The 144,179-nt window shown below is 39.3% G+C and overlaps 2 protein-coding genes across 2 annotated transcripts; one reads left to right on the top strand and one right to left on the bottom strand.

Moving 5' to 3' along the window:
- Positions 1–24,673: 24,673 nt before the first annotated feature.
- Positions 24,674–121,082, bottom strand: KLHL14 (kelch like family member 14). The gene is made up of 9 exons (XM_046671011.1): positions 120,431–121,082; positions 117,429–118,421; positions 90,616–90,737; positions 47,191–47,280; positions 39,644–39,722; positions 32,273–32,463; positions 32,033–32,191; positions 29,110–29,267; positions 24,674–26,790 (listed from the first exon to the last, which is right to left on the bottom strand). Exons 2-9 carry the CDS (start codon positions 118,376–118,378, stop codon positions 26,650–26,652), a joined length of 1,890 nt encoding a protein of 629 aa, XP_046526967.1. The 5' UTR covers positions 118,379–118,421; positions 120,431–121,082; the 3' UTR covers positions 24,674–26,649.
- On the top strand, positions 118,470–122,120 carry LOC124244450 (mediator of RNA polymerase II transcription subunit 14-like). Its single transcript, XM_046671012.1, has 3 exons — positions 118,470–118,942; positions 119,825–120,036; positions 121,102–122,120. Exons 1-3 carry the CDS (start codon positions 118,804–118,806, stop codon positions 121,177–121,179), a joined length of 429 nt encoding a protein of 142 aa, XP_046526968.1. The 5' UTR covers positions 118,470–118,803; the 3' UTR covers positions 121,180–122,120.
- The last annotated feature ends 22,059 nt before the right edge of the window (positions 122,121–144,179 follow it).

Raw genomic sequence — 144,179 nt, 5'->3', positions numbered from 1 at the left:
TATATACTGTGTGATTCCAACTACTGAATCCCTCAGAATTACCTCTTCTCAACACCTCAGTGCTCTTTGCATCTGGAGCCTCAATGACGTTCTGGATAAGGTGAAACTATGGAGACAGCAAAAAGATGGGTGGCTACCAGGAATTGGGGTGGAGGAGAGGGATGAAGAGGTGGAGCATAAAGGATGTTTAGTGCAGTTAAAAGACTCTGTATCATACCATGATGGATACTTGTCATTTGTCCAAACCCATAGAATATACAACACCAATAGTGAACTGTAATGTGAACTATGGACTTTGGGTGATGACAATGTGTCAGTATAGGTTCATCAGTTGTAATAAATGTACCACTCTGGTGGGGGATGTTGATAATGGAGAAAGCTATGTGTGTAGTGGGGGAGCAGGGTACATATGGGAAATTTATGTACTTTCTCCTGAATTTTGCTATGAACCTGAAACTCTTCTGAAAAATAAAGTCAGTAAAAAAACCAAGAACCATAGCCAGTATTTTACAGTGTGCTTACAATGAGTCAGGCACGACACTAAGTGCCTTACTTGAATTCATACCTAACACACGCAACACCCTATTAGATCCCTTTTCGTGATCCTTACGTTGTAGCTGGAGATTTGGGGCTTAGAGACACGGAGTACTTTGTACAAGGTCACACAGTTGGTAAATGGCTAAGCTGGAATTCTAACCCAGGGCTGCCCGTCTCCAGACTCTGATCCCCTAGTACCATGTGGCTCTTGGATGATAGTGCTTGGAGTTGTTGTGATAGCCCAGTGAACGAATGCAGTGTTGATAAATGATTGAGCCCTGTGTAAATGCTAGTTAACATAATTTGGAGCAGGGACAAACGGCTGGGTCCCTCAGCACATGACCATCTTGTTCATGTGGTCCCAAACAGGGAGTGCCTCAGTGGGCCACATCACATCTGTAGCGTCCACTGACCTCAGCCTCTCCTCTGGGAAGTGCAGCTTGACGTTCACCCTCTCCCTGGGCTAGGGAGATGATCTAGGTGCAAAGCAAAGGGAGAATTGTTGTCTTTTGGGTGCTGCGCACAAGCCCGAGACTTGGACCCGTACAGGATTCTGGCTACCTTGTCCATCTGTCCCCTAAAAGTGGGAGGAGAGGAATGAGTGTCAGCAAGCACAGAGTGCTCAGGCCCCTACAACCAAGATCTCAAAATACTCACTCTGTGTCTTGTTCTGTGCACTTCCATCATCCTTGCAAGCAGCACCGAACAGAAAATTCATCCCTTTTCACACCTGGAGAGACAGAAGTAGAAAGAGGTGAAATCATTTGCCTAAGGTCATGGACTTCATCATTGCTAAGAGCAAGGACCAGGAACTTAAACATTTCTTTACTCCAAATTCAGGGTTTTATCTAGTAGATGCTCTTGCCTAAAAAGCTGGTGTTTGAGTTCTTTTATGTTAAGCTCCATTTCAGCATTTCTCCTGATGTATGGCCCAAATTCTGCTTCAGTGGGTCTTGCTCAAAACTCATTTCTTTGGTGAACCATCCTCTAATCTCATATGACCACAGGCTCTCCTTACACCGAAGCTCCCGGACATGGTCTTTGAAAAATTACATCATAATCCTAAAAAGAAATGAAGGAAATTGAAACCAATCTTTGCGACACACTATTTTTATTTGGTTGCTTGTGCTATTTAGATGAAGAGGGCACTGAATGGGGACTATATCTTTTCCATGTTTTATACCATGCTTAATAAATTCTCAGAATATAATAAATGTTTCACAGGCCAATGAAGAATTCCAAAGCACATAACCTACCGGGGAGGTTGTAAAATTATTCATGACTGACACTGATGAGAGGATCAGAGTTTTTACCCTACAGGGAGAAGACATTGTGACACCCAGAGAAGCCAGGCGTTATTCTTGGGAAAACTAGATGTATAGAATATTTCAATAAAACCTATTTCCAGAAGGAGTATTAATAAGGCATATACAAGTGTACACAAGAACAATGTGCTAATTTATGCCACTCTATGACAAAACAAATAGTTCTGGTTATTTATCATATGATGAACTAGTTTTAATATAGATCTTAAAAGAGGACCTTTAAAGTGATATATTGCTGATTGCATGAGATAATACATGTATAAGAGAGCATATGTATATTAAATATTATATATATGCAAATTGTTATTCTTAAATATGGAATCATTTCAGATGTCTGAACAAGTGAATGGGCTTTGTGGAATTATTGGAAATTAAAAGAGCAAAGACAAATAAAATTTGAAATCAAACCATCCACATTGTATGACTGTTATGTGGGGTGTGGGAGAAAAAATTACCTAGAAACATAAGGAGGAGAAAAAATTATCTAGAATAAGAAGGAAGAGAAAGTACTTTAGTAATGTACGTGGAAGTTGACAGTGCCATTTTTGAACATTTTCTTCCTTAACTTGTCTGTTGTGATGTCCTGATATCAATTTTCATTATAATGAAACCATTTACTAATGTGTGTATTGTTACTGAAAGGCTTGTTACTTATGTATGCTGTACCAGTCCAAACACAACTATAGAAGAAAGTGAATATAAAGAAATTTTGGGGTCAGTGAAAAGTGTGCGCACATAGAACCATTGGGAAGCTTAAGTCCAGGTCAATGGTCAAGACTGGTATGAGCTGGCTGGGAGCGACTGACTTGGAGTAGGATGTGTCCTCAAATAAGAACTTGAGGTTGGGGGATGGGATCTCACAGTCTTGTGAGAGAGGCTGTTAAGTTAATAAATGCAAGGTCCTAGGTGCTATGATGAGGAGGATGATGACGATGATGACTTTTTTTGAGCAATTACTAGGTGTCAAGTATATATTTTACATGCATTTACATGTATCAAAACATCTTATCTTTGTATGAACACTCTGATAGATAGGAGAAACTACAGGATGCTGTGAAATCACATAACAGGGGTATCTACCCAGTCTAGGAGGATTATTTTAGGTTTCTAGGAGAAGAAATGTCTTAAATGAGAGTGGAGGTGAGATGGAAGTATGAGAGGGGAGTAGGGTGGAGAGAGGAGAGCATTCAGGTGGTATATCAGAATGGTGAATAGATGCAGCTGAAGCCCTCTCCTCTAGACTCTAGTCCTACTCGTCATGGTTATGTATGAAGACATCCCTGGCAAAAGTCATCCTATATTTAATTTAAAAAAAACGAGTTCCCCCTCCACAACCTACTTTTGCTATTTGCGGTAGAGATTGTCTTGTTCATCAATATATCTAGTCCCATCTCCATTCACAGAGAAGATAAAATCTCCCTTTTCCCCAAAGATACAGCCATGGAATTTACCTTAGCCTATGACATGCGAGCAGAAGCGAATTGTGTGGAGGCACAAAAATGCTGGTGTGATATTCTCCACACTCCTCTTGGTTCTATTCAACCAGGAGATTGTGTGTTCCGCACGGTATGGCTGTCGGAGGGTGGAGTCTCTTTCAGCCTGGATCAGTGACTTGCTTTAGGGAGTGTCCTCATGCAGTGTCTGAGAGAGACTCCTGAGGGTCACCTTGACCCACAGCAAATTTTGAATGAGAAATAAATTTCCGTTCTGTTAAGTCACTGAAATTTTGGGGAGTGGTGTTTATAACCGCAACATAACATTGTCCTATTTGCCTTTATTTTAGTTGAAAAACTTTCTGATTTTAGATTTGCACCTTGTTATTCTAAACTTTGACTCACTTTTACTGTAAAATATTGTCTATGGGCTCTTAGTGGCATTTACATTTCTGCTGGAATAAAATGACTTTTGCATATAACATACTGTTATTTATAAATCTTGTGAGCTTCAGATGAGAGTTTGAGTTAGAAATATAAGAAATGCTTCTTTAAAATCTTATATGAGTCATGTTCTGCAAGACGTTCTCAATATTATATTGCCTTCAATGTTGTGATGTTTGTTTTTCCTTTTTACTGGCCTTATACATTCTACAGTTTTTCCATAGTCACTGATAAAAGAGAACTTAATTTTCAGGTAATGTGACATTCCTGTATTTATTAGGAATAAACTCCTTAGAAATTATAAGTGTGGGTTAAATCCATATATCCTTCTGGAACTTTTTTTTTTAAATGGAGTGTTTCCACTACACCGCTAGACCTCACAGTTTGCATTAATTATAATATGCGTTAACACACTTCACTGAAGCTGGAATTTCAATGTTAGACACTTTTGGATGGTATGAGAAGGTGGGTCCAAACCTGCAAATTTGGACCAGTTTGTTGCTTAGAATCTGCTGTCAGTTTTGTTTCCCTAGGTAATTCACAGGCAAACTAAATACAAATTGATAAAAATTCGGGTGCAACTACGTCATCAGTAGACTAGGTGAGTAAGTTGAGAGGCTGACCTGAAACAAGGGCAAAATTTCCAATAAGATTCTGTTTATTGTGTAGTTCACAAAGGACAAGGGGAGTAGAGTCTATTCTGGGGTGTTTTTATTTGGAGACCCAGAGAAAGAGGGTAGGAGATTATAAGATTTTTTGCTGTAGGAGATCTCCCCTCCCACCAAACACAGAAAAGATCATTCAACAGGTCTTTCTTTCTTTCTTTTTCTTGCTTGCTTGCTTGCTTGCTTTCCCTCTTTCCTTCTCTCTTTCTTTCTGAGCATCCGTCCCATGATTAAGCACAATGCCATGGTCTGCAGGAAATAGTGAAATTAAATGTTGTTGAGATTACCAAAGCAGTGAAAGCATTGGTTATATCTCACAGTTGCGATGACTGAAAGGATGGTCTTTGTCCTGACTCTGTCTACACTTTCTTCCAGGTTCTATCACTTTTCTGCACTTGGTTCTCCTTCTTGTTCCTCCCTCATCTTTTTCTTACCCCTTTCCCTGCTTTTTTTCTCCCTGCTGATGCAGCTCTGCCTGATGTCCACTCTCATGCTCTTTCTACCTCCTAGCTTCTTGGAGAAAATAGGATGAGATGTTTAAAGCTTCCCTTGACAGAAAGAAGCATACTTTCTGATCATCCTTTCCCAACCCTTGATTTAGCAGCTTGTTGGGAGATTGTTTTAATATTTTCATAACCATTGTCATACAAGTTATGTCATCCCATTGCTTCACCCAGCCAGGCTCTGAACAAAGAAATATAAAAAAATGGGAATGATAAGACCTACCCTGGCAAGACTATTTAGCACCAGCCTGTTTTATGTGGTGCATATCTTACTGCTATATACAAAGTTCTAAATTACGTGGTAAGAGAATGATAGATTAAAAATTGTGCCTTAGAGATAATACGTGCAAAAGAAAGTGGAGTAAAGAGTGATTCACTTGAGAACAGAATTACACCATTACCAGAAAAATTAAATTGTAAACCTCGAGATTCAGCTTTCCCTTGTGGGGTTCATCCTGAGTGCACTAGTTGCTGTCTCAGTCAGTTTCTCTTTCCTGTTCCGTGTCCTCTGAGCAATCACTGTCTTCAGGTAGTTTGCTAGCAGAGCCATTGGCGCTTAAACAGGAAGTCAAAGTCAAGCATAGAAATTGGATTGTCAAAGACAGAGCTTGGGGGAGGTCTCCCAGATTCTCCTGCAGTGTTCTTTCCAGTGCATCATGTGGTCTACAATATCTGCTTGGTTTGGAATACAATCAAAAGCTTTAGGCTTCTCCACAGGTGCAGGTGTGCATGCACACATATGAACAGCAATCTTTTATATATAAATGCACATATTGCACTACTTCAGGGTATGCACGTTTACCTTTTTGATTCTTTCATATATATATTCTCTGTGTGTGTGTGTGTGTGTACAGGGGCATGACTGAATTAGACAGGGCAGGCAGAAGGTCCCAGATGATCATGAACATTACTTTCAAAACATGAGCAACCCAGTTACCTTTTTTCTTTTTCAGGAAGATTAGCCCTGAGCTAACATCTGCTGCCAATCCTCCTCTTTTTGCTGAGGAAAACTGGCCCTGAGCTAACATCCGTGCCCATCTTCCTCTACTTTATATGTGGGATGCCTACCACAGCATGGCTTGCCAAGCAGTGCCATGTCTGCACCTGGAATCCAAACTGGTGAACCCCAGGCCACCAAAGCAGAGCGTACGAACTTAACCGCTGTGCCACCTGGCCGGCCCCCCAGTTACCATTAAACAGTGTCAACAGCAATTACTCTACTAGGTTAACTCTCCAGATGAGATACTTATATGTTTTCGTTTTTTCACTTTTTCAGGTTATTTGTTTCAGCTGAATATGCACCAGGTCAACAGAGCTAAGAATTGTCCCAAACAACTTACATTTGGGTTTAGAATGTACTAGAAACATGTACTTATTTTGTAAAACTTTTATAGAATATTTCTCATTCTAGTTATGCTTTATTTTCACTGAGGGTGAAAATTAGTTTGTATTTCCTGAGCACAAATACTACCTGACGTAGGAGGGAGGTGCATTGAGTGGAATGGGAAAATGAGGTGGATAAACAATTTGCCTTGGTGGGGCTGGCCCAGTGGCACAGTGGTTAAGTTCAGCACTCCACTATGGCAGTCCGGGTTCACTGGTTCAGATCTTGATTGTGGACCTGTGCACTGCTCATCAAGATGTTACATGGCACAGATGTTAGCTCAGTGACAATCTTCGTTATGCAAAATAGGAAGATTGGCAACAGATATTAGCTCAGGGCCAATCTTCCTCACCAAAAAACCCATTTATCTTGGACAGAAATTTCTTCTTTTTGCGATGGTAGAAAGGCGACTAAGGAAGACTGTGGGAACACTGGTAACTTATTTTTTTATTACAAAACATGAACTTATTTACCTGACTTTTTATTATAGAAATATTAACTTTTTTTAATTACAAAAGTAACACATACTTTATAGGAAAAAAAATACAAATAAGCACATCCAAAAATTCACCTCAGTTTAAAAATACATTGGGATTAGATCAGTCCTGAAGGATCTGTACCATGTATTAAGAGTGTCCCTGGGGAGGGATTGCTAGTATAGTCATTTCATTTTTATGGTTCCTTTGGAGAAAACCAGAGAGTCGCTTTAAAAAATGCTATTGAATTGGACCTGTGTGAGAGATAATTGTAAACTACTAGAAAAAAATGACAAAAAAAACCCCTGTGAAAACCTAGAAATGGAGTACTCTTGTTATGTCCCAAGTTCTTTAGCTTTTTTCCCTTTAAAGAGCCAAATTGGAAATGGTAGACAGCACAATACAGGTTTGTGCAACCACACGCGGCTCTATCAGCATCTGATACGCAAGGAACAGCCTATGACTCTGTAGCTGCAGATTATCAAATAAATGTACGCTTGTATATTCTAAGTTACAATAAAACCTTTAAGGTACTTTTGCATCTTTCCTCTTTTTAAAATTCTTAATTAATTTTTAAAGTTTTGGTAAATTTGTTTATAACATTATACAAATTTCAGGTGTCCATCGTTATATTTTGATTTCTGTGAAGACTATGCTGTGTTCACCAGCTGAAGTCTGATTACCATTTGTCATTGTACACATGCCCTTTTACCTCCTTTTCACTCTACTCCCCTCCACCTTTCTCTCTGGTAACCACCAATCCATTCTCTGTATCTATGTGTTTGTTTGTTGTTGTTGTGGTTTTATCTTCCACATATGAGTGAAATCATATGGTATTTTATTTTCTCTTTCTGACCTATTTTGCTTAGCATAATTCCCTCAAGGTCCATCCATGTTGTGGCAAATGGGAAGATTTCATCTTTTTTACACCTGAGTAGTATTTCATTGTATATATACCACATCTTCTTTATCCATTCATCTGTTGATGGGCACTTGGGTTGTTTCCAGGTCTTGGCTATTGTGAATAATGTTGCAATGAACATAGGTGTGCACATATATTTTAGAATTAGTGTTTTTTTGTTCTCTGGATAAATACCCAGAAGTGGTGTAGCTACATCATACGGTAGTTCTATTCTTGATTTTTTTTTTTTTTTGCTGAGGAAGATTTTCTGTGACCTAACATCTATTTCCAATCTTCCTCTTTCTGCTTGAGGAAGATTGTCACTGAGCCAACATCTGTGCCAATCTTCCTCTGTCTTATGTAGGATGCTGCCACAGCATGGCTTGACAAGAGATGCTAGATCCCTGTCCTGTATCTGAACCTGAGAGCCCTGGGCTGCTGAAGTGGAGTGTGAGAACTTAACCACTATGCCACTGGGCCAGCTCCTCTAGTCTTAATTTTTTGAGGAATTTCTATACTATTTTCCATAGTGGCTGCACCAGTTTGTGTTCCTACCAGCAGTGTATGAGGGTTCCCTTTTCTCCACATCCTCTCCAATTCGATATTTCCTGTCTTTTTAATAATAACCATTCTGACCGGCATGAGGTGATGACTCATTGTAGTTTTGATTTGCATTTTGCTGATAATTAGTGATTTTGGACATCTTTTCATGTGCCTGTTGGCCATCTGTAATCTTCTTTGGAAAAATCTTCAGATCCTCTGCCCATTTCTTAATTGGGTTATTTGTTTTTTGTTGTTATTGAGTTGTATGAGTTCTTTATATATTTTGGATATTGACCCCTTATTGGATATGTGTTTTGCAAATATCTTCTCCCAGTTGTTAGGTTGCTTTTTAATTTTGTTGATGGTTTCCTTTGCTGTGCAGAAGTTTTTTAGTCTAATGTACTCCCATTTGTTTATTTTTTATTCTGCTTCCCTTGCCCGAGGAGACAAACTATTCAAAAAGACACTGCTAAGCCTGATGTTGAAGAGCATACTGTCTATGTTTTCTTCTAGGAGTTTAATAGCTTCAGGTCTCACATTCAAGTCTTTAATCCATTTTGAGTTGATTTGTGTGTGTGGTGTAAGATCATTGTCTACTTTCATTTTTTTTTGCATGTGGCTGTCCAGTTTCCCCAACACCATTTATTGAAAAGACTTTCCTTTCTTCTTATATGTTCTTGGCTCCCTTGTTGATAGTTAGCTGTCCATAGATATGAGGGTTAACAGTCTTCCAAAACTGAGTCAAGAAGAAATAGAGAATCCAAATAGTCTGATCAGTGATAAGGAGATTGAAACAGTAATCAAAAACCTCCCCCAAAACAAAAGTCTAGGACCAGACAGATTCCCCAGTGAAGTCTACCAAACATTCAAAGAAGCTTTAATAGCTATCCTTCTCAAACTCTTCCAAAAAATTGAGGAGGGCATGTTTCCTAACTCATTCTATGAGGCCAACATTACCCTTATACCAAAACCAGACAAGGACAACACACACACACACACACAAATTACAGGCCAATTCACTGGATGTTTTATTATTATTATTATTTTTAAAACACTGTCTACCTGGAGATAGCATCAGATCCCACAGGTAAAGGGCTCAGGCCCACAAGACTGCCACCCTACTTTCAGATACCTGTCGCAAGCCCAGGTTATCAGCTGTGCTTCTGATCAACTGGTTATAGATCAGAGGTTCCCATGACCCCCTACTTGGGTTCAATTAATTTGCTAGAGTGGCTCACAGAACTCAGAGAAACACTTAAGTTTACCAGTTTATTAAAGGATATGAAAAGGATACAGATGAACAGCTAGATGAAGAGACACACAGGGCGACATATGTGGGAAGTAGCGCTGAGCTTTTGTGCCGCGTCCTGGAGCGCCACTCTCCCAGCACTCCACGTGTTTAACAAGCAGGAAGCTCCCTGAACCCTATACTTTTGGGATTTTTGTGGAGGCTTCATCATGTAGGCATGATCCATGATTAACTCCATTTTCAGCCCCACCTTCCCCTCAAGAGAAGGGAGGGTGGGGCTGAAAATTCCAAGCTTCTAATCATGACTTGGTCTTTCTGTGACCAGCCCCACCCAGGAGCCCACCCAGAGTTGCCTCCTTAGAACAAAAGATGCTTCCAGTGCTCTTATAATTTAGAAATCTACAAGGGTTTTACAAATATCATGGCAAGAGATGCTCCTAGTGTTCTTATCACCTGGGATTACAAGGGTTTTAGGAGCTCTGTGCCAGGAACCAGGGACAGAGACCGAAAAATATATTTTCTGTTATCTTGCACTCAGGCTTAACTTTTCTTTTAAAAATAGTTTTAGCTATTCTAGTTCTTTTGCCTTTCAATATAAATTTCAGAATGATCTTGTCTATATCTACAAACAATTTTGCTGGGATTTTGATAGGAATTGCATTAAACTGATAGGTTAATTTGGGAGAATTGACATCTTTATTATGCTGAGTCTTTTGATCCATAAACACAATATGTCTTGCCATTTATTTAGATCTTTGATACCTTTTTATCAGTGTTTTGTAGTTTTCAGCCTGTGTATGTTTTTTAGTTTTATTTTATCTTTTTTGAGTGCCTGCAAATGTATTTTTTTGAGTGCCCATGTGCCCATTGATGGTATACAGAAAAAGAATAGATTTTTGTACAATTATCTTGTGTACTGTGACCTTGCAGAATACACTTACTAGTTCCAAAAATTTTTTTTGGTGGGTTTTTAGAATTTTATACATAGACAATCATGTACAAATCAGGACAGTTTTATTTCTTCCCTTTGGCTCTGTATGCCCCCCCCACCCCCATGCCTTACTGCACTCAGAACTTTGAGCACTGTGTTGAATGAGAGTGATGGAAGCAGATATCCTTGCATTGTTCTCTGTCTTAGGAGGAAAGCCTTCAGTTTTTCACCATTAAGTATAATGTTAACAGTGTTTTTTGTATTTTGGGTGTTTTTAGTAGCTACTCTTTCTTAAATTGAAATACTACTGTTTCTATTTTTCTGAGAGTTTTTGTTATTGAGCGTTGAGTTTTGTCAGAGCCCTTTTCAGTCCCGGTTGACATGGTACATGTGTGGGATTATCGGTTCTTCATCCTCCGCTCCTCAGAGGGAATTCCTCCTTTAGGACAACGGCGTATATGGCTACTGCTATCTGCCCCGAAGCCCATGGTTCTGTAATGACCTCTGATCATCAGTTCTATGCAGATCATTCTACACCCTTACGACACTTGCAATTCAGTTCCACCAGTGTGCTTTCAACTCCTTTTGTTTTTTTAACCTCCCTTGGGAGTAGAGGAAAATCTAGAGGCTCTCTATAGCACTGTGGGGCCAGGACTCTGAGTGTTTATTGCGGTAGCATGGTGAGGGTGGAGAAACTGAAATTATATAGAGAAGTCCCAACTTCAGGCCCACTCCTAATATAAGTGGGATATAAAGGCCTGTATATCAGAGGTCTCACTATACAAAAACTATAAAGCAATTAGCAAACTCCTGAAAATATGTCCAATCTTCTCACCTTACTCAAATAACTTTCTAATGACAAAAAGTGAAAAATATGCATGAAAACATAGTTTGTAGATGACTAAAAGTTAGCAAAATATCCAAGATGGCTGAATATAATAATTATCATGCAGCTCTGTGCATTTTATTGATGGGCCAATGATATTTAAATAAGTAATAAAATACATACATAATTCATAAATTATTATATATTTATTTCATAAAATTTTTTTTGTAAGTTCATTTCAGCAAAATCACTAGTTATGTTATTATAAAAGTTTTCCCATAATTTGTCTTCTATTGATAACAATGATAAATTATACAACCTTTCTAGATGCATTGTGCTTCTTATGTAGTTTTTTATTAATTTCAACTTGTATAAACTTTCTGCTGAGACAATAGTAAGAGGAATTATCAATAAAAGATTTAAGGCTATGTATATATTTAAATATAACTGTTTCTGTTTCTTTTTGTAGAACCCTAACTTATACACTAAAAAATAATAATTTGTAGTATGCAATATCATTGCAATGTTTAAAGGTATATATAAAATTTGTGCTCGTTTCCTAATTTGATTGTTTTGCCTATTGAAGGCATATTTATATATATAGGCATATATTATATATATTATATTATTATATATATAAGCATATACATATATGCCTTCAAGGAGCAACGCTTCAAGAGTTGGCTGTCAATGCTGTTTTCTCTAAGAAAAAAGTATATAAATATAAAATCTTGGAGGGTTGGCTTTGAGATTGGGGGGTTGCTCAGCAAGTCTGAAATCCATGTAGCAGGCTGTCAAGAAGGGCAGGTTGGTTGGAGCGGGCTGGGAGGCATAGTGGTTGGGTTTGTGTGCTCCTCTTTGGCGGCCCAGGTTTTGTGGGTTCAGATGCCAGCTGCGGACCTATGCACCGCTCATCAAGCCATGCTGTGGCGGCGTCCTGTATACAAGGTAGATGAGGATTGGCGTGGATGTTAGTTCAGGGACTATCTTCCTCAGGCAAAAAGAGGAAGATTGGCAACAGATGTTAGCTCAGGGCCAATCTTCCTTGCAAAAAAAAAAAAAAAAAAAGGGAAGGGCAGGTTGGAACTCTCAGTCACTAGCTGAAGATACAATCCACAGTCCGAATTTCTCATTTATCTTCTCCTCCTTCTTTTCTTGTGGCACTTCAACTGATTGAATCAGGCCAACTCAGATATCTAGAATAATCTTTCTCACTTAAAGTAAACTAATTATAAACTTTAATCACATCTGCAAAATACCTTCACAATAATACCTAGATTAGTGTTTGTGATCTGGGGACTTCCCAACCTCCATTACTGTCTGAGTCCATTCCTATAATAAATCTCCACTTGAATATATATTTATACATATCCTCTTGGTTCTGTTTCTCTGGAGAACTCTGACTAATGCAGCACTGTTTAGAAAGTATGTACATTACATTTCCTCGTAGAGGTTCTATGGAGATGCCAAGAGTGCGCTGTATCAAACAAACTTTGGGAGTGAATTCTCTGAGTCCCACTCATCTGTTTTCTCTGCCAGTCTCTGAGCTCCACAAGGAGATGCCGAGTCTTCTTGACCTTTGTGCTTCAAAGCCCAACACAGTCTTGCTGATCGAGGATGAATTCAAATTTTGATAAACAAAAACCGCAACAGTAGTTAACATTTATTGAATGCCTAAAATATTCTAGGTGATGTTCTCGGATCTTTATAGGTAGCTGACCCAATGTCTTGGTTTGCTGGGGGCGAAGGGGATTCTGGGATGCGATACTTCCTGTGGTAAAACTGTAAAGATCCCAGGCAAATTGGGATGGTTGGTCACCCTGTCACATGTATGAACTTCAAGTAATCTGTAGAGAAATTTACAGCCATTAAATGATAAAGCATTGAGATTTATTTATTTATTTATTTTTGAGGAAGATTAGCCCTCAGCTAACTACTGCCAGTCCTCCTCTTTTTGCTGAGGAAGCCTGGCTCTGAGCTAACATCCGTGCCCATCTTCCTCTAGTTTATACGTGGGACGCCTACCACAGCATGGCTGCCAAGCAGTGCCATGTCCGCACCCGGGATCCGAACCAGCGAACCCTGGGCCGCCGAGAAGCGGAATGTCCGAACTTAACCGCTGCGCCACCGGCCGGCCCCAAAACATTGGGATTTATTAAAATATTGTCCTCAAATAATAGAGTACTGAAAAAAAAGTTTATTAGGTGTCCTCAGTACCATCGAGTCCCTAGGTCTTCAATAAATCCTTACAGGCAGCAAGTTCTTTAAAAGTGCTTTTTAAATGACAAAATCTGTGTTTCCTCAAAATGTACAATAGAGCAGGATTGCAAAGCACTAAATTTACTTCTGTGCTTGGGAATATAGTTATCACTTGTTGAGGCTTCTCAAGCTGTTACATACATTATCTCACTTAGTTGTGACAACAACCTTTTGGGGTAGATATTGCTATTCTCTTTTATAGATGAGGAAATTGAAACTCAAAAGAGTAAAATAGCCTACTTCACGTCACAGACAAGTGGTAAGGCAATGAGAAGTGCAATTGCACTGCCTTTGTCCCTTCTGAGGCTGTATAAGTGGCCTCTCAAATAACAGAGAGAGCTGATGTGAAGAGAGTGTGTCTAATATGTATCTGCCAGTGGCTCTCCAACCAGAATCCCTCTCCAGGTTTCTCCAGGTTAAGAGAAGTCGCTGCTCTCTGGTCCCTAACTCAACAGGGCCATGTGTTAGGTTTTCCCAAGGATGCTCTTGCTTTCTGCTCCGGAAACAGGACTGGGCAAGCCCAGTGTTCTATAACAGGCATATAGTGTAGGGTAGGAGGTAGAGAGCTCAGCTCCCACTCAATCAGATGGCTCCAATTTCCATGAGTGTTTGGGAGGAGGTGAAATGCCCCAGCACTCCCTACTCTTAGAAATTCCCTTTGAAAGTCTCTCTCTAATTAATTTATAGTCTTTGCTTTCAGGAGTGCTGGAAGGTTATAGTTACTGGATCCTTTTGCCTCTTTCTTAGCAAGTCCTCTGGGGATAAGGCTCTGACATTTAGAAAATGTGGTGTGGCAGCCATGAAAATGTGCCCCTCAGACCTCCTGCTACAGGCAGCGTACTTGACTGACAGCCCCACTACTATGCTCTGAATCTGTCACTATGTTTGTGCCAAAGCCACGCTTTGCACAGACTGTTTGCAGCCAGTGACTGAGTGTATCAGGGGCACTAACACAGGCCTGTTCCTACCGGGTGAACTTTTCTGAAGAGTGATTTTGGCTCCAGAACTTCCCGCTGGCCTTCTTCAAACCTTAAAGATTTGCTGTGGGCTGACAATCTTTCTACCCAAGCCTCCTTTCTTTCCTCTCTCCTTCACTGTGGTCAGACCTGAATTGCATTCTCCAGGTCCTTCCTGTCTCCACTGGTGCCCTCCCCTTTTCCGTAACAGGTATTTTCTGCAATACATCTCTTTCCGGTCTTCACGTCTTGGTGTTTGCTTCTCAGAGAATCTAAACTAACTTATATTGGTACTTAATGCCCATTGACTTCAGTTTCAAGGACTTAACCAAAATTCTACTTTGAGGCATTAGGAAAAATTGTATTTAACATCCTGCTACATATACCATGGGTTCAAATTTTAGAATATTTCATTTAATGCCAGATAACTGAAACCAAAACATTTGTGGGAAGGGGGCATAGACTTGAGTCAACGGAACATTTGAAGAGAAGTCATTTTAGTCTAGATTCCTAGGATAATTCCCCAGGTTTCTAGCTCAGTTTACTCGTATAAATGGAAATCCAAAAAATCCATAAAAACATCCATAAAAGAAACAGGGCAGTCCCAGAAGAGGATTGATTTGGGACTGTGAGTTATGCAGTTCCTGAATGTAGCTCTTTCTCTTACTAATGATGGTCTTGAATACAGCCCTTCATCCCCTGCATTATGCTTCCTTCATTTGAAAGATGTAAAATGATTTCATCATACCCAAGAGAAAAGTATTATGACTCCCATTTTGCAGATGATGAAACTAAGGCTGAGAGAGAAGTACTTAACTTGCCCAAGTTAACCCAGCTAAGAAACAATAGAATTAAGAGTTGAAAGGTCAGTGGCTACAGTCTTTGCTCTTTTCATCCACTCAAAACTGCATCCAGTAATCTTTAAGGTGTTCCTAATGATTAATTTTATGAATTTATACACTTGAATTAAAAGATAACCCTTTGTCTAAATCCATCTTTTAACTGAGCGTGGATTTTCTGTTAGTGAAGGAACTACCTTATCGGACAATTTTAGTTTATTTTTCATTGGCTGCTTTACTGAGCCTCATCAAATGTATTTGCTTTGCAGAGCTGCCGTGGATTAATCCTGAATAAGTAATTTGGAAATGTTTTTATTCATTTCTATGGAAACCATCTATTTGGATTTTCACATATCAAGATCGTAGAGATTTGTCCCAGTCCAATTGCAATCTTAGTTACAGCAGTGTCGGCTTACGTATTAAGGGCATAGTTTTGCTCTGATGGCCCTTCAGAAATCTGTAATTGGTGTGGAACACTGACAGTAACAGAATGTGTCTTATGAGGTCCTTCGAGTTCGGCGTCTGCAGATTAGTGGGATCTTTCTTGATGGAACAAGCCCTTTGGAATTTATTCACACTATCTACCTTTCCCAGTAACTACTCACTTCTCACACAATCCATTTGGTCTGCCTTTGCCGGCATTTTACGGAGTCAAATCTGAGTCCGAGAGTCTGATATCCCAGGTAATATATACCAGACATATTCCCTGACTTTTTACCCCCAAACAGGGTTTTGTTGCTGTTGTTAATTTTGGGATGAACAATCCTTTTTTAAAATATATGTTTCCCTTCTATAGAACAAGGCTCCATCTTTTTAATCTCAGAATATGTCATCGTGATTCCAACATTACTTTACACTTCCCTCCCACTCCAGGATTTCTGGGCTTTTTGGGCCACAGTGCCTCTTTTTTCCTAAACACTACCAAGAGAGTTGTCTGTTTGAGTTTGTATGTATGTTGGGGGAAATGTACTATAGACCTGGAGACCATGAACCATGTTTAAAGAAACAATACAATGGGGATGGCCTACTGTATTGGCCTAAAGATCTAAGAATCGTGTTAGAAATTTAAGTAACAGAAATCCCGAGAGAGTTTACAATAAATAGCCAAGATTCTCTCTCTCTCCCTACCTATTTATCTATCATCTCTCTTTTTTTCTCTCTCTTTCTTTCCTTTTTTCTTTTGTGTCAAATAACTTTATATACAAAATCATTTCTTAAAACATTGAAGAGCTACAACTGATTTATAATGTGTAAAACAGCATCTAATATGCCAAATATTATCAACCCAGAGGTGCTAGTCTTTTAATGTAGAAAGAAGCCATGCCCATTTTGGTGAACTTTGTTTATTCTGCCTTCATACTATACCTACTGGTATTTTAGCTACATTAGCTTTCTTTTGGTATGTTCTTATATTTAAATTTTGTCTCTTGCAAGCATCACTTAATGAGTTTTTTAAATGAGTCTGACAATCTGATTCTTTTACTTGGAGTATTTAGTCCATTTATCTTTAATGACGCTCCTGACATATTTGGTTTTATATCTTTCATCTTACTATTTGCTTTTTATTTGGTCTGTTTTTCTCTCCCTTCTTGCTTTTTGTTAAATTAATTAGATATTTTTAGTATCCCATTTTCCTCTTATTCATTTGTTAATTTTACATTTTTTATTATTCTTTTCATGGTTAATAGAGAGATCAGAACATGCCTCCTTGACTTAATACAAATTATTATTTTTATCTCTTGCCTAATACTGCTAGAAACTCTATTTAACATTCCCCACTGTCTTTTGAATTATTCTTGTTATACAGTGTAGTTATCTATATGTTTTCAATTTCGCAAGAATTCACAATTACTTTTTGTATGGTCAATATTCATTTATAGTTGCCCATATATTTACCTTTTCCTGTGTTCTTTATTCCCTCCTGTGTTTTCCATGTTTCCGTCTGTGGTCACTTTCTCTTGCCTGAAAATCTCCCTCTGGTATGTCTTTTAGTGCAGACCTACTGTTAATGAACTTTCCTGGTTTTTGTTTGTCTGAAATTGTCTTTTTTTCATTTTCAGTTTTAAGAGAATATTTTCACCAGATGTAGAATTCTGAGTTGGCTTTTATTTTCTTTTGGCACTTAAAAAATGTTATTATAACGTCTTCTGGCTTCCATCATTTCTGTTGAGAACTAAGTTGAAAGTCTCATTGTTGCTCCTTTGAAAATAATGTGACTTTTTTATTCTTTGTCTTTGGTTTTCCTGAATTTTACTATGTTGTGCTATGTGATTTTCTTTGTCTTTATCCTGCTTGGGTTGTTGAGCTTTTTGAATCTGTGGATTGATATCCTTTAACGGTTTTGGAAAATTCTTGGCCAATATCTCTTAGAATATGGCTTTCTTATCCGATCTCTCCTTTTTTTTCCTGGAACTATAATGATGCATATGTTAGACATTTTGAGCATGTCCAAGAAATCTTTTTCACTTTAATGTATACTTTTTTCTATTGTTTTTTACTCTGTGTTTCATTTTGGGTATTTTCCATTAACCTCTCTTCCAGTTTGCCAATCCTGTGTTCTGCTGTGTCTAATTTGACGTTAACTCCATTCATTGAGTTCTTAATTTAAGATATTGCATTTTCTTAGTTTTAGAATAACCCTTTGATTCTTTTTAAAAATAGATTCTAATTTTTTGGTGAAATTCTCCATTGTTTCATTTATTTTGCCTACTTTTTCTACATTTTACCTAACATTTCAATCATAGTTATTTATTTGTTTGTTAACTCAAAAATCTGGATCAGCAGTGGGTCTATTTCTATTCCATTTTATTTTGTTAATTATAGATCATATGGTCTTGTATTTTTCTCATGTGTAGTAATTTTTGACTGAACGCACTGATTGTGTATAACAGAACTGTAGTGGCTCCATATAATTTTATCTTCCATCAGAGGTTTCCTCCTTTCTCTGTTATGCACATAGAGTGAGGAGGTTTTTACCTCAATTCAGTCAGGGATTGACCTGGGCTAGGGCTCGTCTTAGTATTTGTCAGTCTACCTTTGGTCTGTTAAAGGTTGGTTCTTCTCAGCTTGCGCTGAGAGTCTGGTCTTTGTCTCCTCAGCCCTGAAGTCTGAAGAAGGTTCAGCTCTTCCTTTCAGTGGTTTTTAGTTTAGCTCTATCCTCCTAATTCATACAGCTTTAAAATTTGCAAATGTCTTAAGGGGGTAAGCGGTCTTGTATTTGAAGCAGTTCTCTTCAGTGGCAAGTCTTTAATACCAAGCACTGTGAGATTGTGGGAACTTTTTCCTGCCTTCTAGAAGTTTTTAGCCTAGTTCACCATCTTATTCTACAACACAAGAACTCCAAATTTCAGAGAAAACTGGCTGTGTGTTTAGGGTTCCTCAATGTTTCGTTTTGTCACTCCAGTTCTGTGTAACAGCTAAAAGTTCTCTGGTTTCTCTTTCCCACAGCATAGGTCCTCTGCCTGGATGAAGGTTGATCAACTTGTGGCCAGGATTTGAAAACGTTCCCAGAGAAAAAAATTGCTGACCATCATCAGCTCACCTCAGAATGCTGTTGTCCTCTTTCCTTAGCTAATTGAATTCTAATTGCTTTTATAGCTCTCTAAACCTTAGCCTTAAAATATTAAAAAAAATAACTTATTCATCTTTTGCTAGTTGTCACAGTGGGAGTCTTGGCCTGCTGTAGATTTCTTCATTCTATCTGAACATGAAAAGTTCTTGCCCTCACACTTTTTTATTTTCTTCATCAATTATACCACCATTCAATGCACAAATCTGGAGAAAATTATACTGTTTTTTATTTAGCAGTTTTCCATATGAAACTGGCTTAATTGTTATTCACTGTGTTTTCAGGGATTACCTTACAAACATTAATTGAAGAAAAAGTTCCATTTATTTTCTACTTATTTTTCAGGACTGACTTTATATGCTTCCTCTGTTCCCTCCTTTCCTGATTCCCTTAGTGGGACATAAGCTCTTCCTTTCTGAAACTCCCACATCACCTTATCTGCATGTCTTTATTGCACATATACTTTGCATTGTGTTTACTTGTATATGTTTATATACTTTACAGGGTACATCACAGAGCTTTGTCCATAGTGGAAGGAATAAATGAGCAAAAGAGTGACAGCATAACACTGGGATACACTCTGGGGACACAAAGCAACTTATTGTGTACTCACCCTCGTCATTTGTGAAGAGATCACTTCGAAAGCAATATTTGGGAATGTTTTCTGAGCTGGAGGCCAGAATTACTCCAGTACTATCCCATTTGTGTACGGGGGCAAAGATTTTCATGATAGTCAGGTTTTTATACAACTGAACAAGGGTTTTTCATTAAAATTCTGGCTTTCACAGTCATTAAGTAGGGACAACATGGTTAATATGACAAAGGCAAGTAGCTCACACATACTTACAGACAAAGGCTGCTGTAGGGTTTGTCATATTGGCAGCAGTCAGAATTGTCTTTGACAAAACCCATGTACAACTTACATTTTCAAAATTATGAGCATAAAATTTCTGAGTCAGAAATGACTTTGCTACTCCAGGTATTCTAATGCCTCTAAAATCAACCACTGCCCATTTACTGAGGACCACTGTGGGCACATCACTGTGGGGAAACACAACATTTCAGGCATTGTTCATTCTACACCAAGGGGATTAGTTAAAACAAGGCATAAATATACCGTAGCACACCGTCAATATAATAAAACATGTGGTAGGTGCTATGTGAACAGTATAGATAGTACATATTCTAAGGATTTAGAAGAGGTGATAACCGCCCTAGGGATGGTCTAGCCAGAGATGTGGATTGTATTTTCTCATCAGACATGTGGCCTCAAGGGCCTTTGGCTTTAAATTTCTTTTCTTTTCTTTCTTTCCTTTGAATTGGTTTACCATGGTCAATTATGTTGGAAAAGAAATGAATAAATTTAATATGGTGTCCCATCCCAGCTGGTTTTAATAGTCTGAATTGCTTTTAAGACAAACTTGTAAGACAAGCAAAGACCTTCCTGCCAAACTGTATGAATGCCATCTGGCCTGAAGTGGAATCTTGGTGGTCTAAGTCCATTCACAAGGAAAGCATAATTTACCGCAACTATTCTGGAAGAGCCTGGAGGTGGGGAGAGTTGCAGCATTTCTCATCAGAAATGTTAAGTGAGGAAAAGGACCAGAGGTGAAGTGAATAATCAGCAATATCTCTGGAGAACAAGAAGCTTTCATGCATTTCAAAGTGTTTGTTATGGTGAAACAATATTGGCAGTTGGGTAGACATGAACTGTGCAGTGAAGTTGGTGGGAGGGAATCAGAAAGAACACATAAAAATGCTGTTTGAGGACTGTATGTGACACCAGTACATAAATCAAAATTTGCCAATGTTTGAATGTTCATTCAGCATACTATGAAGTTATTAGAAATTATTAGAAAGACCACCTAGTCACATGGAAACATGCTTGTGAAATGCTAAAAATTTAAGATGTCAAAATATAAATTCAGTTGGACAGAATGCAAAAAGTGCAAACGAAAAAGACTGGGAAGAGTTCAGATCACAAAAGATAAAAAGTATTCTGTTGTATGGTGGACTAAACGTAATTTTCTTTTTTTCCCCTATATTTCCCCAAATGTCCATAACTTGATTACATTATATTAATAATTCTTAAAAATATACCTTTATTCAACAAATATTGCATGGTTTTATGGTTTTTTCAAAGTCATATTGCATATTATCTCTACCCTCAAGGAACCCTAAATCTAGTAAGAGGGTAAGAGACAAAGCCTTACAAATAGCATGCGATAGAGAAAGTAGGAGAGCCATAGCAAGTCAGATGAAAAACATCACGTTAAGACTGTTGTGAGCATGAAAGCTTCATGTAGGCAGGGGAGTTAGAATGGAATCTTGGAGGACAAGATTTTAATAGATAGTGTTGAGCACGAAGTGGCATTCTCTGCAGAGAAAATGCACAAGCACAAGGGAAGAGATGGAGAAACTTGGCTGTGTTTGTGGAAAGGTAAGAATTCACATTACTCAACGAACAGAGTAGAAAATAAAAATGTGGCTTGAAAGAAACGCTGAGGCGAGATTTTAAACGTTTCTTGCATGCCAGACTAAAGGTTGGAGTTATTGGACCCTAAGAGCTGATATGTGTATTTTACTTCAGAGTTTACAAGGTGCAAAGTGTATTCACATTTTTCTTTTTTTTTAAAGATTGGCACCTAGGCTAACAACTGTTGCCAATCTCCCTTTTTTTAAGGATTGGCACCTGGTCTAACAACTGTTGCCAATCTTTTTTTTTTTTTTCTGCTTTATTTCCCAAACCCCTCTGGTACATAGTTGTATATCTTAGTTGCAGGTCCTTCTAGTTGTGGGATGTGGAATGCCGCCTCAACGTGGCCTGACAAGCAGTGCCATGTCCGCGCCCAGGATCCGAACCCTGGGCCGCCGCAGCGGAGCTCGCGAACTTAACCACTCGGCCACGGAGCCGGCCCCATGTTCCCATTCTTTATGTATGATTTCACAATAACGTTTTGAAGAAGAGATTGTCACTCCATATGCAGATACAAAACTGAAGTTGGAGAAGCTAGATGACCTCCCAAGGTCACAGAGCAAGTTCCTTCTCCTTTTGCCCACTCTTCCCAGTAGTTAATTCACACCAACAATATAGCATTTGCCATAATGCATCATCATTAACTGTCCACTTTCCCCTCCAGCACATCCTATTGATATATGGAAAAAGTAGTCAATCCACCAGGAATTCCTACATGACTACAAATGATTGATTTAAGAAATTTCTTTGTGAGCAGGAGAGTATGGTGGTTAGATGATGGCCTTAGATTAAAGCCTTGGTTTGAATCCCAGCTCCACTACCCATCAGCTGTTTAACCTTATCTAACAGTTTACTCTTTCTGAGCATAAGTGTCCTTACCTTTAATATACGAATGCAATCTACCTTATAGAGCTGTTCAGAGTAGTAAATGAGAAAATATGTATAAAATACCCAGTATAGTCCTTGACTCACAATAAGCATTAGGTTAGTGGAAGTGTTATATTGTTGTAATATTGTACAAATGATAACCTTGAATTAATAACTAAATCCTATTCCTTTTTCCTAATTTAGGTCGATCAGTTTCTAAATGTCCCAGATTTGAGAGACTTGATTGGAAGCCAGGACCCTGCTATCTCTCTAAATGTAGGATGACTTTCTCCTGCAGCCAAATGTTTACCTTCCCCCGCTGTCTACTCCCATATGTCTTTTTTTTTTTTGAGGAAGATTAGCCCTGAGCTAACATCTGTGCCCATGTTCCTCCACTTTATATGTGGAATGCCTGCTACAGCATGGCTTGACAAGTGGTGCATAGGTCTGCACCCGGGATCTGAACTGGTGAACCCTGGGCCGCTGAAGCAGAATGTGTGAACTTAACTGCTGCGCTACTGGGCTGGCTCCCTCCCCGCCATATGTCTTTTTGTTGTATGTCAGGGATTTGGAAGGTCACAGATGAGGAGTCAACTTAATATATAAAAAATGGAAGGGGAGAACATCAGCAAGGATCACCTTACCTGAAGTTATGTAATTCTTCTGAGCCTGAGTAGATGGTCTTACATGTCAGCTCACTCCAACCATCTTGTTTTTAGCACCTTTGGTGAGCTAAAAACACTGAAGTAACACTCCTCCCGCTAATGTGAAGAATTGACATTTACTGAGTCCTTAATATATGCCAGGAAATAGCCTAGAATAGAATAGAATAAGCCACTCAAGCGTCAATTTATAGAAGATGTTTTCCTTATTCTTACACCATTGTGTTGCATTTTTGAAGCACATGTTTCATCTGCATCTCTGGACCAGAACCTTTTGTTATTGCACCAAGCCTGTACGGTCAACAAGTGTAGAACACCTCCACTAAGAAACCCCACCCAATACATGGTCCATCTGCGCTACCCAGAGCAGCACTTTACAGTTACAGCCACACAAAGCAAACATACTAGGTATTTGGATATTTTCTTCTTATATTGACTTTCTTCTCATTGCCACTTTATTTTCCATCAAATTTTCAACATCCTCTAGGTCAGGCTGCTTCTAGGAAATCAGGCTTGATTGGTCGTGATTTTCCTGCTATCTCATCTATGGGAACCCAGTCTGTCAAGACACCTTCCAAGGCGTATTGGTGTGATTTACTAATCCTATTTTAGCTCATTTGTTTGTTCATTTAAAAAATATTTTGACCTAGAGAACCAAGTTTAATCAAAGTCTGGCATATATAGTGTTGCCTTTTGGCTGTATTAAATAAACGCTTGATACTTACAATGTTGATAATCACGACAACTTGTTAAGTGATGTAAGTGTCAGTCAGCTGGGAAAACATAAATTTGGCCCAAATAGGGGAGAACAAATGCAGGAACTCATCTTAAGACCACAGACACAGCTTAATTAATTAAAAGATCTGGTGCCTATGCTCACTCTTCCAGTTTTAGCTAGTTTTAGTCTACTTATGGACTTAAAGGAGGTAGTCCATTGGGATTAGGAAAAAGGCAAGTATATTCGCTTAACTGATCATGGTATCTGGTCAGCACTAAGGCTTTTGGAGATTCAGGGTATCTGGAAGAAGCCCTGCAACAAGCAGCCATCGGCTCAGGAGAAGACGATAACTGGCTCAGGAGAAGAGACTACTGTAGAGAGGGACCTTTTTCTGGTACGCTACACTTGCAAAGAGAGGTAAAGATCCGATGGAAGAAGAAAGAAATCCCGTTACTCTTGCTTTCATGGAATACTAGGGAGGATCAAATGATCCTTTAATTATGAGTTGAATCATCAATAATAGTAGGTTTGGCAGGGAAGCATTAAAATAAATTCTTTCTAGCTTGCAGGCTTTTTGCCTGGAAGGTTGCCCAATGTGACCTTTGGCTACATGCCTCAGTTTCCATTATTGTCTTCCACAGCCCCCTTCCTTGCTCTGCACAACTTCTTTTTCAGAATTTTAAAAAGAAAATAAAATTCAACACTATGTGGTTAATTGATCTAATTAAGTGTGTGATTCACTTATTCTTTAGAAAAGTGTACAAGTATTATTTAATACATATGGTGCTTCTAACAATTTCTATAAATATTTAATATTAGATCCTGGCTAAGTTATGCCTTACTGTAACACTCGTCCAGTGGAAAATCAGATTCAACTTGTGATTTTTAACTCACATTTTTCCTAAAGCATTCCATAATTTTGAGCATTGTCCATACTGTATATATTTACATATTGCCAGGAAGATAAACTTGTAAAGTATATCTTCAGGATAAAAATATTTATGCATTTACATATTATAAACTTTCAATTTAATACAGAGATTTATACATACACTTTATAAGTAGGAATGCGAGAGGCAGTTGAATTAGTACATAAAGGTTTTATTTAAAGTTTTCCCCTTCCAAGCAAGCTTCATTTACACATTCTAATACTGTACAAAATTTACATTCTCTGTGACTTATTTATTCACTTTTCACTTTCTAATAGTTTGTGTCTTTCTGAAATGCAGAAAGCTTTACCTATAGTTCTCATAAATGCTTTTATTTAATTTGGCTAGAAATAAAAAATAAATGAAGAACAAGTCTAAGGAAAGCAAATATCCTTGTATAAACTGTGACTTTCAGAAGAAATGGTGACAGTTGATGATAAAAGGTTCTGAAGCAGACCTTGCTCTCTTCGTGACGTCAGCTGGGGTTTTCTCACAAAGTACTGTACTGTAACTTCTCTTTCTTTCTATATAGTCATATGCTTTCAAGGAAAAAGAAATGAAAGTTGATTGCACTGGATATACATATTTATATATATTTTTTTACAATGGATCCTTTGGATCTGAACATACAAATAAATACAAAAACAACAAAGATTGCACTTTACTGTAGAAACGGCATTGGATTCTAGTACACCCATCCATCTTAACATGCTCCGTGGTGAAAGCTGATCACCAAGGCATTTTTAATCTGTGGCTTCCCCGTCTTGTTTTGAACGACACATTGGTTGAGGGGTTCAACAACATCTCTGGGTGATGAAAAAAATATTTTAGGCTTTTCTTTACTCCAAGCTGCTGCTGTTCTAGCTCTGAAGAGCTTGAAAACCAAATTCGTGTTCCTGCCAGTTTTGCTCTTTGATTGGCCGCAGTGCGACTACGACACGCTCTCCTGACCTTCTGCTCCTAAATTCCTGACGCTTCTAAAGATGACTAGCGATTGCTCGCTTAGGTGAGCTCAGGCATCTCTGGTGATAACAAAGGAAACAGGATGAGTTGGGGGAAGAAGGAGGGTAAGTTGTGTGCTATTCTAGAGCTAAATCCAGAGCCATTGCTAGAGCCAAAGGGAGGGAGAGGGAGAAACATTTGTCAGGAGCTGTAATGCACTCCTGTGGCTCTTTTAAGGTGTGTGTTTTAGCGACAGAGAGACAACTGGGATTGTACTTAAATTATTCTTTCTTTTTGACCCTGGATTCCTGAAAGCAATCTCCCAGGTTGCATTATGGGTTCAGTTTCGGTCAGATGTATTAGCCATCAGAATCTCTTCAATGTTGTAAGACTGGCTTTGTCAGTTGTACCTTTCGAAGCAAATAACACGTGTTTACGACTTATATACTGCAAAAAATGAGACAGCATGAGCCTGCATGAACTCGATAGCGACATAGTATATTTTGTTCTAATCTTTCATACAAAATTAAGGACACAGAAATTATGACTCCAGTTAGCCTAGAACCTACAGGGCAGAGAGCAATTGCTATGAGAGCCAACATCTTCCTCTTTTCCGATCCCAAGAGGTGCTGTAAGGGGCAGAAGATATACGAAATGAAGTTATATAAAAACAAAAATGTTCCTCTTTAACCCTATGTGATTTTCTATAACCGTTTTGCCTATGGAGTCAGTGATGCAGCCACAGGTTAGGAATATAGAATCAAGTGGCGACTTCTGTAATGCAGTGTAAGTATTTTGGTGGGTCAAATTTTGAATCATTCATGAACACAATATCCCCAAAACTTCAACACAGATCACATGCAGGTAGACTACAATGCACAATACTGGTCTGAGGTCTCTCTGGGGGCACTCTTCTGTATGGTATCTTTTTCCTTTTGAAAGTTAAGATCCACGTGAGGACTTTTTGTAAAGCTAGGACAAGTTAAAACCAGTCTGAAATGGAAGGGTCTGTCACCACAGGAAGTTTGGTGTGATCTGAGTTACAGACACGGTATCCATTCAAGAACAGGTCTTTTTCTTTTGTAGTTGCTTGTAAATCATCAGAAACCAAGAGTGGGTTTCGGCAGTTGTACCAATAGAACGCACTGCTGCTATTATAATAGTGATGTCATTGCTTCCTAGAAGGTGATACTGTTCATTCCAGGGTTTCCCGGTGTTATTTGTTGTAAGGTACGCAGGCGGGCAGGATAACTGTTGCACAGGCTGGGCCGGCCAGTGGTTCTGCTACGTCTCCTTCCAGTTCCGTCCAGGTGCCTTTTTCTGGACAGTAGCATATTGTAGATGACTTGTAGGCCCCCTGTAAAGGCAGAGCAGGGATCATTTAGGGAAGGATGTTCAGAGAAGGGCAATGGCAGCCTTACCTATCACCTTTACATTGGGAAGAAAATATTTTGATTCTCTGCTCGTGCTAAAAAATTCCAAACGAAAGCAATGGATTTTCAACTGTTCCATTCCAAGGGAAAATTTGAGACTGACAAGATCTCAAAATTTTGTTTATTTGTGTGTGTGTGTGACTAATCCTAAAAGTCAAGTATCTAAAGCACCCTAGATGAGCAACAAATCCTTTAGAAAAACTGACCCAAATTTGGAAATTATCCAGCTGGTTTAACTTAAAATAAAGAAAAATCTACCTTAAATATTCAATTAATTGAAGTAAATGGATTTTTGATCATTGCCTCACTTTTCCATTTTTATTTTACTACTGTAGAGAATCAGAGATGAGATTTAAAAACAGTTTAAAATAAACTAGAAAGGAAGTCTTGCCAATTTCTTCACACATGGGTTTACTTATTTTCAAGAGCCCACATGAGAAATAAAAAATGTCTTTAATCTTGGTTCCTTTGTCAACCTCTGGGGCTAGTGTTTGTATACACATTTCCCTTCCCAAACCAAAGCAGCTTTGTTTTTATCATAGGCCACAAACAAACAAAATTCCCAACCAACCTAATAACCATTTTCTGAAAGTGTATTCCTGGTGGCTGGTTCCATATGTACAACTGCAGCTAGCAATTTGCACTAGTGAACAAGCACATGTACCAATATCTAGTTATAGGTGTCAGTACCTATTTTCCTCCATATAACTAATAACTTTTTAAAGCTTCCCTAAAACTTTATGTAACAACCTTGTTTGATGCAAAAGAAGAAAACTAACTAGTATTATTAAAACCCCAAATTAATCTTATAAAACAAGCACATATAAATAGGAAAATATTAAAAAGTCATTTTTTTTTTAAGGATTGGCCTTAAGCTAACATCTGTTGTCAGTCTATTTTTTTTTCTTTTTCTCTCCAAAGCCCCCAGTACATAGTTGTATATTCTACTTGTAGCTCCTTCTAGTTGAGCTATGTGGGATGCCACCTCAGCATGGCGTGATGAGCTGTGTGTAGGTCTGCGCCCAGGATCTGAACCGGCAAAACCCTGGGCTGCCGAAGCAGAGCACAACTTAACCACTCGGCCATGGGGCCGGCCCCTAAAACAGTCATCACTTACAAAGTGAATATGAAGACCATGAGACCCTACGTGTCTCCTGATGTGATGTAGTTTGAACTACACAGCCACCTCCTCAGTGTTCTGGCCCCTCAAAAAGAAAAATAATAAAAGAAATTTAAAAAAAGAAAATAGCTGAACCTAATTGTCTTTAACTATAGAAACAGGACTATTTTAAAGGATATCACAAGGTAATCATTAGCCAATTCCAGAATATCAGCTATTCTATATGATGACTGATCCTGTTTTTTCAACAAGTCAATGCCATGGAACAAGAAGAGAGGCAGGGGTAATTTTCCAGATTGCAAGATATGTATGAGAAATAATAACCAAATACAAATGAGACTTGTTGGATCTTGACTTGAACACACCAATTTGACAAAATCCGTTGTTTTCAAGTCGATAGGAGAAATTTGAATAAGGATTGAATATAAAGGAATTATTATCAATTTTGTTGAGTGTCGTGATAGTGTGTTTACATAAATGAATGATTTTTTTTAGATAAACATTGAAGCAGTTAGGGTGTAACAATATGATGTCTAGTATTTGCTTCAAACTGCTTCAACCAATATTTTTTAAAGGGCGCATAGATGAAATAAGTATGGCAAAATGTTGATGGACGTTCAAGTTGTATGATGTTTTAATGAAGGCCCATTGAACTCTCAATTTTTGCGTATGTTTGGGAGTTTTCATGATAAAGAGAGGAAAAAAGTGAAAAGCAATGACAAATTAAAACATCCTAAATAGAATTTGTGGATATTGAGTAATTAATTTCCATTTTTCATGCCTTACTAGTCAGAAACTTTTCAGACTCTTCTATTTAACCAATTTCAACAGAACATTTGTAAAACCACTTCAGTCTGACTTTGAGTTGGAAAGCCAGAATTGCAGAGAGATGGCCGTGGGAAAGAACCAGAGATCTACCACATTTTGTGACACAGTTGACCAGACAGCAAGGCAGCTCTACAGCAACCACACTGATTCTATTTTACTACTTAAAGTAATTTGCTGCTTGCATGTAAGCATGATACTCTTAAAAGGTACATGTGGGGGTGGTAACACATTTGGAGAGAAATAAGAAGTAAGCATAAATAAACAGGAGGACGAGGAGGTCAACGTGGACACATACCATACTCCAGCTGTAGCCTCCCACAAGGTAAATGCTGTCATCAAGCACTGCACAGCCAGGACCACTTCGACCCTCCAAAATGGGGGTTTGGAGAATATTCCACTGGTCACCTTTTGGATCATAGCATTCCACGAGCATTACATCAAGGTGGGAGAAACCTAAGATGCATAGCAAAATGGAACCACAAAAAATAAACTCTCAGAGTCCCAATTTAAGGCCAGGGCTTCTTTTAAAAAAATGTCTAGAGCCAAGAAGTAGATAATTGTGTTTTGGAAGACACAAATGTGTGAATAAATGTACTAGTGAAATTGGGTGACATGTCAGAAAGACCTAAAAAACAAACAAAAAAACCCCTAAACTCTGGGTGTTTGGGGTTAATTCAAAGCAAGAATGTTTAACTAGATGTTATTGGTAAAATTTGATTATAAGGGGGTAGATCTTCTTAAAAATGGTTTCTTAAAGCCTTATTAAGAAGGTTTAAAATAATAATAGTTAAAGCAAGCATTTTATAGAGTGCTTACAATAAGCTAGTTGTTTTCTAAGTGCTTTGGGTAAATGGACTCAGTTAATCCCCTCAGTCGCCCTGTGAGATAGTTATACCATTGTATTCATTTCATAGGCAGGGAAACCGAGGGACAGGGAAAGTGAATGACTGGAGTAAGTAGACAGGCTGAGATCCGAATCCAGGTGAACAGGCTTCAGAGCTCACAGTTTTACAGACTACACTACTATATTGCTTTTGTTAGATGAATACTTTACTCTCTCAAAATCTTTTAATGAATTAAAAATATGTTGTCCAGCCTCTTTACCTTTTTTACAGCCTATGTTTATAAACAGCTATGATGCCATGAACAGGTTCCAGTATCTACTAGGGATCAAGGTGTAGAGTAGGAGCTAACTTCTACTGAAGGACTTCTCCCGCTTTTGATAAAGCTTCTTAGTGGCTGGGGAAGTCACTAGGTCGCAGAGAACAACTTTGGCTTCCGGACTCCATTGGAGCCCTCCCTTTAATTTAGGGAGTCAAAAATCCCTAGTGGGAGCTTCATGGTCACCAAGCAGACCAAATCTTCAATGATTTTCTTTTCCTAGTTAAATGCATGCTAGCTGATTATTGCAATGCATATACTAAATTAATCAAAATGCTGGACTCTTCAAAGTAATTGAGAAGGTAGAATAATTTTCATTCTTGAAGAGGCAGACAGATCATTTCAGGCCACTAACTTCTAACGTAAAATAAATCACACAGATTTGGGAACAATAGAGCAACGTGCTTACTGCAACTCTGTGGCACATTCCTTTCCTTTACCATTAAGATTGACAATGACTTTTGAAGCATGTATACTTGGAATAAGAATTTGGGCAAATTCCTAGTTCTGAAGTTCTAGTGGCACTGTATGAGGATATGTGTGCCTTCTCTGTACTAAATACATAATTTATATGTTGATTGCAATCCTCATGACTACCAAGGAAAGTATAATTTTCTCTTTTATACAGATGTGAGGGTAAGTGTCTTAAGTAAGACCACACGACTATAAATGTCTAACTGGGATTCAAACCCAGGCTTAGATGCAAAGTCCACACCCTTTCTCTATGCCAGGATGCCTCCCTGAGCCAACTTAATTTTGATTTTTCATTTCGGCTGTCATTACCCAAGTCTTTTCTGTCCAAGTATAACACTAAACATTAAAAGTTACTAAAATTTTTAGGCATTCTTATGCAAAAGAAATTGACGAAATCAGATTTTAATGTAGAAAGCTACAAAGTTAATATAAAATATGTTGACGTAAAGGAATGGTGTATGGATTGAAATGAAGCAGCTCCAGTGAAAGAGAAAAAGAATAAAATGGGAGGAGTTCCAGCAGTAAAGATAATCCTCTCCCACTGGGGAGAGCTCTAGGATGAGCGCCAGACATAGACCAGGATATTGACATTTCTGGTTGAATATGAACTTGGAAATATTTACATAAAAATTACACTTGTCCGGTCTTTATTACATTTGGGATAAATATGTATTCGGAAAAATAGAAAAAATGTCTATGTCTAACCCATTTTTAAAGATGGGTATATAATTGAAAAATAAATGCATAGATAGGCCTTATCTACCATACTCAGAAGGCCTGTTTCCCATTTCAATTTCAAGGGTCACGAAAGGTCAGAGCTGGATGAAGTTTTAGATATCAGTTGAACCAGTTTCTTCATTTTCAGATGAGGTAAGTGAGACAAGCAGTTCAATAACACTCTTAATATCAGAGGTCTCTCTGCTTTCCTGTCAAATTCAGTGTTATGCACATAAAGTTACATACATCCACAAAAACTACAAAAATCTGTAGTCATATACACATACGGAGAAGAAAAGGTGCCAAAACATGGCTTTAAAAACACTATGCTTCAGATAAGTTCTTTATTAAAAAAAGCAGATGGAATTTGAGAATCATAGTTTGATATTCAACTCTTAAAAGAAATAATTCTAAATTTTGATTTGAAATTCCACAAAATTTTTTCTTTAAGAAAAATCATGTATTTGTTTCTTTGTTGCAGCTATGACTAAAGTTTTTTAAGATTACTACAAAAAACAACTTTCTGGAAAAAATCCATTACTATAGCTTTGGTGATAAGGAATAATTTATTTTACTGAATCCATTGTTTCAACAAATTGGGTTTTTCAGTTGTTAATGCTCTCGTTTTTTATTTTCTGTAGACATCATTATTCATTTCTTTAATGTGTGTGGTAACTTAAAAATAATCCTATCTGCAGAAGAGCCGAAATAAATGCTTGCCCAAGGGTACTGCTAATTTACACCGACTAGATTTTATTTGGTCAACATGTTTTTTACTTGGTTAACTATGATTATCTAACAAGAAACCCCCTTAGCAAGAAACATGAGATGCAAATGTTATTGTGATTAGAAAAACAAAGAAAGACCTTTCAAATGATTTCCTCCAATTGCATACAAGCGATCATTCATTACAGCCAAAGTGTGGATGGCGCGTTTTGTGTTCATATCTTGTTTTCGAGCCCAGACGTCCATTACGGGGTCATAGCAATATAGCCATGGGACATATTCTCCATTGTGTACACCTCCTGTGAATTAAACATATACATACAAGTCAAGAAAGTGCCTTGGAATGGAACTTTGTAACAGAAAGTGGAGGAACGACTTGCCTGAAATGTATATTTTCCCGTTGTGCACTGCTCCTGCATGAGCTGCCAGAGGCTGTGGCAGAGACGACACATAACGCCATTCGTTCGTTTCTAGGTTGTAGCACTCCACACTGGACAGATAGCCGGTTTCATTCCTTCCACCGATAACGTATAGATGTTTGTCCAACCGACACGCATAGAAACTGGCTCTTCTACAATGAAAACAACAACCACCATAAATCACAAAAGAAGCCCAGTCAGTCAGGGAAAGGAGGCACATCCTGCTTCAGAAAGGGTTGTTTGACCTTTGGAAATGACATGTATCGCTACCCTATAATTCTGAGACCCTATACAGTAATCATATGCATTGCCCATTCTGGTTAACGTTTTTGAAATTAAAGTCACAGTAGAGGAGAAATTCACTAACTCTTCGTTTGAGCTCTTTTTATCTTGCTTTTTATACAGTGTTAAAATGTTCTTTAATGTTTGGGATATTTGGTACCTTGTAAGGATATCACAGCTCAGTAAGACAAAGTGAAAAATGAGGTAGATAATGTAACAATAATAAATTATCTTGACATTCACTTTCTTTATGGTCCTTCAAGGGTCATTGTTCCCAATTTATAAGAGAACTACATCATCAAAATTTTTCTTCAATTATCATTTTTTCTTTTTTCCCCCAGTACTACGGCAAATAGAGAAACTTTTGTGAACTGAATATCGTGTTGAAATTTTGCCCTCATATAACCAATTACAGGAATTTCACCTATGTAGCTTCTGCTGTTGATTCCTACATAGCTATAGGATATTTTTTAGTCTCTTTTCAAGAAAGGCTATATTAAAGTATCTCACTTTGCCATCAAAGGCAAAAGAAGCAAGCTGTGTTGACAGGTCTGGAGACAGGGAGACCAATTCTGATGTAGACCATAATCTAGGAGTGAGATATTTAGGACTTGAATTAGAGTTTTAGTAGAAGACATGGAAAGAGATGATGCAAAAAAGATTTCAAAGGAAGATGTAAGACTAGCAACTACTAAGATATGAGAGCAGAGGGAGAATAAAGGTTGGAAGAGGACTCAGAAACATGGAGTTAGCTTGACTAGGTCAGAATCTTAAGCAAGTCCTTGACCCTTTACCTCTTCTTCCTCATTGATGCTGCTGGAATAATATACTTCATAAGGATAACACGTGGTCTAATACTGAAAAAGTGAAATTGTTAGGCGCCACACCCCTCAGAGAATATAATTTATGTTTGATGAATTAATGGTCTTCATAAAAATTGATACCAAGGCTCTTGGCCAACATCAACAGCAAGATGAGGAGCCCTAGAGGTTTTATCAGGTAAATCTACATGGTTTGAGGATTTTCCAAGCTGTGTTTACAAAGTGCCAATACCACTGGGAAGCAGCACATAGCATCCTGATTAACAGTTTGGTCTCTGGAATCAGATTGCCTGGCTATATGATTTATTAGGTGTGTGGCCTTTGACATGTTACTTCACCCCCTCAGCCTCAGATTGCTCACCTGTAACATGGCGATGATGATGGTACCTTCCTCACAGGGTTATTCTGGAACACGTATGTAAAGTGCTTGTCATAGTGTCTAGCATTTTGTTCATGCTCAGGAACTATCAGTTAAATATTATCTGGTTTAAAAGTTAGCCATCAAGATATTTGCATATAAACTTTTCTTAATAATATTTTAAGTGATGACTAAATTCTTTAATGTTTGTTTAGATGATTTATTACCATATAGGTATGGTACATGCTATAGATGGTGATGTATTCAGTTCTATTTTATTTTATTTTTTCCAGCTTTACTGATGCATAATTGACAAATAAAATTGCAATATATTTAAAATGTACAACATGATGATTTGATATATGCATACAGTATGAAATGATTCCCACAGTCAAGTTAATTAGCACATCCATCACCTCATAGATAACTTTTTTTTAGTGAGAACACTTAACATCTACTCTCTTAGCAAATTTCAAGCATACATTACAGTATTATTAACTATAGTCACCATACTGTACATTGGATCCTCAGAACTTATCTTTTTTTGTTAATTCTTTTTTTTTAAATGCTTTTGGTGAGGAAGATTGGCCCTGAGCTAACATATGTTGCCAATCTTCCTCTTTTTTTTTTGCTCCCCAAAGCCCCAGTACATCCTAGTTGTGGGTCATTCCAGTTTTTCTATGTGGGATGCTGCCACAGCATGGCTTGATGAGTGGTGTGTAGGATTGCACCCAGGATGGGAACTGGCAAATCCCAGGCCACTGAAGTGGAGTGTGCGAACTTAACCACTTGGCCACGTGGCCAGCCCCAGAAGTTACTCATCTTTCAACTGAAAGTTTGTACCCTTTGAGGAACCTCTTCCCTCTCCCCCTGACCCCTAGCCCCTGGCAACTACCATTCTATTCTCTGTTTCTTTAAGTTTAACTTTTTTTCCCTAAGATTCCACATATACATGATATCATACAGTATTCATCTTTCTCCGTCTGGCTTATTTCACTTAGCATAATGACTTTCAATTTCATCTATGTTGTTGCAAAGGGCAGAATTCCCTTCTTTCTCATGGCTGAATAATGTTGCATTGTATCATTACATTGTATTATTATATTGTATTATATTGTATTATTGTATATTATATTGTATTGTATATATTATATTGTATATATATATATATAAATACATATATATATATACACACACCACATTTTCTTTATCCATTTATCTGCCAACAGACACTTAGGTTGTTTCCATATCTTGGCTATTGTGAATAATGCTGCAATGAACATGGGAGGACAGACATGTCTTCAAGACACTGATTTTGGTTCCTTTGGATATATATGTAGAAGTAGGATTGCTGGATCGGATGGGTCAGTTTTTTTCTTTTTTTTAATAGTTCTGCAATTGTTAGCACCATTGATAATGTTAGAGTAATATTTTGGCTGTCTTTGCTTTTTCTAGATGTTTTTGATGCTTTTGAAAGAGATGTGTGCTGTGGAAAATTCAGAAGGGTGATGAAGAACAACAGTGATGGAAAAAGGAGGAAGGAAAAAGGTAGGAAGGAAAATAAAGAGCAGGCAAGATGGATTTCATAGAGCAAGCATTATTAACCTGGGCCCATGTCTTCTGAGGGGTCCATGAGGCTCTGAAATTGTAGTAAAATTGTAATAAAATGTTGTGTATATATATGTTTTGTACATGTGCATTTTTTGGAGGAATATGTTTGGAGAAAGATTTTGGAGGAAGCTTTTAATCAGATTATCAAAAGAATCACTAACCAAAATAACTGGGGATTTCCTGGCATACATGAGTAAAAACACATCTAAATATACAATGAGGTTTAAAAACAATTACAAAATTAAGTGCATACAGATAGACCACTGATTCCTTCCATTTCTCTAACCGGATTTCAATTGCTCTCTTATTGAATATGATAGATCAAGGTTATTTAACTAAAGTGCTTTTACCTTTTTAAGTTAAAATGTTTCATTGAAAAGAGTGACACATAACTACGAAAATCTGTACTAAAGTAACACAGATATTTCTTTGCACCACTGACACAAGGGTAGGTCAGTATCTTGTTTCATATGATTCTATGACAGGTATTGGAGACTCTGAAATAATTAATTTACTAATTTCACTAATGGGCCATATGTTGATAATTTGAACTATGTGGGTTGTAAGGTGGTGAGTTCTTCTATGCACTATATAAAGTTCCAGAAGAGAAAATGCCTGTTAGTCATGACAAGTGTGAAAACACTCTCTCTAATAAGTTTAGATCATGAAGAATAAGAGAAAGATCTCCTGTTGGTAGTGTGAACTCCTTTTATCTAGTCTAAATTTCATTTCTCACTTTTTCTGATCTGGTTCCTTCCTTCCTCACTGTGACACTGAGTCAGCCTGTAAGAGCTTGCTCTCATTTTACCCGAGCCATTCTTAATTTGATGCTCCATGTGTACTCCTAGTTTTATCCACACAGTGTCACTGTTAGGATCTAAATGAAAAAAAAAAATCAGTAGGTTTCACTTCCTGACTAAAAGTGCATTTTTGTGTAAAATTCCAACAGTGAAGATTCTGAGTCTTTGACTTATTCCCTTGCATGCCCAAAGGGAGAATTCATGAAATGCATTATGGAAACACCGGATAGTTAATGGTCTGTCAGCAACTGTGAACATTTGCCCAAGGCTAAAATTTTACCATACCAGGTCTCTCTTGGGAATGTTCCCTGCCTCTCCTCCCCACAAGAAGAGCACACCTGATTAGGCCATTTTATTTTTTTGGAAAAATACGTTCAAGAATGTTAAAGATTTTTTAATAGGATTACGCTATTTGTATTTCAAATTGTTTCTCTCTCCCTTCTCTGGCTGTCCCCCTCCCTCAATGCCAGAGGCAACATTCAATGTATTGAGATAAGTTTAAAAAGACTGCCAATGACTTCTACAAACATACTTTGAACCCTACATATTGTACAGTCCTTTCTGACCCTTAAGGTGGTCAGTTTATATCCTAAAGCACGAAATTGGATTACTATAACCTCATCTCAGGCTTGATTTTTGACTTTCATCGTCAGGTTGGAAATAACAACAGAGTTTTCAAACAGAATATTGTTTCACATTGTTTCTTTTAAGACTGCTAGAAACAAAATATTTACGTTTTGGAAACAGTTTTGATGTATTTGCTTCTAGCTTTTCACTTACTCTGTGAAACATAAGCTTTGTTGCTGTGGCTCTCCAAAACACTTTTTCTTTTTCTTTTCCCTTTTTTCTAGACTTGCTAAAGGGTAAGATCTCCATAAGAATAATACCTAAAATGTATATTTTTATCAAAAAAAGTTAGCCACCAAAGCGTTCTATCCATCTAAGTTTTCATTTTTGCCCTCGTTTTCTTACTGAAGAGTCAAAGCCTAAATCTGAGACCAAAACAACTCAGGAGCAGCACATTTAAATTTACGTTTTCATCGAATCATTTCTGTCAGCAAATTCATAGGTAGCAGGCAGGGGATTCATGCGCTGACCCACTGTTGAGTAAGCCTAGAGGTCGTGTGCTCATTTCCCTGCTGACCCAGCAGGGTATTCTGCACTTTATACTCCTTTGGAGGCTCTGACTAAGATACCCTAGGACTGTCCATCCAGCCAGCTCTGTAAGAGTGGGTTACCCCTCACGTGGCTTGGAACGTGTTTCTACTATTCTCAGTCAGTTTGGTAACTTCTCAGCATAATAGCTACTTTTCAGCAGTTTAGTAGCAGCCGAAGGAAGAAGGGAGGTGGGGAATTTCTGGTGAGTTTGATTCATCATCTATACAATGCAAAATTAACTCAAATGTTTCCAGAAACTTCTTTTCTGATCTGAAGTCTCATATATTTTAGTTTTTTTTTTTCTTCTTCATTTAATCACCAATTAAACCACGCTGCTAACTGATCGTACTTGCTCTTTTGGATGGAGGCCTGGCAATGACAGAAACACTTCATTTTAAGTTATGGATTGCTGCCTGGGTCAACCAGCCCACAGAAGATGCGGAGCTAGAAGATTGACTGGGCATTTGTGAGATCTGCCTTTTCCCATTCAGCTCTGTAAGGAGCTCTTTATTTGGTCTATCGAGTTGATTGTTCTAAATCTAAAAAAAACCTTCTTTTACTAGGGACCTGACATGATATACCATAATGACTTAGAAAGAAACGTTTAACAGTCCATCCTGTGAACGGTGGCTGCCGGGTGCCGACAGACCATGGCAGGTCTTTTTATCAGGTCAATGAGCTGCTAAAAATTGTCTAAGTAAGACCCTGCCATGATCGGCCATAGTGCCTCAGAGGAAGTCATTATAGAATATCAAGTAAACAATACACATTTAAAAAAAAAATTTACTAATTAGGTTTTGCAGCAATACTTCTCAACCTTAGGGGCTCTACAGTGAGATAATTGACCACGACGTGAGTTATGCTCCCAGACCCAAGGCGTGAAGGTTAATTATTGTGGTGTACAGCCCCCAGCAAAGGGGACCCTGGTGATGAGATGCTGACATTTCAGACATATTATTGATATTTACTTTTAAAATATTTTTCTAAATAAAAGTTTTTTGAATGGTTTTGATTAAAGGGTAAAGTGATGCAGCTACAATAACAGCAACCAGAAAATAACCCCCTCAAAACAAGAAAGGAGCAAGGTGCTCCAGAGAAAGACATCGGAAGGCTTTTATGTAAACACGTATGCACAACGGGAAGGTTGAGAAGTTTGTTAAGATATTAATTGACTTAGAACAATTTCTTGAGTTACCTTTGAACTAGAGAGTCCTAAAAGTATCTGTGGCCCTTATAATATGTTGTGTGCCATCATTTTCAGTATATAGCTTTTCGTCGCCTAAAAGAGAGCTTTAATACATTTATGTGGATGAGACGGTTAGCTATTGGGTTTCTTTATGGCATAGATTCACATCGTCTTCCTGTAGCGATGTACATTTTTGAGTAAACGGTTTGATCTGAAAATTTCCTCTTAACTTGAAATTTATGATTAAGGATCCAATATGATCTCAGTGTAATCTGATTGAATGTTTAGAAAAAAAGAGATATTAGGGCAAAGGAAACAGGAAAGAGAATTATTTCTTGAATAATTCAATCAAGAAGAAGAAATAGGCTGCTGTTTATTGTTACTGTTATATTGGAGAATTTGCTCAAGAGGATGTTGAGATACTATTTGAAAAGGATCAAGTGTTCAAAATTGAGCATGTGAATTTGCATATGCATGTTAAGACATGACCTCATGCCTAAGTAACAGCAAGGAGAGCCAAATATGTATAAATGTAGTTGCCGTCTTGTCCTTTGGTGCTAGGAGAATTGGGTGAGATGAACCCTGCATACATAAAACATAAGAGGACACCTTGCAAAACTGTTTTTAAAAAAGGTAACAAATGATCTGTTCTTGAATGTATGATAGGAAGACATTTGAGGAGACAAATGTCAAGGATTTGGATCAGTGAGACCCGAAAACTTTACTTTTGAAATTTCTGCATCAAATTACATATCATTGTTAGAATGGTGTTTTGTATTTCAATTATAGGGTTTAAATATATTATAACCAAGAAGAGTGGGATAGTCAGTGAGATTGTAGCTCTGCTTGCCAAAAAACCAATGCAATCTAATAAAAGAAGACAAGTCATACAAATTCTTTTTTCCTACATTAGGACAAATAATTGACTTATTTGATTATGTTTCTCCACTGAGTTAATAAGGCAGTTAATCTAAATAGGCCAGGCCAAGTTTTGTATTTTGCCTCATACGTCTTTCATTGGCTCTGTTTAGCAAACCTTACCATGGAAAACCATCCAGGATCCATGCTTCCTGTAAAGCAGCCACAAATGTTTCAGACACAGAAATAAACACTTACCTTTCTTGCATGGGTGGAAGTTGTATCCAGCTATTAAATCGGGGATCATATCGGCTGACAAAATTTGTACTGTGTTTTCCTGTAAAAATATATTTGGGAGACTTAAAACTTAAGATTCCTTTGTTGTCTTGCACATTTGATGGTATTTTATAAGATGCCTCTGTTTTCAGGTTTCACAAACAGAGGAATTAAGTAGAGGGACAATCTAACATGGTATGAGAAGTGCTAAGTCAGTAGAAGAATAAATGTGTCACCTCGCATGTTTTTCTTTTTTCCTTTTCTTCCTCTCTGCCTTTTTTTGGGGAATGAGCTGGCATAAAAATAAGCCAACCATAATAATAAAAGCAAGTATGTTTATCAAACCGGTTTTATCACAAAGGGTAAAAACTTCTGGGTTTTGGTGTTTTTATGTTTTAAAAACATGAAATTATTGTCTATAAATGATCAGTTCCAGAGATTACTTTGTGTTATATCTCTGGCTAGAGCCTTTTTTTAATGATCCAAGAAGTCTAGCAGTGATAGAGTCCATTCTCTCTCCATGGAGATCATAGCATGCACTACACTAAGAGTTTGCAGTAGGACATCAGTTTTAGTCGATGTGCGTCATGTAAGCTCTGTGTGTGTATTTGGGGGCAGCACCTGCTGCGATGTATCACAGGTGCATTTGCTGAAATGGGAAATCTGAGTCCTCAGAGCTGGTTAACGAGCTTATCCCCTCTGTTGACCCTAAGAAGCACAGTAACAGCTCCGAGGTATTAAAATGAACCCTATTTTTCCAAGAAATGGCAGCAAAAGAGGTTATTCCATTTTTTTGTGTGTGTGTAGCACCCGAGATGACAATCATCTAAAGCACCTGAGGTCTTAACTCTGAAAGTCTGTTTTCTGTTCTTATATGTGTAACTAACCATTGAAATATAGGTACCAAACTTCACCTCAGGAATAAGCAGATAAGAGTGTGTGTGTGTGTGTGTGTGCATGCATGAACTCACACAGGCATGTATAGACAGCACAATTATTAATTGCACAAATATATATTGAGCACTTACTATGCATCTTGTGTGTTCTAGGTTCTGGAACATATTGGTAAGCAAGAAAGACAATGTCGCTGTCTTTGTAAATGAATAAACAGATGTATATTATATTATCAAATAAGGTGAATGCCACAAAGAAAAATAAAGCAGGGACTGATAGAGGGGAGATCAGTTTAAGTAGGATGGTCACCTGCTCATGGTGTCTTCTGTAAGCCATGCAAATATATGCAGAATGAGCCTTCACACAGTGGCCAGGTGAGTACGAAGTCCCTGGGCTGGCCATGATTTCAAGACCAGCAAGAATGCTGGGGTGATTTGGACAGAAGTCAGAGAGATGTCAAGGTCCAGAATAGTGTGCCTTGTGGACTGCCTTCTGGTTGCTGTGTGAAGAACAGACTATAGAGGGGCCACTCTGGATGCTGGGGAGTTGTCAGGAGGCCACTGTAATAATCAAGGCAAGAGCTGACGGTGGCTTGAATGAAGGTGAAGGCAGTGAGAGATGGTCAAGTTTGGGATCGATTGTACCGGCACAGTCAATAAAATTTTCTGATAGACTGAGCATTGGTATGAGAAAAAGTGAATAATTTAGGATGGCTGCCAGGTTTTTAGCCAGAGTAACTGGATGGAAGATCATGAAATTTGCTGAAGTTTGGGAGAGAAGTCATGAATTCTCTTTTGGACTTAATCTTAACCTTAAATTCCACTTTGGATCTCAAAGCGGAAGTGTCTGGTAGGGCACTGGTTAAATAAGGCGCCAGGTGCAAATTTTGGAGTCATTAGTCCAGAGATATTATTTAAAATCATAAAACAGGATGAAACCCTTTAGAGAGAGAATATGGAAACAGAAGATAATGGGTCCTGGGAATGAACTCTGCCGTAAAAGAAGAAAAACCAGCACAGGAAAGGAATTGTTAGAGATAGGAGGAAAAGTATGGTATTTTGGAAGCCATGTCAAACAGGGTTTCAAAAAGAGGAGTGAGCAACTGAGAACTGACCCTAGGGTTTAGAAATATGGAGATTGGTGGCGGCCTTGAGAAGCATCGTTGCAGTGGATGGGTAGGGATGAAAACTTGCGTGGGAACTCCTGAGGAGAGAATAAGATGTAAGAAAGGAGAGGCAAGAGGATAGGCAATGCTTCTTAGGATTTTTGCCATAAAAACATTATGGCTCGAGGATGCAGCATCAAGAGAAGGTTTTATTTGGTTGTTTGGTTGTATTTTTAAGTTCAGAAGTACTGGAAAGTCCATGAGCGGGCAAGAGGGAATGAGGAATAGGCCTTAGATTGGAGCAGAAAAAATACTGGGAGAGAAGATAAAATATATGGGTAGCAATGGAGGTAAGCGAATAGATTTGGTAGTAACAAGATGATTTTATCTTCTGATTGCTTCTATTCTCATTGAACTAGGAAGCAAGGCCATCAGGTAAGAATGAGGAGGGAGGTTATGGAGAAAGAGGGATTTGAAGAGAGAGAAAGTGTGAAATAATTAACTTGGAAGGTGGGAGAGAGCGTTGGCCAGGGTGATTTAGTGGGGTTGGATAGTAGCCAGCATGGTCCATCAATAGCCAGTGTGGCTTGTAGTTTTCTCTATTCACATTTAGTTGCTCAGGGGCAGGGAAGAGGAGGAAGAGAGTTGGGTTTACCAGGACCGGGGCATTAGCAGACAAGTATAATGGAAGGAGAGATGGACATGAGGACTGCAGGTGTATGCACTAGTATGATTATAGGGATGGGAAATAGAATCTAAGCTCAGTAAGGAGGAAAGTAAGGACACGAGAGGATGATGGACAGTGAAAAAGTGGTGGAGTAGAGTGAAGGAGGTGGCACTTCCAGGATAATAGTGGATAGTTGCTACATCAAGAGGTAGCAGGTAGTAAAAGCTGAAGACATCCTTTGAAATGGTGGGTTTTAAGGGTGTGGCAGTGGCGATGAAGAGGAAGTAGTAAAGCTACCTGCCTCCAATAATGTGAAGTATGGTCCGGGTAGGGGAGAGCAGAACCCAGTCCCCAATAGAGAGGGTGGCTGGGAAAACAGCACTCTCAGGGGATAGCCAGGTTTTGTATAGAAAAGATGTTGAAGGGACGATTCAGAGGAGAGTTTAAGGATTGTAAAGATTTTGTTGCTGTGAGATCATGAGTTTCAAGGATCATGTGGGAGGGTTTGCATGGTCTGGTTGGTTGGTAAATTAAGTTTTATTTGGGGATGTACAGAAAAAGTTAAGACACCAGGAGTGAGAACAAACCAAAAGACTTGGAATCCACAAAGGAAGGGTCCCACTCAAGGAAGGATTGTGTCTAGAGTTGGTTTATAAGGCAGTTTTCGTAGAATTTGCAATCATTTTCCTGTAGAAAGAAATATGATTCTTGATAGTCAGGTTCCAAGGTTAATCCCCAAATGTATCTAAAGATTAATGCTGTTAATAGGAATGTAGAATACACCCACTACGTATAAGAGTGTTTCTCTGTCAAGTTTGGTTTGGTATTTCCATTTGGAGGAAGCCATCTGGCTCCTTTCAGCAATGGGGCAGGGTGCCTTCACGTGCTGAGCAGCAGTGGCAGAAATTAGCAATGTTTGTTTTGGTTGTAATGGTAGTGGCCTTCACTCAGAGAAAAGGTTAAGCAGGGACTAGTGTGATACGGATGTGAGATGAAGAAAGAGTTTCCAGAGGCAGGGCAATGGTGCCAAGGAGGAGCAAGGATGGAGGACGGGGAGATAAAAAGAAGGAAGGCATTCTGGAGTTGGCAAAGAATGTGCCAAGAGGATAATAAACCTCAGCAGGAATGAGTGTGATGGAGTGACGAAGGTGAGATAAAATGGGGTTTTTCATTCCTTCCTTGTGGCTTCTATCAAGACTCTGTTAGCAGCTAAAGAGTGGTGGCCATACTCAATGGAATTTTGGATTTCTCTTCACTCCTTTAGTTTCTTCTCAGCTTTCCCATTTTTTCCCAAGTCTTTCTCCACTTCTCTTTTTGTGATAATGCCCTGTCACTAGACATCATTATTGACTATCACGTGGGTGGTGTGTGAAATGGAGGAAGTGGTGGCCGTTGTCAGCCAGTGGTGGAGGGAAGACAGTGGGAAGGAAAGGAAGTCCCCCGCGGGCAGTGTTTTTTGGAGTCAATCATTAGTAAGTAACAAGTGTAAATTAGTTCTCTGTAAGTTGGGGCACTGACAGAATATATGCATATGTATTATAATATTATAATGTGCTCATCACTAATGACATGAAGGGAGTTAATAGGAGTTAATATCAATCGCTGAGTAGAAAAAGATGTATGTGTCCTGCTTATATTTCCAGTAACTAATGTTTTATGATTTCAAATTTTGTTCTTATAATGTAGGCAAGATAAATAAAATTATATTTGTATTTTATGAGTATTTATTTGTGTTTTATGAGCCTGTATTGAAATTTAGAATTGTATATTTCATTCAAGGACACACATCTCAGGCGCCATTTTCATAAGAACCAAGTTTAACTTAAGATTTCATCTTTGGAACTGACATATCCATAACATTTGAACTCATGGATTTTTAACTTTTTCTTCCTGCCAGCAATGAAATTGAAGTATGTTTTATATTATCATAGGATTGCTATTCTTTACAAATTTTGATATTAACTGCTTACTTTTTGATAGCATGAGGTATTATAATATGAAAATCTCATACTTTTGAAATGATTGAGTCCCTTCATAGTTTTCTAAATGGGGAATGAGGAAGAATTCCTTGGGAGCGAGCGAAAGCCACTGTTCATTGTGATATAATACTGATTTAATTTGACAAGATTAAAGGCAAAAACATGATTGTTCTTTAATATCTAACCAAATACATATGCTTATGTGAGAAGGAAGTATAACACAGTGGTTCAAGACTACGACTTTGGAGTCAGACAGACCTATGTTGGAATCAGCCCACCTTCTTGCAAGCTGTGTGTCCTGGCAGTTATTTAACCTCTTCAGGCTTAGACTCTTCATGGTAAAACTAGAACAATCTTGGAACAGGCCTCACAGGATAGTTGGGAGGATTAAGTGAAATGATGCAAGTGAGTGCTTAGCAAAGTTCCTGGGAAAGAATGAGTACTCAATAAATACTACTACCAATACTAAAAAAGTCAGCTATGGTTGACCAGATGGATGGAATATGGAGCTACATGGAAAATGTGTAAGGGATTATGGTGGATGTCTATTTGGTACCTAGCCCAGATACCTTTACTAGACTGGTACACCCATTCCCTAGCTGCTATGAGTGTTGGTTGCTCATAGTCTCAGCTGCTCCCTCTCTGGAAAACTGTCAGCGGAATAGGCCACCTCACTGCCTGCCCTCACCCCTGACCTGGGGAAAGGCCTCAGCCAAAGACTGACTGATTGACACGGGGGTACAAAAGACTGGCCCTCTTGCCTCACAGTGTAACCAATTCTCCTCTACGTAGGAGAGCCTAAGGAGTGGTTCCTCAGTATTTGCCCAGATCTATACTAAATGACTCCATGTGCCAAACAAGTCAGGGACAGAATGACTCAGACTTGCATGCACAACTTCCAAAGTTCTAAAAAGGGGTCTTACAGAAAGAGAGGCAGCTGCCAGGCTCATAGGGAGACTGAAAGTAAAACTAAAATATGGTAATTCAAGTTGTACTAAAATTCAATTCTGAGCCTCCTAGTGGCTAAAGCAAAGGAAGAGACACTAAATCACATGAATAGCATTAGCAGTGATTTTCTAAAGCATACTATGCCTCAGTACTTTGGTTGACACAAATCTGTCACGTGGGTCTTCTCTTGGAGCACGGTGAGCCAGGAGAGCGAAACACACTCCTATGGTAACGCAACGCCGTGTTTTCTGTAGTCTTCTCTCACTGCAGATTGGTTGAAGGCTTAAGACCAAATCCCTGTTCCTCTAAGGGTGGGGGAGGCAAATCAGTGAGGTCCAACAGCACAATTTCATGGGAGTCTGAATTAGTTCAAAGTTCAAATCTTGATTCTCTAGACTAGAGGAAGGGATACGTCCATCCTACTCTCCCCTAATCCCCTACCCCATTCTCTCAGCTGTGTGCTTGATGGAAGTTGAACAGTATGCAGTTACAGGTTATTTTGGGGGGCATAAACCTAGGGAGCAGATTTTCTGTGTTGTTGGCTGAGGTCTGTCTCATAGGAATGGGTGGTTCATAGTGTTTTGTGAAAACTGTTGTGGCACCAAGACTGGTATTTTAACGGTGGCCTGTTCCTAAGACTTTCCAGCCTTTTCTTGTCATGTATTCATTTTAATCTAGGCTTCAGAGAGAACATTCTGCAGATTCCTTGCTCAGACCAACCTGATGGCTGTGTACTGCGTGTTTACTTACAAATGCTCCTATCAGTTCAAATCACTTCCGAGGAAGGTCAGGTTAAACACGAAATGGGGAGTTTACAGTGGATTGTATGTATGCCAGGGTTTTTTGGCGACATATCAAATCTGTCATTGCAAAGACAAGTGAGAAGAGAGATATTAAATATCATTTTGCTGTTCCGAATCTGTTTCTCGCATAGCCCACGAACTGTCTCCTTTCCAACATCGAAAGATATGGAACAACAAGGCTGCAGGTCTTGAGAAACCATGTCCCCGTCTCTTCAGAGAAATGTTCCTGGAGGGTGGCCTGGGTTGTTTTCCTTTAAGATTTTCTAGAGTGAACAGATGTAACAATTCTCTATAATTTGCCTTGGTGCAGATGCTGATAGAGAGCATTCCCAATAAAAGATATGCAGGATATGTAATTTCAGCTGGATGTTCTGGGATTTTAAAGTAAAAATGTGTACCTGCAAGCTGTTTCATGGCTCCTCAGTCACAATTATCTCTGTTACACAGAAGGCTACAACTGCAACTCCTCTTTCATGTGCAAGCTTTCCAAAAATATCTTGATAATTTTGGCATTGTGCAAGGTACAGTATTCTCCCTGTGTTTGGTTTGGAAAGTGTGTTAAAATGTTTAATTTCTCTTTGTGATAAATTTATGAAGGAATCACACCAACAGGGAGGATGGAGGATCGGCGGAAGAAGCCCTTGCAAAAGGGGCAGCACGTAGAATGGGTCTCAAGTACTAAATGCTGCACGAGAACTTCAGCCAGGCTTACACACGGCACGCCTGCAGATATACTTATTTATTGAAATTGCTGTATTATACTGATGGAATAGGAGAAAAGTGGTGGAGAAGGTAGTGAGAATGCTGAATAGCTGCAGCCTGCTACCTGCCTCTAGGGAGTCTGTGCTGATGCTTGTGGCATTCCTCAGGGGATGGATAAGGAGAGGGGCTGGGGCGTCACTGCGAAGCCAAATCCCCAGACAGTCAATGAGTGAATGCTCTGCTGCGTGTGTCCTCTGCCAGCTCAACGATTGACCCTGCCTCCAATTGTCAGTCCAATTCACCGACTACTTCATTTGTCCCTGCTGTGCAGAAATATATTTTCCACAGTAATTACAAAATGGACTGCTACTAGTGCCTTTCATTACACACGTACTCCTTGAGCACCTCCTAGTAAGTAGTTCAATAGTTACCATTCGGGTTCCATTGGTCCTCTCCGCCCAACACAAACAAGAAGTTTTCTACCTCCACAACGCAGTGGTGGGCACTGTTGTACGGCATAACTGGAATTAAGAGAAAAGACAAGACGTATGAAATTTCCCATCTTCGGACTTGGTACCCTGGCTTGCTAGTTATTTGCTTTCACCGAAGTGTATAAAATGTGACACTAAGTCAGAAGGAAGAAGAGAGCAGAGGCAGCAGAGCGGGGCACCCACCAACGCACAGTGGCTCAGCGGTGTGTTCACAGCAATTGCAAACCCAACCCCTTTTGATTAATTTTACATAATGTTATTCCACAAATTAGTCAAGAACAACCTGTCATGCTGCATTCGATTCATAAGTTCTCCTCACCTGCCTGATGATGGGGATCGCATTCTCAAACAATGACTGACACTCCCAAATGGTCAGGGCTGGGGGTTACTTCTTGGAAGAACTAACCCTGCACACACTTGGAGCCATTAAGATGCTCTGCCCAATCTTGGTTTGCTGGCAATCTTTCCAGAAACAGACTCAGGGTGCTTGGTAGCTTTCTATTCCACGGCAATGAGCAAGCTGAATTTCCATACAGTTTTAAGTTTTTAAATTAAGGTCCTGCTGATTTAATGCCTTCTCCAAATGTATACGCTTAATTTCCTGTACAATGTCATTAGCAGCACAATCACACATTTTCTATCTATCTGCTTAGGAGCTCTTCTGTAACAAAGATAAAAACTGTCAGGAACATCAGAAATATCTATTCCCCTCGTCTCGCCCTTCTTCCTGCCCCAATGTGGTGGCTGTGGGGAGGGGGTGTTATTCAGAAACCCACTAAAGCCAGGATTCTCTGTATTTGTCCTCATTCATTTTCTTTTAGGGAGACACACACAACCAGAATAGGACACCCCTGTCACCCCATGCACAGTGCAGTGTTAGCCTCTGCTATTATAATATCGCGTGGTAAATATAAATGTACACAGCATTAGTTATCACACCACATGCAGTGGTTTGAGCCCAGTGACACCAGTAGGAAAAATGATGTCCTTGTTCAGCTCATCATATGGGCACCTTAAATCTAGGTGAGGACAAATGGGGAGGTGATGTGCATGTTCAGGCAGGGAACTTATTGCTTGACACGGATCAACAGAGCACTTAAGAAACCAGTGCAGTGAGAAATCAATATGAGTCAGGGCCAGCTCTTACTTTGTGCTCTTTTGCCAATGCCGAGAGAGAGAGAGAGAGAGACAGAGACAGAGAGACAGAGAGAGGCAGAGAGACAGAGAGATAGAGAGACAGAGAGAGTGCGCCTATCTCATACCCGACTTATTTTGGATGATATATAGCTCTTATTTCATTTTGTTTCTATTATATTTTACTTGCCTTAGCAGGCACTTATTTATGCTGGCTAAGATTTGAAAATAAAAAATAAGGAACAGGCAGAGATGTGAAACCTGAAACAGTTTCTGAAAGAGCAAATCAGATCATTTAAGCTTCTTACCAAAGGATTTTAGGAGTTTTGATTATTTTACTATTTACTCATTTTTCAGTGTGAATATTCATTGTTTTTGAACTTACATCCACAAGGGAGAAGGCATTGGTACGGAAAGCCCTGATTTCTGGGATAATGTGGAAATTGGGTGTGTCATGGATTTCTGTGGTCTATCAGTTAGGTCAGTTGACTTAGGGAGTCATCTCGGGAACATCCTTTTGCCCCTCAACCTTCAGTTACATCTTTGGAAAATGCTTCTAACCATATAGCTCCTGCAGGCTTTACTTCTCAGAGCCCACTGAGGGAGAGTATACGCTGAGTTCATTGAGCAACTAAGATTGAATATGTTTTGAATATCCTTTTTTTAAAAAAATTGAAATCATGATCGGTTGGATTATGATGCTGGTTTCAAAATACCAAATACAAAACTATGCTGCTTGTATATTATGTACATTGTGAACAGCCTGGTCACCCTCCAGTTCATCATAATGTCATCTGATCAGTGTAAACTTACAGCATCGATTGTCATCTGTATGCATCTATTCCCATGAGGCAAGAGTGTAAGAATAGAGGCCATTGACTCTAACCAATTTGTCTTATGATCCCACTCTTCCAATATTTATTTTAGATTTTTGGTCAGTTCAATGCCCAAATCTTATAAATAATGAAAAATTGTATTATCTTCTTTTTAACTAGAAGTCCAGCTTTATAATAAAGTACAATCTCTGAAAATATAACACTTGTGTTTTGGTTTTGCCATGCATTTGCTCCCATTCAGGCAAGCAGAAATGAAGTGAAGGAAATAATACATGATTTGTTCTTAAGCTTCTTTCTCATTTGATTACCCCTATTGTTATGCTTTATGCAAACAAATGAAACTATTGCACTAAACTACTGAAACCTTCAAAATAAGAAAGAAGGTCTTTGAAGTCCTAATATATAGGCTACTTGAAGGTATTCTCGCTTATCTACGTATATACATATATGGATATCTATACATATATCTACATATATTTGGTCTTGTTTTTAAACCTGTATGCTGTATTTTTTGGCTGAGTATTTCAGTATTCTCATTCCTGAATTATTGTCTTTTCTGAATTATTACCGTTAGTCAAGAGGCTACAAATACACACAAATAACTCTTTGAAATTATCCTGAATGTAAAACACTCCAAGTTTATTAGGAAAAAAATCTATATTAAATCAATGTTTGAGTTTTGCAAAAGACCTGATTTCTTTGACTTCTGATTAAACCCGAAGGAAAGCAAAATAAATAGGGGAGTGAGCAAGAGCAAACATCTGTTTAAAATGCCACTAGGTACTGCTCTTATTGGTGATCTTTTAAATAACAAGGAATACACGCCTGACCCTTTCCGGATTTCTCTAGCGGTGGACACTGGCCTCGCCCTCACAGGCAGGTATCAGAGAAGTTTGTACTCCGTGTTCACAGACAGCCCAGTGTGAGTTTTTAGCGTGTCAGTCAGTGAGTTAGAGGGAAAGGGTAAAGAGAAGCTAATCAGGATGAAATGAGATTAAAGGCTGTCTAATTTTACAGCAACTGTGATCCATCAGCCACTGTGAAAGTGACAGTGGAAATGAATGATGGAGACAGACAGGTGGGGCTGTACATTTCACTGATTTATCCTCAAATGCACTGGGCCTTATTTTATTGAGTGAACATGACCGCATTTATCATGACTGTCATCTAAACCCACTTCCCTCCATTTAAAAAGGTCACTTTACTCAGAGGGAGTAAGAGAGAGGCACTTTCAAATCAGATTTAAAATCTAATAACACGTGTTTATAAGGCCCTTTGTGAGAATTCTCGACTTTATTAAACAAACTAGATGTGATAGAAGGAAAGGGAAAAAAAAAAGCCAGAAAATTGAAAAAGGAAAAACCTTTAGTCATCTGAGGAAATATATTCATTTAGTCTCTAAATGTGAAGCAATTTCTACCATTTTTGCCTTTTCCACTCCAAGCACCTGAAATTCTATTCTAGTATGGGAAGTTAAAGCATTTACATTTAATATTTTTAATTAGGAAAGTAGGAAGCAGGTAGTACCATAAAATAAACTTGGAGAGGATACTAAGTCACAGTATTTACTCTGCAGAATGACTCCTCACACACTGAATAGATGTTAGCGATTGTTACAAGTTGAATCTCTGCCACAATTCACTTATATGCTTGTTAATTGTTTTCCCATAATTTTAAGGCCATAAAAATCTCAGTTACACAAAATCTTTTACCCCTCTCTGTACTGGTGCAATAAAATACCCTGGAATGCTTGCACAAAATTGGTTTTTGTGGATATGAAAGTGAAGAGTCAAACCCTCAGTGTATTTTGTGTTACTTTTCACAATAGTAACCACCACTTACCGACCATTTGCTATGTGCCAGGCACTGTGCAGGGGCCATATATAGATGTAAATTAAATATGCACTTAGATTTATATAGAATTACCTGTATTCTATCTCTGAAAATATAACAACATTTGTGTTTTTTTTTACCATTCAGGCAAGAAGAAATTAAGTGAAGGAAATAATATGTGATATTATAATGTATGATAAAATATAATACATGAGAAAATATACCTATATTTCATTTACCTATATCTTTCATTTAATACAACTAACTCCAAGGGAGGCATTACTCATTCATTTTATTTCTATAAGACATACCGAGGCCTTGAGAGGTTAAGTCACTTGTTGAAGGTCACACTCAGCTAATGAATGGCAGAGATAGAATCCAAACACGGGGATATCATGGGGATATCTGGATCCCAAACCACGCTCTTATCCATTTCACTCTACTGATTTTCAATAGGTATGTTCATCCAACCAGCAAGTAATTACTGAGTACCTGTGTGTTCAATGATGGTGTTCCTGAAATTTCTGTATAATTTTTTTGTATTGAATCATACTTTAAATGTTTATTATTCTCATATTTAAAGGAATCCTTAATTAAAGCAACTAAACACTCCTTTAAATTTTTTTCTATAAATCCAGATATTCAAATAGTTGGTTTTATTAAAGTAGGGTACAGTTGTTTGATGGAGCCGGAAAGACACTGAGCAAATCAGCCAGCTAAGGGTGGGTAGAGTCTATGGGCAGAGGGTTTTTCTTTTTTTTAAACAAGGAGGGCATGTTTCAACCTTGCAAGCAAATTCAGAGCATCCTGGTCACAGAGGCCCTTTTCCTGGCATATGAAATGTGCAGGGGGCTTGTTGTATTTATGAAGGACTTATTCTGCTAGAGAGCCATACTTCTGTTTCCTCCACATTTTACATATAAGGAATGTATACCTCTTTCAGCAGAAAGCATAGGTATCCTTGGCAACAACAAATTTTTATGAACATCCAAACAAGACTGTATAGGGCTATGCCAAGTTTACAGGATTGCTAAATAAATGGTTATTGAATGTGTATTATCTCAATGTAACATCTGAGGGCCTTGATTTCCTTTTGGCCTCAAATATACAAACTTGCAAAACTGTCAAATATGACATACTTCTTAATTTTTTGGGAAAAGTAATGAACACCCATGGTAAAAATAAAATAAAATAAAATCTGATAAAAAAGAAGGATATACAGGACTAATAAATTTTCCTCCTACCCCTGACCCCCGGCCTTTCAGTTCCCTACTACACAGGCTATCACTGTTACTGTGTTCTTGGATTTTCCTTGAGGGAGATTATACATATGAGTCATTTCCTTTAGTACAAATGGCAGCAGTGTACTATGGGCACACTGCTTAGTACGTCAAGAGTACATTCATTTATTCATTCCCAACCAATCAAATATTTTTTCAGCTGCTACTCTCTGCCAGGCAATGTTCTACCTGCTGGGGAGGTCATGGTGAACGGCATCAAGGAACATCCTATTCAGTAGAAGCACATGATAAACACAGACACAAATAAATAGGCACTTTTGTTTCAAGTGACAAGTATAATGAAGAAAAGTGAAGCAGAGTCAGAGAAGAGGGAGTGACGGGGTAGGGAATTTTGATATGGTCAGGGAAGGCCTTTCTGAGTGGATGACTTTTGAGTAGAGAGTTGACTGAAGTGAGCAAGGGAGCCGTGCAGGGTGTAGGTTCAGGAGTGGCAAGCACAAAGGCCACGAAGCACAGGCCGCTGTGGGATGTACCAAGAAGAGCAGGAAGACCAGAGATCTGAGACAGTGCCTAGGAGGGAGACCAAGGGCAGATCAGGTGCAACATTGCAGGTCAGAAAACAACGCTTAAATTGTCTCCCACGACATTCTTTTTAACAGCTGCACAGTGTTCCATTTGATGGGTATCCTATAATGCATTTCATTCTCTTCTGATGGCCATTTATTAATTCATTCGACAAACATTTACTAAACACTCAGTATATGCAGATACTTTTCTGGTTGCTGATAATGCAACAGGAAACTAAGCTGTCAGTGTCTCTGCTCTCGCAGAGCTAATGTTATAGGGGAATGAAGAGTGTAAATAAATACATAATGGATAGGAAAGCAGCCAGGTGATGAGAGAGGATATAAAGAGAAATAAATTGGAGTATGTGTTATAGAGTGAGTGCCTGGTTATTGCTCTAGCCGGGACCGTGAGCGAAGGTCTCTCTGGGGAATGGCATTTGGGGTAGAATTTGAAGGCTGAGAAGGAACCATTGTTAGAAAATAAGGGGAAGGAATCCAGGCCAGGACCCTGAAGTGAGAATGAGCTGGATGTGCCTGAGAAGGCCAGAGAAAGCCTCCATGTCTGGAACTCTGAGGGTAAGCGCCAAAGAGGCATGAGATGAAGTCGAGAGGCAGGCAGAGGCTGGGGAGATGGGTCTTTATAAGCCAGGATAAGTGGTGTGGATTTTATTCTCAGCATGCTGGAAAGGCATTGGCGGGGTTTTAAGCTGCGGAATGACCTGATTTTTTTTCTCTCTTTTTTTTCAGGTTGGCACCTGAGCTAATGTCTGCTGCCAATCTTTTTTTTTTTTTTTTTCTTCTTCTTCTTCTCCCCAAAGCCTCCCAGTACATAGTTGTATATTCTAGTTGTACGTCCTTCTGATTCTGCTATATGGGACACTGCCTCAGCATGGCCTGATGAGCGGTGCCATATCCATGCCTAGGATCTGAACTGGTGAAACCCTGGGCCACTGAAGTGAAGTGTGTGAACTTAACCACTCGGCCACCGGGCAGGCCCCTAGAATGACATAATTTGATTCATGTTTTAAAAACATCACTCTGGCTACTATGGATGTTGTGGGAGTAAAAGAGGAAAAAGAGGGAGATGAGGTAGGGTGCCGCTACTGTGGTCTAGATGCAAGATGACAGAGCCTTGATCAAGAAGGGACCCTAGGGATGGAGAGAAGGGGACATGTGTCGAAGGTTGCTGCTATGACAAACAGTGCTGAGTGTCCTTGTAGGAACACATGTACACACAGGAGTTTATCTGCAGGATTAATTCCTCCAAGTGAAACTTATGGACTAAGGATGGATGCATTTTACCTGTTGATGGATAGTGTTACACTGTATCCCTGTTTAGATTTGTATCTTTGCCAATATGGTAGATGAATAATTGGTACCTCGTTAAAATTTAATTGTGTATTTATTTAATTATGATAGAAGTAGAGCACCTTTTTATACATTTAAATTGCATTTGTATTTCATACATTTTTCCGTTGAGTTTTGATTTCATGATATCATAATTTATGTTACCTGTAATTATGTGATTTCTGTTTTTAAAGTGTTCTTTTCTATGGAGTTATCTAAACTGGCAAAATAAATGATATTTGGAAGCAGGGTATTGCTACAATATATATTTATGAAATATTTATTCATCAGAGAAAATTCAAATAGCAATTACATGCTGTCGAAAATAAATATAACCTGAAAGAAACATGCCTTACTTAAATAATATGAATGAGCATTCCTTGCCATGGGATGGTAGCGGAAGTTTTTTGTTTTTTCACAATTTCTTCAATTTTATAGTAACTATAAGTGAGAAATATAAATGTTTAAAAATTTGCTAGTTTAATCCTACCATCCAGTCTTTCTACAAAGATCTAGCAACTTGGCCAATGACTCTCTGAAGACAGAAACCGACACAGAGTAAAACATCTTACATGAAGAAGGTGCTTGATAGATATTATTGAATAAATAAACCACAGAAAAGGCTCTGTTACTTTTTTCCTGATATATTTGGACTGCACTGCCCCTGAAAACTGCAAATAAATGCAATTGTTTTGTGTGTTTGGGGATGATTTGATTGTTACAGACAGTTAGTCTGGAAAATTAAGCCCCGTAAGAAATTCCCGTTGTCTGAATCCAGTGGTAAGTTGGTCGAGGTTCTGAATGAACCCAAAGGTTGCCAACACTTTCTCCCTCACCCCCAGTTTGTTCTGCACACACTCAGCTAGGTTCCCATAGTCACTGGAGACAAAGTTACTGAAGTGAGTTCAAGATGTATAAATCTGAAAAAAAACTACACTTGTCTTAGAGTTTGGAGGCTGTGCAAGAACCAGGAGAGCGTCTTTCTCTCTTGTGGTTCGAAATTGCATCTAAGGGAGAGTTTTCCTGACAAGGAGTATTGTTTTCTTACTCCCTATTGTCCTAAATGCACGCCTTTACTGTACACATGCCAAGTCATGAGACGGTATATTAAAATTGCCTGCCTTTTGTTTGTCACCCCTAAAGAATCTATGCCTTCCTTCAGGTCAACTGTGTCATCTCTACAGCTTTATGCCTAGCACCGTGCCCAGTACATAGTGTTGGGTCAGACCCAGGTATCACTATAGCTTTTATACCTAATACAGTAATTAGAAATATTAGTGAATCAATAAACATTAGTAGCATGAATGAGTGAACATTAGCTAAGAAATACTGTGTAATTTACTTCTTTGGAAGGTGTAGAAAATATGGTGGGTACCAGAAGAAGTGAAGGAGGGTGGAAGTGAAGGAAGAAAAAGGAAGAAAGGGAGGAAGATGTGCCTTAGATCAGGATTCTATGGCTTCTAGGATAGATGTCACCCTATTTGCAATCCATACATTAGTTTTAAACAAAGGAGGTTTGTAAGTTCTTCAATAACTGTGACGCATTTCTCTAGACACTATCGTAGACCTAACTGTGCCAAGGTCACAGCTTTTCAATAAATCTTAGTTGATGTGCAGTTTTAGCTCTGAGCTCTTAACTGGAGCCGGGGGCGGAGTGAGTGCCAACAACCAGTGAGGCTAAGAGGACTTAAAATCGGACCTCAATTAGCTATTTAGGCAAAACTGACTTCCAAAGTCCAATTTTTATTTTAATCAGAATATTTTCACTAATATGTCCCTAAATTATGAGTGTGTTATTTAAATAAATTTTTTAATTTTGGATCCTTCCTGGCATGTTAGCTAGAAGTTAAATATAGTTTTATTTTAACTTTTGGAAAGCAAAAAAACCTTTGGGAATGAAAGTTGCAATCTCTTCCACAGATCAGCGCTTTTTTTTTCTGTTTTATGAAGTGTTGGGTTTTCAGAGACATGTTGATGACACATGCTAGTGCTTTGCGGTCTGCCCTTTCCCAGGTGCCAACACAACATGAGAAATTGCACTTTTCATTATTCTACACCTAAAAAGGGTCATTAAAAAACAGTAAACTCTTTCAATGAATTAACGTGGTAGAGCAACACATATTATTTAAACCTGTGAAAATAAGACCTTTGGGAAAGATCAAGGGAGCCAGGGCCATTTACACTGTGGATGATATGGCAACAGGATTGCAAAAATGATTAGTAAGTAGTTTGAATTCTCTTAGATGATGGCCCCATAGTTGTCCCAAATTATTGAGGGCAGGAGGAAGGAAATGGGTGTGGTCTGTATAATGAGGATTTGTAAGGAAGAATTTTCTGGTGTAGATCACATAAACTCAGTGTTGGAAAGTGAAATCTCTTGGTTCACTTTGAAACCCAGGAGATATTGAAAGGTACATTTAAGAATCATTTGTCTATCAACTCATTCCTTCATTCGTTTCATTCAAAAATATGTATCAAGGAAATATTAGTCATTGTGCTAAACTCTGGGACACATTCCTGAATTCCAGATCTCACGGTGTAGAAAGAAAGAGAACAATATAAGCAGAGCGGTAGGATCCACAGTGCTCTAGGAGAAGAGCAGTAGAAACACCAGGGAGGAAATGACTAAAACTTCAGGGAGAAAGAGAGGCTTCAGCTAAATCATAAGGATAAACAGGGATTTTTCCAGTTTGTCATAGCAGCAAAAGTCATTATCAGTAAAAGGAACATGGATTCACCAAATATTTATTGAGCTCCTACTATGTGCCAGACCTTGAGCCAGGCCCTAGTAATATTGTTTTTATTTTAATTAGATTAATTTACAAAACTTGATTATTAAAATTAATTAATTTCCAAAATGTTCTTAATATTATGATCATACTATTACAATGTCGACTATTCTGTTAAGGCTGGAGGAAATGTGTTTGGCGAATGTGGGGGCAAATGAAAGGGATGGATTGTTATCTAGGCTGTCCTTACAGGCAGCTAGCGCACTCTCTGACTTAAACTCCCTCTGGCGCACTCTCTCCTTAGACCACCCGGCAGTAAAGGCCTCTGCTCTAATTAGCTCTCTCCTGACATTTGCAGCCACCTGATGGTTCTGACAGCAATTGGGAGGATTATCAGAACTGTGAGCAACACTTAAGTCCTTTTAGACCACCTCTCATTGCATTTGCTCTTGCTGCTTCAGTGTGTTATCACGCTATTGCACTTCTTCGACTTCAAAGGATATTTCACTGCAAAGATTCAGAAGGATTCACGGTGGCCCAGTAGCATACTAGTTAAGTTCTCATGCTCCGCTTCAGTGGCCTGGTTCACTGGTTCGGATCCTGGGTCTGGATCTACACACTGCTCATCAGGCCATGCTGTGGCAGCGTCCCATATACAAAGTGGAGGAAGATTGGCATGCATGTTAGCTCAGTGACAATCTTTCTCAAGCAAAAAGAGGAAGATTGACAACAGATATTAGCTCAGGGCCAACCTTCCTTACCAAAAAAAAGAAAAAAAAATTCAGAAGGATTTGCTATACATTCTACCCATGGCCATTTCATGGTGTGTGCATGTGTACATTACATCAATCCCTGTGTGTGTGTTATATCCTGGAAGTACTGGGGCAGTCAGGCTGGGCAACCAATATTATACTGAGTCAATAGCTTATAACACACAAGAGAAATTAAAGTGTGGTCCATGATTTTAGGAGATGAGCCCAAGGTGGTTGGCCTTGGCCAATGAAGAGGCACTTGGAACCGCCTCTTGAGAAAGTTCTGAAATCTGTATTGCTGGGAAAAACTGGAGAACTGGAGCTGTGAAGATCCAAAGAGAGAAACACGTAGGGCAATGTGATGAATACTGAATTCTCTTTTCTCCTTTTTTGGCATCATTTTTTACTGGCAAAACTAGACAGTCACTGAATGTTAAGTGATATTTACTTATGAATATATTTATCAACATGCATGAATATTTGGCACTTCTCCTGTCTTAGAATTTAGGCTGAGACTCTAAGGCTGAAGCTAATCTCAAGATGTTTGCCAGGCCATCTATGCAGGACTTGCTAAAAGAGGCTCCTGAACTGTTTCTGACTGGTTATATGTATGTGTGTTTACACACACACGCACACGTATTTAGCCTATATACACAACCATGTGGAAGACTATTAGCAAGTAGGGATACTTTTTTAAGAGTGATTGTGGGAGGTTGTGGTGGCACTGGGCATTTTCTATCCACAGGAGAACAAAGCATTCCTCTCATTCTTCATCCCAAAGACAAAGCAGAGATGGGTGGAAGAATTCTTGAGCCAGATATTTCCATGCCTCCTGGGGCTTGGCAGGCACAAGGAGAAGTCTGAAGGCCAGAGGCTGGTGGGAGCCGTCCATGATGGGAGCGTGAAGGGAGAGAGCTGGAGCCGAAGTGGCCTGTACTTCTGGACATGGTGGGGCAATGGAACCCAGTACCTTCCTGTGGAATGAACTGGTGCTTGGGAAGCTTGCTTGGCTAGAATGGTCTTGAAAGCATCCCCTACTCAAGAAGATGAATTACCAGGTCAAGGTGAGCCTAACAGAAACCAAGTGATGGATCGCGCATGGTGCAGCGGGAGGTCTTCAGAAACAGGTTCACAACAGAACCCATAAAGGCAGCTCATCAAAAAACAAAGTCAGCTTTACAGCATTTGCCTCTCCAAAGCCAGGCTCTAAAAACACAAGAGCTTTTCTCTTTTTGCCTTTCCCTCCTTCAGCTCTATCTCTGGTAGAGTCAGACTACTCAGGATGGCTGACTTCCTCCAGGGGGGATCAGCCCTGCTCACCGTCAAGTCAACATCAGAGTGCAGGCGAGGGTTAACACAGTAGGCCTGAGGCTGATATCCTCAGGGAGCCCTGCGTGCAAGGCTGGACTTTGGCTGGCGTCCGGAAATGTCAATTTCAGGAGTGCTCCTACTACCTTAACTAAGAGTGGCTACCTGTGCCCAAATTGTCCAAACGATGTGACTTATGCTGAATATGTGCTTTTCTTCTGGGAATATGGAATTTTTGTATGTGCTAGGCAGATGTTTACCTGTCCAGCCCCCAATAAAATCCTTGGGCACTGAGTCGCTAGTGAGCCTCCCTGGTAGATAACATTTCACAAGGGTTGTCACAGTTTGATGCCGGAGGGAATAAACGCGTCCTGTGTGATTCCACTGGGAGAGGACTCTTGGAAGCTTGCACCTGGTTTCCTCTGGACTTTGCCTTGTGAGCCTTCTCCCTTTGCTGATTTTTCCTTGTAATAAATCATAGCTGTGTGTACCACTGGATGCTGACCCTCTTAGTCCTCCTGGTGGCTTACTGAACCTGGAGGTGATCTTGGGGATCACTTGGGGATGAATAGGAGACAGAGAAACTTCAAATGTATTTAGAAAATAAAATTTTGATTTAACATTACAGTATAACCAGGGCTGCTTTAAGAAGCTCCTGAGGTATAGCCCACAGGGAACGATGAGACACTCAATGAAGACATTTTGAAAAACCAGTGGTTGGAAAAATCAAGTTGTTTTCAGTTGGCCCCATATGTGAAGCTCTTTCAATAAACTGCTTATGGATGTGTATTTATGACAAGACTGCTTCTGGATTTCTGAGGAACACTTTGAGCTGGGAAAGCATAGGCTCCAGACTTCCTCTGGTTGGAATCAATGTGCAAATCTCTCCTGAGGATCTGCTAGTGCCCAACACCATCCAGTGAGAGGTACTAGAGGATTTGTTAGAGAAATTGACACTACAGCCCTTTTATTTCCTCAGGAGCCTGCAGTCTAGTTGCAACACTGAAATAGACATGTATGAGACCATTTGGTTGGACTAATGCAATGGCATAGGAGCTTCATGTCAAAGGAATCTGGAGAAAGTAGAAGTCACTGGAGCTTGGGTTTGTCAGGTAGCAACGTGCTGTCTTCAATCTCTCCCCAGCCATTACACCCTTCTGCTATCTTCACAGGGTGCTTTGCCTTATCTTTAAAAAACAACAGAAAATGCAAACTCTCTTCCTCGTGCTGCCCCTTCCAGCTATCATTAGAGCACCTCATGCCCTGGACCCCAAGGCTGGGTCGATAATCACACTGTGGGACACAGTGAGTGAGTGGTCTAGAGATGGTCCCATGGCCTTGCCAGGCCTTTCAAAGGGGTTATACTGGAGCTGACAAGAAGAAACCTTTCCTTTCTGATCGCAGATCCTGGAGCTGCTTGTGGCAATGGAGAAGCATGTCTGAGCAAACAAGGAGCTCACGTAGTGAGGAGAAATGAGACCTACAAAGAAGAAAACCTGATAGGATTTTAAAATTTGTTTCTGAGTCATCTGTAAAACCAGCGCCGCCCTGCCCTCCTGGTTATGTGGCCCATAAATCCCCTTTCTCCCCCGGATCTTTACAATCACCTCCTAAAAGTCTTCCTGCTTTCATTCTTGCCCCCTTTGACTTAATCTTCACAGAGCACTCAGAATGAGCCTTGTAAACCCATGTCAGATGATGATATTCGCTTCTATTCAGTCCTTTCTTACTTCTCACTGTTCTTAGAAGAAATTTTAAAGTTTTCAGATGGCCCACACAGACCGTATGGCCTGGCGCTGGCCACCTTTCCCACCTTCTTTCCTAGCCCTCTCCCCTTAGCAATGGTGCTTCAGCCATACTGGCTTCCTTGGGGTCTCCCACCATCCCAAACACATTCCTGTTTTAGTGACTTTGCCCTTGATCTTCTCTCTGTTTCATACGTTCTTCTTTGTGTGTTCTCATGACTCGTTCCATCACTTTATTCAGGTGCCTGTGACGAGGAGAGATCTTCTCTGACAGTCCCATGAAGAAGCCCTCCCATGTCATTCATCACTCCTTTAACTTGCTTTAGTGCTCTTAATAGCACTTGATAATGCCTATCATTATACAGGTTTTTTGCTTGTTTATAAACTATTTCTATACTTATATTAGCTGCATAGGTAGGCTATATACTAATATATTAGCGGCATAGCTGCGTGATTGTCTTGCTCAACACTGAATCCCCAGTGCCTAGAAAAATGTCTTGCGCACAGTCAGTGACTGATAAATATTTATTAAATTAATGACAAAATAGGGGCTTGCCCCGTGGCCAAGTGGTTAAGCTCGCGCACTCTGTGGCATGGGGCCCAGTGTTTCGTTGGTTTGAGTCCTGGGTGTGGACATGGCACTGCTCATCAAACCACGCTGAGGCAGCATCCCACATGCCACAACTAGAAGGACCCACAACGAAGAATATACAACTATGTACCGGGGGGGCTTTGGGGAGAAAAAGGAAAAAATAAAATCTTTAAAAAAAAAATTAATGACAAAATAGTTTGAATTATATTGAATTGGATTTCTATATCTTGCAACCAATACTTATAAATTTCAGTTGGAGAAAGTAAAGGAATTTGGTTAAGGTGAAATAGTAATTCAATAAGCATGTGGCCTTAGCTACTTGGTTCAACATTGGAGACTTAGATGCAATTTGCCTTTTAAAATGGAAGACAGTATAGTCATACAGATCTAGTTTTAGTATCATTTAACTGTGTGAATTTAGGACTCTTGATTTTCTTGATCAGTAAGATGTGGATTATAATATCTACCTCACAGGGCTATTGTGAGAATTCAATTAAGCTGGATAATGTATATAAAGCACCAGTCTCATTACAGACAAACTATAAAAGTTAGTTTTTTTATTGTTCCCTTTCCTTAGTTCCTCCACCAAATATCCCTACATTGTTTAATTTTACAAAGGACCAAATATCTCTAAACAAGCAAAGTTCCTTCACTTGTGATCATAACTACTTAATAAAAGCATGAAATTACTAAAGCATGGATTTGAAATGGAACTGACTTAAAACACAGTTTTGCCTTATTGGAGTAGGAATGTATGGTTCCCAAAAGATGATCACATCTGGATATGTGGATAGGCTGAAGTGACATGGGTCCCCACATTTTCGAGAGTTATGTTGGTGATGCTTAAAGTGATTTAAACTCACTTCCTAACAACATACGTTGCATGAGAAGAATAAGAGATTTCATTTGGTTTTCACCTAACATAGATCAGACTCCTAAAATGAGCTGCGTGTGAAACCGAGAAGAATACCAGCATAGACCCTGACTATCAGGGACTCACATCCAACGAAGGAAAAATTTACATGCATACAAAAATATAATGCAAAGCAGACTGTAGTTAATGATGTGATAGAAGTTTAAAGCACAGAGAAAGATGAGGCAAAGGAAGAGGAATTTTCTTAGTTGTCTTGGAAAGTAATAGCTACAGGTAGATTTGTGTTGGGTCCTTGAAGGAAGGGTGGGAAATGGACCGAAGGAGAGGGGCTTGGGGAATTCCAGTCAATGCCATCTGTGCGCACAAAGGCACAGTGGCTGGGGAACTGTTAGGCGGCTTCGAGGGGCTGGAGTGGAAAGTTTGAGGAGCAATGGGGCGTAAAGAGAGAAAAGTAGCAAGAGACAAGGTCATGGAGGTCCCTGAACGCCCAAGAGTCTACTCTTTCGGGAGAGAGGCCTTGAAGGTTTAAGGAGGGCAGTAAAGCTGAATTGTCTGAACAAGTGGATCCTGTCCTTAGATCTTGCTAGCATTCTTTCATCACCTGAGTATGCTTCTGCTAAAATAAAAAAAGCCATCATCTTACAGTTCCTAAATCCAACAAGAGAGAAAGGTCTTTTGGGGAAAAAATATGAAGAGCATGAGCACCTTCAAGTGTCGACCCAGAAAAAAGTAAAACATGACCACATGTAAAGGCTAAGAGGCAAAGACAATGGGAGAGTGAGACATCGAGATTAAACTACCATTAACTAAATCATAACGGCATAATGACAGGTAAATGCATTATCTGTGGAGAGCGAGTAGGCAAGAAATTTTATATATAAAAAAGGGGAAGAAGAGAGGGGATAGTTCCAGTAACTAAGAAACTAGATATTACTGTAAACAAGACTGTCATTCAAACACCACTTCCAACTCAATTTGGATTCTCCTTCCCTTCACGTTAATAAAATGGGGAGCAACATCACAACTGCCCCACAGAATAATGACTGCTCTAGGTATGGTCACCCCACAAAGTCTGAATCACCATTTAGCTCTTACTCTTCAATAAAATAGCTAGTAAATTGTCCTCTTTCCTCAGGAAGAGTATCTGAGCAGGAAAGGCTAGTAGTAAGGCCTAACTGCCTCCTTTTCACTGTCTCTCGTACCCTAAACCTCCTATGTCCTTGCTTCCCTCCTGACTCAGCTTAGATTTCAATGCTCATCTTTGTAATAATTTCCTGGCACACACACTAAAGTCTCTTGCTCTTTTCTGTATTCTCCATACTTGTGTAGTAAAACCAAATCTTGGTTATATTTAGCCCCATGTCAGCACATACACAACTTAATGTGGCTAGAGATATTTATACCATCATGTGAGTAGGCCTCATTGAAAATTCACGTTATTGTTGCCTGAAATTCCTACTTTGTTTACTGACACCATTCATTATCCCATTCTTCTAGGTCAAAGGTTAATAAACTATGGCCCATCACCTGTTTTGTAAATAAAGTTTTATTGAAACACAGTCACACCCATCTGTTGATTATTGTCTATGGCTGCTTCCTTGCTATCTCGGCAGAGCTGAATAGCTGTGATAGAGACCTAATGGCCTGCAAAGGATAAAATATTTACTATCTTGCCTTTTACAGAAAAAGTTTTCTGACCTCTGTCCTAAATGACTATCTCACATCTCATTCTCTCTCCTCAACTCTGTAACATCTGCTCCCCAATTTACTTTTAGCTGATAACCTTGTTTTCTATTTCACTAAGAAAATAGAAACATTTAGAAGAGAACTCCCACAGGCTCCCAGGATTGTGCCTATCAAATTACCTGCGTCAGTATAACCTGAACTCTGCCTTTCCTTTTGATATTAAGGGTGGATAGACTGTGCGTGCTTATTTCTAAAGTCAAGCTTTCCATTTGTCTACTTGGTCCCATTCCTTCTCAACTACTCAACGGTATTTTTCCCCAGCGATTTTACCACGTCTTGCATCATTAATTTTTCCCTGTTTATCAGATCTCTCCTATTAGCAGTGAAACAAACTGTTATACTGCCACCTTAAAGAAATTTCTTGGATCAATATCCTCTTCTTCCTACCTATCCCATTTCTCTGTTTCCCTTTACATAAGTAATCCTCAAAAGAGTTGTCTTTACTTGAAGTTTCCAATTTTTCCATTTTCACTTAAACTCTTTCCGATTAGATTTTTAGCTTCATCATTCCACTGAAACAGCTATTGTTAACATCCATGTCTCTAAGTCCGATGTCGCTTCTCAGTGCTCATCTCACGTGATCTATCTGTAGCATTTGACAGTAGATCACTGTCTCTTTCACGTGTGTCCTTCTGGGAGACCATTCTCTCTGGATCTTCCTTCTACCTGATTGGCTGTTCCCTGATCTGACTTCTTGCTGGTGGCTTCTCTTCTCAGTTTGTATACACTGACATGCCCTAAGAGCTTGCCCTTTAAATCTCTTCTCACCACCATCCATACTCACTACCTTGGTGATCTTCCAGCCACATGAATTGACAGTTCCACATGGGCATCAAATGGGCTTTGCAACTTCACATGACCCCAAACAAACCCCTAGCTTTCCCCTCCAAACACTCTCCTTTCCACTTAAGTCAATGTCAACTCCATCCTACCACTTGCCCAGGACAAAAACCTTAGGGGCATGCTTGGCTTCTTTCTTTCTCTTATATCATGCTTGATAAAATAGATTATTTATTCCTCTTGGGATAAAAGATATTGTTTTACAGTTTTTCTTTGCCTGCTCACAAAACATAAAAATGGATTATGATCTATATGCTTTTTTGATCTGTTCTTTTCACCTGTAAATACGTGGTAAACTACCTTCATTTCAATAAATATAGATCTTCATTAATAGTTTTTAATAGTGGTATGCTATTTTTTTGGTATGGACAAATCAAAACTTATTCAACAACCCCTAACTGTCCAACAAATTTTGGTTCCAATTAATCGCTGTGGTAAACAACACTCAAATGAATATCTTTGAACATATGAATAATTGTCTTTTTACAACAAATTCCTAGAAGCGAGATTGCTGAAATCAGGACCACTATATTTCTTAAGAATCTTTTATGTAACTTATATATAAATGTATAAATATAAATAAATACACTTTTCCAGACTCCTAGATGAGAGTGATATGTACGTAGAAGACATCGTATATTCTATTTATAGAGAACATGCCTGTGACTGTGGATTCAAGGACCCTTTGCATCAGCTCTGTGGCTCTCCAGGAGTTTGCAGACTGGCAACCACAGCTTTGGCTGATGATGATTTTGAGAAGCAATTCACTTAGCATATGATCACAAATGGAACCTATTTCCTCTCTCATCAAAGTTGCTCACCTCATGACATAACACTGTTCCAGTGCTAATATTAATTCTGGTACTAAGTAGGCAAGTAAAAGGTTCTCATTAAAGCAGATTAATTATTGATATGTCGTCAGAATAAAGTAGGATTTTAACTGGGGGCTATTTAAATTATCTTCCTAGACTGTATCTTTTTACGTGCTGTGAGAGCGTCCCTCTGGAATTCATAGCAACCACTTCGGTGTTCCTCAGGCGCCTGGAGAAACGGTGAAGGAAGAACCACGCCTGTTAACAGCCATGGCTGCAGACGCCCATTGCTGCCTCCTATTCAAACTCGCTTTTTTGGGGCCGCTGCAATTTTGAACTGAGCCACTAGATGGTGTACACTGTTCTTTGCTTGCCCCCCAGAAAAAGCATCAAGAACGATGCTCAGATATGGGACTCTAAGCAAGGCCAACAAAAACAAAGAGGAAAACCAGCACAGTCGGATAAAAATTAGGGGGATCTCTTTAAAACTCTGGTGTTCTTTTTTTTTCTTTTGTGATACAGATCACACTGAGTTGGAGAATAATATCAATAACAATATTTTCTTTACTCCATTCTTCTTAAGTAATTCCAAATATTTGAGCTGAACCAAAATCTACCTCTGATTCTCTAGCTATTCATAGTAACCTACTTTTGAACTTCATACTTCAGTGGTGAAGGCAGTATAGTTTATCCTCTCTTTTAGAAACTCACGGACAAATACCTTAGCAGGGATAGCTTAGGCTAACCTTGTTAAAGACAGATTTTTAAAATAAATAAATAAAGTCCTCTTCCTTACCTTAAAGTTCTCTCTCAGGTTTCTACAAACACACAGGCATTTAACTATGGATGGTGTGTTTTTAGTAGCTTCAAGATATCCTTACTCTTTATTGAACTCGCTTTTTAAAATAGGAAATCGCTTTCAGTTAAGAAGCAAACATGGTAGTGAAGAAGTTGAAAGAATAAAAAAAAAATCCTCCTCCTTATCTTAAAGTACTCTCTCATATTTTTGCAAATAACACAAGATTTAAAGTATGGATGATTTTCTCTGATTAGGTAGTTTCAACATATCCTCTATTCTTTCTCGTCGTATTAACCCAGGTCCTCTATGAATTATAGCTCCTCATCTCAAGTAGCAGTTAACTTTCTGAGTCCTTAATAGTCAAAGATGACTGTAGCAAATCAGCCTGATCATCTTTTGTGGGGAAAATAGTATTCAAACCAATCAGGGCCTTTGAGCTGACAAGAGCTCTCCAAGTTCATTTCCTCTATGCAACAATGAGACTGAAAAAAGCTTGTAGGTGGGTCTTCAGTCGGAAAATCTAAAAAGTCAGTGAAATTACTAAAAGGCCTGTATGGTGCTTCTGAAAACAGACACTAATTTTATGTTCTCATTTTTCAAATTACAGTCACCTGACATTTAGAAGTAATTTTACGGGAAAATTTTTTATTAACTGAGAAATAAGATTTCTTCGGCTATAATGATAAATGATGACTATATTTTAAAAATACAGTCAACTCGTGATTATTCAATGACCAGTGTCTGGTTTGTATATTATTTCAGTATTATTATTTCTCCTGTTACCTCCTTTCAGCCTGTCCTTAGATTATTTAATTCTTCAGAGACTGGGTAAAGCCAAAGGGCAGCAGTAAATGCAAATAAATTGATTATGTATCACCCATGAAAACACTGATTTTTTTTTTAATGTAGTGAAGGAATGAGATAAGGTTAAAATTTTATAAGCTGAGAGGTTTTCAGTTTGCTTGAATTTTAAAAATCAATTTTATCCCTTTACTTCACACTTAATATTTAGAAATTGGTTGTTTGTTTCAGAATATGCTTTGTATCTAGTTTATATTTTTAATTTTTTTTCAAATATGCTTTTGTAGATACAAATCTTTTACATTATGATGTAGCTAAAAGCTTTAGGTTTAATTTCTTTTTATTTACATATGCTTATTCATCCTGCTGTCTTCATCACCAGTCTAGGCTGGGTCTATAGGAGGAGGGCCAACTCAGACTGAGATTGAAATGTCCTCTCTCCATATTGCAAGGCCTTCCCAACAATGGTCAAGGTGTTGTGCAAATAGCTCCAAATCCTCTCATGCAACATGTTGTATACACAGGTCACAGTAACTGAAGTGAACGGACTGAATATTTTGGTTCTGTTAGGCCCAGCCTTAGTACATGAAAAAGCCTTATCAGTTCCTGTCGTTGTTGTAGTATGGGCAGTCTTAAGGAAAGAATAATCTGTTACAACTGCAGTTTGATAATAGATTTAAGCAAATAAACTGAGCCGAAAAGAAAACATGTGAAAGTGAGAAGGTCAAGAGGAAGAAATTCGTCCCCATTGCCTGAAATTTAGGCTATATAATTCACGTGTCCTCAGGGGAGCTAGATGATGAACGGTAGAATCAGTCTGTGATTCAGACAAAACACTTCAGACAAAACAAAGGGTTCTACAACACTCTCAGCTGTTCTTTCTTTATCTACGCCTGAAAAGTTGGCATTCATTCACCCTTCATTCTAGTATTCAACAAATATTTACTTATCGAAGCTTACTCTATGCCAGGCAGTGGATGTACGTACATAAGCCTGTTTTCTTAGAGTTGAGTTATTCGTTCTCTTTTCACTCCATCTCTTCTCCTTTTCAGATCTCCATGGTGCTGTTTGCTTACATGCTGACTTCAGAATTTGTATTTCTAGCCTTTCCTTCTCTGTCATATAGACCAATATTTTCCAGTGCTTTCTGGATATCTTCCTTTAAAAATCTCTCAATCTTTAATTCTTCCTTCCTTCGTTGATACATTCACCAAGTCTTTATTGAACACCTACAATGTGCCAGGCACAAAGCTAGAGATAATGGATATAGACACCACAACTCAATGTGTTTAAACTTATTCCTCTTCCTCTAAACTCGCATCTTCTTCTTGGTTTCCTCTTTTGAGCTAAGGCATCAGCTCAAGCCAGACTGTCTCTTACCTCCTACTGCCCAGAATTACCAAATGATGTTTAACTCGATTTATGAAATGGTGTAATTTTGCCATTCTTTCATTGTTTTCATAGCCATTGCTATAGATCAGGCCCTTATTATCCCCTGCCTGGGTTATGCAATAAATGGTTACTGTGTCTCCAGTCTCTCCTTTTCCAATTCACCCTAAATGAGCTTTTAAAACACAGATTTAATTACGTTATTTCCCTGCTCAAAGGTTTTTGTTGACTCCCCACTGACTATAGAATAAGATCTAAATGGTGCTCACCTGACCCTTTACACCTGCTCTCAACCCACTTTTCAGCAGTCCCTAACTTTGCAGTTTCTTAGATTTAAATGCAACATCACACTCTGCTTTTGTTTACATCGTTCTCACACTGGTTGGAAGAATGAGAACTCATCACGATTGTAAGTCACTTTCCAGTTTACAAGGGACTTTCCCATGCACCTTCTAAGGCAGGCAGGGATATTATTTCCCAGAATTTAAAACTGAAAGAACTAAGGCTCCGAACATGTAAATGACTTACTGAGGGTCTTATGATTAGCAAGAGAGCCCAGACACTAAACTTCAATGGGCACTAGCACCAAAAACCAGATTAGATTGAGGGGTAGCATTTTTATTGAAGAAAATAAACTTAGAATATAGATTTCCATCAGTATTTGATATCATATATTTTATCTAAGAGCTTCCTTTACACAGAAAGCCAATTCTTAAATTCCATGTTATCTTTGGATTTACTACACTACTTAGAATTTAAAAAATAATTTCAATATTTTATAGTCACTATGATAAGCTCTACCCCAGTTTTCATAAAACTGGTACAGTCTAGATTTCATGAACATTTTGCAAAAAGCCCCTGCTAGTTTCATCAAAATTTATAATATGCTGTGCTACAATTTAATGGAAACACACTATTTCAACAGATATTTAACTAGGACCTGTTTTGTGCGGCTATGGTAGGCACTAAATACACTGTCCATAAGAAAGAATACATTTTCAAAGCTTGCCCACCATTTTTGGACTTGAACTTATATAAATAAGATATGCCTATATCCTCTAAGGCATACGATAATCAGGATGAATTAGATATTTCTCTCATCATTAACAACTATAAACACTTTGGGGCCTCACTATATAACATTTTATAAATATATTATATTTATAATATATTCATATATATCTCAAACAATTTGATGTAGCACTCATCCAAATTGATCACTGTATAAATAAGATGTGAAGGTAAACGGACTTTGATGTCTGACGGTTTGCTGATTGCTAGGGTTGCTTCAGCTGCTATTGTTGTTTAGGTACTACTCATTCATTTCTTCAATAATTATATGTGCTCGACACAGTGGCTGTTATAGAAATGGATACAGACATAAACAAGGCACAGTACTCTGACTTTCAGTATAGGAAGGCAGACATTTCAAGAACAACAACACAAGACAATAAGCTTTCTAAGGTAGGTATGGGCAGGGCACTGTGACAATACAGAAGAGGTAGCAATTATCTGCTAGAGGTGGTTGAGGAGTTACCCCGGAGTGTGGTCAGAAGGAGGTGTGTGGGTAGGTGAGTGTAATGCTATGTGCTCCCTTAGCACCCTGTATCTAGTTTTATCTTGGTCTATCACATTATATAGAGTCATTTGTGTTTCCCGTGAAACTTGAAGAGACCTTAATATTATGAGCCATATCTTATTTGCATCCGAAATTCCTAGCATAGAGCTTGAAATAGAGCAAGTGTTGCACCATTGTGTGTGGAATTAGACAGAAGTGAACAGCATTCCTTGCAGAAGAAAGTCATGAGCAATGGCCTAGGTGTCAGAAGGACTACATTTCAGGGATCTGCTTGTAGTCTGGAAAAGCCGGAGGAAAAGGTGTGGGATGCAAACAGCCTAAAGTGAATTTGGGGAGGCAGGCTTTAGAAGGTGCGCTGAGGAGCTGGATTTCATTTTGTGCGTTTAGGGGATTCATTGAATATTTTATGCTGGGGATTGACAATTTGACTGGAGATGAAGAAATGGATTGAAATGGATACAGAAGATCAAAATGATAGCACTTCTTGACAGGATGAAGAAGGGATGGGAGGAGGGGTGACATTTAGGTTTTCAGGTTGGAGAGATGAAGATGTCATTTACTGCAATAGAGAAGAACAAAGACAATGGGTCTGAAGGCAAGATAACAATTTTAAGGCCAAGTGGAGATGTTCAGGAGGCAGTTAGAAATACGGTAGTTGGTTTTAAGAGAGAGGTCTGGGAAGGAAATACAGATTAGTGGTCCATCATCAACTGTTATGGATGCCACAGCTCAGGAAGGGTGTTCAGGATGAGACGAGGGCGCAGGACTATGTTCTGCCAAACACTAGTACTAAAAGAGAAACTAGAAAAAGAGGCATCCAGGAAGATACCGGAGGAAGAACATTTTTCACAAAGCTACATTTTCAGAGGAAGAAGATGACTTAATCGGATAGCTACGACTTTCATTGAGATGAAGGATGCATTAGGAGTACTAGAAGTACAGAATGGGTGTTCTCTGGACCAGAAGTCATTGCCAAATAAAACACTTTGTGCTCTTCACGATTACAATACCAGGCCCGCCAAGCTTCCTCACATGTTAACAATGTTAATAACTGTCATTACTCTCCTCTTCCTCAACTTCTTCCTCTTCTCCTCCCTTGGAAGCACAAGTATTTTAAGACTATCCTTTTCACATCGGTTTTATTAAATGGAAATATGGCAGAATGGCGGAATGGCACAGTAGCAAGATGAAAAGTATGGTTGGAGAGAACAAAGTGTATTCTCTAAAGAAAAGGCTCTTTATTCCCACGTGGGCCAGGAGTGTGCTAGTGCTCTGAGGCTGGTAAGTTTTTGAGCCACTCTAACAATTATACCCTCAATTCCATGTCTCTGGACACTTAGATAACATCAGTAGGTAGCGGAAAACAAAAGTGGCAAAGTCCACATTTAAAATCCCATTGAGAGGAAACCTGGGCATGTGTTCATAGTCACTTAGCAGAGCGACACACACCTTTGGGCAGTTTTAGAGAAGCATAGGGGCGCAGCAGTTGTCTGCCAGCCCTGAAGCCCTAGTACCACGCATCACAAGAACATGTAGAGGTTAGAGGTGAGAGGAAAGCTCCTCCCAATGGGACCCATCTATTAAAGGAGTGAAAGAAAGGAAAAGAATAACTTTCAAACTAGATTTTTATTGCAGTTAATAATACTCATTAAAAATGATTTGGTATTGACATTTACATTCACTGAGCATGAGTTCAGGCTTGATTCCCATGAAATTTACATTGTTACCTGTTTTCTGTTCATTCGATGAAAGAGTTTCTCCCCTCCAAACTTGACACATTCATTTTAAATGGCTAATTAATCTAACTCTTCTTTTTCACATGATTGGCCTTCCTCAGTTACCAATCTGAAAATCTCTGTGTGGTGACAAATGTTAGAACGCTTAATTCTCCAGTGCATACCAGTTTGGGGAAGCCTCCTCCAACAGTCTCATCTCTGTCTTCAGGTGACAAGCACAGGGAACCACTTGCCTGACTCACCCATATAAATCCACAAACACCCACCTGATCTTGAAAAATAGATGGTGTGACCCTCCTGGCAATGGCTTTTCCTTTAGCTTTTAGTGACAATCAGGAGGCTCCAGCTCAAACCTACCCCATCCCTCAGATATGGAGTACCTTTTCCTTATCAGAAACAGAGCCTCAAGTCTAACGCGGTATGAACATCAATGACAAGAAAAGAGAGAGAGAAATGTAAGCAAAAGGAAGCTGGGAAAACGGAGAGGAGGAATACAGTAGCACAGCCGTGTTCTGTAAATAAGGACCCCCAGAGCCCAACAGGGGTCTACAGGGGTCTCAGTTCTCACCACAAACGCCACTTGTGCTTTCTGATAAGCCTGAGTCAAACCACTAATTGTTACTTCATAACATTAATGTGCACAAAACACAATGCTACACCGTGGAGACCATCTTCAATTGCAAGAAAATCATGGGGAAGAAGAAAAGTAATTCACCTTTTAAAAGTCAAACAAACATTCATGGTCATTCTTACTATGGGGGATGGGCCTAGGATAATACTGGTCACAGGCTTGATCTGAAACTTGTGGACAGGCTTGGTGGTATCATGTCACTGTCTCCTTGCTACCTGCCTCCACTCCAATTTGCTTACTTGGTAGTGGGTCCAGTTAGACCCAGTAGAAAATGTAAAACAGCTCAGTTTTAAGGAGTTTGGGTAAACCACACTAGACATTACCAGTTCCAAAGAACTGAAAAATGCATCTGTGTTTTGCCATTTTTATTTGTAGAGTTTGGTCTCCAATAATAGGCAGCTTCATGACCAGTGAGTGCTGGGCATCTTTGGATTGCCTCTGCAGAGCCACCCTTCACCCCGAGGACCTTGCTGTGGGTTCTTCCAGGTGCCAACAGTACTGACTACATCTAGGGGCTCCCTTTCCCCTGCCTTCTTGCTGGATTTGGCTTCAGAAGACGGAGGGAGGGAGGAGAAGAAGGTTAGGGTGCCTCTTCCCCTGGCTTCCTTCTTCTGGGTCAGTGTGGTCTACCTTTCTTGTTTGAACAAAGGTCCTATTAGATGATCTTCTCAACACAGCCCTCTCTGTCACTGGTTCTGGTAACTTGTCCTCCCTTTGCCTTTCGAGCCTAGGCCTGGTTAACAGTGCCCCACTGTGTTAGCACTAGGGGGTGGGAGAGGGAAGTGCACTACTCCTTGAGGTGGTCTTAGCCCTTGCCCACATCTCTCTAAGTAGCTCTCTTATTGTTAAACATGGTCATCATTTCCTGTTGGAATCCTGTGTTATTCACCAAGTATGCTTCAGCTTTAATATGGCACCTTGTGAGTTCTCATGTCTCCATTATCTGCAAAGAAGGAGTTAATTATTTTCCATTCAAAATGACTTGAGTGAATTAAAAGCTTCTGATATGTATAATTTCTACATAAGCTAGTTGGAAAAAAAATATCATGTTAGAAAGAGATCAAATAATGTCAGTTATGGGTCAGAGAACTCCTAATAAGGTTTCATAGAACATGGGTTAATAGAAAGCACACTGAACTAAATTAGGTCAGAAGCCATGGGTTGGAGTCACAAATTCATCAATTATTGCACGACCTTGACAAGTCACTTAACCGCTCTGAACTTGAGTTTCCTCATATGTCAAACAGTGAAAATAATGCCTGACCTGTTTATCTCACAGGGTTATTACGGGGACCCAGTGAATGATCGACTTGAAAGTGCTTTCCACTGGTGAGGACTAGATAGGGATATTACCCCGGGGGGGTTCTGAGGATAAAATGTATCCAATAAATAAACACGTACAGTTCCACTATCCTCGAGGGACCTCAATACATGTCCATTCTTATCCTTAAAATCATAGTGACAAGATAAAAGCAGGGCACTGTGGAGTTTCAGAGGCAAGCTCTGCAGCCAGCTCTTAGGGTCATAATCTGTCTCTCCCGTGAACTAGCTTGGACACTCTCCTTGACTTGGGTTTCCTCATCAATAAAATGGGGATAATAATGCTCTCAACCTCACATTGCTACTCTGAGTATTTAATGAGATAAACCATGTAAGGCATGGAGCACAACGTCCCATACATAGAGTTCTTCATCTATGTTAGCCTCAAGCCAGTGGGATGGAGAGAGAACACTTCAATGGAGACAGTGTCATATAGTGGTTAAGCATCCAGCTTTTGGAGTCAAAAATTCATGCCTTGGAATATTAACTCATATGTTTACTAACTGTAAGTTTCAACAAATTATTTAGTCTTTCTAAGCCTTAGTTCTTTAATCTTCATCAGGACGGTTATATCTGCCTTTCAAGTAGGATCTTGTGAGCACTAATTAAGGAGATGTATGCAACATGTTTAACAATGCTGGGCACATAGTAAGTGCTCAATTAAATGTACAGTACAATTTTGGTGTTGCTAAAGTCAAAATTCCCCTTCCTTGTCTTTTCATCTCTTACTTCTTTCACATGTGTGGTTTGCAAAGAGGCTGGTCTACATAACAGATGTTTCCAAGTTCAAAGACATAATTAAGATAAGCAGAAAAACATAACTACACATACTTAAGGGCTGGACATATCTTTGAAAGGCTGACATTGTTTCAGCACAATCAGTAAACGACTTCTTGGAGACCCCATGGCTAATAAGCCAATGTTTACCTAGTTTTGGTGCTTGCCTGTGGCCCTGGTGAGTGTGAGGGTTAATCCTCTGATTCAGCATTTGCTCAGTGTCTGTAGGCTATGTCCTGTGAGCCAGACAGGGGAGTGGAGTTAGTAAACAGGTAGATAGAATGTCTGCCCCCATGTTGCTGGCAGAGAAAGTGTTTTGTTTATGTTCAGAGCAGAGTCTGTCTCCAAAGTTAAAGATGAAGGTCACAAAATATTCCCTGAGAGTCTGTACGGCTTGTAACTTGAGAGTGTGATCTCTGGAGTGAGACTACCCGAGTTTGAATCTTGGTTTTACTTCTTGCTCATGGCATTGGAGAAGTTACTTTACCTCTTTATGCCTTGATTCCTCCTATATAAAATGGAAGTCGTGGCAGAACTTGCATCATAGGATTGTTGTGAGGATTAAATGAGCTAGTACCTATAAAAGGCATAGTCAGTCTAATAAATGTTAGTTATGAATACCATGCTAAGTATTGTTTTACCACAGAGTGGTGTGATTTGTGAATAAAATAGGTATGTCCTTAGATTAGAGTGCAAGGGTTGGCAAACTATGGCCTACAGGTCAAAACTAGCCCTCTGCCCATGTTTATAAATAAAGTTTTATTGGAACACTACCATGCTTATTCATTTGTGTGTTGTCTGTGGCTGCTTCCACACTACAATGGTAGAGTTGAGTAGTTGTGATGGAAACCTTATCACTGCAAAGCCCAAATTATTTACTATCTGGCCCTTTACAGAAACAGTTTGCTGATTCCTGGATAGACAACTACTATTCACATATTTTTCTCAAAACGAAAGGTTGGCATTGAAATTACTTATTCTTGGAAATATGTTTATATTCACGTATTTGCATTCTGTCAAGTGACATATTATATACTGCAAACAAGTGGAACTCAGAAGACCTCAGAAGCTGCTGCTTTGTGCTCTCCCTGCCTCCATCAGTTCTGCTTAAGGAAGCAATGTGCATGAGGATGATGCCACTAACCTACTTTCAGCAGAATAAATGTTCTGTTATTTTCCAGTAGTGTTAATGGATTTGCACTGTTCCCCCTCTCTTTTGATGGGCTTCTGTTATCAGCCATCACGTTTGCTTATATGGAGCTGGTTGGGGTGCAGCCTGTGGCTTGGAGAAAGAATTCCCTGTAAATGAAGCCAGATGAGTGTAAAGGGAATTGAACTCTCATCCTTGGCTTTCCTCAGACCATGATAGACTCAAGCATTGACTATCATATTTGTAACTGACTAAACTTTATTTGGTAAAAAGAACAAAAGCTGCTTCTTAAAAAGATATGTATTTTATGTTTTTGTTTTCTTTTTTAAACACCATACGGTAGCCCCCCTTATCTGAGGTTTTACTTTCCCTGGTTTCAGCTACCAGTGGTCAATTGCAATCCAAAAATATTAAGTGAAAAATTCCAGAAATAAACAATTCATACATTTTAAATTGCACACCATTCTGAGTATCATGATGAAATCTCGTGCCATCCTGCTCTGTCCCAACCAGGATGTGAATCACCTCCCTCTCCGGGGAATCCAAGCTGTATACACTACCTGCCTATTAGCCACTCAGTAGCCGTCTCAGTTGTCAGATACACTATCATGGCATCACAGTGCTTGTGTTCAAGTACCCCTTATTTCACTAGATAATAGCCCCCGACTGCAAGAGTAGTGATGCTGGTGTTTGGATCTGCCAAAGAGAAGCTGTAAAGTGCTTCCTTTAAGTGAAAAGGTGAAAGTTTCTCGACCTGCTAAGGAAAGAAAAGTCGTATGTTGACGTTGCTAAGATCTGTGGTAAGAACGAATCTTCTATCCATAAAATTGTGAAGAAAGAAAAAACTCCTGCTAGTTTTGCTGTTGTACCTCAATGTGTATGCATAGGGAAAAACATCATATACAGCGTTCGGCACTATCTGTCATTTCAGGCATCCACTGAGGGTCTTGGAACGCATCCCCCAGTGGATAAGGGGGGACTACTATATAGGAAACTTAAAAATTTTCCCAAGGTCAAGAAAGGTTATTCTGTCTAGTGAAAGCGCTTGGTAATTCCACCATTCCGGCTTCATCTTGTACCCATGTTTACCCAGCTTTCCAGTTCAGAGCTGAGACCAGCTGAAGTAAGGCATGGAAGATGAAACCCCAGTGCTGAGAGCAGCAAATGAACTGGACATGAGAGATACATATAAATTATGAGAACCATTGTGGATTGTTTTCTGAATTAGTTCTAGAAACCTATTTACATGTATTTGTGACAAACACAATATAGGATATCAAACCTTGCAAATTTAATAACAAGACTGAAAGCACATGACCATTACACTTCTCCTTAATTCATTTGCACGTATGTCTTTTGATTATCACTCGGGTGGGGAAAATGACTTCGGTTTTGGACAAGAATAAAGACAAAAAAGGATGCTTTATCATTTTTTTTTAAAATGAAAGCTCTAACGTGGAAGAAGTAATGGAATCCCAGGAAATGTTTATGCACACACAAGAGCAGCTAAGATATTTGGTAAAGTTAATGATTATGATAATGAAAAACTTCAAACAAATTTATGAATGGACAGGAGACGAAGATCTGAGATTTACCGATACACCACAGACTGAGGTGGACTCGGCGTCATTAGTAGAAGGTGTAACAGACTACCGAAAGAGCATAAATGCACAGCTTTTCTCTCTTTGGAAAATCATATCTTGGTACACAGATCTCACAATTCTGATTTTTGCAAATGAGGAGGTACACACAGAAAGCAGTGGCAGGAGATGCAAATGCCCTGGAAGGGACAATTGCCTCATTCTGAAATAATTTTCACTTAGAAATAACCCAATACAGTACTCTTCTTTCAATCTTCAACTAATAACAAAGGGGAGAGTGGAAAGTTCAACAAATACATATGCATATTTAGGATATTAATATATTCTATTTGTGCAGAGAATATTCCATTTTATTCTGCATAAAATGCAGAAGTAACCTGTTTAGTCTTGTTTCACCTTTAACTCTTTTTACATTTTATGCTCTGTTATTACTTCAGTAATGAGAAACAAGAGAGAGTGCAGGCTCTGGAACTTTACTGGGGTACACATTTCGGCTCTGCCATTTACCATCTGCATGACCTTGAGCAATTACTTAATATCTCTGTGCCTCCATTTCTTCATCTGATGTAGAAACAATCACTGTGCCTAATACCATAGTGGTGTTGTGACAATTAAATGATTAAGTGTAAGTGAAATGCCTAGAACATGTGTCCTGCATACAGTGTCTAAAAGCTGTTTGTTTTGTTATATTTTTTCCGTATGTGTGTCATTTGCTAGGTGTAATGAGTTGAATTGTGTCCCTCAGAAAGATACGTTTAATTCCTAACTATCAGTACGGGTCAACGTAACCTTATTTGGAAATAAGGTCTTTGCAGATGTCATCAAGTTACCATGAGGTCATACTGGATTAGGGTGGGCCCTAAAGCCAATGACAGACGTCTTTATAAGAGAAAGCAGAGGAAGATTTAGACTCAGAGAGACAGAGGAGTGACACAGGGAAGAAGGCTATGTGAGGGCAAGGCAGAGACGGGAGTGATGAGGCTACAAAAAGGAATACCAGGGATAGCCAGGAGCCGCCAGAGGCTGGGAAGCAGAAAGGAATCATTCTCCCCTAGAGTCTTGGAAGGGATCATGGTCATGCTGACACAGATTTGGACTTCTAGTCTCGAGACCTGTGAGAGAATAAATTTTTGTTGTTTTAAGCCACATAGCTTTTGGTACTTTGTTACGAATGCATGGTAACCTAAATGAAACAGTGGGGTTTTATAGGAGAGGATGAGAAACCAAAAGGCAAAACCCTAGGTCCTAGAAGAGGGCTCACGTGCGATTCACTGGGGGTTTGGTGAATTGGTTATCTCATAAGATCACTTATTTTTTTTTCTTGAGGGGATAGGTTTGGACCAGGAGGGTTGGGTGGCAGACAGCTTTTCTAAGCGAATTTGCCATATCACACAACTTTCTGCTATGTAGAGCTGTGCTGTTGATATGGAAGCCGCTTGTCACAGGGAGTTGTTTAAATTTAAATTCATTAAAATGAAATAAAATTAGAAATTCAGTTTCTCAGACATACTAGCCAGATTTAAAGTGCTCAATAGCCACATGTGGCTAGTGGCTGCCTTATTGGACTGGTCAGATAGACAGCATTTCCATCATTGCTTAAAGTTCTATGGGACAGTGCTAGATGGTATTTTTATTGTAATAAGATTTATTTAGGAGACAAGTAAAGCAGAAAGGTTGTGTAGAAAAAAGAAAGGTGTTATACTCTTGTAACATGAGTAAGCAACTCCATCACTTATTAAGGAAAAAAGAAAAAGTGAATATGGTAGAACGGATACTTGGATATCTGCTCACAAGGCAGGTCTCACTTGTTGAATGGTCTACTGTTTCTTAAAGTCATCTACATCACTGCTTTTCTGTGATTTGGACAAAGGATATTGCATTCAGTTCTTTTAGAATGAAAATTAGCACAGCTGAAATCTATCCTATATCCCATGCCAGACATCACCGTGGAAAAATATGGCCTGCTTTCCCTTGATCTGGTAGAGATACAACTCATATTGAATTTATTAATATTTTGGTCCCTTAATACTGTGAAGGAGGTAAATGCTGCAAAGCGACAAATGAGATCAAGAAATCCGGGAGCTACAATTTCTCTCCTCCTCTTCAGATCTAATCATACAGATGAATAAATTGCTATAAAAAATACCAAAAATAAAACTAAAAACAATGACTGAATCATTTTTTTTTTTAATCTCATGTACTCTGTGTTCAGGTAGCAAGAAATTTAATTCCAGCCGGACCAGTCTCCTGTGATTCTTTTTTTTCCTTTTCATCTAAGATATCTTTAATGCTCAGAGGCATGATAATAGAAAAGCATGTATTTTTGCCTGGTTTATACCCATCATCCTTACCATTACAACAAGACAAAAGCATTAAAGTAAAATTAATCATGTCAAAAGATTTTAGCAAAAACAAGGGAGACCATGCATAAAGCATCGCTTTGTCTAGTGTGAAGTCACGCTCTGATTAAAAACATATAATGAAAGTGAAAGCGATACATCATTGCCTTAGCAGTAGGGTTTTTTGAAAGTGCTTTGCCATTCTCAACATAAAAATGTGGGAAGATTTTGGTCTTTGAAACTCACAATGATTATTGTTCTAGCTAAATAACTGGAATTCAATCTTAATTTTTTTTAAAGAAATTAAGACTTAATGACCAAACAAGGCATGTGAATGGGATTAATAATTAGCACACACTGTAAGGAGCAGTAATTGCCTTGACATCCGGACACAGAGGTAAGAAAGTGTCTGCTTAGCACTCTCCTTTCACAAAACCATCACTAATGCCAGCTAAATATGGCCTGACCCTTAAGGTATCATCTGTGAAGCACAGATATTTTCTGTACCAAACGCAATATAATTAATGAACAGGAAGGTGTGGTCATAGAGTGATCATTCCCCAGTAAGGGAGTCATTTTGTGTATGATACACAAAACAAAAATTCTAACTGGACAAATATTTATGAAATACAGATTTGTTTACTTGACTCCACCATAGAGTCATCTCACGGATCTGAAAAGAAGCAGTTTGCTTATCTGCACTTTGCCTTAATTACTCCTTTATTTTGATGGAGATATTTGCATATAATAATCACTCACCCCAATTATCTTTTCATTTTTTTGGTTGTAACTTTGAAAGTCATTTCAATTCTTTTTTTAATGAAGTCTCTCTAAATGATAAAAACCATTCTGTTCTCTTGGAACTACATGTATCTATATAATTTATATCTAATACATATTTGCATAACTATCATAAATGTATAATAGTTTACATATAATAAACAACAGAAATAGTAAAAATTACATAAACTCAGACATATTTAAACTATTTCAGCGGAGTTAAAATTTGAAAAATTCTACCCATGTGCATTATAATAATATTTAGAATGCATTTTAAAACATTTCCTTTAATATAGAGGCACCTAATCTGTGAATAAATATTAGTCCTGACAATAAAGTCACACTGATGCAGGAAGAGATAGAAAGATGAACGGAACAGCTATCTCTTCTGATTAACAACTGCTCATAGAAGGGGCGAGAATATTCTGCATGTGACAAGAAGACTGAACCAAATATTTGTTGAACATAAGGGTGTACTGTTGCAATTATTAGGAATATTGAACAAATATTTTGTTTATCTTCCTTCTGAGAGCTTGGGAAGATTGTACTTCTCCACCCACTTTAAAGTTAGGTGTGGCCAATGATTTGTTTTTGCCAATAAAATGTGTTAATTCAGGGCAGAAGCTTAAAGACAGGGTGAAGTTGTCCTCTCCCCTGCCATGGCAACCACGACATGCTAAATCATGCACTTCTCATCAACCTGAATACTGCAAAGGGAAGATGTGGAACAGAGAGCTAACCTACCATAGACATGTGACATGAAAAGAAAGAAATCTTACTTATATAAGCCATAAGATTTGGGGATTGTTGCTACGACTGCCTAATCTAGCCTAGCCTAACCTTACTGATACAAGAGGGTCCAGTGGCTGACGACAAGAAAACTGACAATGGAGGATAGAAAGATGGAAATGCGCATTATGGCATGGAAGACTACTTGATAAAACTGTGGTTGGTTTGTACTTGGATGGCTAATTGGTTATTTAATGAACTTATACTTCCAAGGGAAGAAGCTGGAAAAGAGGATATCGATCGTATGCATTGGTTGTTGTTGGCTGCACTTGGCAAGATCCACAAAAAAAGATGATCTCACTAAAAAATGGCCCATTTATAAGCAGGATTGAAAGGAAAGAGAGTTCAGAAATCTCATGGTGTGCAGCACTGGAGGAAGCAATGCTTTTCAATCTCACCTGGTAAAAAGATTTTGGTTTTGTGTATCTTACAGAGAATGAGAAGAATTTTGAGCAAAACCAGTAAATTTTAAAACCCAGCTTACTGACAAAGACAAAAGTAAAGGTATGACTTTTACAGTAATTTCACCATGTTAGAATGTCTTAAAGAAGAAAGTTTCAATGAAGGATGACACACCCAGTAAACTGTTCTATCTCAGGGAGAAGTGTAAAAAGGGAGCTTAGCCATTAAAGTCTGGTATATACACAAATAGACAGAGAGAGTGTGTGTGTACTTATGTGTGAAAAAGAGAAAAAAATGAATACAAGAAAACAAAGGAAAAAACCATCTAAGAAGCACATCAGAAAAGAACTGTGGACACGATCACTGGCCATGGAGTGGATGGAAACAGAAGAAGACAGCTAAGTTTTCTAGAGGGTTGATTGCCAAAAGACCCACCAGCCTGGACTAAAAGAGGCTGTGACTTAAAATAACCATTGTCCCATAAATGTCTACAGACATGAAATGTATTAGTAAACTCTTCCACCCCCAGGAAGGGCATATTCTCAGGTTCACTTCAGATATGGCCCAGGAAGAAAATGGAAAAAGAAGAATCTCCCATAATGTGGATACAGGGGCCATGGAGAACAAAAGACAACGAGAGGGATAAGGGAGAGCCCTAATCAAGGAACACAAGCTTGGATGGGCACTCTTCAAAATGTCTACTGGTAGGAGCTAAATTGCTATGCTTTTTCCAAATTAAAGTATTTATTGTGCTGATCCTGTTCCTAATCCATCACTGTGCATTATGTGTGAGGGAACCAGATAATTTGCTTCTTTAGTTTGTTTCCAGATCAAGAGAAATCTCAAATGAACCTGATGCAGGGATAACTGTCCATCACCCAGAGATCAAGACTGAGCTGGATGATTTGGGGTGATCTCCCCTTGTGAGGGAGGAGCGAGTACACCTTGAGCATGGCAAAGACGGTACATGGAATATTTGATGTCCAGTAGGATGGATTACAGTAGGCACATTGCATTGCTCACCAAATACTCGGATTCTTCTCCTCCTGAACCCTAGTAAGATGGCACGCCCCTGCCCCCTTGAAATTGGGTGTAGTCCTGTAACTGAGCAGAAATGATAAACGTCACTTTTATCTGCCAGTGTAAGATGTCGCAGCACATTCTTCCCCCTGCTGCATTGATGGTAGAAATACATATTAAGATGGAGCCCCATATGCCTGGATCCCTGAATGACTGATGAACAGATGCCCTCTACCAACCTGTGCTGGACATGCAGCATGAGTGAGAAATAAATTTTTTGTTGGTTTAAGCCCCTGAAATTTAAGAGATGTTTGTTACCACAGCATAATCTAGCCCATCCTGACTGATACATATAAGCTTCACGCTAGAAATAGATAGAAATCTCATTCCAAGTCAAAGGTATGTCTTCTTTCTTAAATCCTTGAAGATAAGAACAAAAGACAAGATTCAATCTTTTAGTTTTCTCTGTTTGGTTATAAAAGAATGCAAAACAGACTAAAATGGAATGAAAATTTATTGAAGAACAACTATATTATAGAAACAGCCTAGAGCTTTATTTGTATTACTTTATTTAATTCTTATAATAACTCTAAGAGATGAGTGTAATTATACTCACTTCGCAGATGCGAAGGAAAGTCTCACAGTCATTAAATGTCTGTGGGTGTATTTCAATTTAGATCTGTCTGTCCCAAAAGATGTTGTTCTGTGTGTGTCTGTGTGTGTGTGTTGTTTCATTTTTGACACTGCTTCAAACTCAGAGTTAAAATATCAAGAGATTTGCATTGAACGATGGCTCGTCAATAATCATAAATGCAAATTTTCTCACTTACAGATAAGAATTTGCAGTTTAGTTCTTAAACCAAGATTATGTTCTTGGCCTCTGGGAGTAGGATATTCTTTCAATTAACCTACACTAGTTCCATTCTATGAACGCAGTACTATGCCAAGTACGTTGGATCCATTTAAATTTTCATGGGGGAAGTGCGTGAGCACAGATTAAATCTCATTCATCTGCTTAGACTCTTGACTAATGGCACTTGTTGGTGAGACAGATTGGTGTGGTACACGAGGCAGCACTATTTGATGGAAACACACAGACCAGTGTTCTATTCCTCATTCTGCCACTCAATCATTGTGTGGCTCTGCATATGACACCTCCTTTCTTTTAGACACTTGAAGTAAAAGCTAAAATTGTGAACCTGCCCTCGAAGTGCCTACATGGTCTGGTTTCTACTAACGTCTTTAGCCATATATAATATCTTTCTCTCTCTCTCTCTCTTTGAGTTCATTCACACATCTTCTTTCTGCAGGGTCTTAGTACTGTGTTTACTATGAACTAACCTGCAGCAATCTTCTCTCACATCTTCACCTGGGCACCCGGCTAACTCCGTCTCCTCCTTTGGTTCTCAGGCCAAATGCCACTTCTTTGGTGATATTCTCCCTCACTCCTAAATTATATCAGATCTTTCATTAAAGATCTTATATATTTTATACCCTGCCTTCAGAGCACTATCACATTTTTTTATCATATATTGCTATCTAGGATTATTCATTAACACTGGTTCCCCTACTAAACTAAGTTTAGTGAAGACATGATATTTGCTTTGACTCAGCATCATTTTCTCTGCATTTAGAACAATGCCTACTACATAGAAAGTATAAATTATATTTGTTGAATGAATAAAATTAATTCGTAAAATGAGAGGATTGGACAAGGAGATCATTTACCCTTTCAGTACTCGCATTTAATGGTTTGCCAGACTTTGTCTGGAATCTGCCTCGGAATGACACAGAGCAAATTTAAGCAGCCCATATGACTCATACCTCCTTCATGCCAGACTCAGTAGCAAATACCACAGCTTTTGTGTAAAGAAGGCATCAGAATTATTTGTACACATGCTGTTCTCTGGAGAAAAAACAATTGCTATATTCAAGGGAGGTATAAACCAGAAATAAAGTTAACTGGTTTTTCCAGGCACCCAACTTACTCGAAATATAGTATTTGGAGTGACCACCACACATATTTTAAAAAAAATCTATGAAAAATCCACTAATGCACTGGTGCATGAATACACAGTAGCAAATAATTCAAGATATATAGCAGTGTGCAGCCATGTATCTCAAATTAGAATTGAGCTCATTGAAGGTAAAATTAGATGCTAACATATTTAAAAAGTCCAAACACAATTCTCTCTCCTTCTTCTTTGTCCAAAGTCATGGAAACAATTACTTCATGAACTGAAATAAAAAGTTCCAAGCTAAGTGAGAGCGACTGCCACACTATTGCATAAACCCTTTAGAGCACTGTGTTTTCACTAACACTGAAAACAAAACTCAGAGGAGTATTTCCACTCTCAATTCCTAATTCTTGAGCCTATGTTAACAATTCCTTGAAATAATCCCATATAATATGGCTCTTGGTTAACTATCCAGCCCCGCCACATACTTCTCCAACCTCAGACTCTCCTAGAGGTACACAAATTCATTTCGGTTTCTAGAAGGCACCAACTTTCTCTTGCCTTTTGGCATTCCCAGTACTGGACCCTCTTAATAAAATACCTTCTCATCCACCTCTTTGCCTTGACAATTCCTACCCATTTTTTCAGCTTTGCCGAAGGTCACTTTTAGGACCTTTCCATGTTTAGAATAGGGGCTCCTTTTTGTGCTCCCCAAGTACCCTGAGCTTCCCCTGTGCATCCCTTAGCACACTCTATTGTAATTGCCTCCTTGGGGTCTTGAGAGGAGAGATTATCTTATTCATTTTCTACCCCACCGTCCAGCACAGAGTACCCACATTGCTTGCTACATGAAGGAATGAGGTCTGCAAATAAATCTAAATTCTTCCCAGGCATTTTCAGAGTCATTCTGGAAGCAAAAAATTGTTTTCTGAGGTTCTTCTGCAATGAGAAATGCACTATCTACAGACTCTACCTACCCATCTAGAAATGAAATTAAATTAAATAATTTGCGGGTTTTGGTTCTCGGCAATAAAGATAATATGAATAAAGGCAACCCACAGATATGAAACCTTCAACTGAATTTTTTATTTCCTTCTAAACAAGTAAGCATAAGAAATTATTATTAGCTTTTGACTAACTTGACTTTTCCTCCAATATAGCCTCAAAGAACAGAAATGAACTGAAATCAAGAAACAGAAGGGCCAAGGAAAGAAGTCCAATTGAAAGTATCAATGTGCAGGTTTATCATTCCCCGCATAATCAGCGGTTAAGCCATTGTCCATCGCTCAGATATTGGATATAATCAAACCTATATTTATCTTTTGGAACTGAAGTTCAATGTCTTATATAAGATTTGTCTTCTCAGTATTATTCCTTCAATATTCATGGAAAGTACATTTAAAAAAAGAATGAAGAGTCCACTAGCCTCTCATCTTTATGACTCTCCTGCAAGAAATCAATGGCAACCAGTCCCAGGACCGTTCCTGCATGGATGGGATCAAGTTAAATGTCCTCCATGGACCAGAGGAGATAACCCAGGAAACACAACAGTTTCCTTTATTTTCTATGAGTGAAAAATACAAGTCCCGAAACCCCTGCACTACTAAGCGGAGGACAGAGTTGCAAATTGACTGAAAGGAAGAGGAAAAAACATATTTCCTTCTACTTGCAACAAAGTGAACTTAGAGGGGCCCAAAGAAGGAACAAGTTTTTCCAGCTTAGCTCTTCTAATTGCCATCTGACATTATTAACGGGAAGTCATCATTGACGCTTGGAAGGATGCATCTATATTTTGAGATCCTACTTCCTGTCATTGCTCACAGAAAGCAATAAGAAGGACCCAATACATAGAATCTCTTATCTGAAATGTAGGAAAAAGGAAGTCAGTTCCTGGGACACACCTCTACCCACCAGTAATGCACTTGGTCACTGAGGAATACAAATTGAATAGACAGCTCCTCCATGCTTGGAGGAATAAGCTGCTTCTACCTGCGGACTTCACGAAAACTTTGATGTGTAAGAAATATGCTACAAAAAGTACACAGTGGCCATGGGAATTGTTTTGTTTGATCTTTGCATCAAGGATTTAGGGCCTGCAAAGTGCAGGAAGCTTGTTTTGGCATTTGCCATTTTAGTATTTACGTCTCCTGTACTGCTTTCTAATAAGGGAAGAATGAAATGGGAGATGGCATGCAGGAGTGAGAAATGCAGGAAATGCAGGGCTGTAAGATAAAAATGAACAGAAGCGCATTCAACTTCCCTTTTCTTATTAACAGTCAAGAGAACAACAATGCCAATTTTATTGTTATTATTTAACACTTCGCATTTACAAAAGGACTTCACCGTCATTTTTTTTTATTTTGAGGAAGATTAGCCCTGAGCTAATTACTGCCAGTCCTCCTCTTTTTGCTGAGGAAGCCTGGCCCTGAGCTAACATCGTGCCCATATTCCTCTACTTTATATGTGGGACACCTACCACAGCATGGTGTGCCACGCGGTGCCATGTCCGCACCTGGGATCCGAACTGGTGAATCCCGGGTCGCCAAGAGGCGGCATATGCGAATTTAACCACTGCGCCACCGGGCCAGCCCCTCACTGTCATTTTTATATGTTACTTCTCAATACTTTTCTGATAGAGACTGGGGAGTGCTGTCACTATTCTTAACATTAATTATATAATGTTATATTAAATGATTTTTCCATAGAGGAGAATAAAAATGCAGTCTGTGCCACCATGTTACCAAAACAGCCTTTTCAGTGAGAATAATTGTTCTCTGCTGTTTGGGTAGACCAAATCACTGGTTGGCTGACTGCTGGATTTTGTTTTCTTCATGTTCTGTAGACCCACTTTTTCGCTTCCACTCACCTCCACTCCATTTAATTTATTGTTATTTGTGCATCCCTTACATAGTGTTTCTAAAATATAAGTAACACAACAGGGTAAGATCTAAAGAAAATGATGACTGACTTTCCTTTTAATTCTTCTTTGTTATAGACCATGTGTAAGTAGTGTGGCTCCCATAGGTGGGTGCCTGTGTTCCTCCCCGTGGAATGGCATCTTTCTGCAAGGCGCATGTCTGTGAGACAGGCAATGTTTGCTCAAGCCATGTGGGCAAGGGATTCTAAGGTTCAGGGCCTCCAGATAACCTCAGGTTTTAGGTTTTTGCTAGTTAGCTTATTTGCTAGTTTGTATGGAGACAGTCATTCAATAAATAAGCAGACTCCAAACGGTAACTGGCTCCTAGCATTAATGGTCATCCTCACCTCTCTGTCAATTGGTTTAGCAGTTCTTTTGGGTCAAACTCGATTTGGGGAGAATTTTGATATTTTCTTATTCCAATGAGAGACATTTCTTCATTTATTATTAGATGGCCAAAATCGTGTGGAAATCTGTCAGTTACCTGACTTATTTATTCAATTTAGCCAGATAAGATGCTTTAATTAAAAAATACAAACCAACAGCAGAAATCATCCAGTTAAACTGTCTATATTTCTCCAACAAACCCGAAAAATATGTCTTCACTTGGGGCCATGTAGTCACAGCCCAGCAGGTAATAAACACTATTTTTTAAAGTACAAGCCCCAGTGAAATGAAAAGTCTAAGTAGAGCAGACGTTTATCTCAAAGCTGTGAGCATGCCTGAGTATAGAAAACAAGGGCCAAGATCTTTGAATGTGTTCCTATTATAAGAATTTTCCTATACATTAATGTCTTTATTTCCTTCAATTTCAAATCTGGTGAACGTGGTCAACAGATACTCATTTATCTTTACTGCTTAGTCTATAGATTACTACATCTGCCATATGAAACTCTGGAAAATAATCTCTCTACGCTGGAGGAGTGGGTCAAAGTGTTGTATCTGGTGCAGTGTAATTTGTCTTGCTTCCGCATGGAGAGCTTGAGTTGACTGACGCCTCTTAGGTATGAAGGTCCATATAGTACTTGTGCTAATATTGGTAATAGTGTTACAATAATAGCAATAGTACCTGCAATTGACTGAGTTCATGCTATGTGCTAGATGATTTATAAATACCAATTTTATTTTAAAAACACTCGAGTGATGCTGCCAAAGAAACCATGACTCAGGACATTTATATGACTTGCTCAAGGTCATAGACATGGGTTTGAAACCAGGTCTGACTGATTCAAGTTCATGCTTTCTTACTACATCCTTCTAAGTAAAGGGTTAAATCAGTAGGGTGATCATATGTTCCAGTCTACACGTGTTGTCCCAGCAAGATTAATAGATCTCTATTTCATGCTCTATAGTGTCCCAGTTTAGACAATAAATTGGATTATCACCCTGTCTCTGAACAAGCTTTAAAATGAACATAAGACTTTTCTTAGGTATTGTTCACAATGCTTTAATTAATATTTTTGCCTTTAATGAAGGGCTTCAAAACTTACCTGGTGTTTTTGGGAAAAGAGACGGATTTGTGAACGAATATAATTTATTACTTGGGTCTACTATCTCCCTCTCCTTTTGCCTCTGTGTCTCTGTTCTCTCCTTCAAGAATCTTTTGTCTCTCTTTTTTCTTCTCTCTTCCTCCTAGTATCTGGGTCTCATTCTGTGTAAGCTTTCTCTATTGATTGTCAGAAAATTGATTCTTTGGTTTTATTTTAGCGTTAGTTTCTGATGAATCTTTAAAATACAGCTTGGTTACTCATTCAGATATTTAAACCACTCTTAATGGTATTTTTTTGTCAAAAAGAGAATAAAAATCATTTTTAAGGCATCTCTAACTTATTTTTCTTTCTTCCTTCTCCTTAATCTCACTGCTACTATTCCACCACTTCTTCACTCCCGCCATGGTGTATAGGTGTCCAGGGAGCTTTCTCGTTGCAGTTCCTGGACAATGCTACTGCAGGTTTCGCTGGGGTAAGCCAGCTCCGAACGTATTATTTCAAGCACCATCTCACATGTCTTTGCTCCTCTTCTGCTCTTATGGGCAAAGTGTTGTGCTGTTTCTATTATTTTAAAGGGCTTTTAGTAAGAAGGAAGGAAATTTTTTTTTTTAAATCTGATAAAATATCTAACTGCTTAAAAGACATGCAATAAGAAAATCTAACTTTCACTTTTGCCAGTTTTAAATGTATGGCTTTGATTTATGGATCAAAATTGCTCATTTATTATTTTATCTATACAGCTCTGGGCAATTTTGACAGTTAAAATTTAGTTTTATTGACCAGTGCAGCCAATGTGCCCACGAGGGGACTGGCGCAGGCAGCCTGCTGCACTCAAGAAACGATGATTTTTGATTCCATGAGTGAGTCAGATTGGGGAATCATAACCGATATAACAATAAGTTCCAAATCTCAGCGCCCAAGGCAAGAGGTTTGCTGTAAAACACAATCACCCTTTCAGAAGGGGAGGAGGAGAATCCTGGGGGGAAGTTGGCAAGCACAGTTTAATGCGGCTGGGATAGGCATGGCTATATCTGTCCATCCAAACTGTGGAGCAATGGGAGGAAGTGCTTCTCTAAGACCCATGTCCACAGACTAAAGATTAAAGCAAAAATGCCTAAAAAGCAAAACGAGGGTTAGTTACAGAGACAATGAACTAAGCAAACATTCTGATGTGAAAAAATTTACTAGTGCGATTAACCAACCTTCCACTTTTCAATGAGCAAAAGATAACTGAAGAATTTCTTTGGGAAGATCTTGGTTGCCCTCCCCCGCCAGCATAGCACACACAGAAATGCAAACTCGTACAGTGATTTTAGGCCAGTTTTAATTTAGGCTTCTTCGGCTACCAAATTGGCCACCTCTGCAATGTTAATTTAGTCTTTTACTCCAACTCGCCTGTGATACATAAACAGAACTCCAAAGGGTAACAAATCAATAAAATGTCTAATTTGATTAACCACGTTTTCGAATTCATCAAGACAGCTCTAACCTGAAATAAATAGGTGGGTAAATAAATAAAGAAGGGCACTCACTTGTGAGTATTTTCCATGTCTTCTTTTCATCGTCGTAGTACTGAACCAAATTGCTGGGGAGCCGGTCGGGCCCAGGAGGCAACCCTCCAACCAATAACAGCATTTTCTTGTTAGAGCGAATTCTTCACCCAAAACAAAAGAGGAGATGAATAACCACATTATTGTAGAGCCTTTTTAGTGGCAACGAAATCATAACCATCAAAAGAATGTTCCTTGCTTGCAGATTTCTATTTCACTTTTTCCTGTTTCCTCTCCCATTCATGTCTCAACAATTTTTTTGAACCAAGCAGAAAAATGATCAGAAGAGCGGCATCTCTCTGTACTCATGGAATAATAAGCTCCCTTTATGCAATTTGTTAGAGGTTCATTCTAGAACGACCTTTTTCTTATATTATCCCTTTAAATCATCACTCTTTACAGCTGAGTACACATGAAATGCTCTGGAGTTGTACTAAGGTTAAGCATTAAAGTTGCATGTCAAAAATCGTATTAGTCAAAATCATTATTATAAGCCATTCTCCACTCAAAGAACCTTGAAAAAATTAAGGTTATGCAGAGAGTTTGTGAGCCAACTCTTTAATCACCCAGGGAACTTCAAATACCAGTTTGGTACAATTAGTAGCACGGGGCTAACTGGAGTGGGTTAACCCATATGAACACAACTTTTTGTTTGTTTAATTTAGCTGAGACTTCTGCCTTCATCCCATTCTCAGCTCCCCCTCCCACCTCTCCCTCAACCCCCGGGCACCACTGGCGACACAGCAGCACCAATTGGTAAAAATGAGACTGTGAGGTTGTTTTGAGCCTCCCCAGAGTGGAGCCCTGCCAATGCTTGCCACTGATCCAGCGGCATGAACCTGCTCAACTGTGCAAAGTCACTCTAATTCCCTCCCTCTGTTTTTCTACCTTCTCCCCCAGGGGGCAACCACTGAAAGGAGTGACTACCCACCCATCAAGAGCTGGCAATTCGCTGCTATTAACCGTGACTGTGATTCCCAGTCTGCCCGGCAGTTCCTGAGAACAGGCCTGCAACATCTCATATGCAGTAAAAGCTATAAGATGCACCCTGGCCGGCACACTCGACCTGATGGATGTACATCCTCAGGAACAGTAATGGATTGAGCACACTTGCGATTGGAGCAGGGAGGGGAGGCCCAGACCCCCGCAAGGGGCCTGCTGATTTAACGGTTGCTTTACATATAATTGAACTTTTCATTTACCTGAAAGGCTGAAGGTGGTGGTAGAAGAAACGGAACAACCATGATTGAAGGAAAAAGTCAATAAATACAAAAGGGTTCCTCTTAAATACGATCACAACCCACAGTGTGCCTCTGAATCGATTATTACATATTCAGCCTGTCGTTCTGGTGCAAGGACGCTTGGCGAAGTATGCCCTTGTGGAGAAGCACTGTTTGTTGGTTAAGAACCTAACATTCGGAGAGCTAACTTAACACAGTTAATGACATTTCCGTGTGAAGGAAGGAAACAAGAGAATTCCTTTAATGAAACTCTGGTGCCATTGAATGCATTGTATATGCCTCAGTAGGAAAAACGCCTTCTGGAGAAACTCCTATTAGGGACTCATGGATAGGGGGGTTCATACTTATAGAAAAATGCCTAATGTAATATTAGCTTGCCATATCAATTTTACCACAAAGAAAAAAACCCAACTTTGAATTTAAAGAACTTTGGTACCCATATCCCTCACAGACCAGTAGTTGAGAAACAAAAACAGAATATAATAGCAAAGAGCTCCATACTTTGAGGATTTCAGTGACTGGTGTGGTTTGTTGAGAAAGGTTAAGGAAACTCAGGGTAGTAATAACTCTCTTTTATTTTGAAATGATACATAGATAATTCATGTGCCATATAATCTCCTAAATGCATGGCTACGGAACTGACATAAGACCATTTTATTACTGTAGTTTTAGTCTAGGTAATCAACCACTGTGTGAGTATAGATAAATCAAGATAAGAGCATGTATTCTTTTTAGGTTGCTGTCAGTTACCATGTGTAGACAGACTGTTCAACTGGACATCACCATTCGGTGGCTGTCATGATATGACACCTCTACCTGCTGCCAGACTGTGGGTGCGGCAGATAGAAAAATACCTACCAGTTAGACATAGAGGAAAGGACTTGTTGAAGTGATGGTGTGACCAAAGTAACATAATTAAATCTCTGTTTTAATATATAAATAAATGTACTGCTTTTGAAATTGTTTTATGAATGACAAAGGGAGATAAATGCATGGCTCAAATATCTTTGTAAGGTTGTTTCATTGATAAATCCAGTTTCCCTGGACCAACTCCACTGGTGATTTTCAGCATCGATTTAGATGGGCCATCTCTGCAGATGAGGAGAGGATCCAGAGTCTTTGTCCTCTCTGCTGGAAGAGCCAGTCCTTGCCATCTGTCCTCTAAGAACTGGACTGAGACCACCAATACATAAGCCACTGAACAGTTGGCAAATGGTAACAACTTCCACCCCTGCCAACAACGACATGATTCGAAGGACCAGCTAGCATAGCAGCAATGAAAGACTCCACATAAACTAAGATAAATTTCTAACCCCTGCAGGCTTCCTCAGGGAGTGTAATGAAGAATTACAAGGAAGTAAGGGAAATTCCACCTACCCTCCTTGGCTGCGTGTTTGCTGTGAAGGAGCGGTGCTTTGAGTGCATTATGTATGGCCTTCTCAGTGAGTGAAGACACATTCTAAATCTTTTGCATTGTTACATTTATTATCATTCTTCCAATTTGTTATGGCATTTTCCTTGGAGTATTTTGTTTCTAAAGCCTGTGTTACTCAATTTTCAAACCCAGCATTAATATTATTTGATTCTAAATAATGTAAAATTTTACCTTGTGAAGGTGAATCACATAGAAACCAAAAACAGGGTAAAGCATGTGAGAAGGAGCATAGTACAGAAGAAAGAACACATAAAACAATAAAACACCTTTGAGTAGTTTTCTCACCATTTTCTCCACCGACATTCAAAACAGCCTTATGTTGTAGGTATAGCTGTATCTTTACAGAGAGCTTAGAAAGTTCCCAGAGTCAAAGTGGTAGAAATAGTGTTCAGGCATAGGCCTTCTAACACTACCAGGCCCACGATCTTTTTTAAATTAAAATTTATTTTTTAAATGTTTATTTTACCATAACTTCTGCTTAAGACCCAGATGACCTGCATTCTGGGGCTAGTTTTGCTACCAGTAGAGTGATTTTTGTATAAATTACTTGGCTTCTTGGAGCCTATGTTTTCTCATCGTTAAATAAAATAACAATATCTGACCTGCCTCTTCAAAGGGTCGTCAGGAGGATTATATAAAATAACGAAGTGAAAAGCTTTATATAAACTCTAAGGCAAATTATTATTAATCAATCTTTAGATGTTGACAATACAAGGTGCGCTTTATTTCAAACATGCCAAATCTGATTAAATAGTTAAAAAAGAAAAGTAATATTTCTCACTGAGATTCTTGTTGAGTTCATATGCATAAACACAAGCTGGTTAAGAGGACTTCACTACCCAGTTGTTATCTTATAATTATATGTTCTTAGAAAATTATCACTTGAATTCGATTGGCTGTCTTTTGAGCCTTGTTATAAGAAAATATACATTTGGACATTACAGAAAATTGTGAACCTTTCTGGATCCAAAGAAAGGGACAAAATAGAAACTACTCTACATTTCTTATTTCTTAAGAATAAAACAAACGAGGAAAACCATCACATATTTACTTTGAAATAAATGCAATGTCAGCTATTCAATTAGTCCTAGAAAGTAATACACGTGAATAATTTCTGCAGAAAAGCTTCCATTCTTTGTAAAAGGCACAATTATAATAGCGACAATGACAATAATGACAGACAATAATGAATGTGTATTGGATATTGAAACCTCTGATTATCATGCTATTTATTTTGATGTGTGTGAACTTCAACTTGAAAACACCATAAAACAACATACCTTGTGAACTAGAAAAGTAAAGTAGGAGAATCTGAATTAACTTGCTGAAGGGGGTTTCAATTATTCTTTTTTAAGTAATTCCAGCAGAGCCTCACAGGTTTCACTTTAGATTAGGCAAAATCTGCAAATGTAGCCCTATTGCAGTAATTAGAGTTCCTTCATATGGCATCATGGTATACTTTTTTTAGAAGATCTTTACGTAGGGAACCAATTTAGCCAAAATTAATAGGTTCTCTTCAAATCTGTTAATATTTAAAAAATACTCCTTTTTACTCCTCCTCTTAGCACCAGCTAGACCTCAGTAACGTACTTAAAAGATAAAGACCTAGAGAAATTTAAACAAAGAGCTGGGTATGTCGTGATTAATAATATTATTTGGATGCCTTTGATTTGAGTTCCTAGATTCTTGCACAGAAAATATAAGGTTAAAAAGGCGATAGAATTTGAAGATCTCCTGTGTTCCATCTCAGTAATTGCCCAACATTTACCATGTGTCACATTCGTGCGTGTGTGTGCGCGCGTGCGTGTGTTTGCGTGTGTGCTCGCGCACATACATACTTTGGTTCCAAGGATGAATGATTGAAGGATGACCTAAAACCTCCTGGTGTAAACAAATTTTTCATCATACTGGTGTTCTAAGGACGGTAAAGTCTCATTTATTTATATTTCAGTGATTTGGAACTTCAATAATTGGGAAGCAGGCCAGGTAAAGTTCTCCTTCCCATGATACATGGAAAATAGTATTCATTAAGTAGATTGCAGGAGGAGTTTTAACCAGTCCCAGAAGTCAGCTGGTTTTAAAGTTACCTATGGACATTTAGACTAAATTCATTTTACAAATTACTAATAATTCTCACTTATTCATTAAAGAATATATTCCCCAAGTCTTCTCAGAACCTCTAAATCAGAGAGTTAGAAGAGAACTTGGAAGTAATCTGGTTCAGCAATTTGAAAGCCTGGCAAGTCACCAGGCTCACTGAGGGGATTATAACATTTACATTCTCGATATAGATTCTCAGGTCCCAACTCCCAGAGACTATGATTCAATGGTATGAGGCTGGCATGAGGCCTTACAAATCAACAATGTTTCACAGTCATCCACTTGATTTGAACACACAGCCAGGTTTGAGGCCACTGATTTGGTCGGGTTCTCAGTATAATGTAGAAATCCTTTAAATAGTTTTTCTCCTAACTAATTATTCTTATAAATTTGAAACTTTATAATGAAATGGACCTTAGTTTTCCAAATCCACTCTTTTGTAGGAAGTTATTGAACAGCTGTGCTAGATATATTTTTTCTCCTTATGCTGAGCTGAAAATCTACCTAAGTCTTCTAGAGAAAAAGAGCAAGTGTCCACCTCTGTGTCATGGCAGTGCTGCAAATATAGGAAGAGAGCTGCCATATGTCTTCTCTTTTCTATGTTGAAAATCCCCATTGCTATCTGAAAAAGCTTTCTTTTTCCTTAATATCCTATTCGCCTCCTTTGAGTATCTCTAGACTATCATGGTCCCTTTTAAAAATGTGAAGGTCATAATTGTACACAATGTAATAAATGTGACATGTGAAATGACATATCCTATTTTTTAAGGCTTTCTAAAATTACACTAGTCTTTTAGCAGTCACAGTGCAGCGGTGGGTTCCTGTTCAGCTTCCGCCTGACTACAAATATAGATTTTTTTAAACCAAGTGTTTTCAAGCCAGGTTTCCCTATCTTACATTTCTTCCAGTTAAATATTTTAAACATCAACGCATGACTATTTTTTAATGTTTTTATATCCTCTACTGATTTAGACACTTTGTTTCAATTCATTTATTACTTAGCAATTATTGAGTTTCTACCATGTTCCTACTGTTCTAAACACTAGAGACAATGGTGGAAACAAGAGGAATTAATTCCTTGCTCTTCATGGTGCTTACTTTCATCCTAGTGGGGATGTCTATCGAAAACATCATGGTTCTTGAAGCAGGACAGCCTGGCTGTTAAGGGTGTAAGCCTTGCAACTAGGGTGGGACACCTGGCTTCAGCTTTTCTGAGATGAGTGACCTTGGACTAGCCTCTGTACCCTCTTCAACCTTATTTCTAAAATAAGGATAGCAACAGTCCTGAGGCATAGTTTTTTTTAATTTTCAGGATTAAAAGAAATAATATATGTAAAGCATTTATAACAGTGCTAAGTAAATGCTAACTATCATCCTCTTCCTCTCTCTCCTCATCACCGGCACCATCAGTATTAGCTATTCCTTTGGCAGGTTTGATGGGCCAGTGGTCTATCTCCCCATCCAAGTTTTATTACTTAAAAGTAATAGAGTTGTATTTCCATTGTTTAGATATTTTAATTATCCTAACTCATTCTCTCTGAAATGATAGTACATCACTGGGATTTTTACTCTGTAATTCTCCATATATGGTCTTTAGGTGTCTATGGTCTTTTTTTGGAATTTGAAGATTTGATCGAAAAACCTAGCAGTTTTGAAGTGGCAAGTAAACAGGGGTAGATGATCACTATCTCATCCTCCAAAGGCCGAGTTAATTTTAATTTAAGAGTCAGCCAGACCTGGATTTAAATTCTCTAGCACTTCACTGGTATTCAACCTCTTCAAGCCTCAGTTGTCTCATTTGTGAAGTCGGATTGTTGTGAGGGTTAAATGAAGTCATCTAAGTGTAATGGAAAAATCAACAGATGCTACTTGTAAACAAAACCTTTGAGAGACAGTCCTTCCAACAAATGAAAGATATTTTTTACTGCTGAGGCCTTGAAAGATGAATGTCTCTGCATAGTGAAGGGAGACAAAAATTGATGCTCCCAACATAATCCAGTAGGGAGAGGCTGGAGAAGATTGGAAGGAGTTATGACTCTTTCCCATGACTTTCCAATTTCAGTGGACTTTACTAAACCTACGATGGGTTAGTATTTTATACAAGCAGTTAGTCAATGGGGAATTTCATATCTGGTGGTACAGCGGCGATGTATGGTAGTGATCTGGGAGGCAGGAAAAGCCAGGAAGAGGCAAGCTCCCAGGGATTCACAAAAACAAGGATGGGTTTTGGATTTCCATAGGCCATGGGATTTGAGGGGTCTGTAACAATTTTACCAGACATTACCAGATCTGGGAAGCCACCAGCTGACATCTGAGTTGCATATGGAAAATATCTATGTGGTCCTCATAGTAATTAATCAATAAATGATAGCTACTATTATTATGCATAATTATTAACCTTATAAATCACTCATTTGAAAATCAATCTTTGGAATTTTGACATTTTCTTTTATTGCTTAGAAGCCTTTCATACACCATAGGTTGCACTGTTTATAAATAGCCAGAATATTTACTGCATAAGCAAGTTTCACAAAAATGTAAAACCATTGGGCTTCCTATAATGGTATTGACCTAGATCTCATTCATATATTCAACCTACTCACTCTCTTGGCTGCCATCTCCCTCTGTTTAAGGAAATCACCAAAGCTTATGATATTCGAGTCACCAAATTTTATGGTAATCTTGACTCTTCTCTCACTTTCTCGCTTTATTCAATGTTTTGCTAAGTCCTGTAGATTCTAGAACTGTAATCTTTCTTCAATCTATCCCCTGCATTCCAACCAAACTGCCATTAGCCCAATTCAGCTGGGGTGACTCTCTCTTGAGTTGTCATAGTGGTGCTGTCCTTGCTTTCTGCACTCCTGCTCCCATCTTATCTGCCCTACATACTTCGTCAAATGAATTTCAGCAAAGCCTGACATTAATAATCAATTACTCCAAACCTCTTTTTGAAAACTATAAATGAATTCCCCGTTACCTATCATCTATAAAGTGCACATTTTCCCCACGCTATAACCTCCCACTTCTCTCTGTGTCTCTTTCTCTCTCTTTTTCTCCCTCGTAGGTAAATGCCCTGCTTGAGATTCTTTTCAGGGATAAAAGAGTTTCTGAGCTAAGATCTGAAAAAACTTAAGAGAGGAATTTCAGCTGGAAACTGCTTAGACCACAGTGGGTGGGGTGGGGGAGTAGGCGGAGGGAGATCCCGAGTGATTGGCCAGGAGGAGACTTCAAAAATCAGCTAGTTTTCCCTAAACTTCCAGCTGGAATGGTACCCAAAAGTCCCAGAGGAGAGCTGCTATCCTTGTCTTAGATTTTTCCAGAGAGGTAAACTCCCTGGAGAATTTGTTCCAGCTGATTTGTTGTTGTATTTAGGTTTCTTTATCATAGCTGTTTCTGGTAATTACACAGCAGCTTTCGTGGGAAGAGCCTTTAAATAGACCTGGTAATGCCTCTCTGAGGTAGGTAAAAGGCAAAGTGTCATTATCCCCATTTAACAGATGAAAGAATAGAGGAAGCAGGGCTTGGGCACCTCTTCTAGTGCCTGGGATGGCTTTTATTTCTTTCATTTCACAAAGGAAATGTCTCCAGGGCTTTCTCACATAACCCTCTGATTCTCAGGTGTGGCTGAAAAGGCCTTAGCTTCCCATCTTTGGACGCTGGAGCCTCCCCTCCTTCTCCCACCATGAGTCTGGTTGTGTGGTGACTGGAAAATGGTCAGTCAGATACATTATTTAGTTTTTCTAAACTGGAAATAACTTTAAGATCTGTTTGGTCATATCATAAAGACAATACGTGCTCACTGGGAAAAATTCTGACCATATTTAAAAGCAAAAAGGGACTTAGTTTATAGTAGGTGCTTGATAAATCTTCTTGCTTGAATGAAGAAATGATGAATAAAAAAACAAATGGGTGAAAAGAGTCAAAATCACTGGTCACCCCACTATCCAGGAACAGGTCACTATAGGTACTTCATCATCCTTTCTGTTCCTCATCTGTTTTAAGGTCCAATCAGTGAGTGTGCTGGTGGGGACATCAGAAGGCAAAAGGGAAAGATGAAAAGCCATGTTTCTGACCTACAAGGTGGAAGAGTCAGTGGGTAATATATTGGGGATGGACAGTCTTATTGACTAACCTCCAAATCTAACCTGCTACCTTTCCTCGGCACTGCCCCAAACCCCTGTCTTTATCCTTACTTGAGCCTTGAGCATGCCCAAATAATCAGTCTTGCTGTTGTCACACCACCACATTCATCATTTTTATTAGATATCTCTGTTTTTCTTTGTTCTTTAGGATTGGGGTTGTCTCATAGAATGGGAGCTACCCACTATAGAGGGAAGTTTACCAACTTTCAGTTATTAGCACAATATAGCACCTTCATGATATTTGCCATATCTACATTCTATGATATTACTTACTTAGAATTTTATTTAAATCTGCTCTTAAAAAAATACTTAATCCCTGGCTATCGTAGTGTTTCCAAATGCTGGCTGCTCTTTAGAATCACCTAGAAGAGCTTTTATAAAATATCTAGGAGGGGGCACCTCTCAGAGATTCTGCTTTAATGATCTGGGGTGAGATCCAGCATTGGAAGGTTTTTTCAAGCTTTCTGTGTGATTCTAATGTACAATCAGGATTGAGAATCATTGTTCTAAGCAATTATATTTATGAGTCATGGGTTTCATGGGTTAATTGTGTTTTATTTCTATACATGTTAAAATATGGAATACCTACCTATTAAAATAAATTTAAAAATGGTTTCTTGTGTACCATCTGAAATTGTCTCACATTCTACCAGCGGTAGGTGAACCATAGTTGAGGACACACTATAATAAATGGAAGAAACCAGGATTTTAAAATCTGAACCTCTGGAAACCTAGTTACATTCCAGCTCTGCCACTTCTTATCTGCTTGACCATGAGAAGATCAACATCTTTATTGGCTGTGGCTTTGTACATTGCAATTGCAATTAACCTCCTTCCCACCCCTTCACTCCTCACCCAGCCTTTGTAGCACACCAGGGTCTTCCACAATTGTTCCCTGACATGCGCTAATTCCAGAATGTTGCTATGTCCTCCATGGGGTAGTTTGCTTATGCTTTTGCCATGTTCTTCTGAGCGTCAAACCTGCAGACCAGTTAATAATGGCAGAGGCAGACATGACAAAAAAGCCTTAAGGTCTTCATCTGAACCCACGAAATGCAGGCCTCCCCAAAGTTTAGATTATAAGCCTCAAGCATTAGAATGGTTCTATCTTTGTATTTTACATAACACTTCACACTCCATTCTTGGTCCTTTGCTTCACACGAGGAACAATGGCTTCCAGCCAAGTTTATATTCACTGCATTTCTCCCCGTCTTCCCCACCTCCCAGATTAAAGCTTCCTTTAGTAACTAGGAGCAGTTGAATATCTTCTTTGCTTGATTACCTATATAATCCCTAATTCTAATACCTAGTACTTAGTGCCTTTCTTCTGAAGAGCATAAATTGCAATGGAAATAGCATCTCATTAATCCTCCCCACATCCCTGTGAGGAGGTTGCGTGGCAAATATCACCTCTTAGACTAATCTTCCTGCCTGCAAGTGGGATGCAGAGTCTCCTCGCTCACCAGCACAGATGCTTGTTACCGAACAAGCTGGTGGGGACAACCAGTGTTTGTGTGATAGGAGAAAGCTCTTCTCCTTGTTCAAGAGAGAAGTGGTTCTATGCAGCCTGTCACAAAGGAGCCATTCAAGCTCTGTGTAGCTTAGTGACAAAGGAGATAAAGCATCACTCTCACGCTACTGATGAACTCATAAGTAATGCCTGCATTTAAACTCCTAATAAAGCCCAATTATTACACTGTGCTGCCTCTTGAGAACCAATCTCATTATTGAGACTCCTCGAGCTCTCTCTGACTCTCTCGCTCCCATCTGGCCAGCTTTTTGAAGAGATAAGAGTGACTTCCTGACCTGAGGAAACTTTAGTACCTGCTGCACAGGAAAAAGTACAGAAAGACACAAAACCATAGAATGATGGTGAAAATTCAAGTTCAGGATATAATGTATAACGACTTGTCTCTGGGAGTCTAGGACATAAGAGAAAAAATGAATATTTTAACAAAATCACATTTCAAAGCAAGAAGCGCAGCCATTCAGGATGATGCTGAGGGGGGCCATGCCAGATCCCACCTCATGACCTAGAACTTGATTGTATCCATTACTCTAACTCCAGGGAGAGATTTCTTGTGGGGAAAGTAGGAAGCTTGTTCTGAGCAACTGGAGTCAGCCTCCTGCCAAGCAGGCTGTTTCCAGTTGGAGAGTCACTGCAGGAGTGGCCATGCAGGGAGACAGGGAGAAAAGTTAGTTAGTAACCGAATATATTACTTCAGGCTTCTCCTGGAATATTCATGGCAACAAAGAGGTGTCCATATTCAAGAAAAGGGAGTTTCAGCTGATTCTGGCCCAGAATTTATTTTTAGGGGAAGACTAATTCTATGAAATAAGCCTGGGGTTAAGATAAATGAAGAAGGTTACACTTATTTTGGGGTAGATAAGCAGCGAGGGTCTGAGGACAGCCTGGGGTGTGTGCTGTGGAGACAATGAGGTGTGGCTTGTGGGATCCAGCTTAGGGGCACCCTGCTGCTGTGGGTGAAATGGGAATCTCTTATCCTCCTCCCTTTTTCCTCTCTCTCCCCATGGGAAGCCAGTTCTTTCTGTTCTTTGCTGCTTCACCAACCCTGGAGGGACTAAGGGCTAAAGAAAACCCCAGCTCCAGGGCTCCATAGGGTCTAGAAGACCCTCCAGTATTTCCTTCAAAAACGGCATTCACAGAAGCCTCTGAGACCCACCTGACAGCCAGACCATGATAATATCCTTTTCCATCATCATCTTTCAACAAGCAGAAACAAATTATTTTGCGCAAGTTTACCACATTCGACGATGTGGCTTGAATTATTCTGAAAATTCTCTAGTGCAGTAGGTACCCACATTTTATCATCTGGGAATAAATCCCTTAGAGTCTGATAATTACAATAACTTTCCCAATGACCCAGTTCCCTTTTTCTCATGTCAATTACTCAGATTTCTTTTAATTTTGCAACAAATTTTCCCCAAACTTATCTTTCAATAAATTACGATCAGTATCTTCTGCCATCTTCTACAGATATGTAGCAAATTGGAAAACAGAAGCAATTATTTATTTAATCCTGTGATTTTCAAAGTGTGATCCAAAAACCCCTGGTAGCAAAAACTGGCTGGGAGGGGCCGGCCCCGTGGCCAAGTGGTTAAGTTCGTGGGCCCTACTTTGGCAGCCCAGGATGTCGCAGGTTTGGATCCTGGGTACAAACCCAGCACTGCTCGTCAAGGCATGCTGAGGTGGCATCCCACATGCCACAACTAGAAGGACCCACAACTAACAATATATACAACTATGTACCCGGGGTCTTTGGGGAGAAGGAAAAATAAAATCTTAAAAAAAATTTAAAAACAAACAACTGCCTGGGATGTTGCTAAATATGTATGTTTCTGGGTGCACATTCCAGATCAATTTATTTAGAATCTCTAGGGTAGAGCTTGAGAAGATATATTTTATTTAAAAACTCAATGGTTGTTTCTTAAGAGAACTGCTGGTTTAGACAAGATTTTTCTAGGGTTGAGAAAAGAGGACCTGCAATTTTTTTTCCCCTCTTCTAGCTTTGCATTACTGGAAGAGCTATTAATGTATCACTGACTTGGATAATTGCTTAATTGCTTATATAACTTTGCTTGTATATATCTAGTTGAAAAGTAACATTTCAGTTAGTTTCCCTAACTTGTTTTCTAACTCCCTGTGTCCTATTCTTGGCCCTTGTTATGGACTGAATTGCATCCTCCCAAAATTCATATGTTGACGCCCCAAGCCCAGTGTGACTGTATTTTGAGATAGGGCTTTTAAGAAGGTAATTAAGGTTAGATGAGGCCATAAGGGTGGGCCTTAATCTCATAGGACTGGTGTCCTCATAAGAAGAGGCAGAGACACCAGGTCTCCCTCTTTCTACCGCCAACCCCTCTGCTCCTGCACACAGAGGAAAGGCCATTTGAGGACACATTGAGAAGGCAGCTGTCTGCAAGCCAGGAAGAGAGGCCTCACCAGAAACCAACCCTGCTGGCACCTTGAACTTGGACTTCCAGCCTCCAGAACTGTGAGAAAATGAATTTCTGTTTAAGCCACCCAGTCTATGTTATTCTGTTATGGCAGCCCAAGCTGACTAATATAGCCCTCCTTACCGGAACTGTCCGGCCAACAGGAACGTAGGGCTGAAAGATACCAGTGAGTTTCACACTAGTTTTGGGAACTGACACTTGAGAAGGAGCCTTCTCTGGTCAAATTTGCATGACTGCCTTGAGAAAGGATCTTCCTAAATCTTCCTAATTTCACCACATGACAGCTCTACTCCATAGCAGCCTACCAATTACAGGTATGGAGCACTTGGACGATGAGGAGGCAGGCTCATTATCTCCTCCTCTGTTTGATGCCAGGCTACCTTATATACGCGTTAAACGATAACAGATAACAATGTTGCAACACAGGAAGGGCAACTAGGAGGGATCAGAACAGATACAGCTAACAGAGAACCGATTTGCATAAGCTTTCCTGGTAGACCCTAACTAGCATCTATAAAGCTACAGACGTGAATGTCTTTGTGTTTTCAGAAATTTTAAATGTTTCTTATGCTCTGAGACTTTAAAGTTTCCTCGCCATAAAAAAAGGTGAAGCGTTCGCCAGAAAAATCTTTCTGAAGTGAGATTATTCTTTCTAGATCAAAAAGACTATCGTTTCCTGGAACTTGAGCTATCATTTGCCTAGACTGGTGGAAGGCTTGAGGGGCTTCTTGCTGTACAGGGGGGCCCCTTCCTTGGAAGGATTTTTACTTAGACCACTCGCTGCTGCTGGTGTAGTTTGCTGCTGCCGGACCCTGGAAAAATTGCAAACCTTGAATTTATTGAAGTGCATTAGAGTGGTGTTTAATTATTTCAGTTTTGCTTTGTCTGCTTTCTCTCTTTCCTAATTTTGAATATAAGAATGTCTGACTGACAGGTGAAGTTTGTTGGGCTTCTAGGAATTCTGAAGTGATTGCCTAGAATTAGGTACCTTCTTTACGTGACTAAGATTTCTGCTGAGGGAAAAGATGTCTGCCTTCTAAACACACACACACACACACACACACACATACATGTGACTAATTTAGGGCAGTTATCTGCTTTCTTGGGATCTGCTGGTAGTGCATTCCAAAAACCATAAAGTTATCACAGACTTTTGATAACGCCTTGTCCCTTTCAATATCCAGATAAAGAAATCCATGTTAAAATTCCCTCCACTTTGCACTCAGATCTATCATGGTGGCCTGGAGACTTCTCTGTTACATAATAGAGATGTGAATCTTTTAACAGAAAGCAAGAATATGATTGTTCAAAGAGATTCATAATCACAATAGAAATGGTTCCATCCAGAAGCATAAACATTAAGCCTAGGAAATGATTTGCTGAACATTCTCTCAGATCCACACGTTCAAAGCTACAGTTAGTGAAGTAACGGTACCAACCTGCTAAGAGTATTAAGTAACTTCTTGTCAGGAGCAGCAGATATTTCGTGTCCCTAAAGAAAATTGCAAAAAGACTATAGCAAAGGCAGATGAAACCGGACAAGTAATTCTCACGAGGAATTTAGCTTTTCCATGTCAGCAACCGCCCTGGTGATAGGTCTAGCCAAGCCCTCAGCTGAATCTTAGCCATGACTGAAAATCCTGGGCTGGGCTGTTTCTTGCTGATCCCTGTACGGAATGCATCACCTTTCAAATGAGAACTTTTGGTTTTCAGGTTTGTTTTCTTTAATATATTTCTTCTTCTTCTGCAGTGGTTCTTACGTGTCATCACTGTCTTGGTAGTCAAAGAAATCCACTTCATTTCCCTTAAATAATTATTGTATAAACATAGTTTGAATAAAAATTTCTTATGTGCCTTTAAGAAAATTTAGGTAAGTAACTTGAATAATGAATATTTTATCTCTGAATAAAAGATTTGCTAAACTAAGGCCAGACTATCACTTGAGAAATATAATGCCTAAGTCAACATAAAGCCAAAATAATCATATGAAGAAGAAAACAAACAACACCAAAAATCAACCAGAGATATTTTCCTCTGCCACATCAAACAGCAAGATTTTTAATAGACATCTGCCATATAAAAGTCTCTACAGAGTTTTCCACTGCACATCTGCATGCATTTGCTTTTCATTTTTGTGAAATAGAACACCCAGTTCCGGCAGGAGGTAGCCCCAGCTGTGAGCTAGGAACCAGAAGAAGCCCCACCAAAAACGCTTAAAAGACAAACCAACTAAAAAAATGGCCAAAGGATTTGAATAGATATTTAAAATATATATATATATATACAAGTGGCCAATAAGCATATGAAAAGATGCTCAACATCATTGGCCATTAGGCAAATGAAAATCATAATGACATAGCTTTTCACACCCACTAGGACGGCTGTAGTAAAAAAGACAGATAATAAGTGTTGTTGAGGATGTGGAGAAATTGGAGCCTTTATACACTGCTGGCGAAGATGCAAAATGCTGCAGCTGCTTTGGAAAACAACCTGACAGTTCTTCAAAAGATTAAGTATTTGTTTAACGTTAACTGAATTACCATATGACCCAGCAACTCCACTCTTAGGTATCTACCCAAGAGAAATGAAAACATATATCCACTCAAAAACTTGTACATGAATGCTCATAGCAGCATTATTCATAATAGCAAAAAGTGAAAACAAACTAAACGTCCATCGACTGATGGATAAAGAAAATGTGATATATCGAAACAACAGAATACTATTTAGCCATGCGAAGGAATGAAATACTGTTGCATGCTACAACATGGATGACCTTTGACACATTATGCTATATGAAAGAAGCCAGTCAAAAAAGATCATACATTGTATGATTCCATTCATATGAAATGTCCAGAATAAGCAAATCTAAGGAAACAGAAAGTAAATTAGAGGTTGCCTGAGGCTGGGGGGTGGGGTGGAGGTTGGGCCCTGACTACTAACATGTATAGGGTTTTTTTGGAGGAGTCATAAAAATATTCTAAAATTAATTATGGTGACGGCTGCACAACCCTGTGAATATATTAAAAATGATTGGATTATACACTTTAAATGGATGAATTGTAAGGCATGTAAATTATATCTCAATAAAGCTTTTCAATGTAAATCCACCATGGTTTTTCTTTTCCAGTTGCTGACACAGATAGATCAAGAGGAGGCAACAGACTCCAGGACTGGCCTAGGCTCTCTAGTTTACTCAAAGATGGATAAAACAGACACTGTCAGCAGAGATGTTAACACTATTAGAGTAGCACCTGCGACTCAGGCTGTGGGAACCCAGCTCTAGAAGGAACATATTGTATGGAATTAGCAGTACTGCCAAGTGAAGGGAAAGGAGATTAGATATAAGTAGAACTATTCTTATAAAAAGAAAAGCTATCTATTATCAAGTATCCACAGCCAGGCACTATGTTAAGTGTTGTACATACATTTTTCTAGCAGTCAGAATTGCCCTAATGAGGTGGGTATTATGTACATTTTATAAGTAAGCAGTCTGAAAATAGGTTAAGTAAATTATCCAAGGAGCCAGCTTATAAACGGTCAAGTTGGGATTTGAATCCACATCTGTCTGACTTTTAGGTCTTAATTACTATGTAATAGAATTGTTTAAGATACTTGCATTATAAGCATAACCTCTTATTATATGATATTCATATATATATATACACATATATACCTAGCTTTACTTTATGGTCCCTATCTACAAATGTCATTTTGGAGTGGACACTTGTGAAAACCTTAAGACAGGGAGATTACAGGAATTGCCATTGGCGGTAGTGGTACAGTTGCCATAGTAACCAATTCACCACTTTGGTCTGTGTTATGAGGCACACACTTCTGTCTCTATAATACACCAGTATTGACTGGGATACCTCACAGCATCAGTGAACCCCCGTTAATGCCGAGGAGATAGAAAGTGCTGAGGTCTTAGTGTGCATCTTAAAGCACGAAAGTTTTTCCTTCAAAGTTTCCCTCTCTGACCCACAGATTTTACATTCCCTCTTCTAAACCTTTCCATTTGCCCAGGATGCTCTAGTGTGGTTGGTTTTGAAAGGTGCTAAAAATCAGGGCCAGACAGTGATCTGAGGCTTTGTTCTAAGCCGGATTTACAAATATGACTATTGTCTTTTTGGTGAAAAATTGACTCTCCCAACCCAATAATTCTGCACTCAGTGCCAGTCTGTGAATCGTTGACTGTCTCGCCCCCATCCCCCCATACAAAATAGAGCTTTATTGGATAAAAAACCATCTCAGAAGTCACTGCACAGAAAATTTAAAGCTGGCACCCAACAATATGCACTTTGACTATGGAGACACACACGGACATGCACACACATCCATCTATCCAGATTTTTCAACAACGCTTCCACATTTTCAAGGACTCTTTCTTGTCTAATATTGGTGCTTTCTCTGTTCCTCCTCCTCTCCATATCACTGGCCACGCCTGTCTTCAGAGGCACCTGAAGGCACATAAGGCAGGGAAGTGAAACTGACTGTAATTCTTCAGTTCACTTCTCTGCAGCCTCCAGTGAGCCAGCCTCCATACGGTGACCCAGCTGAGCTCAGAGGAAGTTCAGAGTCCCTGCAAAGGTGCAATTTTCCAACCCGCTCGCAGGCGCACTGGGAGCAGAGAACCAGACATATGTACGGGAGAGGCTCTGGAGCAGTAGCAAACGAAGCCTCTAAGCTTGAGTTTATGAGATTAAACAGAAGAGAGACTCTCCTCTAGGAAAGGAAGGAAGCCTTTTATACCTAAAAAGGCCATCATTTTCCCTTTGAAGAATTAAATATAAAGTGTTGAGTGTGATCAGAAATTCTAATTTTCCCCCTTCCTTCCAATGCCCTTGTGTTCACCTTCGGGTCCCTTCAACTTCATTCTCATGTTCTTAAAAGGCTCTGACTATTTCTGTGCTATCAGTGAAATCACAGATCTGTTCAAGAGTTTTCTTAATAGGTGAAAATGTATTTAGGTAAATTTTGCTTAATGTATCTTTTAAAATTAAAAATAAATTAATTTTAAATAGCATTTTCTGTTTATGCAATTTTTTCATGATTTCAGCTGATCCTTACCAAAACCCCAGGAAGTAGAACTAGAATTATTAAGCCATTTTACTGATGTGGGACTCAGCTAACATGGAGCTAGGACACACAATTAAATTTATGATTTCAAACGCAGTAGGGTTTCCACTTATTTTCTCAGTTCAAGTGAAAAAAATGCTGATTTTTCCAGTGTGGCATTCAGACGTGTAGTGGATAATCCTTAGCAGGCCCTACAACTTCCTCTGAAATATGGACAATGCTTCCTGTATAATCTCTAGTCACACACACCTTCTTTCAGTTCCTAGAAGGTACCCTACTCTTCTCTGCCTAGTGTTTATGCATGCACTCTTCTCTCAGCTTGTGCCTTTAACAATAGCATACCCTGCCTTCCCCCAGACCCACTACTCAGGATATCTCATTTTCAAGGCTCACCCTAATCTTGTTCTGTGGAGAAAGTCTTCTTCAGCCACTCCAACAAGGTGACAGCACTCTGTGATACGGTCTCTCAGTACATGGCACTTTTCTAATCTATAGCAGGTATTACCAGGTTGATTAATTTGTGTAATAATTTACTCTTTTTCCTTATAGTGTAAACTACGTCACTCAGAAATGTGTCTCTTTTGTTCACCTCTGTATCTCAGAACTTAGCCCAGAGGTTGGTGCCATATATATATGTTCAATACAAATCTGGGAATATTCCACAGCAGAATTTCTTGTAAGTGGTAAAGTGTGATGCGTTACCCCAAGTTCCCACTGTGGGTGTGGCAGGGTCACCGTCATGGGTTCAGAAAAGCTGCCTGAGGTTGTGAAGTTCCCCTGGCTTCTCAGCTCTGCTGCCAGCTCCAATGATGCTGGGAATTAAGAGGATTTTGCAAAGAATGCAACAATATTTTCATCTCCTCGTGTTGGCATGACGGGTTGTCCCCTTTGAACTGTGACATTTCTGAAACTACTGCATTAACTATTACAAGAGCGAAGAGCTTTTTATAAAACATCCTGATTAACTCAGATTACAAATATATAATTATTGAACTGAATCAAATTACAGGAGTGAAGGTACCATGATTGACCTTTTCTTCTTGTAGAAACGCTATTCTTTTCTTTTGAGGATGACTTTTTTTTTCTTTTTAATGGGACTCTGTCTTTAACTTTGCAAATCATATAAGTTGGGTATGTAGTGATTTAAATACTTCTAACTTCGTACTTATTTGTCCAACAAATTTGAATACCTACTCTCCAAACTCTAGAACATCCTTGCCCATCCTCCTCTACTGCTAGTACTTTTCCTTTCTTTTTCAGATGATTTCTCTCTTAATAATTTCTTTAATTTCTCATATTTCCTTGCATTTTCCTTGCTGTTTGTTTTTCTTCTTTTTTCATGTCCCTATGATTTATTTTCTCTCTTTGCATCATAAATATTCACTATTTTCATGTCCCCACTACTGTAGGCTTTCCCTAGTACTTTTCTGCTTCTAATGATGTAAACAGTTCTAACCCTATTTTCATTAATATTACTTGTGAATATATAAACCCTTTTGATATTTACAGTAAAAAGGACATATTCACTGTATCATCTGTGTACAACTGAGAGTCCTTCCCATGGTTAGCTCACTCTCCTGCCCATATCATAATAGTGTGTGTGTGTGTTTTCTAAGAAGTCATCATTAGTAATTCATGCATCATGAATTATCCTGGAAGTTATTGGAAAGGACATGACAATGAATATATTTTCTGAAATTCTAAATGAATGACAGAAGGCATAAGCATTTATGGCACAACAACGGTTAAAATGATTTTCTTGAAACAAAATATGAACAGAATAAATGTCCAATTAGAGTAATCTTATTTTATGTTGTTAAAATATACAGGCATTTTTAGAATTCTGGCTTCTATCTGTTGTATTTATCACCTGTAAGTGTCACCAACATGAATAGCTTTCTACTGTCCTCACAGAAACAAAGCTGATACCACTCTAGCACTCTAGTGCACAGAAATCTAGGGAAAAAAGCCTCTTGGTTCAAATTCAAGCTTCAAGGCTTTGTTTTGGTTTGTTTTATTTTCACAACCATTTTTCCACGTTAAACTGAAAGTCCTTATTTTTATTGATTTATTTAAAATATATTGGCTCATTCTGCTTTCAGTAATTCAATATCATAGGAACAAATCTGAGCAAGCTTGTTATTTAACCCCTTAACCTAAAAACTAATAATTAAGTATAGTAGACTAGTAGGAAAGAATTTTGGTGTTCTAATGTACTTGGCTTACTCTTCTTCATTGGTTGGGTGGTTTGAAGAAGTATGAGCAAGCAGGACATTTCAATCACTTCTATGGTACAGTAAAAACAAAGACAGGGGAGGTGTCGACTAAAGTTTGCTTTCTGTAGAAGCATATCTACAATATACACTCATAATGGGAGTAGTCTTCAGATGAGGATGACCAGCTCCTAACTCAACACTATTCAGGTAATTGGACAAATTACATATCTCCTCTGAGCCTCAGTTTTCTAATATTTAAAAAGATTGAAAAAGTGTTGTAAGCATTAGAAAGAATGTAAGTAATATGTCAAGATGAAGGTAGGTGCTCAGTTAGTGATAGTCACTATTATTATGGGCAAACAATGGTTGTGTGTGTGTAATCATGTTTAAAATCACTTCCATTTGTATTTCACATTGGCTTTGTCAACTAAACTGAGCCAAAACCTAAGTGTTCACATCAACTTTAAAGACCAACACCAATTCATATGGAAGTCACAGTTTTGGATGGAGGTCAGGCACTGAGTTAAGCGTTTTCATTACAAATATTCAGAGCAGTCACTGAGGTCAGACTTATGTGTTTATCTCCCCCAAACCTGTAACACCACGAGTGCGCCTCCAGAGTTTACTCACTTAGGAGAAGTCAGGGAGGTTCTGCAGACACACTCAATCCAGCTGATTCACCCAGAAGTCAGGAGTCCTGACAACACATGCCCTTAGATCAGAGCAGCTGGAGATACAGGTTGGAATTGAGAAAAATAATTGCTCACCTGTTCATTTATACGCCTAGATTAGTTTGCTGGACATGTGTGCATCAATTTCAGAAAGCAGTGGGTTAAATGTATCTGACTACTCTGCTTTCCTACTGGAAATCATTAAAATACCACAGAAATGACATTTAACCTTCTTCTGAATAATGACCAATCTATCGTAGTTTGTTCTATATCTGGTATGCTTGAAAAAATGAGCAACTCATTCACCACTTTAATTAATCACTATTTACCCTCCTGGGACCCCTATTTAAATTCTTAAGTCTTATGGAAAGTTGAAATTCTAACTCAGCATGGTAGGATTATTTAGAGTAGAGTTATTTCCAAGCATAAGGAGAAAGACCAATAGGATTCTTTGCACTAGAATAAGGGCAAAATTTTGCATCCATTCTGTTCATTGCTGTATCCCAAGTGACTAGCATGGGGGTTGGCAAATTGTGACTCACAGAACAAATCCAGCTGGCCTCCTGTTTCTACACGGCCCCCAGACACAGAATAGTTTTTAGCTTTAACTGGCAGAAAAAAATCAAAAGAAGAATAATATTTCATGACGTGCAAATTACATGAAATTTTAGTGCTTATAAATGACTTTTTACCCTAACACAGCCATGTCCATTCATTTACATATCATCCCTGGCTGTTTTTGTGCTGCCAGGGCAGAGTGGAGTAGTTTCAGCAGAGATGGTGTGTGATCCCCAATGCCAAAAATAATTACTATTTGGCCTTTCACAGAAAGAAACATGCCAACCCCAGGCCTAGAACAATATGTCTCCTTAACTTCTTTTAAAGTCGGATATATTAATATGTAACTGTCACAAGTTTCTTTGCAAAGGGCAAGTCTTAAGCCTACATATAACTCTCAGGACAATCACCAGATTACACTGCAGCACAGACAGGCTCATAGCGAGAAGCAGAATACTGTGGATGAGAACACAGACTCAAGAGCCACACTGCCTGGGCTCAGACTTTGGCTCCGCCACTTACCACCTGTGCAACCAGAGGCAAAATGTTTAACTCCTCTGGTATCAGTTTTTCCATCTATAAAATGTGGCTAATGATGGTACCTATTCCTTAGAGCTGTTATGAGCATTAAATAAGCCATGTTTGTGAAATGCTTAGAACATCACCTGGTATGAAGTTAGCTGTTGTTGTTAGTGCTATGGAGTCAGATTCCGACTCCTAGTCACCCTTTGTAGAGTGGAGCAGAACCCTGTCGGGTCTTTTTGAGCCATCCTGTCACCTTCCGGTGCTATATCAGACACTGCTCTGCTGCTATTCACAGGGTTTTCATTGCCAATGTTTTTGGAAGTGGGTGACCAGGTCCTTCTTCCTAGTCTTAGTCTGGAAGCTCTGCTGAAACCTGTCTGCCGTGGGTGACCCTGCTGGTATTTGAAATACCAGTGGCACAGCTTTCAGCATCACAGCAACAGGCAGCCACCACAGTGTGATAACCGACAGACAGGTGATATGGTTCCCCAACCAGAAATGAACCCCGGCCCGGCAGGGAGAGCGTTGAATTTTAACCACTAGACCAGACCACTAGGGCTGGCTGAAATGAAGTAGCTGCTGTAAACAAAGCATTTTTGACTGTATTTTTAAGTTAAGAAAATTGAGATACTTAGTAATTAGCTAAGGTAATGAACGTCAACATGTTCATGAATATGGGAAAGGTATAAGCATGAATTAAATTTGAACACGTCCACTTTTGTCACTAAGTCCTCTAGGCCAATACGATGCATTAATATCTGCTCTAATTGCCTTTTGATTGTAGGATATAACTATTTGGCTCCCAAACCTATGATATAATTTTGTAATCAATGGTCCTGTTTCAGATCATAAACAAATCGTATTCTGAATGGTTGAGTAACTTCTGATACAAAATCTAGCTACCTAACAACTCCTAATCTGAGGGTATCGAATTGATACAATGGGAAGAAACAATTTAGAGAATGCATGGATACAAGATTAGTTTGCTTTGTTAAGGTGGTTATTCAGTGCTTAGAAAATATTGCCCTGCATTTAAAGAAACACTTTCTAAGCACCCAAGCCTGGACTCGAAACTGTGTATTCGGAAATCTAATAGCTTTTTAATCACTGCAAGTCATTTTAGCAAATAGATAATTAGTACGCCTGGTGTTTAGATAGATTTCTACATTAATTTATGTGAAATCTTTAAATAGGCTATGTTTTGTAGAAAATGAAATCTTTATAAGGTATTCTATCTTCTATAAAACATAGTATCTTGAAAACTACACTTCAATATAGGACTTTACACGGGACTGTAATAGTTGCTGGTTAAATGTTCTATAAAATGTAATTATTTTCATGAACACTTTTCTTTTACAGGAATTTTCCCAGAGAAGGTTCAACGGACTTTTGTTACATGCAGTAGTGACCTAGTTGAGGAGCGTATTGGTCAAGGGCAACACTGAGGCTTTCTTATTTTATAATCTTAATTCCTTCAACTTTCACTAAGCATTTATTTAACTGGTACATTGTATGGGGTACAATGAAAATGTAAAAGAGAAGTTAATTAATCCAGTCCAATTTGATTTATTTGGGACAATTACTAAATTATGCATTAAAAATTTTTAAATACAAATAAAATAGAAATTTTGTGGGTGACTTGAGCTAAACTTAGACTATAAGTCTTCTGATATTTCCTCTTTAATATACTAACTGTCGCGTGTCATGTCACTTTATTAAATTAAATTCTCATGCTTTAGAAACCTTTAATAATGACTTTTCCAGGAACTTTTTCAAGAACTTATTTCTTAAGTTTTATATGTCTTGCAATAAAGCAAAAAGAAAATAACTAAGAAAGAAGACTTCAAAATATTTTAATTTTTGTCCACTTAAGTCCTGTTGTCTTAAATTAGTTATGTATACATTTGAATAAAAGATGTCTCTTGTTTTCTATTTATTATTCTTAAAGCTTAATTTACTAAAATAAAATATAAATCTGAGGATAAATGGCATCCTAAGAAAAATGAAATTAAACATTAGAGCAAAAATTAAAAATTGATTTGCGTATATATAAAGTCTTTGTGCTTGAGTTGCTTTATTTTTCTAGACAATAAAAATTCAAAATTACTTAATAATCTTTAAAAACATTTAAATTTTATTATATTAATGGCCCTACTCTCTACAGATAACATATATTCTTAGACAAGCAAATTCTCCTTGAAGTTATTTTGTTTACTTATATTTTGTTTTTATTCCAACGGATGGGTCAATTTTAGTTTTCAAACTCCCTCTCTGAATTTGAGGAACTTTTTTATATTTAGACTTTAAAAATTACAGGTGGATAAAAAGTAATAAATACAATGTCCTTCCATTCAACTCTCTTCAATAAAAGTGATGCAATTGCAAAAACAGCTGTTGAACACATTTCTCTCTCTGTCAAACTATGTGTAAGGCTGAGAGAACATTTTTATATTATGCTGATGCTATAATAAATGGGCTGATATAATACTGTTGGCTGCAACTTACAGTATTTTTGTCTACATTAAATTTAAGATCTTGATGGTTATTCTTGCATTCTTTCTGTAAATTAAAATTAGAATAATCTAATTAGTCCCTAAAAAAATGCTATGGTTACCAATAATGGAACAAAATCTAAATTATATTACTTTGAGATGAACAAAAGGTTCACATGAACTGTTTTCTTTTCTGGATCTTCCGCTTTTAAAGGCAAATATGGTTTTCTTCCTACCACACAAGTATCAGATTCTTGCAGCATCCATGACACTTGTAAGCATCCAGTGGTCAGACACCACTACATATCCCTCAAATGATATGACCCAGTGAAGCTGGAAGGTGTCATCACAGAGCCAGGCAGCCTGGTATCTCAGCCATCCACCAGGACAGAGCCAGCAGGGCCCAGCTGGTGTGCTGAGTCCAGACTAAGGTGAGAAATGGATTTTGCATTTTGAAAGTCAACTCTTCTAACACTGAGCCCTAGGATATACTTATCAGATAAAACTGCATTGAGGGCTTCAGGAATATTTATTAGATCAAATTTATGATGCTCATTTTCCAAAATTATTCCTAGAACAAGTTAAATCTTAATTTTATTATCCTTCTGGGTTTCTGAATTTATACTAGATTGTATATATTTTTAGAAATATGAATAAATGTTTGTTCAGAACTATAACTGTGTTGTCTGACTCTTGAATATGTATGATATATGCTAAACTAAGTATATGTGTAGGACTTTTAAAAGTTATGAAAGTTAAAATAATAATACTAATCACCAAGGCCCATTAGTGTGGTGACGTTGGCCCATCACACCAAGCTTACCATTTTGATCTTTAGACAAGCGAGAAACTCTTACAGAATAAGAATACATTCCGCGTTCTTGTTCTCACTTGGACTCCCGTGTTCGCTCTTCAAGCACACGGGGGTTGGGATTCTTGCTTGTGCTATTGTCCTACTGTCATCTTTTGACACCACAATTCATTAACTAAGCAGATGTGAGAAAAATCAACTTAGAAGATTTCTCAGTTCAGGATTTCCCATGCCTCCTGTGGGCCTCACCTGAACACCAATGCTGCCCAAACAATTGTAGAAAATATCTTCCATTTCTTAAGACTTTAGTTGCCTAGATTTGGTAGAAACATCATGACGAAAAAAGAAACATTTAATTCCATAAGGCTGCACAAAGTGGATCCCATCCTTTAGACATCCTTCTAAATAGGAAAATGCCATGGCGGATTTTTAAACGGTGTACTTTCTAATGTAACGCTTTGGATTACATTAGACTGGGGTAGCCTGACATCTGGACTCATGATGTTTTATCATGAGAAACTGAAAAGATACTGCTTCTCTTTTCTAAAAAGAGGAAGAAACCCTCTGCTAGGTCTCGTTAAAAAGGGTTTTTAAAATTGGAGCCAATAAAACACCATTGTCAATTCCCACAGTTTTTTTTTTAATCTCAGCAGCATTTTACAAAAGACATCATTTCTCTCTCCTCTTTGACATGAAATCCTATTTGCAACACACACACAGATTCTAAATAGCAACAACCACAACTTCCCAACTTCTCTGTGACTTCGGAGTAGGCACAGAGACCAACTGGAGCTAGGTGGCTCCTCTCTTTCCAATTTTCGACGGCGTTCCACTTTGAGACAGGAGCTACTAGGCATGATTCCCTCTGACACCCTGAAACCTCTTGCTTTGCTCTCCTTTAAAAGTGAAAAGGAAAGGCTTTCCACAAGATGGAAAAGTTTGCCTGAGTATGAGATGCCGGAATTTCCAATAGCGACCCTAATGCACAAAGCATTTCCGAGCTCTAACCGCCAAAGGGAGTAAGTAGATCCCAGTCTCTAACAACAAAAAAACCAACTGGATGGTTTGACAGAAAGAATGAAAGCTCTCCTCTCCGAGCATCGCCTGGGCGCTTGTGCTGGCCCAGGGCAGGAACGATGTGGAGTGGGGTGGGCTCTGCTCGTGGCAGAATCCTTTTCCTTGAGCAAGCTCATGTTGAGAGCTGGAAGGAGCACTGGATAGAGAGGGTTCCAAAGCTGCTCTAACAGCCCGGGCCTTTGGCCCCACCTGCCTGTCAATTTCAGTTCACAAGTCCCACATTTCTTGCTCTGGGGATATTGAGAACGTGGGCTTTCTCGCGCTCAGGGATGCTGTTAGGCCAGTTCCCTGTTGACCTTTCAGGGACTCTGAAATCAACTTTCCCCACACAGTCTGAATTGTTTGTTTGTGTTTGTTTTCAGCCTGCCGAGCCTTCAGCCCAGCCCGCCCCTCTCCCCCCTCTCTCTGCCCCCTCCCTCCGGCCTCTCCGGCTCCCCCCCACCCCCGCCCTCCTCTTTGTTGTCTCCTACCTGCTGGCCAGGCTCTGCCTGCAGTGCTGCCTGAAGGGCATCAGGTGGTAGTTCATGGCGTCCAGCAGCAGCTTCTGGCAAACTGGGTCGGTACGCATGAAATCCACTGACTGGACCCGCTCCACCAGCTCCGGGGCCGGGATGAGCGCGAAGCGGAGGCGCTTCATGAGGTCGGGCGCGTACTGCATGCGGGTTTCGCGGTCGTGCTCCAGCCACAGCACGGACATCTGGAAGAGCGCCAGTTCCGACTCCACCGGGGGCGGCAGCGAGTCCAGCAGGGCGCGCATCTCCTCGAAGTTGAGCAGCAGCACATCCTCCACCAGGTACTTGTTGGCCAGCTTCTTGGTCTCCTCCAGGCCGTGCAGCGCGGCGATCTTGCACACCTGCTTGTAGTTCTGCACCGAGATCTGGTCGTTGAGGAACTGCACGCAGAGCTTGGTGACCTGGGGGATGTGCAAGATCTTGCTGACCGACAGCACCTCCTCCACTGTGTCCAGGGAGAGGGTCACGTTGGCCGTGTAGAGGTACTCGAGCACCAGGCGCAGCCCGATGGACGAGCAGCCCTGCAGCACCAGGTTGTTGATGGCCCGGGGACTGGTCAGCAGCTTGTCGTCGGGGGAGGAGGAAGGAGTCCCGGGCTCCTCCTGCGGCGGCGGCTGCTGCTGCTGTGGCGGCTGCTGCTGCGGCGGCTGCTGCTGCTGGTCCTTGGGGGCCCCCAGGCCGTCCTGGCCGCCGACCCCTCCCCCGAGAGGGGGGTGGCTGGAGAAGAGCGATCGGAAGTACTGCGAGCAGGAGGCCAGCACGGCCTTGTGGCAGTGGAACTGCTGGCCCTGCGCAGTCAGGGTCACGTCGCAAAACAGCTGCTTCCTCCACAGCAGGTTGAGGCCATGCAGCAGGTTGTCGCTGTGGCTGGGGTCGAAGGTGGAGGTCCTGTCCCCGGATCTGGACATGGCGAGCTGACTCGGCGCACCTGGCTTTAAACCCTCCTCCAACCTGGCAGACGGGGTGGGGGATGGGAGGGAGGGGAGAAGGGTAGTGGAGGGAGTGGGGTGTGGTCGGGGTGGGGAAGGGTGTGGAGGGGAGGGGAGGGCGAAGAACAACAATCAGTGCTCAGCTTGGCTCCTGCCCGGCGCGCCTCCGGACCCCGACCCTAGGAGGAAGGTCTGAAGGCGCTGGATCCCTGAGCGCCACCAGAAGGGCCCTGTCTGGGGTCCGGGCGCCCGTTCGGTTCCCTGCTACTCCTCTCGCCACCGCCCACACACTTCGTCCCTCACTTTCCTAAAACCACCCCGGATCGGCTCTTGGCAGCGACAGCGGTGGCAGCAGCGACGGCAAAGTGGCGGCTGAGGCCGAGACACCTCGTGGGCTTGTGTCCATGCCGGGCCGGATGAAGGGAAAGGCCGGGGAGTGGGTAGCCGGGGGTGCACCGAGAGCGCAGAGGCGACCGACGGCGGAGGTTCCAGGTCAACTTGTGCCCGAAGCTTTGCTTTTCGCAGTTGGTCCAGTTTTGGGGGGTAGGAAAGGGGGCCCCACAAGGGTGCGGGCGGGCGATTCTTAGCCCTCCAAAAGCTGGGAACCCCTTCAATTAATCCGTGCTGCCCCCAGAAACTCCTAGGCTAATGTCTGAGGGAGCAGATAAAGCCCTTTCTTCTCCCGGGAAAGTGCAGCGGAGCGCGGTGAGGACCAGCTCAGTGGACTCGGCAGAGGCGGGAGCTGTCCTTATCAATTCTAGCTCATTTCCCTCACCCCGGCCCTGCCTGCTTCCTTGCTTCGCAAACTGTTGGCTTCCCCGTCACCACTCAGTTTTGCTAATTTTCCAGAGATGCCTTTAAACCTGGCAGGAGAGTCCCTCCGGCCCCCCCACCCCCGGGCCCCCTCTCCTCCGCCCCCCCGCATTTCAAAGCGAGGAAGTTCGGACGTTTGTCTCCCCTTCCCTCGCGGGGCGGCCCCGAGGAAGATGGGCAGGGAGGAAGTGGGGCTACTGGGGTGGATTTAGAGCAAGAGCTGGGAGGCCCGGAGGGATTCGTGTGCACGGTTCTCCCTCTTGGGCACCAGGCGCAGTGGCTTTAACTCCAGTAACTATAAGAAGTTCAAGTTAACAGGCAGGTGTTGGGGGAGGGGGTGGGGGCTGTCCAATGGATGGGGGGGGGGGATGCACAGTTCGGTATGGGGTCTCTGCATCCCACCCAGAATGGTCGCCCGCAGCCGTAGCTTCCTTCCGAGCCCCTCCGTACAGCCCCCAGCGGCCCCCCCCCTCGGGCACCCCCACTCTCCCGGCCCTGGAACTACTTCTGTAAAAAGTCTGAGCCGCCCGCATCCAGGCGGTGGAGGGCAGGATGGGGGAGGCGAGGCGAGATCGACACGCTAGGTCCTTAACCTGTAATTGCACCTTCTAGGGCTGAGCAGAAAGGGACCCTCTGCCCACATCCCGCCCGCGCGCCCACCAGCCCCGGAGGGCCGCCGCCGCCGCCCGGCTCAGAGGGATCCCGCCGGACCTGCCCCTTCCGCTGCGGCTCACTCTGCCCTGCCTGGCGCCAGTCCTGGATCGCCGGCTTCCTATTTATGCCGGACTGGGCTCCTCTCGACTCACTTTGCCATCCCGTTCCAGGTGGACCCTAACCTCCCTCGAGCTCCCTCCCCCGGCAGCACGCCCCCCCCGCCCCCCCACCACCAGTCGCCACAGCTCTGGCTTTCCTGAAACATCTCCCAGAGTCTCTCCCTTTAAGTGGAGCCGGTCATACCTCTCTCTCGCTCTCCCCGGTTCGTTGTCTCGCCCCCCCCACCCCCATCTTTTCCTGTTCCCTTCCTTCTTGCTCTCCTTCTTTGCCTTTCCCCCTCATCTGCTTATTTCTTGCAATAGGAGTTTTATTCTTTATGAGCGTTTGCCACACAACTACCCCCCCCCACCCCTCTGAAAGACTCCCTACCCGTCCCTTCCCCCGCCAACAACCCAAAAGACAGAACAAAATACACACAAGGCAGACACAAGGCCAGAAACTTACCTGCTTTCAACCAGCTGCAAAGTCAAGGCTCACTTAAGCTCCCCCCCCAAAAATCAATTGTCCTTCCTTTTTAAAGGTTTGCTCTCTCCTTGGGAGGGGGAAACACCTTCTGGTTCCCAACTCCAGGCAGTCACTCTTTACAATTTATTTTGTCGTACATCATTTGATCACCATGAATTAGCAACAGCAAGAAAATGTAGGAGAGGGAGAAAAGAGAGAAAGAGAGAGGGAGAGAGAGGGAGAGAGAGGGAGAGAGAGAGAGGGAGCAGAGCTTTCTGCAAGAGAAGAAGAAGAAAAAATGTACGTGTGACAAATTATGCTACCAAGAAACAACACATCATTATCCTTGGGCCTGGGGCTCAGTGAGTCGTAACGAGAGTAATAGGAAATCCACGGTTGGGGAGAGAAACGGTCGTGCTTGGCCAGTAGAGAGAGACCATACAGGGGGATGGATGCTGGAGAGACTCGCAAAATTATGGCTCAAGGCTATTGTAAAAATTGTCGAGCGTAAATGACTGCGATTTCAAACATCTTTGGAAGAAAGAAGGGGAAAAAGCGAGCCCCCCCTCCCTCCCTCTCCCTCTCTCTCCCTCTCTCTTCTCTCTCTCTATAAAGAACCGTCAAGTTTTAGTGCGCATTGCTAATTAGTCAATTTCTCTCTGCCTTCACAGGCTGGCGACTTCGCTGCTGAGCTGAAACTGCTAATTTCTGTGACCAGCTTTTTTCTTAGCTGTGATCTGGATGAATGAGTAGCTGTCTCACAGAGATGACAAAAATAAACTCTAATCCCCCCCAAAATTTCCACTACATCTTTCTCATGCATAGATTTATGATCTTCAAGTGCTCTGTGCAATATGCAAACTTTTTTTTGTGTCTGTATATATGCTGTTGTTTCCAGATTTCACTACATTGGTATGCTGCTTTTCCCTTCCACCCCCCTCCCCCCCACACTATGAAATGCAGAAACCGTCTGATTTCCAAGTGTGCCAAGATGCCACTTTCTACTGTCTTGGTATTTGGGGTTTGAGTCTGACTTGGAAGACACTAGCCCTTGCCTAAGAGGTGAGTGGCTGAGTGTACAGACCAGGGGTGGGGGCATTAAAGCTGGTAGAGAGAACAGAGGACAGCCCTTCGCTTTACATTTGTTTCTCTGCACTATTCAAGCTTTATGATCTTGTTGGAAAACATATTTTCTCTATCACTTTGTCTGGTTAAACAGTCATCTCTGAACTTCTCTGTTAGCTCTTCAACCAGATAAAGGTTCAGAAGTCACTTTTTTTTAATTGGAAGATTAATATGGTCAGATTTGTCTTTCAGTTAGGAGTCTTTGATTTGCAGGATCTAGAATCAAAGGGTAGGAATCCCAGCTGCCATTTCACAAGGGTAACTCTTTACCTTTGGAGCTCATCTGATACATAAGGACGACCACGTACAGCTCACGTTTTTGACCCTGCTTAGCATGCAAAACGAACCCCGGCATGATTCTGGAATTTTCGCTGTACCAGAGATTCATGTGCATTTGGGTAGAGGACATGTTCTCCAGACCTATCTCATGATGTATTACACCCTTACATTTATAGCCCTGCATTTTGGTTGTCAATGGGGGTTGGAGGTGTCCAAGAAAGAACGAAAAAAAGAAGCAGAATAAGGAAGGTATGCCCTTGAATAAAAAGAATATGAAAGAAAGCTAGACCTGAGTTAAATTGAATTTTGTGTGCTATTAAATATACGAATGATTCATTCTAATTTATATGTGCTCTAATTAGTAAACTTATTAAAATACACATCAGGGCACCACTGAAAGGCTGTCTTTTTACCTTCCCCTTTGATTGGTGAGAGATGGAGAGACACCTGCTTAAGGGAGAGGGGAAAACTGAAAATTTGTTGGTTCAGAAATAGGGAATTCCCCATTTAGAATAATAAACATTAACATGCCTATAGGATATTTACTCTTAAATAAATGAAGAAGGATCGAAATGAAGCGTTTATGCCTCACAGAGGCCCTTCTCTATCAAGGTCCTAGATGATCTGGGAGAAGGGCTCCTTTAGCCAGATCTTGCTGAGATGCTGCATTCTCACATTCATATTTACAATAAAAAAGCCCACATACATGGTAAAATAATAGAGAAGGATTGTTGTTGTTGTTGTTTAGAGCAGAGGAAAGAAAGAAAACATATTATCCAAATCTTCTGGGCTATTTGTTTTGATTTTTTTGTTTTTTTTGAATTTCCCTCATTTACATCTTGAACAGGAAGATTGTGTGACTGTAATATAGCTCTTTGGGGGGGGTTCTGTTTCATTAGTAATTAAAGATATCAAATATGTGGAGTGTCTCCAAACTCTCATATATGCAAAGTACAATTTGTGTAGGACGCATCGGATGTCAATCTTTTACCAGCTTCCCATGAAGTATTTGGAACTGAATCCAAAGGTGAATAAGAGTAATTGATCACTTACGTTATTATCATCTTTCCATTTTATCGTAAAGGAATTAAGATGTGTTTTGCAGACTTCAAAATATCTTAGTTTTGAATTTCTATTTTTTTTTTTTTGCTGATAGACTATACTGATGACTAATGATGATTACTAGGATCTTTGTTGCTTTCAAACAATATGAAAGCCACTTTTCAAAAATTTTAACTACTTATAATTTTTACATTTACTTAACAACTAAGGTGGACGGTGAAGGGGGAATTGGGGGCTTGTAGTTCTAAAACAGTTGCTGAAGTGGCTAGGCTGTTTTTTTCTGGGTTCACAGTTAAACTATTTGAGAATGTTCACAATTTCAGAGAAAGATTGCAATTATGGCTGTTTTGTAGGCAGGTAAAAAAAGAATATTGATAATAAAAAAATTCCTTCATAATCTGTGTGTAAACTAGCACATAGATCATGTAAATCTCACACCTCCAATATCTTGCACTGGCTTTGACTGAAATTATTGCAGAACTCACAAATGATATGACACTATTTACAATAAATCCCGTTATGAAAGATTCAATTTGCAGCAATCAGATGCTAGCTACTAAGCGATTGTAAGTATTTGAATTTTATCCTACTTCACTGTTCAACGTACAGAAATTGCATCTGTGTGTTTGATCTGTCCTGCTGAGCACTCTCAGCAGCTTGCATCTCTGCCACTATTGTTTTTAAAATGGCAGGAAGGACGGGACTCGTCAAGAGCACTCAGCAGGATGGATTTCACATGGCATAAGAGAAGCCAGAATGGTTTTATAAAAAAAATTAAATATGATCGTGTAGTCATCTAATTCAAGCAGTCTTCATACTTCGACAGAATTATCAAAATTATTCATCAGTGAATCTGCATTTAGACTAGGTACAATGGAAAGATTCTGAACCGGCTGCCACGGAGCCGTCTACCAGAGCTGCCACCAGCTCTGAGCAGCCTGGTCAGCCTTCAAGGTGGCAGGGACCCAGGTGGAGCAGTGGCTGCTGTTGGTCAGGACCAGGTATCTCACTGGACTGGATGAACTTAAGATTATCTTCAGAGCAGTTCCGGAAGTGTTTTGCTGCCTAACATGAAGGGGCAGCCACATTGAAACTTTATTTTCCTCATTCTTGATTTTTCTGCTTAAGATTTACAAGTTATCACCAAATTGTATAAACATCAGAGCCTGGCCTCCCCTGTGTTTCTTTTGGCTAATAAATACTACTTCCTGCGGCCTGACCTTTAAGACTGCTGCCATGGTGAAATGGGTAGATGAAGGGAGAAATTATTCTGTTTTACAATAAAATTGAATAAACAAGGACCCCCATAGCTCCCCAAAGCCAGGGAGTGGCAAAGCCTAGACTAAACTCATAGATTTCTAGTGTTTTAAAAAAAATCTTGGGTAGGCGTGGCCAGGAATATCACAATACCGTCACCATCAGGAAGCTTATCGAAGAACAAAAAGTCTGAAATAACAATAAAAGATAAGAAATGGTACTATTGACTGGCATTTAGTCAAAAGCCAGTGGTTTACTACTGCCTAAGTCAAGCCCAACTCCATGGCCAGCGTTCAGGGTTGCCAGGATCCCGCACTACCTCTTCTGCAAAGCCTGTTGTTAGATGTTTTTTTGGGCACATCCTACTTTTGTACCATGGTGCCTATGCTTAGGTTGTATCTTTATGAGAGGCCTTGGTTTTCTACATATAGAAATCCCACCTAATTCTCAAGATTAAACTCAGATTTCTTTTCTCTATGAACCTTTTCCTGGCAACCTCCAGCAGAATAATAGTAGCTAATACTTATTAAACTCATTGCTTTGTGGTGGACACTAGTCTAAATCCTTTAGATGTTTTGTTTACTTAATCCTCTTGCTAATCCTATGAGGGAATATGGCATATTGTAAAATGGCACCAACTCTCCATCCTTGTCGCATAGACATCCCATTATGATGTAACTTTGCTGCTCTTCCCATCAAGACTGGAGTTTATTTCCCTACTCCTTGAATGTGAGCTGGACTTGTGACTTGCTTTGATCAATAGAAAATTCCAAAAGTGACTTTATGCCAGCTCCAAGTCCAAGCCTCAAGAGGCCTGGTCTGCTTCAACTCTCTGTCTTTGAACCCTGTCACGTGAAAAAGCCCAGCTTAGCCTGGCGGCAGATGAGATACCACATGGACCAGCCATCCTCCAATTGACCTGACAACTGAACTCAGATGCATGAATGAGCCCTGCCAAGACAGAGAACCAACGTAGCCCAAATTATTGACCCACAGAACTCTGAGCTAAATAAATGGCTGCTATTTTAAGCCATTCGTTTTTGGGATGATTTGTTCTGTAGTAAAATTCGCTGGTAAAGAAATGTACTATCATTATAATCTTACCAATAAGCAAAATGAAGAGAAGAAAAATCAAGTAAAATTTTTCACACAGCTTTTCAAAGGTAGAGCTGAGATTCAAACCAACACAACCAGACTCCAGAGATTAACCATTCTACTATACTGGCCAAGAATTCCTGCCTCCTGTGAACCTCATTCATTCATTCGTTCATCAAGCATATGTTAAGTATTTATTATATGCCAAACAATGTGCTAAACATTGAAGATACAGTCATGAATAAAACTGCATTCTTGCCCTCAAGGGGCTAACATTCTAATGGAGGAGACAGGCAAGTAAATTAGATACAGCAAGTGAATAATTATAGTGTGATAATTGCTCTAATAAGGGTATGTATGATGAACTACTGGAGGAGAAAGAAGCAGGCTCCTAGCTTCCTTATAGAACTTATCTATAATACGTTACTCACATTTATTATTTACTGCTTTGTATTGTTAGTTGCTTATTTAGGGAAATTTATTTTATGATCACAACTAGATTATCAGCTTCTAGGGGAGAAAGAGCCTTGTACCTGGTGAAATCTCTGATGGTTCACAGCTCTGTACCTTGTTCATAGTAGTTATTCAATAAGTATTTGACGGACTATGAAAAAGAGATTTTCAAAGTCATCAGGGTAACAGCAGAAAGAACAAGGGGGTATTTCATAATTAGAGACTATTGGGCATTTGACGAAAGTGGTGTTACTCAATCTCTCGATTAGAATGATCTGTCTAAAAATTAAAATCTTTATTATATTGTGAAATAATTTATTGTTCATGGCACATAGATAGGAGTTTGATGGGACCTTAGTGAGTGCTGCCCTCAAGCCCTTCTCCTATGGTAACCATCTCTCAGCAGAGTGCTCTCAAAATTTGAGGAGAGTACCTACTTTTATAGAAATATTAATTAAATTGCTAAACAAAGGTAACACAGTGTTGTGATTCCAAGCCTGGATTCTGGAAGCAGACCACCAGCATTTCAATCCTAGCTCGGCCACTTTCCATCTGTGTGACTTTGGGCAGATAACCTCTCTCTGCCCAATTTCCTCATTTGAGAATGGGGATAATTATAACACCTACCTCCTAGGGTTTTATGTTGCTTAAACTTTTGTAAAGATTTGTAAGAGTGCTTAGAACAGTTCCAGACACATAGCGAGTGCCATGTGAATGTTTGTTAAATAAAAAATAAACATCTGTAGCTAGAAACTTCCTTAGTTTTCCTCTTATTTTTTTCTTGTTTGCACATTAATGGTTAGTGCAACAAATATTAGCTGGAGGAAGGAATAAAGAAATCTACTTTTCTCGGGGTTGCAATGACTCCTGATGCTGTTCAAGAGGCAGCTGGTCACTTTAACAAAAGAACCACTATTTTTGACTTTGCTCTTTAGATATTTTATCTAAAATATTTCAGTTTGTTTACCTATAGTTTTAAAACCATCATTCCTTTATCTTTAGGGACATTTGGTGTTTCATGTACATGTCTTGGGTAATTGAGACTCTAAAAAATTAAAGATATTTATTATTAATGATAGTTTAAGGATGGGTTGCAGAATATATTCCTGCCTCTGAAAAGTAGCTTTTTGGCAATAGGCCTTCGTACCAATGACGGGAGATGAAAAGGATCTCATTGCGCTTCAGCTTCTGTCTCTGACATTTCCTGTCACTCTGGACAAGTCACCTCTCTTCTGAAGGTCTCAGTTTCCCCATATTTGGGGAGAGATTGCATTTCCTTCATTTAACCACTGTTTGGGTTGCATTGAGGAGAAGTAACTAGAGTAAATGTTTCCCAAAGAACAATAGGGAGCTTTGCCAGTGACTCGTGGAGTAAGATGAATGTTTAGACAATAGAAGAAGAAAATCATTCTTCTCCCCCTGAAAACTGCCCAAAACTTTGAGGCCAGGCGTATTTATCTAGTCAGCTTTGTGGAAGTAGACAGATACGAACAACAAGATAAAAACTGAAAGTATGTTTTTGTTTGTTTGGTGAGGAAGTTTTGCCTTGTGCTAACATCTGTTGCCAATCTTCCTCATTTTTTTTTTTTTTGGGCTTGAGGAGGATTAGCCCTGAGCTAACATCTGTGCCAGTCTTCCTCTATTTTGCATGTGGGATGCCTCCACAGTATGGCTGATGAGTGGAGTAGGTCTGCATCCGGGATCTGAACCTGCAAACCTGGGTCACCAAAGCAGAGTGCATGGCACTTTAACCGCTCTGCCGTGGGGTGGCCCCCAAACTGAAAGTATTTTGAGTGTGTCAACAGAAATTATATAGTGGGCATTCACAAGTAAATTATTTTACATGCATCAAAAATGTTTGAAGAGTTAGAATTCATGGGAAAGTATTTGTTTTACTGTAGAAATGCCATGTTCCAAATGTTCATTAAGGAAATGTATGGAACTCTTTCTCTATAAGCAAGACAATGCATCTTTATCATAAGTTTATCCAAATTTGCAAATTATTCTAACTACCTTCTCCACCCTCAGCTTTTTCTTTCATTTGTGGCAATATTGTTTTTCTTTCTCTTACTAATTCTGTTTTTTTTTTAAGATTGGAACCTGAGCTAACAACTATTGCCAATCTTTTTTTTTTCCTTTTTATCCCCAAATCCCTTCAGTACATAGTTGTATATTTTAGTTGTGGATCCTTCTGGTTGTGGCATGTGGGATGCCACCTCAGCGTAGCCTCATGAGTGGGGCCATGTCCGCACCCATGATCCAAACCAGTGAAACCCCAGGCCCCCTAAGCTGAGGGGACGAACTTATCCACTAGGCCACTCTTCATTTTTAAGAATTAGTAAGGGGTCCCTCTCTTACTAATTCTTAAAAATGAAGAGTGGCCTAGTGGATAAGTTTGCGTGCTCAGCTTCGGCAGCCTGGGGTTTCGCTGGTTTGGATCCTGGGCGAGAACATGGCACCACTCATCAGGCCACGCTGAGGTGGCGTTCCACATGCCACAATTAGAAGGATCCACAACTAAAATATACAAGCTATCAGGGAAATGTAAATCAAAGCTACAATGAGATATCACCTCACTCCCGTCAGAATGGCTATAATTAACAAGACAGGAAACTACCAGTGTTGGAGAGGATCTGGAGAGAAGGGAACCCTCATACACTGCTGGTGGGAGTGCAAACTGGTGCAGCCACTATGGAAAGCAGTATGGAGTTTCCTCAGAAAATTAAGAATAGATCTACCATATGATCCAGCTATTCCACTGCTGGATATTTCTCCAAAGAAGATGAAAACACGAATGCGCAAAGATACATGCACCCCTATGTTCATCTCAGCATTATTCACAATAGCCAAGACTTGGAAGCAACCTAGGTGCCCATCAAGGCACGAATGGATAAAGAAGATGTGGCATACATACACGATGGAATACTACTCAGCCATAAGAAATGATGAAATCTGGCCATTTGTGACAACATGGATAGATCTTAAGGGTATTACGCTGAGTGAAATAAGTCAGAGGGAGAAAGTCAAATACCATATGATCTCACTCATAAGTAGAAGAGAAAAACAATGACAAACAAACACATAGCAATGGAGACTGGACTGGTGGTTACTATAGGGGAAGGGGGTATGGGGGTGGGCAAAAGGGGGTGATTAGGCTCATATGTGAGGTGATGAAGTATAATTGGCTTTTGGGTGGTGAACGTGATGTAATCTTCACAGAATTCGAAATATATTATGATGTACTCTGAAAGCTCTATAATATTATAATCCAATGTTACGGCAATAAAAAAAATAAATTAAGAAAAAAGAAGATTCATATTGCTGTGTTGGAATATTCACCAGCTCGTTGAAATTTTTTATAGTTAATAGAGAGAAATGATCTAAGTTTCTTAGCCAAATACTTATATGCTTAATCATTAAATATTATTATATCATTAAAAGGATATACCATCTTGACTGAGGTCCAGTTTCCTTTCAGATAACCTGTTTATATCTTGAAATATCTATTTATTTCTTCTCTCAGCTTCTTTGATGTTAGTGTATATTTCTCTAATTTTCTCTTTTCCAGAATAATCTTTCTCTGTTACTCTGTCTTATCCCTTTCACTATACTTTCCTTTTTCCTCCATCCCACCCCAGTATACCCAATCATATTTCTACTTATTTTATGTTTGTTTATAATATGATATTTCATGATATTTCATTAAAGCTGTTCAAACTGTTCAAATTCTATGAATTAATATTGTTATATTGTTGAAGTATTGTCCGACAGTTGGATAATTTTGGGAGTTGGTTGGCTGAGGTGACAAGCAATTACAGAATTCTCTTGGGTATTTTATTTTATTTTTTAAGAGACAGTTGACTAACTAAAGGATATGTTTCCTCAAAACCTGATGGTAGCATGCAGCCACTGCTAATGCAACATGATAAATGTGAATTGGAATCTTCTCATTTTTGTCTTTACATCTTATTGAGCTCAACAATAAAGTAAACCTGGGTCTCAATAAGGACTGATTTAAGTTCTCTGTGGGGACTTAAATCTCATCTGCAACAATATTTTGTCCAGTTTTAGCTTGTTTTATGTGTATTAATTTCCTCGGCTTTGTAAGAATAGTCAAAGGAAACCAAACGCTTCAAGAGAAAACATGGAGAACTCTTATTTTGTAAAATAGAGCTCTTTTGAGTTCTCATCTTTAAGAAGTGCTTTCAATTGTAATTGCCTGCATAAACCTGAAATGCATATACTTATTGACATGAGATTTTACAGCATCTCCAAAGTGGGTAAAACTTGCCAGTTGAATCTTATATGTAAGTACTCACTTGCCCGTTTAATGAACAATATGCTGTAGATATTTGAGGAAAAACTCGAGTATAATGATTTTAGGTACTATGTACAGTATTTAATATTGAAGGTAAAATGTTATAAGCATGCGTGTATTTGTTGTTGCTGTTCTCCAAAGTTGGTATTTCTCAGCATGAGTAGCTGTCAGGATTTGCCAAGTTTATTTTCTTTTAAAACTATTATTAATATAACATTTTATTTAGTCTTCTTACTAAGATACAAAGGTAGTTTTTAAATGAACTTTTAATTTTAGAATAGATTTAATTTACAGAAAAATTGAGAAGATAGTACAGAGAGTTCCCATATAGCTGGCACCCAGCGTCTCCTATTGTTAGTGTCACACGTTAGTATGGTGCATTTGTTACAATTAATGAACAATATTGATGTATTATTCTCATTATTATTATTAAAGTCCATTGCTTATTCAAATTTCCTTAGTTTTTACCTAAAGTCCTTTTTGTGTTCCAGGGTCCCATCCGGGATACCACATTACGTCTAGTTGACATATTTCCTTAGGCTCCTTTTGGCTGTATAGTTTCTCACACTTTCTTTTTTTTTGATGTGATTGGCAATTTTTAGGAATACTGACCAGATAATTTATAGATTTTCTATCAATTGGAAGTTGATTGATTTTTTTTCATGATTAGACTGGTTTGGTGTTTTGGGAGGAGGATCCCAGAAGTAGAGTCTCATTTTTTTTTTCTTTTCGGTGAGGGAGATAGGCTCTGAGCTAACATCTGTTGCCAATCTTCCTCTTTTTGCTTGAGGAAGAGTGTCCCTGAGCTAACATCTGTGCCAATCTTCCTCTGTTTTTTATGTGGGATGCCATCACAGCATGGCTTGACGAGCGATGTGTAGGTCTGTGCCTGGGATCTGAACCTGCAAACCCCAGGCCACTGAAGCTGAGTGCTAAACTTAACCACTACACCACCAGGCTGGTCCTGTAAAGTCCCATTTGAATCACATAATACCAAGAGTACCTGTGACCAGCATGACTTCTCACTGTTGATGTTAAACTTGATCACTTGGCTGAGGTAGTAATTGCCAGATTTCTGCAAAGTAAAGTTACTCTTTTTTTTTCTTTCTTTCCAAATTATACTCCTTGGAAAGAAGTCATTATTCACAGCCCACATTTAAGGGGTGGAGAACTGTGCTCCAGCTCTTTGAGGATGGAGTGTCTACATAAAGTATTTGGAACTTGCCTGCAAGGGAGATTTGGCTACTCTCCCCTATTTATTTATTTATTTATTTATTTAATCTTTTATTCATATCTGTATGGACCCCTGGGCATTTATTTTGTACTGTGGGTTATAATCCAATACTGCTTTATTTTTTTGCTGGAACTGTTTCATCTTTGGCCATCAGGAGGCTTTTCAGTTGGCTCCTTTTCCCCTTGACATGTTCTCATCATTCCTTTCCTCCCTCCTTCCCTCCCCCTCCCTGGCATGGCAAGATGCTATATATTCACCTTGCATATTTCATGCCCAAGTCCTAGAATCAACCATTTCTTCAAGGAATCTTGCTTCTTTTTATTGCAGAACGGTATTAGAAATGAAGACCCAGACATTAGAAGTGCTAATTGCTACTGGGGTATTCCTTTTAGACCCTCTCAGCTGACAGAGCAAGGAAATATTATGTATGTATACTAACCCTGTATGTACACATATCTATACATAGTTCTATATGTAACCATTTGTATCTATATTAAGCTAAGTACGAGTTCACGCAATCCATCACCAGCCAACTTTATCTTAACTTGAATGGTTTACATGGGAAAAACATGGCGGGAAGGAAGAACGGGCAAAACAGTGTTCCTCCTTTGGGGTTGATAAGATCATAAACTACACCGAGCACTCACAGGATGTAAACACGTCTATGGAGGAATGAACTGCATCCTTTGGTAACAATTTTCAAATTTGTTATTTAATAGGGTTATATTTCAAACGCATTTAGTGTAACACATGGAAAATGAATACTTTGCAGTTGAAGTCCAATATCTTTTCAACTGGACTTTTCAAAGTCTAATACCTTTTCAACAGGAGAGATGTCAGGATTCTGTAACCTTAGAGGGAGACCTCAAACACAGGCCTCTTGGGAGGAGCCTATAAGTAAAAGCATCCCAGCCTAGCCTGATCTCGCTTCTGTAGGCCATTGATCCTGACGACCACTGGAAGTTCCTGTAACAGTAGTGGTTGTAGCTACAGTTCTTTCAACAGTTCAATGCTCAGTGGGAGTGGGAAGAAAGAACATGACATTTGGGATAGAACGAAGTGGATTTGAGGATCACCTACATTTGTTGGCAACATAAATATCTTAATGTCTCTAAACCTTAGTTTTCTCATTTGTAAAATGGGATAATAATTCCTACAACACTTATTTTTTTAGGGGCAGTGTAGTGACCAGGAAAACTAACATATGTAAAAGTAATTTGTTAGCATGGAGGTGATATAGCATGTTGGTCAAGAACGTGGACTCTGGAAAGAGATTGCTTGGGTTAAAATTCCAGCTGCACAATTTACTAACTGTGTAAAATTAGCAAGAAACAATTTCTCTGATGTTCAGTTTTCTTATAGGTAAAAAGGGATCTATATATCCGATAAGCTTATTGTGATGATTCAGTGGGAGAATATCTTGTACATGGAAAACACTGAATGTCAATTTGGTGAGCCTTAAATAATTGACTCACAGGAGAACTAAGGAATAAATCTATTCCTGTATTAACTTTCCCTGGATTTCTGTTTAATTATCTATGCAATAAGGATGGGGATTATGTAGGTGCTAATGTCCTTTTTAGCTCTAAATCTCAAGTTCTGAATCTCTATTCCCTTGAGATGCTGGTTGAGGCATGGGATATGGGCTCCCAGTTCATGAAGCAAAGCCTGGGTAAATTCTCTTGAATTAAGCACAGGGATTGGGCCTCTCAACTTAGCTAGGAGGGGCCATAGATAAATAGTGTCCTAATTCAGTGATCAGAGGAGGCTGCACACTGGGAAGTCCCCTCACGTGTATGGGCCACTTTCAAAGCTCTGCGAAGGGACTTAGCAGTGTGTAAAATTTTCAAAAATGAGACGTTTTAATTGCAATCAATTACGATTGCTCTCTTTTTCCACTTTGCCTTTGCCTCATGTCAGATGGTGGGGGAGAGGCCAAGACATTTTTGAGATATGGTGTAAAGGGAAGTTGAATTCAGGAATTTAGTGTGGAATTGGGGTAGTAGGATATAGTAGGATTCGTTTATGTGTTCACGATTACTTCCACATAGAGTTAAGTTGTTGCTAGCTACCCCAATGAAGGAATGACTACCAGGAATATTCTGACTTCCTACTGTGCTGACTCACACAGCACCAAGACAAGAAAGTGTGAAAACTGGATATTGTGATATGAATGTGTACTGTCGCAAAAGTCCTTGAAGAACATGGAGGTCATTAAGATGGTTCCCTGCACAATAAAACTTGAAATCTTACAGCTCATCTATGAAAGAAACTTATAAAGCTTTCCCCAAACACATCATATTACTAATATATAAAAGTGGGGAAGCTGAAAGAAATTTTCTCATCTATCAATCATAAAAAAATAAATTTTGATCAGTCTTGTTTTAAAAAAAAGACTAGAAAGGCTAACTGATCTATTTTTTTTTCTTTAGAAAACGGTACTACAAAATCTTTGCCATCATGGAGTTGAAGACTATGAAGGCAAAATTTCAGGGAAAAGAGTATTATAGAGGTATGTATTAGGCAGTTATTTAGCTAAAATTATGTTATTTTTGTGGATTTTGCAATCCACAAAATTTTGTATTGCTAGCTTTTTAAAATTTCTAATTTTAGGTACCAGAGAATGTGTATCTGCTCCTGTATGTACCCCACATTTGTTTCTTTGAGAATTCTGTCAAGTCTGTAATAAGTAGACATAGAAGTAGACGGATTCCTCTGATGCACCAAGATACAGGATTGAATATAGATTTCCTTTTAGATCCTTTGTATTTCAGGAATCTTCTCCTGTGAAATGAAGAGTTGAGGCTCTTAGACCTTCCTTCTGTTTGTACAGCCCCCTTTCTCACTGGCCTAGAAGAATGCTGTGACTCCTAAGGGCTCAACTTACTACCTGGACCCACTTAGGCAATTACGTCATCACCACTGGGGCAAGGAGACTTGGACTTGTTTGTTCCAGTTGTCCTGATATATAGGTGGGTTCCATTATGCATTCATCACTCATTCAACAAAATATTTGATGCTAAGAAGACCTCTGTGCTCATAGGTTGTTTCTTAGAACAAACGCTTTGAGATTTGTGCAGTGGAATAGCTGGTGCTGTAAGAAAATTTGATCATTTAAGCATATTGTCACTTAACAATGTACTTCTGAAATCTGCAGAAACCTAGAAACTCTTCTGGTATCATAACTCCTAACCTGGCTTTTCATGAAATCATACAGACTCTTGATAGCAGTTCAGTAACCTCAAGCCCAAATTGCTTTATTTCAACAGCCACATGTCAGAATCTGAGGGTGTATTTGCACTAAATGAATCTCCTAATAATAATGCAACTTATTTAAGTGATTTAAAAACTGCCAAATTATTTTGAAAAATACTGTATTGTTGATCAAAACATCTCAACAACAATTTAAGTGGTCAAGTTCTCTCTCCCAGGGTAGACATGGTGCTTTTGTTTGTATGCATGCATGCATGTATGTATATTGTACGCATGTCTATGTATGTGTGTGCACACATGAATTACACATTCACATGCATACAATCTACATCTATTGATATACATATATATATATATGTAGTTACTGTACATGTGCACTTTGTAAAACTTAAGAGTTACTTTATCCATCCTTGGAGGGTATGATCTATTCAAATACTGTTTTAGGACGTATATAGTAGCTTTAGTGGAGTAAGAAACATTGCCTGTCTCCTATGCCCATGTGGATTCTACTATTTAAGAAGATATACACACATTTGCTCAGTGGCTTTGTATATTTCTCAAGAATGGGGCACCAGGTGGCAGATGTCAACGTTAAGCAACCAAAAAAATTTTGCTCTACCCTGTAAGTATTTCAAAGAGGGCAACATCAGTCCCCAGAATCCAAATTCATGTACAGCTCTGCCCCACAGCATGGACTGAATGGAAGCAACATGCTTCAGGCCATGAGCTTTCAGAGCCCATCTCCAGCACCCAGGCAGCAAATGGTGGCAAATGAATCTGAGCTGCAGATCAGTCAGAGTGCAGTTGATCATTCCACCCTCTACTAACTGTAGATGTATTGCAGTTAACAGATGTATGCAGAGAACACCAGCCTGTTATCACGATAGCCTAGTCAGAAATTAACCAGAGGCTGCGCCTGTCTTCCAGTGTCCCCTTCACATTTGGAGATGCTCTCCTGTTCACTCTCCTCCATACCCTACTGAGAGGATATGCAGCTCCACTGTGAGGGCCCAAGGGTAGCTTAAATAATTTCTGAAGTTATAGCTTACTGTAAGCTTTCATGCACTTACTCTGCTGAAGAAAATGAATTTACTACATGGAATCACACTCCTCCTAAAATATCCCTGGGTCTCCACAACCTACAGATACATAACAAGCAAAAGAGTACCAATAGACACTGACCTACTAAACCATTTTCCTAAAATACCTACAGTCTTTTCATATGGAACAGAAAAAAAGCCTTAAAATCATTAAAGCCTTAGTTTGCCAGACAATTACTTTGTCAAATCTCAAGAAATTGCATAATAAATTGTATACATGCATCAAACATGAACACCAGACGAGTATAACAAGCTATGTATTTCCAGTCCGCTTGCTCTTTCATCCAAACGGTAGCTTTTGTTTTCAAGAACAATTCGACATCCTTTTTGAAGGCTTTTATAAAATATGGCTATACATTTATCTATCAAACTAAGTAGAAATAATTGAAACACTTAATATGCACAGTAATAGGGAAATGCACGAATAACTTCATTATTAATGTCTATTGATTATTTATGTTTTCAAATAGGCAAATGTAGCTGCTAATATTTTTATCATGTAAATCTTTATGTGTATTTTGGTTTTACCTGTTTATTGGAAAATTTACAATCCACATTATGAGGGTTTTTATTGCTTTACACACTTATTTGATATGTGCATAACCAAGGTCAGTTTACAGACTGCCTAGTGTTTACCCAATTTGATTACTATGTTACATTCCTGAGCTTATTTTCCCTTTGGAAAATTAACTGTACAAGGAAGCCCAGTAAATCTTTACTTAAAAATTCCAAACTTTAGATTGATTTCAGCAGTGGGTTTGTATTGATCTCAAAAGCTTTGCGTTCCTAACTAAAAACTAATCTTTATTTCACCCTTTAGTGACTGCAGTCATAAATATGCTCACTCCTACCAGTGTAGAGTGGATTAATGGGTATTGGAGATTGGGGCTTCCAACGGAGTCTGGGAAACCTTAACCTTTGGAGGACAACATGAAGGCATTTACCCCTTGTCAGCTATAATCCCTAGGTCCATTTTTGACATTTACCTGAGTGTTAAAGAGGAGGCAGAGCGGGGACTGGGGAATAAAGCCCCAGAGATTCTGCTTGGCTGTTAATCACTCATGGTTAGATTGACTGCCATGCGTGATCTGGCTGCTTCCGGCCACCAGAGTCACTGAAAGGCATGGCCCTGCCACTCCACTCTGGGAAGTCGGGTTAACTCCTCCTGGGGGAGACCTTTACCACCTGCCTTCAAGAAGGGGCTTATTGCATTGCTAAAACCCATCTGTCATTATCATTCCCACTTTGCTCCACTGACGGAACAAACATTTTGGGAAATACCTCCAACCCATTTGCAAGATCTAATTATAGAGAATAAAAGAGTAAAAGGAACAGAATAAAATTTGTTATCAGGGGATGCTCAGTAACACTCCAAGCAGCAGCAAGCAGATGGCTGACAAATGGTAATGAAGCTGTAAAGCAGTGTTTCTCAAAGCCTGGTCCTTGGTACCTCCCGACTCACAGTGATCAAATTAGAGTGCTGACTTAGAATCTCCTGGGTACCAGCATTCTGCACTTCAACAAGCACTCTAAGGAGCTCTTATGTTCCCCAAAGTGTGAGACTTATGTTGTAATGTTGGTATGTTTTATCCTTTTACCACTTTCTATGGTGGAAAGTAAGAATTTTAATTTTCTTGGACCTGATGGCAGAAATTACTGTCAGCTAACCCAATATCAATATTTTTATTTCTCTTTAATAGTGAAACCCTAATTTTTATTAACCTGAGCTCCTTGCTGTCCAGTTATCATTTCCCAGTCATCCTGACAGCTGGACGCAAAAGGGGCTTTTGTGTGGCATGTACAAAACGTCTCCCTGAGAGGATCTCCCTTTTTCTTCCTTTCTCCAGTCTGCTATCTGGAACATGCCTGTATGAGCTGGAGCCTCAGCAGCACATCCTGGGCTGTAAGGACAAGGCTGACCCTGGGATTGGTGGGTCAGAGAGCTTAGGTCCCTGATGATTTTGTGAAACCACCACACTGGTCCTGAACCACCTATGACTGAATCTCTTTTACATGAGAGAATAAAACCTGTGCATTTAATCCTTTACTGGGAGAAAGGAGCCCCTGTAATTCATAGCTGAATGAGATTACTAACTGGCACAGACCCCATTTAGGATTGAGGTAACTTTAGGCAAAATCCTCCCACTTTGCATGACCCCAACTTTTCCCAAGTGTTATTATCGACTGTGAGGGTGAGGGTTGTGTCTGAATATTTATAGAGACTTTGTTAGGTTTCTGTGGGCTCAGGAGTCAGGCGGGCAGTCCTGGTCTTGCTTAGAATTTCAGAAAGGTATGATTGCTCCTAGCTGTTGTCCACAGAAAGGTGATGGGTTTGCAGTGGGCAGTTGACCACAGGGGTTCTAGAGAGGGCGGCAGCCCCAAGGACAAACGTGCAGGCAAGAATCTAGATTGTCTGTTAAAGCAATTGATCACTTAGTGGTGCCCTCCATGCTCCATGAAGTCAACCTTTACCAGACTTAAGGTTAGGACTGTTACATATGGATGAAATGCAGCTTCTTAAAGACATTTGAAGCTGACTTAAAGTATTCCTTTTACCTTGAGGAAGAAAAGATTGCATTTCTTTTCTCCCATTAATGTTTTTATTTCTTCTATTTCCAAATCTGATGCTATCAAGTCATAATCTTTGTGTAGGGATAGCACTTCCAACCCTGACTGTCACGTCTCTAAGATAATGTACAAACATAGCAAGCAATGTGAGATTCTCTATTTCCCTCACTGATGTTGGCTTTGTTATTGAAGTCATTTATCAGAGGCTTTCCCTCTTTTTTCTTTTCTCCTTCATTCTGTTATAAATGCAGATACACCCTTTAACATGATTACCTTTATTGGTCCATTGATTAATGGGATGGCTGCAGATCACTTACACAAATAATTTGTTATTAAGCTTCACATTCCAACATCTAGTGTGTCCCTAGTTATGGTAGAACAGGGACTCTCAGCCTGTGGTCCATGGACCAGCAGCATCCGCATCACCTGAGAACTTGTCAGAAATGTAAATTCTTGGACCCCATCCCAGATTCACTGAATCCAAAACGCTGGGGGTAGGGCCCAGCAATTTGTGTTTTTTCAAACCTTCTAGGTGATTCTGAGGTCCATTCAAGTTTAAGAACCAGTCTTCCAGAGTGAGTCTGGCCATATCTTCAAATCAATCCACCGAGAATGCTTAAAGGTTAATATTCCTTAATGTTTCCACACAAGGGAAATCTCAGCGAGACTCCTACACGTTGGCTAGTGAACAATTATATCACTTTTATCCCATCTATCTTCAGTCTACAGATAACTGGGCCAGGCAATAAGATGACTCAATTTGTGCTAAACTAGCACTAATAATAATAACAGCTAACATTTTATAGCATTTTTTTCAGTCTTCAAAGTGCTGACACATATAAAATTTCATTTGATTATGCAGTGGATTCAAATGTACCTTCTGAGTTAACGCAGTTTGATGGCAGGAAAAAATAATGCACACAAACTGGTGCAGAACCATGTTTTATTCTTTTCTTTGTCTCTATATCTATGTTCTCTGGCATTAGAAATTATACTTGGTAAAATAAATATTATTTAATGAATGAACACCTAAATGACTAATATTTAAGTGTGATTTGCTAATGAATTAGGGGAGAATCTACGGAGTTTTAGGCCACATCCATTTGGATGGAGAGAGAACTTAATAAAAAAGTTTTGATTTTCTAGCTAGATATTTGACACTAAGACATTCGACAAAGGTCACTACTCGCTGACTTACAGTGCACTATGGAAATTGACTCATTGTCTTCATTTTGATAGAAAACACAAAACTGAGGTAGCTATTGGGTCACACTCACAATGCCAATATTCTTTCTGGGTTATTATTAAATGCTATTAGATAGGAGAATACAAATTTTCAAGAAAATGAATATAATATTTAGGAATTAATTTAAATGATTCTTAAATCTATTTTTATACCTATAATATAAATTGGGATATTATGTTCTATTAGCTTATTAAATATGGCTTAAATAGTATTTTTTTAAAAAATTATATGAAAAATAAAAATTAAAAATTATCTTAGAAAATGGAGGAAAAGGAAGCAAAGAACCTCTAAAAAAGCCTGGCACCTAGCTAAGTGCTAAGTTTATTACAGGCACAACTAAGCACTTTTACTAATATTCCGAGATGGTCATGCTAACCAAATATTTCAGGGTTTGATAATATTCTCCCTTAGCTGCAAGGCTGTTAAAAAGTAACATCAATCCTAAGACTCTTAATCTTTTCATAAGCTTTCCAAAACCAGCAAATCCCAAACCACAGTGTTTTGAAGGAAATTTCTGATAAAGAATTTGGAATATTTTCAATAAGAATAACTTAAAATTGAGTTTCCAAGAGTGTGCTTTAGTGGAAAAGATTCAAACTTTGGAGTTAGAAAACTAGGCGCAAATTCCACCTCTGTAATTTACTAGCTATAAGGCCAAGTTATTTATCCTTCTGAGCCTCAGTTTCCTCATCTGTAAATTGGGAATGGTAATAGTACCTGCTTCATAGGGTTTTTGTTAACATCAAGCAGAACTACGTGTGTTGTTTTTCCAGCCTCAAGCTGGCAAATAGAAAGTCCTCGAAATACAACAGCTTGTGTTATTGTGAAAGAAAACGCAAACATACGTGAAATAATTTGTAAAATATAAAAGGATGCATAAATGTTAGTTGATATATTAATTTTTGCCAGAAACAAAGTGAAACAATTACAGTTGAGGGAGCACTCTCTCTAAGCACACACTTGGAAATTCAAACCTGTTGATTACGACTTTCTTCAGTTAGGGCACCAAAGACTCACACAAAATCTGAGGAAATATCAAAGTCTTCTATCAACCTGTATGAGGGAAGGTCCTGCACAATTGCTTAGTAATTCCAAAGAAAGATACTCTTGAATTCTGGTATGCTAAAAGACAGGGAATTAGACAGGTACATTCAGATAGGTTGCATGTCTTTTAGGAACATGAATGTGGAACTGAAGGGTTTTTTTTCTTCTTTTCTCTTTTTGGTGAGAAAGATTGGCCCTGAGTTAACGTTTGTTGCCAACCCTCCTATTCTTGCTTGAGGAAGCTTGTTACTGAGCTAACATCTGCGCCAGTCTTCCTCTATTTTGTATGTAGGATGCTACCACAGCATGGCTTGGTGAGTGGTGTCCAGGTCTGTGCCAGGGATCTGAGCCCCTGAATCTGTGGCCCCCAAAGTGGAGAACATGAACTTCACCACCACGCCACGTGGCCAGCCCAGGACTGAGTTTTTAAAGAGAAAAATAAAGATGACAAAGAAAGTAAGTGACAGTGTCCAGAAATGATCCTACCTTAGGTTCTTAGGTAATTTCCACATCACCATCTACCACTTACCCTAGACAAACAGCAATAATTAAGGATGAATCAATGTGACCCTGGAAGACAATTAGCTTGTCACTAAGCTTAATTCATTGAACTCCAACCTTTCCTGAGCTCTTATAAAGTGTCATGTGCTAAGCATTTGAAGATGAGTAAGACACAATGTCTGCTCTGGAACAGCTCAGCCGTTCAACTCTACAGGTCATAAGAACTTGAGTAACCATTGAATACCAGGTTAAAATCAGGCAAGCGACGATAGCCAGCAGACAAAGCACTAACTTAAACATGCTTACTTTGAGGAATTTTCATGATAACACTTAGACAGTTATGCACACCTTATACACAATGACACAGGTGAACCAGTCAGAAAAGGCTTAAAGGCAAGGATGCAGAGCTTCTAATAGCTCTAAGGTGCTCAAGTTTTTTGTAGGTGTAAATTCAGGAGATTATTTATGTAGGACAGTAGTTAAAGTGTGGTCCATAGACTGACCTCCTTTCAGCGCCTGAAATCCTTTCAGAGGGTCCATGAGGTCAAAACTATTTTTATAATAAACAAAGATGCTATCTGCATTTTTTACCATGTTGACGTTTGTACTGATGGTGGAAAAGCAATGGTGGGTACATTGTTGGTGCCTTAGTAAGAATCAAGACAATGGTAACAAACTGAACTAACAGTCAATGCATTCTTAAATGCTATGCACTTCCAGTTTTAAAAATTTGCAAGTTTCACTTAAGAAAGTCTTTGATGAAGCAATAAAAATACTAACTTTATTACATCTTAACCCTGAATCTTTTCAATATTCAGTATAACAAAAGAGAAGTTCTCCCGTATGCCACAGTATAATGGTTATCTTAAGAAAAAGTTCTTGTGCAAGTATTTGAGTTGCAAGCTAAACTAGCTATTTTTTTCATGGAAAATGACTTGATTTGAAAGAATGACTGACAGATGTTTTCAGTCTTGGAAATATGGCAAAAATTTTCTTCACAATGATAAAAGTGAGTCTGTCACTTCAGGAAAAACAACTGACAACATTTATTGCCAAGGACAAAATTTGAGCTTTCTAGTGAAAAATAGAATTTTGGAGAACCTGTATTCACCACCACAAACTTGATTGAAGCACTTACCTAATGAGATTGGTGGTACTTTTAACAGATAATATTTTTAAAAATATCGTATAATGATAGGTGTCAACATTTATAAGCTTTGCATAATTCAGTGATTCAGTGAAGCAATATTTTCCAAATACCAACGCTTGTGGATACAAAATCATACGTGGTAAAGAATTCACGAAAAATGCAAGGTAGACCAATGGTGGTTTTTTTAAGATTGGCACCTGAGCTAACATGTTGCTAATCATTTTTTCTTTTTTGTTCTTCTTCTTCTTCCCAAAGGCCCCAGGACATAGTTGTTTATTCTAATTGCAGGTGTTATGTGGGACGCCACCTCAGTGTGGTCTGATGAGCGGTGCTAGGTCCACATCCAGGATCCGAACTGGCAAAACACTGGGCCACTGAAGAGGAGCTCACAAACTTAACCCCTCTGCCATGGGGCCAGCTCCCAGACCAATGGGTTTTAATGTAATAGAGTACAGAAAGTTAATTAATATAAATTCATAGTACATATTGCAACTGGTCCAAAGGAAAGCATCTCTTGTCGAGTTTTGATATAATATAAAAAAAATAATATCCAAAATTAAGTGAAATGGCTACAAAAATGCTCTTCCTTTTCTAATTACATCTGGATTTTCTTCATATGCTTCTACCAGAGGGACATATTGTAACAAATTGAATGTAGAAGCAGATGCAAGAATCCCCAGCTGTCAGCTATTAAGCCAGACCTCAAAATGACTTGCAAACATATTTTTAAAATGCTACAATTCTCACTGATTTTTGTTTGTTTCGGATAATATAGCTACCTTTCATAAAATTGTGATTTATTTTACCATGTAGCAGGTTTGTTATTTTTAAATAAATTAATAAATATATTTTTGAAATGTCTGCCTTTTCATTTCTAGTAAGGTAAATTCAGTAGGTGTAATCCATTTAATTAAAGTCTTTTTGAAGTACTCAATTTTTTTTTTTAAGAGAGTAAAGGTTTCCTGAAGCAAAGGGTGTGAGAAATTTAGTGTGGAATATAAGAAAATAACTGTTGGTAACAGTTTGATTTCTTGATCACACTCTCTTAGGAAGATCTCAACAATCTTGACCAAATGTCACATTTGAGCGTGGAAGGAAGGTTAAAATTGCTGTGTTGAATATCATAGGGGATCCCTGTGTGTGGTGGTGGGCATTGTTAATGGACTTCCTGAAGAGCCACAAGAAGTGACTCTCTCTTACGAGCCAGTCCCTCTGGTAAACTCCCCAGGGCATTTATTCTCTGAAGGCCAAAATACTTCTAGCACAGAAGCATAAGGTACTTTGATTTTGTGATACCCCAGGATGTAAAAAATGACCTCAAGGAATGATTACATAAAAGAAAAAACTTGTGTCAAATAATTTTAATTTGCTTTATTTTTTAAAAGGTTTATAAATATGGAACTTATGACTGCTTTTTAGAGATGTGCGTGTATATGTGTATATGTGTGTGTGCACGTCTGTATGTATATACACTAAATATGGCGTCCAGAATTTACTAGCTGAGGGATATGGACATTAAAACCTTAAAAAGGCATCTCATGGCTGTAGGGACAATGCTTAGGATATGAACTAATCTAATCATTACTGAAGTGCACCTGTTACACTTTTCCTTCAATCCTAGCTACTTTCTTTTGTTTTTCCTCTTCCTTCCCAGCGAGGTTCTAGCTCAGTACCCTTAGTGTAATTGACTCCCCCAGGCTCTGTCCATTTTTATTAAGCACCAAAATGTCAGCTAGTTAGCCAAAAGATGTTGCTGAACCCTGCACGGTGCTTTGCAAGCACTCGTATTTAAAGGTATACATGAGCAAGGGAGGCCGTGTACAGAGCAGGAGTAGGTCGCAAGGCGTCGGAAAGCTTCTCCTGTCATTCCCTGTACATGTCAGAATTTCCTCCTAGAACAAAATCCCTTCAGTTTAAGGCTGAGAACATGGGGGAAATCCAAATACCTCCAACTTGCTAATAGAGCATTTGTGCCTTACTGTGAAGGAAGAAATCCAGGATCTGCTCAGTAGGAATCTGGAAGGAGAAGCTGGCAGAGGCCCCTCCCACGGCACAGGAGAGCTGAAGGATGCAAGGGCCAGAGACACCAACATTAGCTTCCCCT

The sequence above is a fragment of the Equus quagga genome, chromosome 9, assembly GCF_021613505.1.
Source record: "Equus quagga isolate Etosha38 chromosome 9, UCLA_HA_Equagga_1.0, whole genome shotgun sequence".
Lineage (NCBI taxonomy): Eukaryota > Metazoa > Chordata > Mammalia > Perissodactyla > Equidae > Equus > Equus quagga.
The sequence above is the reverse complement of the archived record's forward strand: the minus strand, read 5'-3'. Positions and strand labels throughout refer to the sequence as shown.

Excerpts from the sequence above, each read along its gene's own strand:
- KLHL14 (XM_046671011.1), bottom strand. The coding sequence starts at position 118,378 with ATGTCCAGATCCGGGGACAGGACCTCCACCTTCGACCCCAGCCACAGC. Across the intron at positions 32,192-32,272 it reads CGGGAAAATATACATTTCAG|GAGGTGTACACAATGGAGAA; the intron begins GCAAGTCGTTCC and ends TTTAATTCACAG. Across the intron at positions 26,791-29,109 it reads GAGGCTACAGCTGGAGTATG|GGGGCCTACAAGTCATCTAC; the intron begins GTATGTGTCCAC and ends CTGCCTTTACAG.
- LOC124244450 (XM_046671012.1), top strand. The coding sequence starts at position 118,804 with ATGCCGGGCCGGATGAAGGGAAAGGCCGGGGAGTGGGTAGCCGGGGGT. Across the intron at positions 118,943-119,824 it reads AGTTGGTCCAGTTTTGGGGG|GGCTGAGCAGAAAGGGACCC; the intron begins GTAGGAAAGGGG and ends TGCACCTTCTAG. Across the intron at positions 120,037-121,101 it reads ACTTTGCCATCCCGTTCCAG|GCTGGCGACTTCGCTGCTGA; the intron begins GTGGACCCTAAC and ends CTGCCTTCACAG.